This window comes from Coenobita brevimanus, chromosome 91 (genome assembly GCF_032717465.1).
Source record: "Coenobita brevimanus isolate Jiangsu-jjx chromosome 91, ASM3271746v2, whole genome shotgun sequence".
NCBI classification, from domain to species: Eukaryota; Metazoa; Arthropoda; class Malacostraca; order Decapoda; family Coenobitidae; genus Coenobita; species Coenobita brevimanus.
In genome coordinates, this window is record NC_137044.1 from 16,585,208 (window position 1) to 16,729,386 (window position 144,179).

The following is a 144,179-nucleotide window of genomic DNA, read 5'->3' on the forward strand; positions in this document are numbered from 1 at the left end:
CCTGTAAAACAATTAACTCTAAGCCATTGGCCACCCCATTTGGGATACATGGCGTCTGGCAATGGATGGATGGATAGATGATAACCTAGCCTAGCCTAACCTTCTGGGGTAAAATAAAAATAATTTGCAACGACAATGTCATCAAAGCGTCTTAGAACTGTCAGAAGCACTGAAAAACAGATCAAAATCTCATAATTATGTTTTTGGCTGAAACTTTAATATATACCAAGAAATCTAACAATATGATGAATGTTTGCAATTTCCTAGGTTGAGTTGTGGATGATTACTTAACAAATATAACTACAGTTTACATTTACAATGGTATGCTAAGTACTGATAAGGTGACTACTACTAAAAAAGAAATAAAAAATGAGGTATACCTGTAATTGCTAACTTAACGCTCCCACTTATGGTTGACACTTGTATTACGCTCAAATATGAATATTGCACTAGGTTTGTCACTAATGAACTCACCTCTTAACAATGTACTGAAGATTCGCAACATTTTCAATTCATGACACTGTCAACTTATACTATCAATAGTGTAAGTTATGCTATGATAGTTGGCAATGAAGATCGAATTTTCCACGGCATACAGCAGTCCAACTTCCTGTGCTGCCCATTTACGTATTTATGAATCTGGGAGCTTCTGGTGACTAGGACTTTTCTTCTAGAGTTATAAGACCGTCAATGTCCAAGATCAAGAAACATTATTAACTACGCAACCACGGGTATCGTCCAAACCCCCGACGAGCGTAGCGTAGTACTCCACTGGTTCGAATTTGCTTAACTTTACTATTAACATTTATATTCTATTCTCAGATTCTACTATACTATCAATCTTGGCATGAACGTATATAAGTAAAGTCCATATGTTAATTTTTTTTATCTAATTATACTGCTTCTAACATTAAAACACCAGAAAAAAATTAAGATCAACAGAGGCAGCTGAATCGGACAAGCGACTGGCAAGGTAAACATGAGAGAGACAAGCGACTTTGGTCCCTATGGCCAAAGTGGTAAAGTGTATTGTCAGCCGCTCTCATCACAGCTGGTCGGAGTGCTGGGAACATGGCAGCCGTCATCAGGTCCAGGATCTATTTTTCTTCTGTTGTTCGCTTCTCCGACCGTGAATCTATTGCCTGAACTAATCAGCAAGCAGATAAATATGGCAAGTATTGTTTTATTGTGTTGTAAATCTGAACAACATTTGATTAATATGTAAAAAATGAGCATATTGTTGGCGACGCTGCGCTACCATCCCTGCTGAAGTGTTTCGTTATCAATGCCTTATGCCACATTTTGTATGGTCAGCGCAACCAGAAATGTTCAGATAAGTATCTGCATCTGCACATGACTGACATAATGTTGTATTACTTAATGGAAACTTTTTTGTTTATGACCCACGGATAATGCGTAACATTTAGAAAGACACATCAAACTTTTGATAATGGTAAAAAATTTCATTTAGTAGTAGGGTAGATTTTCATTTTGAACCCCACATTTAAATTATGTTGGAAACATTCATTTATTCATTGCCAGACGCCATGTATCTCAAACGGGGTGGCCAAGGGCTCAGAGTTAATTGTTTTACAGGGAGGGGCACTAACCCTCCACCAACCCCACCTGAGACATAGGGAGAACGAGCCAACAGCATCTGCTGTTCCCAGGCGGTCACCCATCCAAGTACTAACCAGACCCAACGTTGCTTAAAAAGCAACGTTGGAAACATAATTTAAGTAAATTCACTCTCTCTGTTAATGAAAAGTTTATTACATGAAGTGTTTCACTGAAAGTTCCATCATTGTGTAATTTATTAATAATGCCCTAACTCTTTGGCAACACAAGTGTTGGAATGCTGACAGAAAGTTATATGCTACTCACTGCATTCAAGGCACAGCCAGGACATAAATATAGTGTAATACTTGTAATTGATCATTCAGTCATGGGATGCCACAGTTCCTCTAAAGAGGACTCCTCTGTTGCCCATGACATGGCTAATGTTTTATACGGACAGGAAGGTAAACCAACTGCCAATACCAGCTAATCTAATCTACTTCTCTGCAGTTGCTAGTAACTGTTGGGAAAAAATTGAGATGTGCAATAAGATTTGTGACACTGCAGAATCTCAGCTTACATTTTGTCACTTTTTACCTGTGGGCAAAAGTTTCCTACTGAAACTGATGATTGTTTGGATGGTTACCAAGCTTGTAGCCACATTTCATTCTTATGATAATACACTACTTCCAGGGTTGATGATAGCCACCCATCTACTTCTAGTTATAAACTTCTCTGAATATATATGGTACTGGTATCTATAAGTTCAGCATAGCTACCGTAAACTGGGGTGAATTTGGACTTGGGGCGAATTTGGATATTATTGCAATAAAAAGTTATTTAGATTAATTAATAATTAATGAATAAACATATTAGAAATCTATTTGCTCCCAACTGTTTGTAATTCTTTACTGTACTTTCATGTATAAAGATATTTAATATATCTACCAGATATATACTAAAAAGCAGACATATGTAAAAAGAATAAAATTTGTAACACTGGCAAACTTTCTTTGGCAGAAATGTTAATGAATAGATGCAGGAAAATCTTCGGTGCCCAGATGTACCGTACTTTCATGCGTAGTGTGAAAGTGCAAAGTAAGTAATTGGCGTTATCTTCTCAATTTATCTCTTAACTGGGCATTTAATGAAATTTTTAAAAATTTTATGCAAATTGGAGTCAGTTCGGACATTGGGGTGAATTCGGACAGGGGGAGTATGAACGAAAAAATAACACTTTTTACAACGTACAATTGCTTATAATATGCCAGATGTGGATATTGTGTGTAATTGGGTTCATACCAGTATGTATCATTTACAGGTATACTCTTGAGCTTTTATGTTACTACCTGTTTAAGCAAGGTCACCCAATGACTCGAACATTTAAGAAGAGAACTGGTGGAGATCAAGGTCCTTATCGTAGTGAAAAAGGCAAGCAAAAAATTGGTAAAGCCAAATAATCATGTTCAATATCGCCTTTAACTAATTTTCCATTAGTCTTCCAAAAATGAAATTATTAGTCAAGAAATGATTGTTAAGTATATACAATACTAAGGTTTGCAGCTAGATTTATATCTATATGTGATCTAATATGTTTTATTTGAACCATGGAAAAAAATAAAATTGCTGTTGTGTTCATATCTCATTATAATCATTAGCTTATTTTGTCAGGGAGTGGCATTATTTTTGTACTGGAAGAACATTTTTTTAAAAGCCCCAGAACGTCCGAAATGGCCTCACATACAGCCGAGATTAAACTGGGAACCCAGAGTAGTCATATGCATTCAGTTTCTATTTATGCACAAATTTATACAGTGTGTCTGAATTCACCAAAATTTGAGTACAAATTCGGACACCCATTACTATATTTGCTATAATTATATATGAAACATTTTAAATTTTTTACTGCTATGATTCAGTACCCTAGTGGACCAGCTCCACATACAATATTTAAGATCTTGGACTGAATTAAAAACTAGATTACATGGCACAAAAAAACGAAAAAATCGTCCGAATTCACCCCAGTTTACGGTACTTCTGTTTTTCACATAACCAAGAAATAATAGAAGAATTACAGTACATTACCAGTAAATTGATGTTTGTTGTGATTCACATTAACTGCTTTGCATGCAGTTTCTTATAAAACTATTACAGTAGGCTATATACAGTACCAGCACCAGTATGGAAGCCTAATATGAGGAGAGAGACTGTATAACCTCTTACCCCAGAAAACAGATTCTACTTAAAGTGGAAGGGACTTGAAATCAGTCAGAAATGAAGTATTAAAAGTCAAAATCAGATATCTCCAGTTATGAAATAAATGAAAATCACAAGTTAGGAAGCCCATGGCAGCTTCTTAACATCTGAGAACTTAAATAAGAATGTTGAAAAGTCACCACTGTTCAGTGTTGTATAATTCTCCTACAAAGGTACACATACCAGCCTTTCCAAAACAGTAGAAACTATGGTTGCTGAGCATTGTAGGACATGACTTGACTCACCCATCTGATTACTGCATAGACTGTACTCCCCTTGATCTCCAGCTAGCTGGATTCCATAGAAAGTACGGTACACCTTCGATATAATGAGCTAATTGGTACCAGACCTTTGACGTTAAAGCCGAATACTGCACCATACTGTTCAGTAATTTCCCAGACGACGTGGCTTTTAGCAAACAAAGATCATTGAATATAGAGCATCATTCAGCCATACCTTTGTGCACAGTAACATACATCTAGGTCTATATGGCTCTCTTCCTCAGTAAATATTCTATTTATGGTTCCTTTCACAATACTGGTCGCCCAGAGACTGATGTGGTATTCTGCAGAATGCAGAGATGTGTGTGTGTGTGTGTGTATTTACCTAGTTGTGATATACAGGAAATGAGCTACGCTTGTGGGGTCCCGTCTCTGTTTCTCAGTGAGTAAAATTTTGCTTTGAACTCATTTAAGCTTTTAGACTGGATGATTTATTTGTCCAGGCCATTCCACAGGTCTGTGCATCCATATGGAAAACTATATTTCTTGATATCCTTCAAGCAGCTTGGTTTTTTCAGTTTCATTCCATGTCCTCTTGTTACTTTCCCATCCCATTCAAACTGATCTTCTTTGTCAATTTTTTCTTCTCCCATCATGGCCCTGAACACTGCAATCATGTCACCCCTCTCTCTTCTTTCTTGTAAGGAAGGTAGATCTAGCTTTTCCAGCCTTTCCCTGTACGACAGATCTGCCAGGCTAGGGGCCATCTTGGTTGCTGCTCTTTGTATTCTCTCTGGAAAATGTGAGTACGTTTAAGTACTTGGGGAGTGTGATGAGTAAGGATGGAAGTATGGAGGGTGAAGTGCTTGAAAGGGTACAACAAGGAAGAAAGGTTGCTGGTTCCTTGAAAGCAGTGATAAGAAACAGGGAAGTGAGCATGGAAGTGAAAAAGTTACCACATGACAGTATTGTGTTATCAACTCTGACGTGTAGAAGTGAAGCTTGGACGTTGTTGGAAGGACATAAGTCAAGAGTGAGAGCAGTGGAAATGAGTTATTTAAGAGGAGCCTGTGGAGTCACATGGAGAGACAGGCTGACAAATGAGGATATAAGGGAGCAGTGTGGTGTGGATGTGGATGTGATAGAAAGCGTTAGGAGGAACACACATACGTGGTTTGGCCATGTGGAGAAGATGGAGGGTGAGAGACTGATGAGGAGAGTGTATGTGAGTGAGGTGGAGGGGGGGAGAGGGAGGGGAAGGCCAAGGATGAGATGGAGGGATGGAGTGGAGAGGTATATGAGAGAGGGGGGTGTGAGTTGGGAGCAGGGCAGTGAAATGGCGGGGGACAGGGCGATGTGGAGGTGATTTGTTTGTGGCCACCCCATATAGGATTAAGGCGTCTGGCAATAAATAGATAGATAGATGGATTTTTGTGTGGGGACCACAGTACTGCCGCATATTCCAACCTGGGGCAGATCATGGCCACTATCAATTTTTTCAACAACTCCTCATCCATGTAATGAAATGCTACTCTTATGTTAGTCAAGAATTTATACATCTCTCTATGTATCTTGTTAATGCATTTTTCATGTGACAAATAGTCCAGGACCAGCACTCCCAAGTCCTTCTCTTCTCTATCTTTTGTGACTGGTTCATTACCCATCAAATAATTCAGTGATGGTCTCCTTGTACTTTTACCCATTTCCAATATTTTACATTTTTTTGTGTTGAATTTCATTTCCCACATCCAGCTCCAATTGTGAATCCTATCCAGGTCCTCCTGCAGCATTTTACAGTCTTCTTCAACTTCTACTTTCCTGAAGATCTTTGCATCATCAGGAAACAGACTTGCATAACTGTTCATTCCATCTACCATATCGTTTAGGTACCAGTACATCAGGAATATTACAAGCATCAACACTGAGCCCTGTGGGACTCCACTTGTTACTTCCCTCCATCCAGACATCCTGTCCCTTAATATTGTCCTTATTTGTCTGTCTCTTAAGAAGTGTTTCATCCACCCCAAGAGGTTCCCCTTCAGTCCTCCTGTGTGCTCCAATTTCCACATTAATCGCTTGTGGGGTACCCTGTCAAAGGTTTTCTCCAGATCTAAATACACACAGTCCACCCAACTATCCCTCCCCTGTAGCACATCAATCACTCTTGAGTTCAACAAGTTGGAAACACATGACCTTCCACTTCTAAATCCATACTGACATTCTGGCAAAATGTCCATCTCCTCCAGATATTTTATCCATCTGTATTTCAAGATTCTCTCACACAATTTTGCAACCATGCCGGTCAGGGACACTGGTCTATAATTCAGGAGTTCTTCCTTGTTTCCTCCCTTACATATTGGTACCACACTGGCCCTCTTCCATTCCTGAGGCACTTTCCCTTCTTCCAGAGAACACACAATTAAATTGAATCTTATCCGCCAGTTGTTCTCTGCATTCCTTTAGTACCGTATCCAGTTAGAGATCCTGTCTGGTCTTGGGACCTTCCTCACATCTGGAGTTTCCAGTAATTTGTACACCTCTTGCACTTCAACTTTTACTTCTTTTAATACTACATTTCTTGTCACTTCCTCCTCCTTCATAAAATCACTTTCTTTTGTGGAGATTGATTGGAAGCATTTGTTCATTATTTCAACTTGCATAACTGCATCTTTATAGACATTTCCTTCTACTTTCAGCGTATTGATTCCTTCCTTTTGTTTTGATTTGCTAGTAACAAACCTATAGAACAATTTAGGTTCATCCTTACAAATTTATCAGTTATACCTTTTTTGAAGTTTCTTTCTTTCTGCATATTCCTGTGTATTCATTTCTAATTCTTTTATATTCTTCTTTTGTTCTATCATTACTTGTCTTTCCCCACATGTTCCATGCCTTATCCCTTTCTTTTTTTGCTATCATACACTTTTGTTGAATCAGTCATTTCTCTGGTTCTCTTTCCCACTAACTTTTGGCACATACTTTTCCACACCCGTATTACAGAAGTCTAGAAAGATATCCCATTTCTGTATCTCTCGTTTCCCTGAATTCTCGCCAATCCACTTCTTTGAAAATTTTCTCAATCCTGTAAAGTTTGCTTTCCCAAAGTTTTATTTTCCATGCCTGTGTAGCTCATCTCTTGTCTCGCCATTTCCTTCCGTCGTTTGGAACTCTTATAACTACGTGATCACTTTTTCCAATAGGACTCAGATATTTCAGAGATTCAGTTGCATCAGGTTGTCTGTCTGTCTGTCTATTGCCAGGCGCCTCAATCCCGTAAGGGGTGGCCACAAACTAATCGCCTCCATATCGCCTTGGCCCCCGCCATTTCACTTCCCTGCTCCCAGCTCACACCCCTCACTCATATACCTCTCCACTCCATCCCTCAATCTCATCCTTCGCCTCCCCCTCCCTCTCCCCTCCCCCACCTCACTCACATACACTCTCCTCATCAGTCTCTCACTCTCCATCCTCTCCACATGGCCAAACCATCTCAAGTGTGTTTCTCCTAACGCTTCCTATCACATCCACATCCACACCACAATGCTCCTTCACTTCCTCATTTGTCAGTCTGTCTCTCCATGTGACTCCACATGTTCCTCTCAAATAACTCATTTCCACTGCTGTCACTCTAGACTTATGTACCTCCAACAATGTCCAAGCCTCACTTCCATACATCAGAGTTGGTATTACAATACTGTCATGCAGTAGGTTAACTTTTTCATTTCCATGCTCACTTCCCTGTTTCTTATCACTGCTTTCAAGGAGCCAGCAACCTTTCTTCCCTGATGTACCCATTCAAGCACTTCACCCTCTAAACTTCCATCCTTGCTCATCACAATACCTAAGTACTTAAACGCACTCACATTTTCCATTTCCTTCTCATCCAACCTCGCTATACATTCACTGACTTCATTTCTCTCGAAAACCATAACTTTGCTCTTCCCTACATTCATCCTGAGATGCCGTTTCTTACACACTCTCCCAGCTTATCCATCAAGCCTTGCAGCTCCCCTTCGTCTTCACTGAACAACAGGTTATCTGGTTAGAATTAAATCTAGTCGTGCTGGTGTGTCATCACCTCTAAATCTTGTTTCTTCTTTGACCCACTGGGTCATTACATTATCCATGGCTTATTTAACAGTATACTGCCCCACTAATCTTCACTACTTCCTGAGTCCCACTCCTCCCAGTGTACCTCTTTACAATTAAAGTCACCCATCAGGATTATGTTGTTGCTTTTCTCAGTCACTTTCTGTAGGCATCTAACTATGTCCAACATTATCTCATGATATTCCTCCTCATTCCATGCCCTAGTCTTGGGGGGGAGGGGGACATATGCTACTGCAGTGTCTTTCTTGCCTTTTCCTCTGGTTTCTACTACCTTACCTTCTCCCAGTTCCTCACTATCAACATTTAGGCTGTTTTTCACTGCTATCATCACTCTTCCTCCAGTTTTTTTCTTTCTCTTCTCCATAGTGTGTATTTCCCATCTCCCATTTGGATTTCAGTATTCTCTCTTAGCTTGGTCTCTACAAAGCACATAAAGTCTGGCTAATTTGCTCTCAGAGAAATTGTTTATTTCTAGCCTTGCTGAGATTAGACAATCTAAGGTACATTAGTTTATGCCACTATCAGTCTTTTTGCATTGTTTTTTACTGTGTCCATCTTTTTCCCCCTCTCTTTCGGTACCAGCTCCTCAACTTCTGATTCATAACTCTCCAATAGAACTCTTGTCTTCTCTTCCTCTGTTCTCTGGTCATTTTTTCTTTAGCTTCCTTAACATGTTCCTTTATTTTAGCTCTCTCTTCCTCATTTGCATCTCTTCTCATCCAGATATTTATGAATCCCTCCTTATCTGTTAATTTCCAAGTCTTGTTGATTATTTCATTTACAGTGACCCGAGATTGAAATTTTACTTTTAGTGGTCTTGCCCCTCCCTCCACATATTTTCCCAGCCCAAACATTTCTTCTATCTCCCCATTGGGTTTCGTCATTTCCTTCCATAACTATTTACACTATTTCCTTCGCCCTTCTTAGTTCTTCCCTTTCTCTTTCTGACCTCACCGACATCAGTTTTTCTTTCAAACCTGAGATAATCACACATTTTTTCTTGTCTGCTGCATCTCTGACCAGTGATTCTTTACTTTTTAGTACCCTGACCACTTCCTTCTCTACCATTTCCTGGTTTTCTTTCCTCTGTTGCTCAATAATCTCTTTTATGTTTATTTTCCCCTCCTGCATTTTTTTCCACCCCGTGTGCCCTTCCTTGATTTCCTTATTGTGCTTATCTTGCATCCTTGTTTTTTATTCACTCCCATCAAGTTTACTTTTCATCTTATCCCTTTCTTCTTGCAGCCTTTTATTTTCCCTCTGAAGCTGATTTATTTTATTTGTGGCCAATTCATTACTTACTTTCAATTTTGTTACTTCTCTCTTGCTCCACACTATGTGAACAAATGCTCTGTAACTCGTTTTTCAGTTCCTAAATCTCTTTCTCTCTTGTTGTAGTGTTCATTCTTGCAACTTTGTAATTACAGGCATGCCCCAGTTTAACAATGTACTGTAATTGGTTAGGTAAAACCCCAGTGTTAGGTGGGGTATCATATGTTGGGGTACTTTTAACACGTAAAGTAATGTGGAGCATTTATTAGCCTTGGGTTTCCCCCCAAACCAAGCCCAAAACCCACCCAAGTGAGCCCCAAAACAAGTTTAAAGCTAATATAGATGGCCTAACATCTGTGAAGGAAGCTAACCTAAGCCTAACACCTGTAAATAACTCACTAAAACCAACGAATAGTATCTGAAAATCATCAAACATAAGTCTGAAAAAACTCATCCTTAGTAAACTGTACCCCAAAATGACAATGTTCACCTTACGTTTGGCTAAAACACACTAATCTGAGTCTAAAAACAGTTTATAAAACAACCTAAACGCAGAGTTCTAGTCTAAAATATCACCAAAATCAGTATTAAAAAAAAAAAAAAAAAAAAAAAAAAATCAAAACCCATCGTTAAACTGGGGTTTGGCCATCATTAGGCAGGATATGGTGGTATTTCTACCCCCATCGTTAAGCCGGGGTATCTTATATTAAGGGTGACCATACTTTTTTAATTCCTTGGCATTCCTCTCAGCCATTTCTCTACACGTGGTACTCTTGTTTGATTCAGTTTAATACTCCCTCCACTCTGGTCTTCATTGGAGAGACCTGCAAATTCACCTCCAGTGGATGTAACCAAAGGACTCTCTCCTTCCGCCATTATACAGCTGTACGAAAATGTTAAACCTCTACAATGTCTTGTGCACTTATCTGACTGAATCCTCCAGCTTTTACACTCATGTCAGCTGGGACCACCATTCACGCATTCAGTTCACATAATCGCAATAGGCTGGCCTCCTTTTCGCCACTGTTTTACCAATATTGCTCCACAGTCAGCAAGGCGCTGCTCTTCTGTCAGCGACCTGTGTATGTGTATTTCTGTGCAGGAATGCCAATCTGGTCAGTGTTTCCTGCGCATCTGTTCATTTACCGAAAATCTGTTAAATTAACATACCGTAATGTTCGGCCAGCTGAAGGTGATCATTAAAACTAAAATTCATTAAGAGGGTTCTGTATATCGAGGGTTTAGTGTACTGTACTCCTGTAGAAGCATACCATAGAGGCCTCATTGGATTATCCTTGGTTGGACTCGTGCATTGCTGTTACTGAAAATCATTAGGCTATACAGAATCAACTGTTGTATCAACTACAATACTAGTATGTTGCCTATGTCTGTCTCTCTGTATATTTTTGTTATAGCAGAACACCTTATTTGCAGATTGGATGGCCACAAACAAATTGCCCATGTCACCCTATCCTATGCCATGAGGCTGCTCTCCCTCAGATTCATTATACCTTCATTAATATACTTCTTCATCCCATCTTTGCAGCTCATCCATAGTTCCTTCTCCCCTGCTTCCACTCCACCTCACTCTCATACACTGTCCTATTCAATCTCATTTTTCAGTCTTCACATAATCAAGCCATCTCATTGTTCTGATACTTCTTTTAACACTGTCCAGCATATCCTCATCAACACCACAATACACCTTAACTTTTTCACTTGTCTGTCTGTCTCCACATGCTCCTTTCAAATACAGGTAGCTCATATTCACCCTCTCTCTCTTATGCGGTTCCAGCCTAGACCAAGCTGCTTTGCCACACATTAGAGTTGGAATCATGGTACTTTGTGCAGCGACTTCCAGTTCAAATATTTTTATATTGTTATCTCCTACAGCCCCATCTGGGATAAATGCGTATGGCTGTAGATAGGTATGTCAGCTGTTATAATTAATGTTAATCTTATAATTGTATTTCCCTGTGTAGAACACTGTTACTGGCAGTATGATTTGAGTGTACATCAGTAGCCTTCTCTCTAGATACAGGCAATAGAGTTCCCTTTATATTCCCTATATAATATCATTTTACATGTTGTTATGAGTATATCATGATCTTTCCTGCTCCAGATCAAGAAGAGTCTACTGTGCATTAATTTTCGTAGCCCCTTATTCCAGTGTACATGTTCTTGCTATCTTCAGATCATTTTATTTAGCTCAGGATAAACATTTCTGAGATGGAAGGGTTATATTTAGCCTTCATTAACTTTTCTTTACTAGAAGCCATTTCTTAATTGATAGCTATGTGAGAAGTGCTTTGATGTATGTTAGTGGAACTCGGCCCATAAGAAATGAGGATACATGCAGCTTGGAATGTACAGAAATGAAATGTTGAGATGACTGAGTAGGGTCTCACTGAGTGACAGACCTGAGAATAATATGCTGCAAGAGAGATTTTGCATAAGAAAAATCAGATTGATGATGCAAACCAGTAAGCTGAGAGGGTCTGGGACATGTTAAGAGGTGGGAGGAGAACTGATAGAGGAGGGTCACAGGAAGAGTGCCCATATGTTTATTGAGGAAGGTTCTTTGTTAGGTGCTATGTGGATACCTGCAAGCTAGGGAATGAGCGGAGAAATTGCTCCTGTTTGTGACACATGGAGAACTTCATGTGTTAGCATGGTTATTGTCTCTAAATATAAACAGTCCCACCAAAGTAGTAGCTAGCCTAAGTGGTTTCCTAAGTTACAGGAAACCCACAAGGAGATCAGGGTTAGGCCTTTGAGCTACCATACATACTGATATACTGTAATGCTTAAACCCTACTGCTTCCTGACAGTTTTTATCCTGGTGGTCTAATGTGTTTGGGCATCCAACCAGATGTGGTCAGTAAGGGTCTCTTTCAATGTAGTGCTTGGAGTGAATTGCTCACATAATGCCACTGAGAGGTGAGCAGTTGGCCCCTCTCACCTTAAATGCCTGAACTGAATAACCTAGCCCTATATAGAACATCTGTGCTGTAATACTTATCACAGTACTGTCAGTGGTCTAATGTTGATCACAGGACTGCAGTACTGTATGTAGTGCATTGTAGAGAACTTGCCTAAATGTTGTCTCACATGTACAGCACTAACACTGTACTTAATATTTTTCAGGCTGACACCACAAAATCTGCTGGAGCTGATGAAGAGATTGCTCTTGGAGATATTACTGAGCAGAATGCATCTTCTGCAGAGGGTGGGGAGAAGGTATGTTGACTTAATGTATGTATCCTCTCTAAGGATGTTACCAATTGACATCAGCATTAAACTTTTGTTCATAAAGTATCCAATACAGTTAAAGCCACAGACAGAGCATTAAGCATACTAGATGCTAAACTAACCACTCCACTTAGGGGAACATTTTGAACCACATCACTTGACCTTTTCCCATTCACAGACAGCATTAGTGCAAAGGCATCGCATAAACCTGATACTATGAAGACACTTAGAGAACTTCCATTCAACAACAGAAGGAATCACTAAAAACAGTGTTTAAAAAATTCATCCAAACAGTAAGTTATGAGAGACCCAACTAGGCTAGTCCCCCACTGTCACATCCACTAACATGGGAAGAAAAGAAAAGAGATCTTCAGCCCAAGTATCTCAACATATATTGTATAATATTCTGAAGAGGACCACAACATGCATCAAAATATGATATTAGGCTAAAAGTTGAAATTCACTTTTTTTTTTTTTTCTTGTATCTAAACTAGCATTTGTTGACTTATAAAATACCCATATTACAGCATGTCCTTTTCCACATAATGCCTAAAAACTTTTTCAATTGAAAACACACACACACACACACACACACACACACACACACACACACACACACACACACACACACACACACATCTTTAGTGACCACTCCAATTACACAGGACCTATTTTCGATTATACCATGTATGCGGAGAGATATACCCTACCCTGATTCATGTCACGTGGGAAAGAATCTTGTTTGTGCCGGAAAAGCCCTAAATCCCCCCCCTCCCCCCCCCAAGAAAAGAGAAAGATGGGGAAAAAAAAAAGCTCTGCCGATCACCGAGCATCAACAGTCCAAAGCCCCGTGTAGTGATGTCAACATGGCCCAGCAACAAGCATCTGTGTGCATGTTTATGTAGACATTATATTATTTTCCTCACAAGGAGCTACAGGCACTAAGAATATTTTACTATGTATCAAAAGTGAAAATGAGGTGCATAGATGGATATGAGTTGAACTGAAAGCAGGCAGCTAGCTACGTAACATAAAGGAGACTGGCTCTTGCCACATATTTGTATGCTAGTTTAAATAAATATTTTATAATTTTCCTCAGAAGGAGTTACAGATACTAAGAATATTTTGCTATTTATTAACCCTTTAACCGCGGGTGTCATTCCAGAATGACATCGCAAAAACTGGACCAAACCGCGGGTGTCATTCTCGAATGTTTGTGAATATTTTGAATACCCCGCGTTTTTTCCGTGCGCCAATTGTTTCAAGGGAGAGTAGCTATTAAGTTCTTTCACTCCAGCCGACCCCCACCTCCCTCCTCCCCCCCCTGGGGCCCCACCTCCAACCCCCTGGGCCCCCCACCCCACCCCGGACCAAACACGCATCAGTATCTGTCCAGCTGTGTGAGCGACAACACTGCTGATGTGGAAGTGAAGTGCAGGCAATTACAGTGCCTTTTACCTGCCTCAGTGAACACAGAGTGGGTGTTTATCATATGTGCAATGTTCATATATGTTTATAGTATTATTATCAGAATGAGGTTGGCATTTGGTAATGGTGTGTGAGCGAAAAATAGTGATTACAACACTGCTGATATGGCAGTGAAGTGCGGGCAATTACAGTGCCTTTTACCTGCCTCAGTGAACACAGAGTGGGTGTTTATCGTATGTGCAGTGTTCATATATGTTTATAGTATTATTATCAGAATGAGGTTGGCATTTGGTAATGGTGTGTGAGCGAAAAATAGTGATTACAACACCGCTGATGTGGCAGTGAAGTGCGGGTAATGACAGTGCCTTTTACCTGCCTCAGTGAACACAGAGTGGGTGTTTATCGTATGTGCAGTGTTCATATATGTTTATAGTATTATTATCAGAATGAGGTTGGCATTTGGTAATGGTGTATGAGCGAAGGTAATGGTGTGTGAGCGAAAAACAGTGATTTTAGATCGTTCACTTCTAATGGCACTGCCCATCCAGTGATAGTCAACGAAATCATGAAACCTACATCATTGCAAAGCCGAAGGTTAGTACTTTCTAATGGTACCTTATTTTTCGCTCTAGATTTATTCTGTGCAGAGTTACTGAAAGTGACAGTGATATACAGTGATGCGACAGTGACGTGCTTTACCAATAATTGTATAATGGATAATGTAGTAATAAGGGATATTTTGCCTAGAAAAAAATGTAAATATTGGCCAGTATAATAAGTGATATTGTAATAAGAGAATCTGCGGCACTTGTGTAATTCTGCGGCACTTGTGTAATTCTGTGATGCGACAGTGACGCAATATAGTAATAAGTGCAGTGTAAATATAATGTATATTGCCCAGATTATATGTAAAATAATATTAGAAGTTAGAAATAATGAAAAGATCGCCTGAAACGTCAGTGAGCGGGTGACGCCGCAGTGAAGTGAGGCGCAGCCGCAGTGAAGAGCGGGCGCAGCTGCAGTGAAGTGCCTTTTACCTACCTCAGTGAACACAGAGTGGGTGTTTATCGTATGTACAGTGTTCATATATGTTTATATTACTATTATGAGAGAGTGGTTGGCATTTGGTACTGGTGTGTGGGGCGTAAAATAGTGATTTTACACCCCTCACTTCTAACGGCTCTGCCCGTCCTGTGAAAGTCAACAAAGTCATGAAACCCACATCAATGGAAAGCTGAAGGTTAGTACTTTCTAATGGTACCTTATTTTTTTCTCTAGCTTTATTCTGTGCAGAGTTATTAAGGTTTAAAGGTTAGTTTACATTTGTCTGAAACCCCCGCGGGAGAGGACAGTCAGACCAAAACAATACCCGCGGTTAAAGGGTTAAAAGTGAGAGTGGAATGCACAGATGGATATCAGTACAGTAAAACTTAGAGCAGGAAAATTGCATCTGCATGCATGTTTACATAGACATATTTTCCACGCAAGGAGTTACAGGCACTAAGAATATTTTATTATTAAAAGTGAGAGTGAGATGTGTAGATGGGTATGAGCTCAGCTGAAAACAGGCAACTAGCCATGCAAAGTTACATAACACAAAGAAGGCAGTCTGTCGGTGTCAGCCTAGCACTGTCTGCATGCATGTGTATGGAAAGATTTTCTTAGTTTCCATAGAAGGAACAACAGGCACCAAGAATGTTTTATCTATTAAAATTGAGAATGATACACCCCTCCCTGACACCCAAGCATTGCTCCATCCTCTGCCATGGTAAGCACTCACCACTTATTTACCACCTTGTACACTCTAATTTACCCTTTTTTTGTGCTCAGTGATGCTCCACAAGATTGTATGTTTACTACAACAAACATTAGGTATGACTGGAGGGGGGGGAGGGCAAAAATTTTCAAGAGGGCCAAAAAGGGGACTTTGAGAAAATTTCTGTATTTCACCTTACTTATTAGCCCTACAACTTGGGTTTCTATGGTACCATTTGTGCGAATTCCATTTCTACAGAACAGTTCAATGATACATTATTCGTGTAATTGGAGGGGTCACTGTATATGTATAAACAGTACAGTATATAGTGGCACCTGGTGGTCTATCTGTCTGTCTATTGCCAGACACCATAATCCCATAAAGGGTGGCCATTTGACTTTGAGTTATTTGTTTTACAGGGAGGGGCACTAACCCTCCACCAAACCACTTGTTGACATGTAGGGAGCACGTATTGTTTGGTTATATGGTTACCACCCGGCATTGTAATTGGTTTCTAGGCTTACAGGAAACCATTTGGCTTGTCACTCAATGTAAAGCCACCTGTAAAGGAAAGAAAAGCAATAAGAAGTGACAGGAAAGATGGGAGAACTAGGAAGAGAGGAGTGCAGGCACAGAAGAAGAATGATAAAAGCTAAGGAAGAAGTAGGGAGCACTACGTCAAGTGAGTGGATGATGGTCGCCACCACCTACCACTAACCTGATGGTTTAGTGGGTAATTATGGCGCTCCAATCGGATTGAGCCGTTGAAGGTTTATATCCAAAGGGTGGTTGAAGTTCATTGCTCATGTAATGCCACTCAGTGATGAGTGAGGCTGGTCACTCTCATCTTAAATGTCAGGACCAACTTGGCTAGCCCCGGGCTCCTACACTCCTCATGGGGCATCATAGGATTGGATGATGAATGAATGAGTACAGTATATATAGCCTACAATACTATATATATATATATATATATATATATATATATATATATATATATGGTGTATATATATGTTTACTGTATATATATACTGTATATTCAGATTGCACAAAAGAATCTGGCCGCTCTGCCTCACTTACAATGCACACCATACTATTACCGGTAGTCCAATTTCAGTCTGCTGACATGTGGCATCCCTCTAGGCTTGCTTTAAGCGAATGCTGTGTTTAAGCCTAACTCAAGTCACCCACTAGCTGAGCTATTGAATAGTATTGCAGGTTTCACTCCTATCCAGAACCCTTGGATATTGCTTCCCACTGAATTTGAAGGTATTGTGTGCACTCTAGTGATTAGATATAGGTGCTACTGGTCCAACTAATGGGGAAGAGGCTTGTATTCATGCCAGGAAGCAGAAAAATACTCCTACCAAAGAAACAGCACAATGAACCAGATGGTCAGAATGGTCAGTAAGGAGAGTGCCCTTGGCCTCTCACCAAATGTTTTTCCACCAAGTTAACCTCACCTGGGATGACAGCACGAGACAACGAAGACAACAGACAATCTCATAAGGTATGAGGTGCTTCAGACTGTTGATATTATGGCCGTACATCTCAGATTTATTCATTCCAAGCTCTTGCAAGGTGTTTCTAACCACGCCATTCAACACTGGCTCCAGAAGGACCTGAACCTCTCGTCATGCTTGCCAGCCAGGAAACCATTTCCGACCAAAGAAATACACCAGAAATGCTTTGATTTTGCAAGAAACTACAAAGATTGGATCTTAGAAGACCGGAGGAAGGCAATGTTCTCTACTGGGTGTACAGTATCTTTATGTGTTTTCATCCTTGTATTAGGCAGGTTAGGAGGCCTTGCAACATCAGTCAAGCACGGTGATAGTGTAATGGTGTGGGGTTGTTGTAGTCGGGAAGTGGGCAGAGGACGATGAAGGCTGACTGGTATATGCAGGTGCAGGACAACTATCTCCTGCAGTTTTATGACATTCATGGTTGCACACATTTTATGCAAGACTCTGATCCATGTCACAAGGCAAAAAGGGTTATGAAATTGCTCTCAGATCATGATACTGATGTGCTGGATTGGCCTGGTAACTCTCCGGATTTGAATTCCATCGAAAACGCATGGAATAATATGAAGGGCAGGTTTACAACATACAAGACCTTGTCAGCTCCTCGTCTTGTGGATGAATTTGCAATACTGTAATCCCAGTACTTTCCAGACACCCCACTTTCTGGACATTCTGGGCCTGGACCTTCGGAACCCAAAAATGGCCAAAAAAAGAAAAAAAAATCCTCCCAAAATCCTAATTTTTTCCCACCCGTAATTTGAAATTGCCGCGCGGCGCTGAACAGCTGTTACACCATGGACCCTTCACCCCTTCCTTCCTCCCCCCTTCTCCCTCCCCTGTCAGAGTTGCCATTTGGTATTTTTCATTACCAAATGTGGGCCAGTTTGGTAATGAAAAATTCGTTTGGTAATGAATCAGAATAATGCAATACCAAACAGATTTTTCACATGTGTGAGGATGCACAGGATGGAGATGGTTGATTGTTTGCTCTCTCTGATTAATCCACTAGCCTATAGCATGAAAATAATCAACATCCTGTTAATTATAAGGAGAGTGATTACATGAATTTCCACTTGTATATATAATTAGTGAAGAATAAATGCTAGCTTTACGAATTTGGTAATGAAAAGTTAAATTTGTTAATGAAAATTGAGGAGTTTGGTAATGTGGCCATTGCGATCTGGCAACTCTGTTACCCCATCATCAACAGTCACAGCCTAACTCCGATCGAGAGCAGATGCTTATCGTAATGGAAGCCACATGTGCTCATTTATTGTGTATAAACAGTGAATAAACTTCAATACCTCTCCACTAGACCACACGGGAATTTACAGTGTTGTGCAGTGTTAAGAAATTAGAATTTAGAGTGCAAAAGATTAACTGTGGAGTGCACACTGGCGGTTGAAACTGTCGGTTGAAACTGGTGTGGTGCAATTAACAATGTGCAGTGTTAAACAATTATAACTCACAGTGCAAAGAATTACTGTAAGTGCATCACAACACTGGATTACTGTACATGCTTCAAGAGCATTTTCACCACTGCCAAAGCCAGAGAAGGCAGCCACAGATGTGCTGTAAGTACCCTGGCTTCCTTTTCATTTATTTCATCCATTATGTCCATTATTGGTGTGAATAGGGTCTTAAATAGGTTTAAATATGTGCTATGCATGTATGGTAGGGAATTATTTAGGTGGCTTCAAAGTTAGGCTGGGTTAGGGTCCATAAGTGCTAGTCCAGGAGCCAGGGACTTGTAAGTATCCAGAATGTTTAATATTGTATAAACTCGCCTCTAAAACCTCATTCTCTGGTTCTTTTGCATTTATTTCAGTCTTTTATGTCCCTTATTGGTGTGATTTGGGTCTTAACCCGCCCCGTCCCGTCGACGTATGGGTACGTTGCAACGATTTGCATTTGCCAGTCCCGGCGACGACGTCGTGCAATTGCAATGTGCATAATTTCGACAATTTTCAAAATTCGCGCTTGATTTGCAGTACGTACCCTCGCATGACCTTCCTCTACCTGCCACCAGGCGGGGACACTCGGCGACCCGCGCTAGCCCACCACTCGTCCACTCACCTGGTAGCCACGGTCCTGCTCAGACATGGCTAAGAAAGGTCTCTTAGACAGCAAAATTCAAGTTGCCCTGGACACCTTTACCGGCGACAGTGATTCCCCGCTGGACGACGAGGATATGGACAAGGATTATGTGCAGCCAGAGGAGGAAGAAACCACCAGCAGTGACGAGGAAGTTCCGTCTCCCAGGAAGCGGCAGTACGTGACTTACCATGCTGCTAGAGAGGGGCAGCAGGCAAAGAAGGCTCGTGCAATATCCTATCCCTATCCCCAGCGTGATTTGGAACCAGAATTCGAGGACGAGGATGAGAACGATGATGGAGCCGTGGGACGTGCTGCCACGTGGTATGGACATGAGGTGATAACACATTGTGGCCCAGAGCGCACACCACGTCGTATGAGCAGGTATGGGCCTAGCATTTTGTTTGGGGAGTTAGGAAGTCAAGTGGAGGGAGTGGGGAGTGAAAGGGAAAGTCCAGGGAGGATTAGGGAAAGTGAGAGTGACATGAGTGAGTCATTGCTCTCCCTACATAGTGTGAGGCGGCGTAGTGGATCACGTGGGCCAGTGCGGGTGCGTTCTTTATCACGTGGGGATGTGAGGGAGGGGGAAGGTGGGGAGGAACCACTCCAAAGCACGTCTTATGCTCCCCAATATCCCCTAACACATGGTCGAGCTAGGGTGCGTGAGAGAGCACGTGGTGTTGTAATGGAGGGGGAAGGTGGGGAGGAACCACTCCCCAGCACGTCTTATGCTCCCCAATATCCCCTAACACGTGGTCGAGCTAGGGTGCGTGAGAAAGCACGTGGTGTTGTCATGGAGGGGGAAGGTGGGGAGGAACCACTCCCCAGCACGTCTTCTGCTCCCCAATATTCCCCTATTTCATCCCCACAGCCCCCTAATGTTCCTCAAGGCCGTAAGGGAAAGGGAAAGGGTAAAGGCAGAGGGAAGAGGAGTGACAGTGGGGAAGCCCTCCGCACTCCTTCTCCCCCACCTCCCCAACCAGGATCTCCTCCCCACCCAGACGAAGGCGGTGATGGGGATGATGGGGACGAGGGATTTGTGTCGTGGGATTGGGAGGATGGGAGTGATTTTTCTCCCCTCATTCACGCCTCCACTGAGCAGGGCCGATCTGGCTGCATTGCTCCAGGAATTTACCGTAATTCCACCGGGCTGGATTTTTTCCACCTGTTTTTCAGTGAGGCATTTGTTGATCAGCTTTTATACCAAACCAACCTGTTTGCAAGCGCCCAGTGCCTAGAGAGTGAAAGATTGGGAACAAGGAGTAGGCATTCTATCATCTATGATTACCCTGTCTCCCTTCCAGAAATGTTCTTATTTTTTGCCCTGGTCCTTTTGATGGGTATTATAAGAAAGAATAGAATTCCTGCTTACTGGACTAGGGACCCTGTTATGTTTACCCCAATATTTGGTCAAGTGATGAGCCATAATCGGTTTCAACAAATTCTAAGTCGTCTCCATTTCTATGATGCTCATGACCCTGCAAATGCAAACAATACTGATAAAATGAGGCGAATTAGGTTGGTCTTTGATCACCTCAGGCAAACCTTTCGTTCCTCATTCTATCCCTATAGAGACCTCGTCATAGACGAGAGTCTCGTGTTGTGGAGAGGCAATATTTCATTCAGACAGTATATACCCAGCAAAAGGCACTGTTTTGGGTTCAAGATCTTTGTTATGTGCGACTGTAGGACTGGATATGTGCAAGACATAGTCTTGTACACCGGTGCACAGACAGACATAATAGAAGATCGAAGTATTGGACTGTCGGGAGCAGTGGTAAAGACGATGATAGAAGATTACCTTCATCGTGGTCACGTTCTCTACCTCAACAATTGGTACACTAGCCCTCTTCTCGCTCGTTATCTTCACATGCATGAAACGGGAGTCTGTGGAACCGTAAAGGTGAACCTGCATCACATGGCCAAGGTAGGGCGGAAACTTGCAAGGAATGAGGTTGTCTTCTTCAAAGCCAACAACATCCTTGCAACATTGTGGAACCACAACAGAGAAGTAAGCCTCTTGTCCACGGTTCACCGCCCCTTGATGCACCGTACTGATTCCATAGATTACCGTAGCGAGAACAGGCGTCGTGTTTGGAAACCTGAGTGTGTCATGGATTTCAATATAAACATGCGCCTCGTGGACCAGACTCCATGATATCGACAGTAGAGTGTGCCAGGACCACGATAAAGTAGTATAAAAAAACTGTTCTTTCACTTGCTAGATATCACTGCTCTGAATTGCCACCACCTTCACGCCATGACAACAGGAGTTCAGGAAACATTTGAAGGGTTTGTGAGGGAGCTCACAAGAGAAATCTTTGCAAAGTATGCTGTTGAAAGGCCTCAACATCGCACCCGCACTGCCCCTATTGCCCAAACTCCCCTGAGAATATCCGGCCGCCATTTCCCCACTCCTATCCCTCCCCAGCCAAACAGATCTAGGCCCCAACGCAGGTGTCACGTGTGCAGTAATTCCCAGGTGAGACTCACGACACAGAGGAAGGACACCCGCTATGAGTGCGTGCAGTGTGACGTGGGTCTCTGTATTCACCCATGTTTTAGTGAATATTACACGTTGATGCAATTTTAGTATGGTGTGAATGCAAAAGGACGCAGAAATTATGAGGTAAATGCGACAGACAGACGCTCAGTGAAATTATCAGTCATGTTGATCTCCAAATATTAGTATAAAGTGCATACGGGTAGAACATAAGTGAAAACATTGTAAGTATATAAATCTGCCCTAAGTTGAAACTTACATAGCGAGGGTTTTATGATGCGATATTCTGTCGCTCAGTGCAATAAATACGGCCCGTAATTATATAATTATTATTATTGGAAATTCTTACGGGTATAATATAAGTTCAAATTATTGTAAGTGCTGATATATATTCTAAGTCAAATATTCATAGCGTGTGTATAGAGATGCGATTTCCTGACGCTCAGTTGAATGAATAAGGCACGTATTAGTGAAAATAAAAGTCAGCAGGTGGTAAAGTGTGTAATATATGTGAAGAATTAGTATATAAGTGTGTGAGTATTATGTTGGTCGAAACATTCCTTGCGAGGGTATTTTCATGCGATATTCTCACGCTCACTTGAATAAATAATGGCAGTAAGTATGTACAGTGCATTATAGGGGTGTAAACGTGTGTAATGTAAGTGGGAAATTATAAGTGGAGTGAATAAATAAAGTAGATGATGAAACACGAGTGTTTGAGATCGTGGTTGCTACGTGAATATGCGCTAGCATATCGCTAAATGCCCTTGTAATGAATGAAAATAATTGAAAACCTTTACAGTGGTGGAGGAAAGGTTCTATGTAAAGGGGAAAATAATTGGAAAGTGATAAAACAATTTGGTATGTTGAAGTACGAGTCATAGCGAGTGCGCTTACTAAGCTGATGTGCGCTATACTTATGCTGCATGTCATCATAATGAATGAAAACATCTGAAAACACATACAAACAGTTGTAATTGGTAAAATGTCATTGAAACAGAAGTATACAAGTAGAAAAAATGATAGGTTGACTCATACCAGACACTTAGCATATAGCATGTTACGACTCGGACCAAACTCGCTATGCTCGCGCGATGGTACAATGCTTATTTTTCATATATATGTGTCTGAAATCCATTATATTGTTACTGTTATTGTTTATTAGTTCAAATTCAATAAATATAGAGGTGTTGTGTGTTGTTTCTCCCATTATTCCTTACCTTAGAAAACATAAACGCATATCCAGCCCATTACAGAACACGATACCTGCCGGGGGGAACCACACCTGTACGGACCACTTATAGACCGCGGGAACCACTTTCTTTGTGATTTTCCTTCGTTTCTCGACCTAAGCGGAAGTTTTAGCAAAAAAAAATACTTTCCAAAAGGGCTCGGGACTGGGGGATGTCATAGGTGCAGAAAACCTCGGGATGTGACGAGTTAAATAGGTGCTATGCATGTCCAGTAGGGAGTTGTATAGGTGTTTTTCTGAGTCAGGGTAGGTTAGGGTCCATAAGTACAAGTCCAGGAGGCTGGGGCCCACTTTCTGGATGGGACCACTTTCTGGACATGCTTTTGGCTCTGTTACATCGGAAAGTGGAGGGATTACTGTATGTGGATCAAAGAGATGAATACTTTGGGGGGGGGGGGGGATTAGTGTCTTAGCTCAACAGGTTAGCTATCTATTTTTTTTAGAGGCTAAGGTCAGATACTTTCTGAGCAGACCATAGAATCCAAAACGCCAACATAAACTAACTCAACATTCATCCTCCTCCTCCACCTGACATTACACTTTGGACATATACACAGAGACATTGCTTCCTCAGCCATCCAAAACCTCCATCTAAATAGTGTCCATCATGAACGACATACCAGACATTAATCCCTCAGAAATTGCCCTTCCCTGAGAGACATGAGTGCACTTGGCCAGAATATAATGCAGCCATCATCCTTCCCTGCTTCAGTATCAACATAAAATACAAACAGTCCACAATGCCCTCACTATAATACAGCCCCACACCACAGTACACTCACCTCATGCTCTTTACTTTCGTAACAGGTAATCCTTCAACATAACTTCAGCAAAAGATCTGTGGGAGAGCCTGGTTGTAGTGGCCAGTTTCCTACAGTCCACTGGGTTAACATCCAGTTGAACCTGGGGCAACAGCAACAACAGAATTAACACCAGTTCCTCAGTTCAAGTGGTTCATGAGTCACAAAGTTGTTTTGTAGTCGGAAATGAATATTTTTACTTGGAACCTTACTAGTACCGGTATGTAATCTGAAGCATATCTTACTTAATGTAGCATTTAGCATGCACACATCATATTAAATGAGGATGGACTGTACCAGTATGACATGCACTAAATTTACCGTTTAATGACAGGATCCAGAAGCCGTGCTTGCCTCATTCCGTGAGGAGTGGCAGCGTGAGCTGGAAGGAGCCCCAGCCCAGAATGGGGTGTCTCACTCATCTCTAAGATCATCACCCTTGAGAGAGACTCCACTGGTAACTCTCACCCCACCTAAAGGCAGCCCCAGGATTAACAGAGTAAATCCTAGTCAGGAACCAGAAGGTCAGGGAAATACCAGCATCAGCAAGGGCAGTAACACTGTTGTTGGGGATGGTTGCTCCTATAGTGGGGGCAGTCTCGGTAATGCACCTAGAATGGAAGAAGATGTAAAACCTGACATAGTGATTAAGGTAATATTACGTTGATGAAAATTAAGTTTTTATATATTTGATAGGCTACCAGTACTAAAGATCTTGGAATTCGAAATGTTAGTAAAGTAACGTGAATCTCCCATATACTGATACTGTACACTTACAGAATAATATACTGTAACACATTATCTTTACATCACTCAAGAGCATAACACATCTATATGCGGTACATAAACATATTTGTAGGCCTTAGCCATGTGTGCATGTGTAAGTCTTTTCTATGTGTGTTGATGGCAACAAGCAGTGATATTAGATGCCATGTAGCCCTAGCACCACCAGCAAGTTGTCTGCACCAGTTTTTTTTATAGCCATATACCTGCACGTTCATCAGCCTATACCAAACCCTGGTTTTGAATTTGGAGCTTTCCTTCTCCTCTTCCAGCTCCCATGCTCAAAAGTCCAGCCTACCTTAGTGTATAGATCTAATTTGTCCAGAAAATATATGTATCCATAGGAATATCAGCCTGTGACACTGTAGATGTGGTTGGGTATCCCGGTCTGGAAGTGTTGTGCAGGCTTTTGGTCCAGTGCCACTCCTGTTGTAGAATCCCTCAGGGATAGTGGTCACTGTCCACCTCTTACCTGTTAAGCATATTGATTAGGGATGTGCCAATAGTATTGGTATCAGCATCGGTATTGGCAATATCGGCCTTTTTTGTAGTATCGGTATCAGCAAGGTAAAAATATGGCCGATACTCCGTACTTTTCTGGTTTATTATGTGATTCAAGACACTCATGTTTCATGACACTGATAAACAGATGGTTATGATATTATATTACATTATAATTACATGTATGATGTAACATTATTATAATATATCGATGTAACATTATTATAATACAGTATATCGATTAGTATATTGCTCCTGCATTAACAACACTCACGTTACCGGCATCAAATAAATCAAAATAAAAAAGTATCGGTATTGGTATCGGCAAATTATCGGCCATTTGTTAGTATTGGAGTATCGGTATCAGCCAACATGTTGGTATCGGCAAAACTCTGATATTGAGACTTTGACTTGCCTTTTTTATTTCAGCATTCTTTTTATCAGAACATGATAGCTCACAAGATTACTACAGTTTGGGTTACAGCTTGTGATGGAGCATACTGTATAGTTCACTCATCTTGAAGATTTAAGATTTTCACAGTGGGTGTCTGTTTTTTATAAAACAGGTAGCTTAAACATCTGAAAATTCTGGGATGGTTTTATTAATTTTCAAGCAATAAAATAAGCAAATGAGCAGTCAAATGTGCATTTCCCCCCCCCCCCCCACTCAGGGATGAGTGAGGCTGGTCACTCTCATCTTAACCCCCCCCCCATCCTGACATTTTCTGGGCAGTGGTACGCCCCAGTCCCGACATTTTTGGACTTTTTTTTTTTTTTTTGGCTCAAACATCCGCTTTTGGTGAGAAACATCGAAAATTCATAGAGAAATCACTCACCTGAGGTTTAAAATACTCAATCCAGGTAGGAGTACCTCCTTACCTTACAGGGTTTTCTATCAGGCTGGCTGCAAAGAAAACGAGTTCTATGGGAGCATAACTATTCCACACCACTCATAAACGGTATTTATTTATTTATTTGGTACGAATTTATATGTAGTACAAGAGTATATTGGTTTTCAAACGGTAATATAGGCATTATAAGCATTGTTTCACTCACTAACTCATCACCATTCCTGACCTTTTTTTGCCACATTACCTGATCATCATTTCTGACTGTTTCTTCCTCTAATGTTTGTCCTCCACATTGTCATCGATTGGGGAATCACTCTGGCCCTGAATTTCGTACCGTGGCACGACCTGGCTTTACTGGCCAGGTCACTGATAACAGGTGAATTGCTGAGAAAAGGGCATGCAGGGGGGGGAGGAGGTCATGCTGGGTAAGGCATTGTCCTTGCCTGGCATCTTGTAGAGGAAGGTGTCCCGTGTATACATGCCAAAAATCACTCGCGAAAATTGAAAATTGTGCAAATTAAATTGAAAATTGTGCAAATTAGGGACCTTGCAATGTTGCCGCGTTAATTTACATCTCCGGGATATGAGTGCACATCATGTGAGGATCTGAATTCACGTCTCCGGGACGGGGTGGGTTAAATGTCAGGACCAACTTGCCTAGCCCCGGGCACCTATGCTCCTCAAGGGGCAATGTAGAATTGGATGATGGATGGATGGGTGGTGATATTTTCAATCCTGTGACTTAACCCTGACATTCCTTATTAAACTCAGGTTGATGATCCTCACGAAATGTCTCTCATATTTTGGGTAGCTTATTAAAGTCTTAGTTTCAGTTACAAATTGTTAGAGAGCCATATGATCTATGGAAGTATTGACAGATTACAGAAGTATTAGTTTATATTGGTTATTTGAGTGGGAAATGTTGAAAACATCAGTTTCATTGCAGGCCACAGAGTTGTTCAACAAGGCTGTGGAACTGGAGCAGAGTCGGCGGCTGTATGAAGCTATTCAGTTCTACCGACGTGCTATGACTCTCGTCCCTGACATTGAGTTTCGGGTCCACCGCCAGAATGTCCTTGACCCCAGTGAAGGTTAGCCACCCCTCTTATCGAGAACATAAAGTGTAATTTTAAAAATCTGAAATGGTTGGGATATGAAGTCTTTTGAAAATTTCAGTTTTTCAGATAACAGGAATCATTTATCATTGACATCAGTTTCATGTTTCACATGAGCATCATCCATTCCATTATCATTCACCTTAATAATTACTCCATGCCATGCTATATTATCCACCAGACATGTTTTTAGGAAGGTATAACATATTAACAATTTCACAAAATATTTCAGCTTAGTAGCTTCACAGACCTATCCCATTGACACTCATCTCTTCCTCAGACCTTGTCCCACTGCAGCACTTCCCAGACTAAACACTGACAAATTATTTTATTTAATTTACTTATGGATATACAAAGTACAGTAAAGTTTAACTGCCTTCCCCTGGGGGAAGTAAATGTAGCATGCAGGCAGAAAGGGAAATGTTGTAGGGACAGTAAAGGTACCTTCAGGCTTTTGGCACCTTTGTTTCAACTGTGTTGGTTCCATTTGTGACTGGAACTGTTGCGTCATTCCCTATCTTAAGTTTTTGTGTCTTGGGAGCCATCCTTGGTCACCCAGAAGAGTTTAGAGAGGGGATTTGTGTGTATCTGTATGTCTGCTGAATTTGCCCAGCTCACTAAGTGCAGCAGTGGTCTGAAGGGAGAGTGAAATAGGAAAATACACTTGAAGAGAGTGATAGAGAAATTTTAGAAAACTGTACAATTGTTTTATAAGTACAGTAACCCCTCCATTTCTGTGTTTGACACATCATTGAATTTTGTCATGCATATCAAACAGTGCATATGGTACCATTGAAACCTGTTATAAGGCTAATTGGTATGGTGAAATCCAGAATTTTTCTCAGAGTTCTCCTTTTGGCCCTCTTGAAAATTTTTGACCATCCCCTGATCAGACCTAACATTCAGTGTAGTAAATGTACGACCTCTGGGAACATTACTGAACATAGAGTGTACAGAAAGCCTAGAGAGGTGATCGCTTACCATTACAGTGGACAGGAGACTCCTTAATGTCGTACCTCTTAGCTACATCAATCATGTGCTCTTTAGCATTGGCTTTTTTTTTTTTTTTTTTTTTTTTTTTTTTTTTTTTTAGGTGACATGAGAATCTACCGGAACCCATCTCAACCTTCGCAAGTAGCTGGTGTAGAACAGGTTAAAGCCATTGCACATAAATTAGCGCTGTCATTGTAACAGGAGATGAGGATCACACGAGATATTCACACAAGCTCACCAGGGGTTAAGTTCAGGTGGCTGAGACAGAGGGGGAGAGAGGGAGAGGGGAGAGGATGCAAAGTACGCGCAGCAGCCATGTTTGGTTACCATGTTGACGTATGTCACCATGTGGGACTTTAAAATGTCAGTGCCTGGCAGCCCATTTTGAGGGGGGAGCTGATTTCTGGAATTTTCCCATGCATATTGATTTTTGTCATTGCACATATCAGTTATGGGTAGGGTTTATTTATCCCCTCATATGGTGTTTAGTGCATATGGAACCTGCACAGATGGCTGGGTTGCTGTATATGTTTATGATTTAACCCTTCTGCAGCAGGTAATGCACTAGTATTATAAGTTGAGCAAAGCAAGAGTAGGAGACATACATAAAACTTATTTCAAGCATTTTGTAGTTCAAATGCTATTATATGAAATACATTACATTTCTGTTTCCTCTTATGACCATACTTAGGATTGAGGAGCAACTAAGAGGTTGACCCATTATTTTTAGGACACTAGGTCATATAGCAAGGTCAACTTAGTTTGCATCAGATTTAGACTGAACTTTGTGGAAAAGTTCAGGATAAGGCATGGATGAATTGATTTCATTTTGAGAATAATCAGTCAAAGATGTGGGTCAAAGATCTAGGTTTCATGGTAAGGTTGGCATTAAAACACCTGTAGTGACGTCAAATGATGAAATTGTCAGAAGCCTTTTAGAAACCACACCCTATTCTATGGTTGGCTGATGAGGTCATGATATATGATGTCAAATGCCCCCTAGAGGCCACACCCCATTAGCAACATTGGATGACAAGATTGTGTTGGTTGGTGTTAATGCAACCTTTGTATCATATCTGAGCCTCCCTAAGTCCTGGTAATATATATGGCATCAGCAGTAGTCCAAAGTGTGAGAGGTAATGCAACTGATAGGTGTCACTGGATAAGTCATGTTTGAAGCCATAATGACAAATAGATGTCATCACATCCAAGGGGTCAATATCACTAGGTCATAGAATTTAGCCATGTTGAATTTATTGAAAATACTTGCTATTTTAGAGAGAGGTACCGGCATCTCGTAGTGTCATTTTTGAGTGCTTAATAGCATGGATATACAGTAGTTAGTTCATATTTAAATTATTTTACTATGAATTGTTTTACTGTACTAAGTTGTTTGAATTCAATATGGCTGTGTAGCCATATTGAACTAAAAAATTAGCCTTTAGTCATGAAAGAGAACCCTCTCTCACCCAAGTTGTATTTTGCTGGCATACAGCTGAGGTGTTACATAATTAATAACTTTATAAGGTGCTGTAATGTGCAAAATGTTGACAGGGTACCGTAGTGGTGGTGGTGGTGGCAGTGGAGGAGTAGAGGGTGAACACCAAGGTAAAGAGGATGATCTCGACCAGGAGGAGCTGCAAGACTTAGTGATGCATTTCCAGATCCTTTTGGCATCATCACCCACTCTGTGTGTGCCTCAGTTTGACCAGGAGGTGAGCAAGCAGCTGACATTACCGTGCTTAACCTCAGCTTTTGTAGAGTACATGTCACCTAGGTACAGTATTTCATTGTGGGTGCCACCAGATGAGTGTGTTCACCCAAGGGAATCCCTGCCTGACAAGTGGCAGGATTAACCACTTCACTGTGGTGATGTATTTTATAGTTTATTCAAGTGGTAGGTGGGGGCACTCACCACCCAACCACTCGATTTACCGGTAGTGCTGCTTTCAAATGACTGCCATTTCCTCTCTTCCTTCCTTCCTTCCTCGTCTGTCTTTCTTTCCTCTTCCATCTGTCAGTGGGTGACTCTACACGCAGTGACAGGATAAATGGTTTCCTGCACACCAGGAAACCATTTCACTGGGTGGTAACCATATAACCAAACTATGATGCCTGGTGGTTTAGTGGGTAATTAAGGTGCTCCAACCAGATTGAGCCTGTATAGGTTTATATCCAAAGGGTGGTTGGGGTTTATTGCTCATGTAATGCCACACAGGGATGTGTGCCGCTGGTCACTCATATCTTAAATGTTGGGACCAACTTGCCTAGCCCCGGTCCTCCTACGCTTCTCATGGGGTGACACAGGATTAGATGATGCATGTATGTATGTGAGGTTGGATGGAGAGGATATGGAGAATGTGAGTGCATTCAAGTACTTGGGTAGTGTGATGAGTAAGGATGGAACTTTGGGGGATGAAGTACGTGAAAGGGTACAGCAGGGAAGAAAGGTTGTTGGTACACTGAAAGCAGTGATGAGAAATAGGGAGGTGAGTATGGAAGTTAAGAAGTCACTGCATGATGGTATTGTGATCCCTACCCTGACGTATGGAAGCGAGGCGTGGGCATTGCAAGAGGGGAACAAGTCAAGAGTGAGAGCAGTGGAAATGAGCTACTTGAGAGGAGCATGTGGAGTGACGTGGAGGGACAGGTTGACGAATGAAGAAGTGAAGGAACGTTGTGGGGTAGATGTGGATGTGGTTGAAAAGATTAGGAGAAATACACTGAGGTGGTTTGGACATGTGGAGAGAATGGAGAATGAAAGACTGACTAAGAGGGTGTATGTAGGTGAGGTGGAGGGAGGGAGAGGGAGGGGTAGACCGAGGATGAGGTGGAGGGACAGAGTTGAGAGGTATATGAGGGAGGGGGGGGTGAGTTGGGGGGAGGGGAGTCAAATGGTGGGTGACAGAGTGACTTGGAGGCGTTTTGTCTGCGGCCACCCTTTGCGGGATTAGGGCGTCGGGCTATAGATAGATAGATAGATGTATGTATGTATGTATGCTTATTCATCAACATCATCATCATCATCCATACCTCCTTTCCCACCTCAGGGTGGGGTGAGGTAGGGTCCAGAGAACCAGAAAAAATTTGGTAGAGTGAGATACTAACCAGTTTACCCAGCTGAACAAGCCACACACCCACTCGCTCACACTTGAAGCCCATAGAAGCTTGTCTCCTCCTGATGGGTCATAAAACAATCTACACGTAGCTTTACACTAGCATTTATGACACTCACCTATCTCATAACTTCAAGATTATTTTTTTCAGTGTAGGGGGTCTTTTTGAATTGGGGGGATTAGATATAACCTTTATAACCTCTTTACATGGGGCTCTCCTAAACTGAATAATGTTGTAGTATCAAGAATAAACTACAAAAGTAAGACATTAGGTGGATTGAGTTCATACACTGGATTGTAGGAGGTCACTGACTTGCTTTACTTTGGCTGCATAAGGTTATTCATGTGATGTTGTGGCACGCACACTTAGTGACAAGTCAGATAGTTTTATCTATATTAGGTATATATTTGTTTTTAGGTCTGGCTGGTTTTCATAAAATTCTATCTCAGTGGTAGAGAAGAAGGAATACCACCCTGCATTGTATGCCAAGTAGGTAAAAAGGAAGAGGGTAGTTTGGACCCGGGATCCGCCATCCCTTGAAATCCACAACAGTGGATCTGTAAAAATTAGTATAAAAACATTACTTTCACACTTAAGATCTTTTGCATGTAGTAGAAGTAAAGCAACCCTGGCCTGTCTGGCTGAACAGACCCACCAACTGCAGGCTAACAGTCACCCATGTAGGGTCATCCTGTGCAGTGAAATGATGTTCCCTTGTGGTAGACGGTGCCCCACTACAGCAAGGCATGGGGGAAGAATGCAGAGGTTTGATTCCTGGATGGGCACGGCATTTGTGTCTCTCCACCTAGTTAACGGAGGGACCAGAGCATACCGGTACTCCACATCACTGTGTTATTTGGTTATATGGTTACCACTCATCATTGTAAATGGCTTCCTGGTTAACAGGAGACCATTAGGCTTGCCATTCTGTGTTGAGTCATCTTAGGAAGAAGTAGGTAGCACTACATCAAGTGAACGGATGATGGTTGCCACCACTTACCACCTCTGCAAGTTTGCATGTATATGCAAGTATGCATGCCACCAAAGTTTGAGCATCACTGAGCTAGGTAATGAACAGGTACTATGGTAGTTGTCTGGACCATTTCTCGTGAGATCATGGAATAGGATGTCAAAAGTAAATTTCTTTCATCAGATTATATTAAATCAGTAATAACACACAGTTTGTGGAGAGACCTGAAAAAGAATGTTTACTGCTTTCAGATTTGATGCTCACAGACACTTGTCTTTGGGCACCAAGGAGTGATTGTTTGAAGAACCCCAATGCAGTATTTGCATCACAGTCAGTATCTGTGTATAATCATGCAGTAAATTATAACTCCCCCCCCCCCCCTTTTTTTTGTGGTGGTGGTGGTGGTGGTGGTGGTACTAACATTCAATTGTAAGATGTAAATGATTTAAAGTGCTCTCAAAAAGTATCCTTCACATGTTCACATTACTGTTAATACAGCACAAAGATGGAACTTTATCTCCTAAAACTAAGGGAGGGAATACTGTTATATTTTCTTCCTTGAGGAATTGAGTAGAAATGACCCCATTAAATACCGCCCTTAGTCTTATGAAATGATACTATACATCACACTAATTATAAATGTGTACCTATACAGGTATTTACTAGGTGATCATGCCATGTCTAGTATTTTTTAGCCAAAGTTAGCAAGGTTGCCAACACGCAGTTGTTCACTGTATTAGCTTTAGCATTAAATAATATGTACAATTGTCACAGACCTACATAAATAATTTGTTTATGTATTTCTCACATATTTGATACAGTATTTCATTTTTCTCAAATTCATCATCATTTTCATCTAATCCTGTGTCGTTCCATGAGGAGCGTAGGAGTTCGGGGCTAGGCAAGTTGGTCCTGACATTTAAGATGAGAGTGACCAGCCTCACTCATCCCTGAGTGGCATTACGTGAGCAATAAACCCCAACTACCCCTTGGATATAAACCTGCACAGGCTCAGTCTGATTGGAGCGCCTTACTTACCCATTAAACCACCAGGTGCCATAATTTTGTTATATGGTCACCACCCACTGTAGTAAATGGTTTTTGTATATAATAATATAATGTATATACCGGTATATATATATATACCGGTATATATGGTTCACGATCACTGTGGATGTGCAACGAGGTTGTGTGATGTCCCTATTGTTGTTCAATATATATGTATATATATGGATGGGGTGATGAGAGAAGTAAAAACACGAGAAATGGAGAGGGGGATGGTGTTGGTAATGAATGGTGATGGATGGAATATCTCAAATTTGTTGTATGCTGATGATGCAGTGCTACTTGCAAATACCGAACAAGAACTTGGTAGACTAGTGCAGAGTTTTGCTGATGTCTGTGAGCATCTTGCCTTGAGAGTAAATGTAGAAAAGAGTAAAGTGATGGTTATTGAAAGAGAAGGTGACTCCCAGTGCTATGTTACAGAGAATGGAGAGTGATTGGAATTGGTGAGAGTTCAGATACCTGGGTACAGTGATAGAAAAGAGGAAAATGTGCAAAAGAGGTGGAAAGTAGAGTGACACAAGGAAGGAAAGTAGCTGGTGCTCTGAAGGCCTTGATAAGAAATAGAGGCTTAAATGTTGCAGCTGTGCGAGGCTTACATGAAGGAGTGTTAGTGCCAACTTTAACATATGGGTGTGGGACAATGGTCTATCTATCTATCTATTGCCAGATGCCTCAATCCCGTTTGGGGTGACCACAAACAAATCGCCTCCAAGTCGCCCTGTCCCCCGCCATCTTACTGCCCTGCTCCCAACTCACACCCCCCTCTCTCATATACCTCTCCACCCCATCCCTCCATCTCATCCTCGGCCTCCCCCTCCCTCTTCCCCCCTCCACCTCACTCACATATACTCTCTTCGTCAGTCTTTTACCCTCTATCCTCTCCATATGGCCAAACCACCTCAGTGTGTTCCTCATAACGCTCCCTATCACATCCACATCCACACCACAACGCTCCTTTATATCCTCATTCGTCAGCCTGTCTCTCCATGTGACTCCACACAATGGTGTGGCATGAAAATGAAAAGTCGAGAGTGAGAGCAGTGGAGATGGGACTGCTGAGGGATGTATGCGGAGTACAGAGAGTGGATAGGATATGAAATGAGACCCTACACGCCAGAAGGGACAAAGCACCATACCATCTGAAACCTGTTTTTTCCACCAGCTGCTCCCTCAAACACTACCCTATGACCGCACAGTTGCTTTGCTCACTTCAGACTTTCACCCTTACTACCCCAATCAGAAATGAGCAAAGCAACTTTGTGCAGTCATAGGGTAGTGTGTAAGGGAGCAGCTGGTGGAAAAAAACAGGTTTCAGCTGGTATGGCGCTTTGCCCCTTGTGGCGTGCAGGGCCTCAAATAACGTGATTCGTGAAAGATGTGGAGTAAGGAAGTGTGTGGACATCAGAATCGAGGAGAGTGTACTGAGATGGTATGGTCATGCGGAGAGAATGGATAACAATACAGTGGTGAAAAAGGTCTATCTGAGTGAATTTCAAGGAGGGAGGAGGTGAGGTAGGCCAAGGAGAAGATGGAAGGATATGGTGGATGAATGCACGAGGAAGAGAGGTATGGAAGTCGGTGAGGCTGGGGAACTGACAAGCAGGGCTCTTGTTTGGCGAGCCACAGCTTGCAAATGCGAGTATTTTTCCATTCGGCGAACAAATTTTACATGCAAGTCGCCTTTTGGCGAGGAGAAAATACATCCACTTCAAAACCCAGTAAACTTCCAAATAAATAAATCTCATTTAAATGAACAAAAAAGCATGTTGTGATCGATTATTAAGTCTTTCCTTGTCGCCACTGTGAATGTTTAAAAACAGACAGTATGTAAATATATAAATAGATATATTTATTGCTCACAAACTATTTCGGCTCGTAGTTAGTTTGGCTGCCAAAAATTTGTTTGGCTCATAAATCTGAAACCTTAGGAGCCAAATGGCTCCCAGCCATCGGCAGTTAGCAAGAGCCCTGACAAGAGATCGAGCTGGCTGGTTGAATGTTGTGAGAAGTGCATGAGGGATTTGGCACCCCTTTTTAACATGACAGCTTTTGGATTGACTATATCGGATACATTTATGTGAAACTACAGAAAGTGGTGAACGTTTTTTTGGCATAATAGAGCCAGGCTTCCGTGGGCTTGAATGATGAGTGAATGGAAGTGTGGCCCATTGGACTGGGGAAACTTGGGCTGTCTGGACGTTGCTTCTTCTCACCCCGCCCTAGGGTGAGAAAGGAGGTCCAGGTGATATATATATATTCATCCATTCATCATCCAGTCCTGTGTCGCCCCATGAGGAGTGTAGGAGCCCAGAGCTAGGCAGGTTGGTCCTGACATTTAAAATGAGAGTGAACAGCTTCACTCATCCCTAAATGGCAGTACGTGAGCAGTAAACCCCAACCACCCCTTGGATATAACCCTACACAGGCTCAACCCAATTGGAGCCCCATTATTACTCACTAAACCACCGGGCACCATAATTTGGTTATGTGGTTACCACCCTGCGTAGGAAATGGTTTCCTGTTGTACAGGAAACTGTTTGGTTCATCACTGAGTGTAGAATCACCCATAGGCAGAAGGAAGAGGAAAGAATGAAGGAAAAAAAGACAAAAGAGGGAGTGTAAAGTCACCCAAAGGCAGAAGGAAGAGGAAAGAATGAAGGAAAAAAAGGACAGAAGAGGAAGGAAGGAAGAGAGGAAATGGCAGACACCGAAAGCAGCACTGCACCGAGTGAGTGGATGGTGAGTGCCCCCACCTACCACAAATATACATATACACAGACACACTTATCAGTGACACATTATAGCAGTGTAGCTCTTTTAACAGAAATATACAAGTTACCCCCATGAACGATGGAAAATAACTGAATGACAGGTGGGAGTAGGGACAGCTAAGTTAGAGTCTCAGGGAGGTTTAAAGTACCCAGACTAGTTTTAATTTGGGGGACCAGACTTCATGCAGTACATGAACATCACCTGAGGCATTGGCCTTAGTTTATGCTACAGCACAGGAAGAACAGCCAGAGCACAAGGGTTACATAATGAATGAATACAATGTAGTATACATTGAGATGTATGTGTCGTACTTGGGGGGGGGGGAAGTGAACAGAAGTGGCATTCATTGTGAAACTACCTAGGGAAGAATACTTTTTGTATGCATTGTACATGAAGCATGATAATGAGTGAGCATGTGTTTGTATTTTGCAGGCCCCTCACATCTCCTGCCTACCGCCTGAGATGTTAGAACGTATCATGCAGTGGGTGGTTGGCAGTGACCTTGACATGCGATCATTGGAGCAGGTCTCAAAAGTTTGCCACGGGTTTTACCTCCTTGCCAGGAACCCAGAGATTTGGCACAAGGCGTGTCTCAGGTACTACAGTATATAATACAGTAGAGTTCCCCCCTCTCCCCCAAGGAAGGCCTTCATAAGAAATAGAGGCTTGAGTGTTGCAGCTCATATTACATCTCTTGTAAAATCTGCTTCCAAGAGATTAGGTGTGCTAAGCCGACTCCTTTCCTCCTTTACCCCTGCACAATTGGTGACTCTATACACGGGTTTTATCCGCCCATATGTGGAGTACAACTCTCATGTGTGGGGAGGTTCCCCACATACAGCTCTTCTCGATTGGGTAGAGTCAAAGGCTTTTCGTCTCATTAACTCTCCTACTCTTACTGACTCCCTTCAACCTCTGTCTCTTCACTGCACTGTTGCATCTTTATCTCTTTTCTATCACTGCTTCAATGGTCACTGCTCCTCTGAACTATCTGCATGCATTCCTCCACCTCTGCATCGGGCACGTAGCACCCGTCTAGCAGCAAACGCTCATCCCTTTTCTGTCCAGCTCTCTAATGCAAGAGTTAACCGTTACTCCTAGTCCTTTATTTATGCAACAGGTCAACTCTGGAACTGTCTCCCTCTGTCTGTATTTCCTGCTTCCTATGATCTCCAGTCTTCAAATGCAGTGTGTCCAGGCATCTCGAAGTGATCGGATCTTGAATTTGGCTCTCTCTTGTATTTTGTTTCTCTGTAGGAGGGAACAGTAATTGCAGGCTCGTGGCCTTTGGTTCCTTCTTCCTCACATTTAAAAAAATAATAATAATTATAAAAAAAAAAAAAAACTGCACGAGGCTTACATGAAGGAGTGTTAGTGCCAACTTTAACATATGGATGTGAGACTATGGTGTGGCATGCAAATGAAAAGTCAAGAGTGAGAGCAGTGGAGATGGGACTGCTGAGGAATGTAAGATTAAAATGTGATTCGTGAAAGATGCGGAGTGAGGAAGTCTGTGGACGTCAGAATCGAAGAGAGTTTACTGAGATGGTATGGTCATGTGGAGAGAATGGATAATAATGGAGTGGTGAAAAAAGTATATCTGAGCGAATTTCAAGGAGGGAGGAGGTGAGGTAGGCCAAGGAGAAGGTGGAGGGATAAAGTGGAGGAGTGTGTGAGGAAGAGATGTATGGAAGTTGGTGAGGCAAGGGGACTGATAAGAGATCGAGCTGGCTGGATGAATATTGTGAGAAGAAGTGCATGGTCAGGGATTTGGCACCCTGTTTTAATTTGACAGCATTCGGATTGACTATCTGTTGCGTTTATGTGAAGCTGCAGAATCTGGTGAAAGTTTTTGGCGTATCAGATAGAGCCAGGATTCTGTGGGGCTTGAATGATGAGTGAATGGAAGCATGGCCCATTGGATTGGGCAAACATGGGCTGTCTGGACATTGCTACTCCTCAGCCTGCCCTAGGGTGGGAAAGGAGGTCTGGATGATGATTCATTCATCCATTCACTCATCGATTGCCAGACGCCATGTATCCCAAACGGGGTGGCCAAGGGCTTAGAGTTAATTGTTTTACAGGGAGGGGCACTAATCCTCCACCAACCCCACTTGACACGTAGGGAGAACGTTATGCCAACAGCATCTGGTGTTCCCAGGCGGTCACCCATCCAAGTACTAACCAGACCCAACGTTGCTTAACTTCGGTGATTGGACGGGAATCGGTGTAGTCAACATGGTATGGCCGTTGGCCTGGATGATGATGATGATGATAATTCAAGGAAGAAGGAACCAAAGGCCAGAAGCCCTTAAGATTGTTCCTTCCAAGAAAAAACAATATAACAGAAAGCCAAATTCAAGATCTGATCGGGGCTTATATATAGGCCATGTGCTACTCATTTTTCATGTGGATCCTCATTGGAAGTACTGTACTTTTTTTGTTTCTTGATAAAAATTATATTTATGATCATATTTGTCAGTAAACTCTTAACCCGGGGATTACTCAGAGTCCTTATTACACATGAGCCATGAAGTCTAACACTTTCACCCTCAGATAGGATGAGTCTTTTGATACTTGAGGGTGGGTGATTTTGACCTACTAACCTCAGATCATCGGCACTCAAGCCAGTGGCTCACACACATTCTTATGTGTATTTACATCTACTCTTGGTATTGATGAGTCACAGTTTCATCCAGTGAATTCTCTTCCTAACATGGGTGTATAATTTAACCCAGAACTGCATTACAAGGAACACATTACTTACGTTGTCAGAAACTGGATCTTTACATCAGAAACCAGTACTCTGAGATAGTTTCTGAATAGATGGGAGGGGGTATCTGAGGCTGAAAGACTAGAACAGAGGGACTGAGTAGTGCCTCTAGCCCCTCAAGGGTTGATATTAGGCCTCAGAACTCTCAAATCATTCTCTCCACATTCATCAGAGGCTTGCCTTGGTATTTTGAATGTTGGTATGCAAGAATGAAATGTCGGTCAGCAGCTTTTTTATGTAAATGGAATTAGAATTGTGTAAATGGGTAGAGGTTTGTATTGTTGTGTAAATTGTTGTCAATGCAATCAGAGGGCATATAAATGGAAGGTACAGTTTATACAGCAGACTCATTTTATGATGAACTGGAATGTGATGAATCACTTATATGATGAAAACGGTAGGATCTTTTTTTCAATATGCGATAGAACATTTACTTAAACAGTAATCCCTCATTTATCCGGACATAATAGAGCCAAAAGCATGTCCAGGTAGGCTAGTGGCAATATCCAGGTAATGAACACTATTCTGCTACCATACCCAGACACTACCTATACCCAACTTCCAACCTATACCTAACCTATTTGTACAATAGCTGTGCTTAATTTGGCAGCGTTTTCCAGTCATTCAGGCATATTGAGACATCAAAACACACATAGGAATATCCAAAGTAAAGCTAAACACCAAGAAAACCATGCAGGAAAAACACTGATAACCAAAGAACACCCTAGCTATACACTACTGTATGTACAGTACCCCTCCTTATTTTGGCAGTGTTTTCCTGGTCATTCTGCCATATTTTGACATCAAAACATATGTAGGATTATCTAAAATAATTTTCAACAGCAACAAAACCATGCAGAAAACCACTGAAAACCAAAAGAAAACTTAACTATACACTACTGTGTGTACAGTACCCCTCCTAATTCTGGCACTGTTTTCAGGTCAATCAGCTATATGTAAACATCAAAACACACACAGGAATATCTAAAGTAATGCTTAACACAAAGAAAACCATGAAAAAAAAAAAAATGAAAAAAAAAAACCAGCCTACCTATACACTAGTGTACTGTATGAACAGTACCCCTCCTAATTTTGGCACTGGTTTCAGGTCAATCTGCCATATTTAGACATCAAAACACTCATAGGAATATCCAAAGTATTGCTAAACACCAAGAATACCATGAAAAAACAAAAAAAAAGCAGTGAAAACCAACAAACACCCTACCTGTATGCTACTGAATGTTCATTACCCCTCGCAATTTTAGCACTGTTTTCCTGTCATTCTGCCATACTGAGACATCCAAACACACATAGGATTATCCATGTTAATGCTAAACATCAAGAAAACAATGCAAAAACAACAAAAATCCACACAAAAAAAATGAACATGGTTTGAAAATCAGTTATCTGTGATGAATGATTGCTCCTGGGGCTCCAAAAAAAAAAAAACACGGCCAAATATGCCACCGGGAATTGGTTATACTGGCATAAATGTATACCATCTTCTTCACTGGTGTTCATACAATAAGTTAATAAAAACACATAACACTGATAGTAAAAGCACAGAAATGCAGTGAGAATAAAGTGTTCAGGAGTAAAACTTAACTTACCTTCATATAACTTCCCACCATCCTAGTGCAAAATTTTGCTAGCACCTTCCAAGAGTTAAGCATATGTCCAGATGCAGAATTTCATGAGCTTTCTCATGGATTTTGCAGAATTTTGATACAACCAACAGTAGTAGAATAAATTGCAAAAAACTGTAAAAACACACGAGTCAGTGTTATCACCGGAGGAGGCTAGGGAGTGAGGGGGGGAGCCAGGAGGGTATGGAGGTGGGATGGGAGGGGGGGGAGAAGTGAGGCTGTGGGCAGGATTCTCCTCCTCCTGTTACAAGGCAGACGAGCGCTTTTACCGTATATTTACTCATGGTTTGCTGTCTGTTAGATGCTGAGTGGCCATGCGGAAACACAACTCACGGTGACCAGGGGACTTTCGACGTTCAGCAGAGAGACAAAAGCCTGCTGTCACCGAACATGTACTTGTGGATTGCAGTCCGTGCTACACTCTCAGGGGCAGTTAGGAAAGACTTAGCCCGGTGGCCATGCTACTTTGGACATTGGGTGGGGATGCGTATGGACATTTTGACATTGCTTGTGGGTTACAGTCATATTACTCAGGTGCTGGAGGTTCGTTGGGAGTGATCAGACAAGCACGCAATGTTGACCATGCAGTACAGAGGCAGACGGATATTTTAGCTCCGGCTGTGGGTTACGGCCTACTTCCTGCTCACGGCTCGAGCCCAGCGGCTACGATATGGAATGTCTGAACATGTCGACTGGCCGACCAAAGTTCTTGGGGACTTTTACATCCTGATAGTAGCAAGTAAATTTGGATAATGGTTTAATAGAGCCAAGGTCCAGCGTCCGGATAATGAACACATCTGGATACTACACGTCCGGATAAATGAGGGGCTACTGTACTGTGATTATGATCCCACACAAAACCTCGCTGGTTGATATACGATTGCCATTTTTGCCTATATGATTGCCCTCATGCAAGTCTACAGTCATTTGTTTGTTCCAAGATGACAGTTGCACTTGTCACTCTTGGGTGTGTTAGTGTCAGCGATGGAACAGTAGTGTGTAGTATGGTGTTGGAGTTCAAGCAGCACGTGAAGTGAAATAATAACCACTTTAGGTAAGTTGGAAACTTGTTTTTAAGACTTACTTTTAGTGGTAAATAGAAAGTGAAGTGAAATAAAAACCACTTTAGGTGAGCTGGATACTTGTTTTTAGACTTTGTTGGAAGGGTGACCCATGGCCAATAACATACCCTCATTGAACTTGTGTTATAATTGATGATATATGATAATTCGTTATACAGGTAATCTCTTAATTCACGTGAGGGTTACGTTCCCAGACCCTTCGTGTATGTGGTAGATTCGTGTATACGTTCTGCCCGTGTGTGCACGTAATTACACATGTGTATTAAGTATATTACATCTGAATAATACTGTTTATGCACTACATACACCTTATAAACTAGCATAAAGTATGAAAAACAACGAAAATGTAAGAAATTTAACACTGAAAGCTGACAAGCACAGGTGTAAGTGGAGACACTTTAGCAGTCTTGTGCACTAGCCCTCACTGCCTTCTGCATGCTACATCCTGCCTTCTGTATTGTACGAACAGTTGACTCATTCACCCCAAACATACGATTCCGAGACAGTTCCCAGGCGTAGGTGGAGACACTTTAGCACAGTCTGGTGCACTAGCCCTCACTGCCTCCCATATGCTATGTTCTGCCTTCCGTATTGTACAAATAGTTGACTCATTCACCCCAAACATACGGTTCCGAGACAATTCACAGTCAAGTCAATTCACTGTCAAAACATGGATGATTCCTGGTCAGGACAATTCGCACCCTGGATGATTCCCCGTCATTCTATAAATATACTGTACTTATTATTGATTAATTAATACATTAATAACTAGTTTTCAGGGGGATTTTATAACTCATATAAGTAAAAAACCAGTGTACTGTACTTGCTAAATAAACTGGTATGTAAATAAATGACAAGGAATCATCCTGACGGCGAATTGTCACTGACATTCCTTCTCTAAGTTTGTCCATCACTTTAACTTCCTCTGTCAGCGACATCAGTTTACGAGTCCGTTTTGGTTTGCCCAGCACTTTAACTTTCTCTGTCAGCGACATCACTTTACGAGTCCGTTTTGGTGTGTTACCACGTGCATCACTAGCACTATGCTTAGGCCCCATGTTGGCAAACAAGGCAAGCAATCACTGGAAGGCAGAAAAATAAGCCACAAATAATGATTCGCGAGTCACACACCGTTCGACCGTCAGATTCAAACTGACTGTGTGGTGCGTGGTAGACCGACCTCCCCCACACACACATACACATATATGTATGCACAGGGCAGCAGTTAGACATTTTTATATTTTATTTATTTCTCTCATATATTAAATTTATTTATTTGAATACTATAATTTTGTTTTAATTATTGTACGAAAAATTTGTGGACAACCGAAATTGCATGAAAAAAGTTCGCGTGAATTCAGGGATTACCTGTACAATGGATTTTTTTTTTTTTTACACATCCTCATCGTAATATGGGGGCATGCTGTATGTACATCTGCATGTATTGTATATACAGTAGCCTACTGCAGTATATACATAAAGTAGGTTCGCACAGTGCGCGTCATCGCAGTGCGCGATTCGCATTGTGCGCGAGTGACCAAAAATCATAACCAAAAACCCTTCAATGCGCGAGTTTACCGCACAGAACGCAAGGCAGAGGCAAGGAGTTCTAGTGCGCGACCACCCCTCACACAGCACGTCACGTGTTGTCATGTTGATGTACAGAAATTCCCGGGCATTCTACTGCGCAGCTTGGGGTACAAGGGAGCGGGCGCGCCATAACAGTCCTGGCTCGTGCACTGTGCGGATCCGCTCTCTACAGCTAACCTGTCATGTACAACGTGTGGTGTTTTTTGTGCTGCCTGTACTTCGCCGCACCATGGCTCCAACCCCAAGAGTTTAAAAACTTCTGATGCACGCCACCAAGTTAAAGATAATTAAGATGAAGGAGGAGGGTCAAGGAATTACTGCTATCGGGAGAACCCTGGGACTGGCTGAATCTACTGTGAGAACTGTGTGGAAGAATCGTGAAGCCATAAAGGCTGTCGTTAAGACGTACGGTGCCTCTGACCTAGACGGCCGTTCGCGGGTGGGAAATCGTGCTATGATACTAATGGAGCGTTATCTTGCCACCTTCATAATGAGGAAAGAAAAGGAAGATGTTCCACTGAATGGAAGATTTATTCGGAACCAAGCCCAGCTCTTTTACAAGGCTGCATCTCGCAGGTTAAAAGTGGAAAAACCTTTCAGGGCATCGGTTGGATGGCTGGACCGTTTTCTCAAGCGCAAGGAACTCCGTTACGTGAAAGTGTCTGGTGAACGTGCCTCTGCCGATGAGCTGGCCGCGAGAGACTATCCTGCGATATTTCAAGCGATTATTGAAGAGGGACAGTACACCAAGGACCAGATCTACAACATCAATGAAACGTCGTTATATTACAGGGCCATGCCCAAATCAACTTACATCACTAAAAGACAGAAACAAGCCCCTGGTCGCAAGCTCCAGAAGTGCAAGATGACGGTAATGTTTACTGTAAACCTGTCTGGGAGCCATAAGATGAGGCCAGTTGTTGTACACACAGCTTCACACCCAAGGTGCTACAAAAACCTCACGAACATGGATGCAAGTGGCGTGTATTGGTACAAGTCCGCAAATGGTTGGATGACCGGGAACATTATGGCAGACTGGTTAACGAGGCGGTGTGTCCCTGATGCCAGGGCCAAGTGTCGGGAACTGGGCATTCCATTTAAGATGCTCCTTGTGCTTGATAACGCACCAAGTCACCCTCCATACCTTGAAGATCTTCATAAGGTTTGTCGTGTTGTGTTTCTGCCGCCCCGCACGATGTCACTAGTGCAGCCACTGGATCAAGAACTAATCGCCACAGTGAAGCATTTCTACCATAAGCAAGTATGCAACTACCTACGCAGGAAGACCGACACACAAGAGGAGCTTCATGCCCTACAAGAAGATCACGACGAAGATCTTGATGAGGCATCTGCTCCCGTTCCATCTCCACCAGCACCTGTATCCCGACCTGCTACGGATGCCATGACTGTTGAGGCATTTTAGCGTAACTTTACGGTGAAGGACGCAGTTGAATTTCTCCTACAAGCCTGGCACCAGATTACACCTGCAACGGTGAACCATGCGTGGCGAATGCTCGTGCCTCACTTATGCATCACCCAGGAGACGGCCATTCAACCACTGGCCGAGGCTGAGGCAGCAACATTGACAGCAGCACAAGCTGTACCAGGTTTCGAGGATGTTACATTGGCAGACATACAAGAAGTGCACACTGCTACTGAGGAACAGCCTCCCGAGGAAGTGTTGCAGCGGATAGACGAGGCTGACGCAGAGCCCGACACCAGACAGAGTCAAGTTGAGCGGCCTAGCATGATGGAAGGCAGGACTGAGCTGTGTATGTCAAACATTAGCAAGATCCTTGCTGCCGTGGATAAGCTCAAGGAAGAGGTGAAGGAACAGGAAGTGAGCACCCTAAGAACGGAGGAACTTCTGGTTGGTATCGACAAACTCTTCCGTTTCTACACAGACAGGCACAGGGAAGAAATAAACAGGAGAAGACAGACGCTCATAACAAGCTACTCACAGCAGGCTCAAGTTGGTGAAATTGCGGAACCAGCGACATCGTCTGCTCCTGTTCCTGTTGAGGATGAAGAGGATGCAATGTCAGAAGTGTAAGCATTGGACTTTGAAGGGTTTATGGCCGAAGTGAGTGACTTGGATGCTCCTGGGGAAGGTGATCAAGAGGAGTCGGCGGAGGGAAGTGTTGGTCGGTGGGGAGTGCGGCGCTGTAAGTGTTGCTGCACCTCGGAACCCCTGTTATTTAAGGTCATCAGGCCTGTTGTCTACTGTTGTTAAGGTGACTACCCACATTTTTGTTATTGTAGCTACAGCTTTAGTACAATGTCTGAAACATATGACCTTTAATATGTCTCTAAGGGCCAAAAAATGTCCAGGTATGAGGGGGTACCGCCCATATGTAATTATTCCGATAAGATTATGTATTCCTAGTACGCGAATTCCCAGTGCGCGAGCTTGTGCACCGCCCAATCTCTCGCACACTGTGCGAGCCTACTGTACATATATATATATATATATATATGTGTGTGTGTGTTATATATACAGTAATCCCTCCAATATCCGACGTAATAGGGCCATAGGCAGGTCCGGATAGTGGTCCTGTCAAGATATTTGGCCCCAGCTTATGGACTTCTACTTTGGACACTAACTCAGAGAAACACCTATACAACTCCCTCTGGACATGCATAGCACCTATTTAAGACCCAAATCACACCAATAAGGCACATAAATGATTGAAATAAATGCAAAAGAAGCATAATATGAGGGTTTTGAGGTAGGTTCATACAATATTAAACATTCTGGTTACTAGCTCCTGGACTGGTACTTATGGTCCCTAACCTAGCCTAACTCAGAAAAACACCTTCCTACTGTACATGCATAGCTCCTAACAGCCTATTCACACCAATAAAGGACATTAAAGAGTGAAATGAGGTGTTTGAGGTAAGTATAGTATGGAAAAAAGTACAGTATGAAACATTCTGCCTACTTACAGCAAGTCCATAGCCATCTCGATGAATAACCGCCTCCTCTCAGACTCTGACAGTAAGAAAGATTTCCTGAAGCACTTCCAGTACACTGTTCATGAAGTCTTGCACTGAACTTAGTCAATCGCACTCAGAAGTCCGTTCTCTTCACAGTGCGCACTCTTGTCTAACTTATGCTCCATTGTAACTTACTAAGTGTTGCACTCTGCACTTTAACTTTTCCCAGTCTTCTAACCATTTTCCAAAGCAAAAACAAACAAGTCTATTTATGTTAAATTTTGTTCCAAATTTGTCTTTTCACTCACAACTGTAAATCCTTAATACAACACACTTTTTTTCACTGCACAACACCGTAAATTCCCATGTGGTCTAGTGGAGAAGTTCTTGCCGTTTAATCACCGTCAGAGTCCAAGAGTATCACTGGCAGGTGACCTAGGGGTGCGTCGCTGGGTCGTGGTGATGGCATACCCACTGCAGACGACTCTGAAGATAGACGCAAACTCACGTCGAGTGGTAACTCCACCGTGGCTGATGTGCTGGGCTGTGGCTCGGAGCATGAGGGCCTGTCTTGGGGAGGCAACGGAGTGGAGCCAGGCTGGGCATAGCGGGGGTCACGGGCCTGAAAAAACTGTCAATCGTTGATTGACGCAAGGAATGACGATTCTGACGATTGATGATGCGCTGCCTGAAAGCACGCACTTCCTCCACAAGTCCCAAGGGCCCCATCTCCCTGTCGCAGTCCAGGTGTTCCAGGTAGTCGAGAACGAACTCTAGGTGTTCCCGGAGTGCGCTCAGCTTGGGGATGGCTGGAGTAGTGTCATGCTGAGAGGAGTCCGCATCATTGTCGCCGTCCTCATCAGAATCTTCAAGCTGGGTACTGACACGTGCAACTGAAGATGCGATCTCGATATCAGACAATGTCTGATACCCAGGATTGCCCTCGTCGTCATCCAACCACTCACGCACATCGTCCACATCAACATTGTCGCCATGCGTACGTAGCCGTGCATGGAAGTCATCCACGTCAAACCCTAGAAAATCGTACTCCACATCCGTTCCGAGAAGCAGACGAGACCAACCATTTTCTAAAGTCTTGACAGGGACTTCCTTCCATGCACTGGCCCAGTTGTAGATTGCAGACTTGATGTTGTAGCGGCGAAGATTTTCCAAAGTCCGCTGGCCTCACGTGTCCCGTCCCTCCCTGCGCTCGTCCTCGTCCTCGAGAACAACCATCACCTCGTCCAGGAACTTCCGGCAGTATAGGCACTTTGTTGCCACGATCACTCCTTGGTCCATTGGTTGGATGAGAGCAGTCGTATTAGGTGGCAGAAACATGCACCTAATCCGGCCATTCTCAGCCACCAAGTCCTTGTCGCACAGGTGGGCAGGTGCATTGTCGAGGAGAAGGAGGGCCTTTACCTGGTCGCGCGGGATTCCCAGTGTCTTTGTCTGGTAATTGATGACCTCCTTGACGACATGGCGGTGGAACCAGTCTCTGAAGATCTGGGCTGTAAACCATGCCTTCAAGAATGGTACCAGACGACAGGAAGGACATCCATCACCCCACTAAGACACCGAGGCTGCTTTGCACGGCCAACAATAACGGGCTTAAGCCGGTGCATGCCGTTAGCATTGGCACAACACAAAGCAGATATCCGTTGCTTGGAGAGCTTGTGGCCAGGTACACTCTTCTCCGTCTCCTTGGCTAGAGTGTTCGTTGGCAAAGAGCGATGGAATAAACCAGTTTCGTCAGCATTGTAGACTTGACCGAGAGTGAGCCCCTCCCTGTCGATCAAGCCCTTCACCTTGTGCTGAAACTCGTCAACTCCATCCTCGTTTGCGTCCAAAGCTTCGCCATGAGCTTTTCGGTTGGTAAGGCCATGCCGTATCTTGAACGCGAAGAGCCAACCCTCAGATGCCTTGAAGTCTAGGGCATCGTGAAGCCTGGCGAACTTCTCAGCAGCAGCCTTCAGCTCCGTACCACGTACCATCACACCAGCAGCATGTTGCTATCGATACCAAATCAACGTGGAGCAGTCGATTTCAGCAAACTTGGGAGTAAACATCACCTTCCTCTCCACGTTGCATTTGCTTCTCGACAAGAAGTCAGCTGTGTACTGCATGAGTTTGTCTCGGGATCTCTTGATATCGAACAAAGTAGATCGGGCCAGGCTGAACTCGCAGAAGATGCGGGAAGAAGACCACCCTGCATGTACTTTCTCCAATATCTCCCGTTTCTTCTCCAGAGTCAACACCATTCTCTTCCTCTTCTCAGGTGGCGGGGCCATCATCACACACACTAATAAGAGGCCCGAGAGCAGCAGGAGTTCCTGCAGCAGGTAAGGAACCACCACAAAAGCGAGCACGTGGGCAGCCATGACGACGAGCGTGCTCTCGCGGCAAGAGACAGGCAGAAAGTGGGGAGGATGCAGGGGCGCTCTATCGGACGTCGGAGGAATGACACGCGACAACAAAGCTGTCCCGCGCCACGCACGGCAAGTTCAAATTACAGCCCCCCCTCCCCCTTTTTTTTTTTTTTTTTGCGGTTTTCGGACCATTTTGGGAATATTGGATCCCGGGACGATTATGTCCGGTTAGTGGGGATGTTCGGATATTTGGCGTTCAGATATTAGGGGGATTACTGTATACATATATATATATATATATATATATATATACAGCAAGCTCGCCCCCAACGCGTGGGTTTCGTTCCTAACGTGGCGCGTTCGGCATGAAACCGCGTAAGTTTCAGCTACTCCTTATTTTGCTCCATAGATCTCCTAAACGTGGTATTTTGCTGTTATCTGCCATTGGTAATCAATATGAAGCACTTTAAGTGGTTAGAAGGTTTATTTAATGTTTTAACTTAAAAATACAGTACTGCACAGCAAAACTTCAACATATAATTACGTAAACACAAGGCAACATTCCGATGCCAAAACCAATCAGCATCGGAATGTTGCCTTGTGTTTACGTATTTGTATGTCGAAGTTTTGCTGTGCAGTACACTCAACCCTTGGCTATCACTCCCAATTGGTCCCGCTATGGCTGCGCTATAGCCGAAACCGTGATAGCTGAATTGAAGAACTTATGGTAATAATTCTAATTGGTGCCATGACAATAATTCTAATTGGTGCCATGACCTCAATATTTACCCCTAAGATACCTTTTTTGTACCACATATTAATATATAATAGTCTAAAAATGAGCATGTTTTATGATGTGATCACGATTCTTATAAATACCCCTCACAGTTGATTCATTGATGTTATGTTTCTTCCCCACACTTCGCTTGGTCTCACCATTCTCTATAAGTTTCACATTTCCAGTTTATCTGCATAGCTTAGGTTCTTCCTCTTCTTTATTTCTCTGCCAGGTGCCACAGCATTATGTTGGGTGATGGTAGGGGGATGGGGAGGGGGTACGTTGGCCATGGTCCTATCATAAAAAAAGTTATTGTTCTCGGTATCACTGTTCACGGTCTGAGGGCACGCACTTGAATGGTTTGGCGAGCAGGAGACTCGGTCGGGCGGCCAATCAGCATTCGGCTGGCGCTGACATCACACGACCAATCACAGAGTGAAGCTTTTGTTGGCTGGGTGGAGCACTGGAGCCTGGCCTTTTTGAAATTTTAGAACATTTGCGATGCGTGATAGCAGGCATTTAGTGCATGATAAAGGTATTTGGGTAGTTTTTTATATAGGTGTGATAGCGAGATACGCTATAGCGGAACCCGTGATAGCCGAGGGTTGATTGTACCGTATTTGTAAGTTATAACATTAAATAAACCTTCTAACCACTTAAAGTGCTTCATATTGATTACCAATGGCAGATAACAGCAAAATACCACGTTTAGGGAGTCTAGGGAACAAAATGGTTTCGGGACTATTCGCTGTCAAGCCAGTTCGCCGTCACAACAATAACAAGACAACTTAGACTTTGACTGATCCCCCTGAAATATAGTTATTAAAGTATTGATTAATTAATAATAAGTATATTTATAAAAGTACTGATTAATTAATATAAGTATATTTATAGAATGATGGGGAATCATCCAGGGTGCAAATTGTCCTGACGAGGAATCGTCTATATCTTGATGGGGAATTGACATGATGGCGAATTGTTTTAGAACCCACCGATCGTGTATAATCTATAAATCAGGTTAACTGGTTACAAGGCTTTATTTAATTATATAACTTTCTTTAAGTGCTTTAACTTACAAGTACATACCAGAATAGTAAATATTTAACTTACAAATACGGTACTGTGGAAAAGCAGTACAGCAAATATTTAACAAACAAATAAAAAAGGTAATATTCTGACGCCTATCAGAAAACTGGTTATAAGACTTTATTTCTTGCTTGAACGTTATTTAATAATACTTTAACTTGCACATAAACTTACCAGAACAGTACTGTACATATTTAACTTACAAATACAGCACTGAGGAAAAGCAGTACAGCGAATCACATCACGTGATCAAAACAAACCGTGTGTGCTGAGCTGATGTTCGAGGATTTGGCCTTTCAAAGGCCTCTCGCGTAAATTTATAGTTTTCGTAATGGTTCTTTAATCTTACGTTGTCTTATACGTATCCCAGCATTAACCGTGTACAATTGCAAGCGCGTTTGGCGAGAACGTGTTCGGAGCGAGTTTACTGTGTATATATATATATCTATATATACACACACACTCACACACACATTTACCGCAAATTGACTTAGGACCTCCCCCCACAAGGTATCAAAAAACACAGAAATCATAGTATATCATAATATTTGTTCATGAAATGTCATTCATTAATATGAAATCATGTTTCCCTTGTTTTTCAGGACCAGTTGGATGCATTTTGGCATGGAATCACTTAGATCTCTAAAGTAATCTAAAGACATTTCTTTGCACCAAACATTTGTCAGTTCAGTCTTGAGGATGTCCAGATTGGATGTCTTCTTCTCTGCCATGATTTTCTTCATCTTTGCTCAGCAGTTTTCTATCTGATTTAGATCCTGACTGTTGCCAGGCCAGTTGAGGACCTCAATCCGATTATTGTGAAGCCATTTTGTCACCTTTCTTGACATGTGACATAGAGCTGAATCATGCAGGAAAAAGTCACACCCATGAATAGCAGAAAAGTTTAACAAATGATCTTTCAGAACTTGAATGTACCAGCCACCATTCATCACCAGGTTCTTAGGAAGAAAGTAGTGGCCTCCCCTTCCCATTCCACCTGAGAAATACCCCCATACCATTACTGATTATGGGTGCTTAACAGTCAGCACTGTGTAAGCAGGGTCATATTGACTACGAGAGTCAGGGCGATGAACCTTGGCAGAACGCATGTGGAACACTTGAAATGTGCTTTCATCGCAAAACATAACTTTTCTCCACACATCTGATGTCCAGTGTGCATACTTCTTGGCAAACTGAATGCGCTGCTTCTTCATGCGGTCAGTGAGAAGCGGTTTCTTGGCTGCGGTGCAGCTTGGCAAATCCAGCTCCTTCTGCAAGTGGTGTTGGATAGTTCATTTATGAAACGTCTTATAACAGCTGGGGATGCATTCTCTTCAAATCTGCTGCTGTCAGTCGAGGATTCTTGATTACTTCCCTCTTCAGAAGCGTATCTGTACCTTTGGAAGTCGTCCTCTTCTTTCCACTGCCATGCTTGTGCTCTGGTACGACATCAGGTGGCAGGCCGCGCAATGCAGCAAGAATCTTCATGATGGTCGACTTTGCGCGTCCAGTACGTTCACAAATCATGTTGATAGGGACATTATCCTGCTTCCATGCAATGATACGGACTCTCTCATCCCTTGAGCAGTACTTTCCAGGCATGACAACTTGACTCTAGGAAAATAACAGGGCAAACAATAATTCATGCGAAAAAAGGAGGTGCAAGCTCGGAGCGACAGGAACATATACTCCCACTCTCGCTTCTGGGCAAGCACTGACGTGCTGAGTGTTTCACCACCTCCTGCCAACACCAGAGGAGCTGCCAGTTCCTTCTTGCCCAAAAAATTCACTTGGTAGAGGTGGGAACACAAACCAAAGACAGACAACTCTCCCAAAGCAATTCTGTGTGTAGGTCCTAAGTCAGTCTGCGGTGGGTGTACGTATACACGTATATATACATACACTATAAAGAGAGCAAGAGAGAGAGTGATTGATTGATTTGATGATGACACATGTAGACATTAATTTCACATTGATAAAGGAGCCAGATTTTAGTTTTTACAAAACAGTTAAGTTGTGATACGTTTGTGTGAAGCTGCAGAATGTGGTGAATGTTTTTGGCGTATCCGGTACACCCAGGATTCTGGGGGCGTGATTGATGAGTGAATGGAAGTGTGGCCTATTTGGATTGGGCAAGTTTGTGCTGTCTGGACATTGCTCCTCCTCACCCTGCCCTTGGGTGGGAAAGGAGGTCCAGATGATTAAGTTGGAATAATTATAAATTATAACAGGAGTAGATTTTAGTTTTTACGAAACAGTTAAGTTGGAATAATTATAAATTATAACAGGAGTATTGTTGTCAGGATATGGGGCATGAACTGTGGTGTGCCTGGAGTGTACGGGTCATGGCGTGAGATGTTCCTGCGTCGGCCACACCCTCGCTATAACGGCTGCTACATCTCTCGCACAACATACTTCAGACCTGGCGAGAGTGGCTTCCAAGACCAGAACTACCATCCTTGGCATGTTGTCCAGTATTATCGCTATATCAGGTCAGAAATGAGTAGTATTCTAATTGTGTTTACAGTCCGGCCTCAATCAAAGTCTTAGATGTGCGCAGGATATATGCTACATCGAGTGAAACAGTCTTTTGAAAAACATGCTTGTGTTTCATGGTTGAGGGGATTTAAAAAAAATAAAATAAAATAAAATAAAGTAACTGACATCACAGTATGTGGTTACCACCCAGCATATAACCAAATTATGGCTCCTGGTGGTTTAGTGGGTAATTAAAGTGTTCCAATTGGATTGAGCCTGTGCAGGTTTACATTCAAGGGGTGGTTGGGGTTTATTGCTCATGTAATGCCACTCAGGGATGAGTGAGGCTGGTCACTCTCATCTTAAATGTCTTGACCAACGTAACTTGCCCTGGGCACCTGTGCTCCTCATGGGGCAACACAGGATTAGATGATGATAAATAAATTCATTACTAATTTAACATTATTGAAATTAGTCAGTTGCAAATGAACTAACATCCATTCTTCATTTGAAGCTGCTGATGATTCTCTACAGAAATACTCCGGTCATTTTTTTTTTTTCCATCTAAATATAAGTGATTGATGATGGTTATTACATGCAAAGTGACTTCATTGAAAGGAGTTATGAGATCCAGCACATGGTTCTTTATCTCATGTAGGACATGAATCACGGAAAAGAAAACCTCAAGCATAGTCCTCCTCCCCAGTCTCCCTTACTGTAGGAAGTACTGATTGGAGACTGTTTACAGTACAGGTGTCGTGTGGTGGTGTCATCACATCTGTACACCAATACCAAGAGAAGTTTCTAATCCCATACCCCCAAACATTTTATCCTCCTTTAACCCCTTTGCCACGAGGGTGACTAATCTCGCGCATTACCTTGTACGAGGCTCCCCCCCACCTGTTTCCCTGACACTACTTTTCCAGGGAAAAGCTGCTGTCTTGTAAAAATAACTGTGGTGTTTTGTATGTTTGTGTATATAGTGTATGTGAGAGTATGCCTATGTGTGTGAAAGTGAGTCTGTCATTGGTTGTGCTTGTAATATAAATAATATAAATAAAAAAAAATTTTGAGTTGGTTTATCATAAAAATCAGTGCTGTGAAAGATTATATATATATAAATTAATTCAATGTACTTACGTATTAGAAATGTTTCCTCTGAACTCAAATCTAGGCCTACATTTTCTTGGCATTCTCGCCCCTGCTTGGCCCAGGTGGTGGCGTATCCTGGTTGTGCCACTGACAATAGTGTTCCTTTGGCAGAGACCAGGTTCACCTGTGCAACCAGGACAGTGGTACCTGGTGTCTTTACACTTTGGGTAGCACACTTGACATCTCTTTTTCTTGTTTCCACTCAACTTCACAAACTGATGGGTGTCACTGGGCACAACAGTCTTTCTTTTATGGCATCTATTTTCCTGTGAATTACTGAGAAGTACTGCAGCACCCATGTTGTATTCAAGCAGCATCTCTCTGATAATATCTAGTATGTAGTCCATGAAGCTACCAGTGTACCCACTCACTGTTCTGGATACTATGAACGAGTTCAGTGCCATGTGGAACATGAATTGAATACCCAGTTTCTTGAACTAGGCTGTGCTTTACGATCATTTACATATGGTTCAAGAAACTGTCAGCCATGTCAACACTGCCCCTCAGTTCATTATACTTCTCTATGTGCAGGGGCTTATTGTAGGAAACAGTTTTGTGCCCAGAATAGGTCTTACACTTTTCTACATGTTTGCCTCATATTTAGTAGTTAGCAATGTGATATCTTCCTTGTCCTGCCACTTCACCAACAGCATATTATCCTTACGAGCAAATACAGATTGATGTCTTTCAAGCTTTTCCTGCTCAAATTCTTTGGGTGGTCCCCTACCTTTCCTCACTGCACCTGTCATTGTGGTGTTTCTCGATTCTAGGTAATTAGTCAGTTTACACTTGAGTACCAGTTGTCTGTGATTACATGCCTACCACAGTCCAGCAAGTCATTCATCAGAAACACCACCACTTTCTTAGACATGGATAAATCACCAGTACCCTCAACATTCATGCTGTCACCCATTTTACCGTAATACAGGTGAAAGGTCCAAGAGTATCTGCACCACTCTGGGTTAGATGGGCACAGAACAAAGGCTTTCACTCCAAACCTAGCCTTCTTTCAGCTGTTTTCACATTCACCTCGGACTGCACACCCGAGGTCGTCTGCTAGCTCCCGAGAACGATTTGGTTTTCTCAGTGGCGTTTCCGAGGCCTGTGACCCAACCATTATTGGAACAATCGGGTGGAAGCACCTGACTGTTAATCGGGCAGGGTACACCTTCTGAGTTGGACAGGCCACTGTAAAATTTATGTGTACTGGGTAACGTCAGTACATCTTATTTCGATGTTTTGGTGCAGAGTATTGTTAAAAATTTGTACACTCCCAAATGTTTTACAAGAGTATGATGCAGCCATAATAATACTAGTTATCGTCAACAAACCAGCTCCATCGTCTGCCTTGGCTGCAAGTCACCACTCCAGGTGGTTGGAAAAAGTGATATGTACCTACTGTACATTCAGATTTATGTTTAAAACAATACCAAATCTTGTTTCCTGCCTTAATTAAGATGCCTTAAACCATTGGTAATGTGGGTAAATGTTCCGTAAGTGAATGACCTTGGCTCCTCTTGCTGACCAGTCATTCAAAACACACTTTTAAAACGATTTTGGCCACTCAAAAAACTACCCAAAATATAATGTACCTGTATTTATGCAAAATTAAATATGATTGGGTCTGGTTAGTACATGGACGGGTGACCGCCTGGGAACACCAGATGCTGTTGGCATCCCTACGTGTCAAGTGGGGTTGGTGGAGGATTAGTGCCCCTCCCCGTAAAACAATTAACTCTAAGCCCTTGGCCACCCCGTCTGGGATACATGGCGTCTGGCAATGAATGAATGAATAAAAATATGATTGGTCACCATTTGGTAGTAAAGTACTGCTAACTACCACAGGTGGGCCTGGTCAGCATTGCCAGCTCAGTGCAGGTCACTCAGGCACTAGGTTCCTAGGCTTGGGCACTCGCACCCGAGAAATTCATTGACTGAGAAAACCAATCTCAGTTTTTGGGTGCTGGCGTCCGAGGCTCAGGAGCGGGTGCCTGATTCGGGTGCTTAGGTGACTGAGAAAATGGCTGTTTGTCTTTATAAACTGGCGAAATCTAATTCGTCCTTTACACAGAATAAGGGCTTCATCAGTAGCAACATCTTCACCTGGTTTCATTATCATTTGGCTCCTCTTTCTCAGCATGTCCAGGTAAGGCCCACTATGTGTTTCAGGTTTCCTTTCTTTACAGTTTCAACCGTGGAAAAAATGTAGGAATTTCATTATGCTCACAAACTGGTTTCTACTCATCACTTCAGGACAGAACATTGCTGGGCCACCATACAACATACTTCTGCTGCAGTGCATGTAAATGCGGGGCAATTTCGTTATTCCCATGGCAAACAAGAGGCTGATAAAAGTGTACATATCACTTTCTGAAACTGGATGCCAAAGAATGCTGTTTACTTTACCTTTTTTCTGTGGGTGTTCACTGGAAAATTTATTTTCCTTCTGATCAGTCCATTCACATATTTGCTTCACTACATCTGCATCAAGAAATAGCTTGAAAGAGTCCAAAGGTGACACAAATTCAGATTCACTGATCGCTGGGTTCAGCCCGATAAAATCAGTCGTAAATTCAGGCACGTGGTTGGGATGTTATTCATCAAATATGTCGCTTATCAACCGCCAGCCACCTTTGATTTCTTTTTCATGACTATCATCAAATTCATCACTCTCAAGTTCTTCATTGGATGAGTTATCAATATCCGAGTCTTGAGCCGACAGCTGATAATCCACATCACTCAAGGAATCGCAAGATTCCTCAAGAATACTCAGCGATTCAGCCATAATTCACTGTATAGGGAACAACAGTACACTCTCCTATGACACACAGCCAAGACTGATCCTGGCAGGATGCATAGCTACTGTCCATCATGCCATCAGTCACGTGCCCTCCCATGTATATTGGCATTGGCTGAAAAAAAAGGGGGCTGGGCAAAGTGGGTGGAGTTTATCCCCTAAAGTACACAGTTCGCTCAGTAGGTCTGTCCTTCCAGCCGGAAAACAGGGTTGATTTTTCAACTTTCACCGCGGTAAAAATTTTTCTTCCATGTTTCAAGAGACTGAATTTACACACCTGAAAATGTATGTTTCAGCCAGATTGACCAAATAGTTATTGCACAATCGCCCGTCAAAGATGCAAAAAAGTTACCAATCCCCCATGGGCAAAACATACTGTAACTAATGTTGATGTGAAGTGTTCCCTAGGCATGAAATGTCAGTGTGGCATACGCCCATAGCAACAAAACAAGCCAGGCAAAAAGTGGAGATGGGGTGTGTCTGGCTGGAGGGGGGAGGAGGAGGGAGGGATAGGGGAAGAGGTTGGGGAAGGAGGGAGGGATAGGGGAAGAGGTTGGGGGAGGAGGGAGAGGGGAGAAAGGTTGCTATGCACACACACTGCTGTAGGGGGTAAGTTGGGGTATGGTTGGTTGGGAGGGGATAATGTGGAGATGATGCAATGGGGCTGAGGGAGGTAAAGTGACAGTGGTGGGGTGGGGGTTCCTTCTTCCCCACCTTAGGGGGCCAATCACACCATACCACCCCAGACACTCTAGCTCTCAGTGGTCTGATCCCATATACATCACCAAAGGGGAGGAGTTACCCTTCCCCAGTTTTTTGTGTGTCTATCGATCGTGCGGGATAGACTGGCATGCCAAATTACACAAAAGCACGATCGGGCGACATCAGTCTTAAGGGGTTATTTTATCCTCAGTACCATATACAAGCCAGTATGAAAGGCCCTAGCACAATAAACTAAACCCTCTGCTGTCCCCTTTGGTGGCATTGGTATACGATGACACAGAGGGGTCATGGTGTGCACACACTGGAGGGTTATGATGACATAAGCGTCATCGTGGCGAAGGGCATGCAGAGAATATGAGGACAGTATGCTAAGTTCTTGTTACCCTTGATATAAGTTGCATAACCCTACTTTCTTTTTCTGCTGTGTGGAGAATCAGAAACTGACAAGAAGAGTGTACAGTATGTGTGTTAGGTGGGGGGGGGGGAGGGGGAGATTGAGGTTGAGGTGGAGGAATAGATGGAGGAATGAAGTTGAGAGATATATGAGAGGGGGAGATGTGAGTTGGAGAGAGGGCAGTAAGACGGCAAAGGACACGATGACATGGAGTCAGTTTATTTGTTCCACCCCTTATGATATTAAGGCAACTGGTGATAGAAAGATTCTGCTACTAAGTTTACAGTAAATCACAAAAATACAGCGCAATAACCAAAATCCTAATAACAAATTTCTGAAAACACAATTTTTCCTAAAGAATTTTAAAATACATTCATTAGAGAGAGAAAAAAGATTGTGCCACCACAAAAAAAAAAATAATAATAAATAAAATATATATAGTAAAATAATGTTTTTGTTTTCTGCAATTACCTATCTATCTATCTATAGCCCGACGCCCTAATCCCGCAAAGAGTGGCTGCAGACAAAACGCCTCCAAGTCGCTCTGTCACCCACCATTTGCCTACCCTCCCTCCAACTCACCCCCCCCCCCTCCCTCATATACCTCTCAACTCCATCCCTCCACCTCATCCTCGGTCTACCTCTCCCTCTCCCTCCCTCCACCTCACCTACATACACCCTCTTAGTCAGTCTTTCATTCTCCATTCTCTTCACATGTCCAAACCACCTCAGTGTATTTCTCCTAATCTTCTCAACCACATCCACATCCACCCCACAGCATTCCTTCACTTCTTCATTCGTCAACCTGTCCCTCCACGTCACTCCACATGCTCCTTTCAGGTAACTCATTTCCACTGCTCTCACTCTTGACTTGCTCCCCTCTTGCAAGGTCCATGCCTCGCTTCCATACGTCAAGGTAGGGATCACAATACTATCATGCAGTGACTTCTTAACTTCCATACGCACCTCCCTATTTCTTATGACTGATTTCAGTGTACCAACAACCTTCCTTCCCTGCTGTACCCTTTCACGCACTTCATCCCCCAGAGTTCCATCCTTACCCATCACACTACCCAAGTACTTGAATGCACTCACATTCTCCATATCCTCACCATCCAACCTCACGGCACACTCTGTGACTTCATTCCTCTCAAACACCATAACTTTACTTTTGTTTACATTAACTTTCAGATTCCTCCTCCTACAGACTGTCCCAAATTCATTCACCAAACCTTGCAACTCCCATTCATCTTCACTCAACAGTACTGTATCATCAGCAAACAACAACACCACAAGCTTCCAAATCTCACCCTCATTCATTAGAGTCACCCCCACAACCACTGCCCTACCCTGCACCTCCTTTACAACCCCATCCATGTATATATTAAACAGCCATGGAGACATCACACAACCCTGTTTCAGTCCCACATTGAGATCAAAGAACTCACTCAGCCCACCATCCACTCGCACCGTAGCCCTAGCTCCCTCGTACATACTCTTCACAGCACTCAACAATTTCCCCTCCACTCCATACATTCTTAATACCTTCCACATACCTTGCCTATCTTTTCTGTCATAAGCTTTCTCCAAGTCCATGAAGGCAGCATACACTTTCCTTCCTTTCTCTAGATACTTCTCCACTAAACATCTTAGAACAAATATCTGATCTACACACCTTTTTCTCTTCCTAAATCCTCCTTGTTCTTCTCCAACTAGCTCCTCTGTCATACGCCTAACCCTATCAATGAGTATTCTACCATAAATTTTACCAGTCACACTAAGTAGGCAAATACCCCTATGGTTACCTCATACTTCTCTCTCACCTTTTCCTTTGTATAAAGGAACAATTATACCTGATTTCCAGTCCTCTGGAACCCTTCCCTCTTCCCAAGCCAATCTACACAACTTCCATATCCACTCCACAACAGTCTCACCCCCATACCTAAGCATTTCACCACACACTCCATCAATTCCTGGGGCCTTTCCCAACTTAATCTTCTTCATCGCTTCCACTACTTCCGCCCTACTGATCTCTTCCTCCCTCCTCTCATCTCTTCTTCTCCCAGCCATTTCCCAACCACTTATACTCACACTGCTCTCACTCTCTACATTCAACAAATCCTCCAAGTTCTCCTTCCATCTCCTCAGTTTCTCTCTTTTCTCCACCAACAATCTATTATTCCTATCTTTCACTCCCCTACTATTTCCCCTTTCACACTGCCTTACTTTCTTTACCTCCTTCCAAAACAATTTCTTACTCTCCCTCCATTTCACACTCAGATTCCTCCCAAACTCTTCATCCACTTTCTTTTTACTCTCCTTCACCAGTCTCTTAACCTCCCTTCTCCTGCTCACTTATACCTCTCTCTTCTCTCTCTCATCTTCTCCCCTACCTCTACTCGCTAACCATTCACTATATGCCTTCTTCTTTTGTTCCACAGCTCGTTTCACCTCATCATTCCACCATGCTGTCCCTTGCACACCCTTGCATCTCCTCCTCACTCCACAAACCGCCTCACACGCTGCGCCTATCTCTTCTGTGAATATCTTACATACGTCTTCCACCCCTTCCATCTGCTCTAGCTCATACCTTCCCAATCTTTCTTCCACTATGCTCTTATACTCTGTCATTTTCTCACTATCTTGCAATTTCTCCACTCTTCTCACAGGAGTTGCTTCCTCCTGTCTTCCCCTTCGTCTCCTCAACCACTTTCTTTGCAGCTCTACCTTGGCCATCACTAAGTGATGGTCCGAGACTCCATTCCCCCACCCTCTCCACACTCCTGCATCCAACACTTGTCTTCTCATTCACTCATCCACACACACCTAGTCTATCATTGACTTTCGTTCAACAAGTTCACCATCCATCCTCCTCATTACTCTCCATGTATACCGCCATGTTTATAAAGCACAGTGATAGTCAGAAAGGATGCGAAGATGTGTAATGGATGCAAGAGCTTATGGAGGTTGGGGAAGTGGACTTTCTGACCACTACTTGGTGGTGGCCAGAATTAGGATCCAAGTAAGATGAAGAAATAGAAGAAGGGAAAGGCGAGAGGAAGGAGTAGTTGCAAGGAGAGTGGAAAGGTTACAAGAGGATGAGAAAAAGGCAGAGTATAAGAGAGAAGTGGAGGAACGATTGGGCAAATATGAATTGGAGCAGATGGGGGATGTGGAAGGTGTGTGCAGGATATTTACAGAAGAAATATGTGCAGAATGTGATGTGGTGTGTGGGAGGAAGAGAAGACGGAGGGGGGTGCAAGGAACAGTGTGGTGGACTGGAGAGGTGAGACAGGCTGTGGCACAAAAGAAGAAAGCATACAATGAATGGATGAGAAATAGGGGTGTGGAAGAAGTTGAGAGGCGGAAGAGAGAGTTATATGTAGAAAGAAAGAGAGAGGTGAAAAGATTAGTAAGAGAGAGTAAGAAGAGAATGGATGAGGAATTTGGAAGGAATTTTAATGTAAAGTGGAGGGACTGTAAGAAAATGTTCTGGAAAGAGGTGAAGATAGTAAGACAGGGTGGAAGTGAGGTTAGCAGGGGAGTGAAAGGTAGAAATGGTAGATTACTAGTGGAGAAGGGAGAAAAAGTGAGCAGATGGAGAGAACACTTTAAGGAATTGTTGAACATACAGGATGGAAGTAATGCGAGTATAAGTGGCTGGGGAATGGGTGGGAGAAGGAGGGAGATGAGAAGACAGGAAGAAATCAGTAGGATAGAAGTTATGGAAGCAATGAAGAAAGTTAAATTCAGGAAAGCCCTAGGAATTGATGGAGTGTGTGGTGAAATGCTGAAGCATGGGGAAGAGATTGTAGTAGAATGGATGTGGAAGATGTGTAGATTGGCTTGGGAGGAAGGTAGAGTCCCGGAGGATTGGAAGTCGGGTATAATTATTCCCTTGTACAAAGGAAAAGGGGAAAAAGAAGTGTGTGGTAATCATAGGGGGATTTGTCTTCTTAGTATAATAGGAAAAGTGTATGGTAGGATACCTGTTGACAGAGTTAGAGTAAGAACAGAGGAATTAGTTGGAGAAGAACAGGGAGGCTTTAGGAAGGGAAGAGGTTGTGTAGATCAGATATTCATTCTTAGATCTTTAGTGGAAAAGTTTCTAGAGAAGGGAAAGAAGTTGTATGCGGCTTTCATGGATTTGGAGAAAGCATATGACAGGGTGGATAGACAAGGATTGTGGAAAGTATTAAGAATATATGGAGTAGATGGGAAGTTGTTGAATGCTGTGAAGAGTATGTATGATGGTGCTAAGGCTGCAGTGCGTGTGGATGGTGAACTAAGTGAATTTTTCTCTTTGAAGGTTGGGTTGAAACAGGGATGTGTCATGTCTCCATGGTTGTTCAATCTGTACATGGATGGGGTAATAAAAGAGGTACAAGGTAGGGTAGTGGATGTTGGAGTGGCCCTGGTGAGAGAGGATAGTGTTTGGAAACTCCCTGTACTGTGTGACTCTTCAGCCGTCCCTGTACTGTTGTTTGCAGATGATACTGTGTTGTTGAGTGAAGACGAAGGGGAGCTGCAAGGCTTGGTGGATGAGTTTGGGAGAGTGTGTAAGAAATGGAATCTAAAGGTGAATGTAGGGAAGAGTAAAGTGATTGTCTTTGAGAGAGGTGAAGTCAGTGAATGTACAGCGAGGTTGGATGGTGAGGAATTGGAAAATGTGAGTACGTTTAAGTACTTTGGTAGTGTGATGAGTAAGGATGGAGGTTTGGAGGGTGAAGTGCTTGAAAGTGTGCAGCAGGGAAGAAAGGTTGCTGGTTCTTTGAAAGCAGTGATAAGAAACAGGGAAGTGAGCATGGAAGTGAAAAAGTTACTACATGACAGTATTGTGATACTAACTCTAACGTATGGAAGTGAAGCTTGGACGTTGTTGGAAAGACACAAGTCAAGAGTGAGAGCAGTGGAAATGAGTTATTTAAGAGGAGCCTGTGGAGTCACATGGAGAGACAGGCTGACGAATGAGGATATAAAGGAGCGTTGTGGTGTGGATGTGGATGTGATAGGAAGCGTTATGAGGAACACACTGAGGTGGTTTGGCCATGTGGAGAGGATGGAGGGTGAAAGACTGACGAAGAGAATGTATTTGAGTGAGGTGGAGGGGGGAAGAGGGAGGGGGAAGCCGAGGATGAGATGGAGGGATGGGGTGGAGAGGTATATGAGAGAGGGGGGTGTGAGTTGGGAGCAGGGCAGTGAAATGGCGGGGGACAGGGTGACGTGGAGGCATTTTGTTTGTGGCCACCCCAAACGGGATTGAGGCGTCTGGCAATAGATAGATAGATAGATAGTCAGAGTGACTCATTGTTTAACCAAGCTCATGATCTAGCGTGGGGCAAGCATGACTCATTCTTTAAAAAAGCTCATGAGCTATCGTGGAATACTCACTTGCCTAAGCTAGCTCAAGAGCATGGCCAAAGAGAGTCACACATCCCTAGCTTGCTCACAAGCTTGGCTAGGCTGGCCTTACTCAACCCATGTCATCCACGTGGATGATTTCTTCATTCTTTGTTCTGCCGGTGCGGACAGAGCTGCCGTTTTTTTTTTAATCCTATACTTGGAAAAAATTTCTTCAAAGAAACATAGTAGTGATGATAGTGACAGCCGTAATAAGGAAACAAAGTTCTAAATGTCAAAAAAAAAGTGGAAATTAATTCTTAAGAAGTTAGATAGAGGTGTTGCAACAAAGAAGCTATGAGACACATATGGAATTGCAACAACGACTGTGGTTTGCCTGTAGAAACAACGTGAAAAATATTAGAATTTTATGCTGCATGTGAAAATGCTGACTCTATGACAAAACAGAAAAATTTAAGTGAACCTAAATGTGCCACCACTGATCAGTGCTATATGAATGGTTCAAACAGTGTAGACATGAAGGAACTCCTTTTCTGGACCTATACTGATTGAGAAAGCCAAGGAATACCACAAACAACTTACATCACTGTATCTTGTGAATATTCCACTGGTTGACCAAACACATTGAAGCAATGTCATGTAATAAAGTGTGTGAAGGTATGTGGGGAAAATGTATCTACTAACAATGTTGCTGCTGAAAAATTTATGGACCAATTTGCAAAATTAGTGGCCATTAAAAATCTCAGCCCTGAAATACTGAACAAAAAAACATCTCTTCAGCCTGTAACATACAAGCATATCAGAGTGAAAAATATCTTGAGATCTGGTAACTTAGAATCATCAAGCACAAATCTTTGCACATGCGATAGTCATCAAATTGGATCTGCTGATCTCGGCTACAGCAGGTCACTGTACCAACACAAGGCGGCCAGTACATTACTGATGTGCAGTTACATAAGTTGACAATGTTGTATGGCATATTAGAGTTTCAATTTATACTGGTCTACTTGGGCAGTGGGATGCTGGTCATGAAAGTGTTAATATAAGTTAGACCCACATTATTTCACATCATTATCATCATCTAATCCTGTGTTGGCCCATGAGAAGTGTAGGAGCCCGGGGCTAGGCAAGTTGGTCCTGACATTTAAAATGAGAGTGACCAGCTTCACTCATCCCCGAGTGACATTACATGAGCAATGAACCCCAACCACAACTTGGATATAAACCTTCACAGGCTCAATCTGACTGGAGTGTCTTAATTGCCCACTAAACCACCAGGTGCCATAATTTGGTTATATGGTTACTACCCAGCATAGTAAATGGTTTCCTGGTGTACAAGAAACCATTTGGCTTGTCACACAGTGTAGAGCCACCCATAGGCAGAAGAAGAGGAAAGAATCAAGGAAAGAAACACAGAAGAGAGAGTGTAAAGTCACCTGTAGGCAGAAGGAAGAGGAAAGAATCAAGCAAGCAAAGACAGAAGAGGAAGGAAGAGAGGAAAGGGCAGTCACCCAAGGGCAGTACTACATAGACTGAGTGGATGGTGAGTGCCCCCACCTACCACAACATTCTTTTTTTTTTTTCAAGTAAACAAAAAAAAAAAATAATGTAACCATTAATATGAAGTAATAAATTGTAGTACGAGTATAGTAATTAGTGAGAGGTATGGCAAGGGGCATCTGGCTATCCATACTGTACATATGACTAATACTAGGTGTAATGTCTATCTATCTATTGCCAGACGCCTCAATCCCGTTTGGGGTGACCACAAACAAATCACCTCCAAGTCGCCCTGTCCCCCGCCATTTCACTGCCCTGCTCCCAACTCACACCCCCCTCTCTCATATACCTCTCCACCCCATCCCTCCATCTCATCCTCAGCCTCCCCGTCCCTCTTCCCCCCTCCACCTCACTTACATACACTCTCTTCGTCAGTCTTTCACCCTCCATCCAAAAGCCTCCTGATCCCAACCATTTCAGAATATGGGAATCTCATTTTTTGTGCCTTTTAAGGTTCCACTGTTACATGTACCTCAACCCATTTTTGGGTGAGAAAAAGAATTAAGGATGATATGTACAGTCATAAGAAAAAGTATCGTTACCCCCAGGACTGCTTGATGCTAAACGAACATTAGCTGGGCTATGTGGGCAGATCCTTGCTGTTTGCCCCTCCCCTATCTAGTGTTGCCATATCACAATCCCATTACAAGAGTTGGAATAATGAGCAAGAATGAGCCACCTGGCGGGGAAATATATAGGACGTGTTAGCGTTACCCTGAGCGCCCCACCGGGGATTAATACTGTAATGAAATTCGGCAGGTTTATTATTTTCCTACTTTTCAACACTTACTATCTATAGAATACAACAAATAAATTAATTTGAATGGTATTAAATCTATAGGCATCGACTGTGTGTGTGTGTGTGTGTGTGTGTGTGTGTTTAATGATAGTCTAGCAGGGGTGCACGAGTTCATTTGTTTGCTTTAGATGGGTGGTTAAATGCTTCAGATGGATGCTTCAGACGTCCAGAAGCTGTTTTTGAAGCAGGGGGTGGGTATACAAAATATTAAAGCAGTGAGATTGAACATGTATTATTATTCTCCTACTCAACATTTATTATATGTAGAAAGCAATGCATATCATTATTATACTGAAATTTACTAAGTTGGCTTGTATTGGCTGAAGTATTATCATACGTCTGGCATAGGTGCACATACTCATTGCCCGTCTGCATGTGTGTTGCTGACTTCAGACCATTCAGTTATTTTTTTATTTAATGAATTCGGTGCCGAATAATAAAACGTATCGTCTCTATGCAAAGAGGCCAAACGATCTAATTAGCTTTTATTACCTCTAGCACAAATTCTAATATCTGTGTCTCAAATAACAGACATGGACGGGTTTGAGGTACAAGATTTCCTGTCCCGTCATTCCACAACACTTTATCGTTGTGTCATAGTGCATAGCTCGGAAGGGTAACAATAGTTTTTCTTATGACTGCACATAACCCTTCTCCAGTTTGAACTCCATGGGTTTAAACTGTGATCAGACTTTAGGAGTATTTCAGCCTTAGAAGAGTGGAGTCTAGTATGTCCGTCTGTCTGTCTATAGCCAGATGCCTTAATCACATAAGGGGTGGCCACAAACAAATCACCGTCACGTCACCCCGTCCTCTGCCATTTTGCTGCCCTCCCCCCAACTTACACCCCCCCTCTCTCATATACCTCTCCACTCCATTTCTCTATCTCATCCTCAGTCTTCCCCACCCTCTCCCCCCTCTCCATCTCACTCACATACTGTACACTCTCCTCGATTATGTCTCACATTCCATCCTCTCCAAATGGTCAAACCACCTCAGTGTATATTTCCCTAACGCTTTCTATCACACATCCACACCACAACACTCTTTCACTTCCTCATTTGTCAGTCTCTCTCTCTATATAATTCCACATGCTCCTTTCAGACAGCTCATTTCCGCTGCTCTCACTCTTGACTTGTGTCCTTCCAACGAGGTCCAAGCTTCGCTTCCATATGTTAGAGTGGGTATCATAGTACTATCGTGCAGCAATTTTTTTTTTTTTTTACTTCTGTGCTCACTTTCTGATTTTTTAATACTGTACTGCTTTCAATGAACCAACAACTTTTTTTCCCTGATGTACCCTTTCAAACACTTCATCCTCTAAACTTCTATCCTTACTCATCATACTACCCAAGTATTTAAATGCACACACATTTTCCATTTCTTTACCATTCGGCCTCACTGCATTCAGTGACATTTTTCTCTCTTAAGACCCCAACTTCACTCTTCCTTGCATTCGCTTTTAAATTCCACATCATACATACTCTCTGAAACTCATTCACCAAGCCTTGCAGTTCCCCTTCATCTCCACTTAATAATACAGTATCATCTGCAAACAACAGAACAGGAAGTTTTCAAACACTGCCCTCTCTCATTAGGGCCACTCCAACACCCACTGCCCTACCTTATAGCCCTTTATAACTTCATCCATATACAAACTGAACAACCATGATATATCCTTGTTTCAGTTCAGATTGAAAAATTCACTCAGTTCACCATCCACATGCACTGCAGCCCTAGTACCCTTATACATAATTTTCATGGAATTCAACAGCTTCCCATTTACTCCATACAGGAAACTCTCAGTTAGTTGTCATCGCAATATCCAGCGTTTTTTTCTCGGCTCTGTTAAAACAACATCCGGTGCTGAAACGGGAGGCAATCGGCGGTCCTATGCATTTTCTGGTAGCAAGGCATATCGTCTGGTTCTGTAGCGGGACCCAATCAGCACGTGGGACAATGCACAATGTGGCAGTCGTTCACAGTGCAATGCGAGAGCAGCCCACCCAGCTTGCTGAGCCTATCATTACTCCCTCATTCTCTCCTGTGGACGCTGTGTTGTGAGGACATAAATTTGTGCTCTGCTCTTGTGACCCATGCAGTGGCTAAACCTTATTGCTGTGATTTAGTGTGTGGCCTCCCATGTCTCATTCACTGTAGTGCTGTGACCAGCCATGTGACCTTTCAGTGCTTTGTACCCTAGTGCTCTGACTACTGTACAGTGCTCGACAAAAGTATTGGGCGCCTATGTCAAGACGCCCAATACTTTTGGCAAAAATAAGAATCACCCTTTTATTGGGGAGAAAAAATTTAGCCAGAAGTTTTGGGCGCTAACATGACATCATGGCAGCCTGAGGCCTTACTACGCGCTGGTTGACTGGCACCTCAGTTGCCTGCGGGCTGCGAGAGATAGGGGAACCCGGCCGCTCCTCCCTCTCGTTGCCCTATTTTTTACCTAGTGAACCACAGTATTTTGGCTTTCGCTACTTTAATATGGTCCCTACCCGTGAATTGTCTAGTGAAATAATATCACAGATCATTGCTCTAAAGGAGGCAGGCCACCCCACAAAGGAAATTAGTGATTTGGTTGGTGTGGCTGGGTCAACAGTGGAGAGGTGGTGCACCTGTTACAGAGTGGAAAACAGTGTTAACATTTCTACAAAGAAACCATGATCTGGTAGGCCCAAGAAAACTTCCCTGAGGTCTGTTAATGTGCTCAAACATGCAGTGGAGTCTAATCCTCAGGTGACTGCAAGGAGAAATAAGGAAAGCAACCCGGAAGTGTTTGGCGAGGTTTCAGTGCGCACTGTTTCTCGAAGAGTCCATGAACTTGGTTACACAAGCCACGGGCCTGTGAGAAAGCCTCCTCTTACACATAACCAGTAACTTTGTAAGCTTGCCTTTGCTAACAGGTACCTTACTTGGGGTGAGGAGCAATGGTTGTCAGCATTGTGGTCTGATGAGGCAACATTTACCATTACTGTACCTGTAATCGAGGAGAGCGAGTGTACCGGCGCAGAGGTAGTGACCCGCTTGACCCCTGTTACATGGAAAGCACAGTTAAACACCCTGATTCACTAATGGTATGGGGTTGTTTCTCTGGTAAGGGGTTGGGGAAGCTTGTTGTGCTTCCCAGGAACTGCAAAGTGAATCAGGACGTTTACCTGGAGCTGCTTTATGATCATTTACCTGAGTCCTTCGAGCTTACAGGTGCATGAGTGTTTCAGCAGGACGGTGCACCTGCTCATAAAGCCAAATCTGTCACCAACTGGCTTCGTGACTGTGAGGTCTCCTTCATGAAAGACTGGCCAGGCAATAGCCCAGATCTCAACCCGATAGAAAACCTCTGGTACCTCGTAAAGAAGAATCTCCAAGGGAAGGACGTGAGCTCTCTGCCTAAGCTGGAATCAGCCATTCATGAGTCCTGGGCTAGTATATCACCCTGGCACCTGAGGAACCTGGCCCTTTCACTTCCACGACGTCTCAGGTCTGTGAAGAGGCGCAAAGGAAACCCTACCAAGCATTAAAGGTACAGTAATTATAATGCATTTTTTCCATGTTGTTTTCATAATTTAAAGGTTTGTTTTGTTGGGGGGGGCGCCGGGCACCACATACTTCTGTTGAGCACTGTATAGTGAGGACATACATGTGGTTTGTGATTTTGTGACTTACATGATGCCTCTCCCCCAGTGCTGTGACTGCCTATGGCCCCATATGCCTCACTTGTTGCCATAGTGCAGAGACTAGCTTGTGGCCCCTTTAGTGCTCCATGCCCTAGACTGCTGTATAGTGAGGATGTACAAATGTGCGTTGTGAATTGTGACCCACATAGTGCCTACCCTCAAGTGCTGTGACTTTACCAGTTGCCCCATGTACCTCGATCATTACTGTAGCGCAGTGACTAACTGTGGGGCCCTTAAGTGCTCCATGCCCTAGTGCTCTGATTACTGTGACCTAAATCTGCATGATGGCTGAGTTTGTGGCTTTTGTGGCAGTTCCCTGGCTACAGCAGGTCCTGTCTGCCTTGTGCATGATCCTAGTTATAGTCTCCATGGCTCCTGCACTACCTACTAAGAGGCGTCATGTCGTTTTCTTCGTGAAGAAGTAGATGGAGGTAATCGGCAAGACGGAGCAAGGCTGGGCCATCACAAGGCTGAGCCGGCACTACAACATTGCCCTGAACAACATTGCAGGATCTGTGGAAGAACAAGGACTCCATCAGTATGTTCCTCCAGTGTGAACATGGGATGACTGTTCAGTGGAATGAGTGCAAGATGATGGCCAAGCCACGCTTTGATGAACTCGACCAGGCCTGCCTGAAGTGGTTCAGATAACGTGGCAGTGGCATGATTGTGCTTCCTGCTGAACTGAAGTCTGCAGCCACCAAGTTCGCTGAGCAGCTGGGGATCACGGATTTCAGAGCCTTTGAATGTTGGCTGACTCTGTTCAAACTTCAACATGGTCTCTCTGACAGGAATATTTAGCGTGAAGCTTTGGATGCAGACACTGAAGAAGTAGAAGAGTTTCGCACAAAGCTTAAAAACCTGTTTGATGAAGAAGGTATATGTCTCAATCAGGTTTATAATGCTAATGAAACTGGTCTCTTCTTCAGGTCTGTCTACCTTGGCTGACGAGAAGAAGAAGCTACCTGGTCGTAAGGTAAGCAAACAGTGTGTCTGCTTTGTGTTGTGCCAGTGCAACAGGCTCGCATTGTCTGAAACCTTGTTATATTGGAGCATGCAGAACAGCCACATTGTCTCTGAGGGTTGATGGATAGTCTCTCAGTGAATTATTTCCACTCGCTGGAGGCTTGATTCACAGCCAACGTCTTCAAAGAGTGGTTCTGCAATCATGCTGTTAAGATTATCCCATATCTGACGGAGGGTCTTGGCCTTGCCTGCAACCAAGTGAAGGCTTTGCTTCCTCTTGACAATGCTTCTGCTCAACTTTCTGAGAAGGAGTTGGTTGGAGATGGAGATTGTATTAGGGTCATGTTCTTGTCCCGTAATTCAACTTTGTATTAGGGTCATGTTCTTGTCCCGTAATTCAACTTTGTATTAGGGTCATGTTCTTGTCCCATAATTCAACTTCCATCTTGCAACCAATGGACCAGGGTAGTCAACCCCCTCTATTCGTGGTATCGCTATTTGTGGGTTTGCATATTCGCGGATTTTCTTACAGTACAGTATTTTGAAAATGCACAGGAAGATATTTCCTGTTTTTTCCACAGCATCAGTCATTCCTAGTGATTCATAAGTGGGTTTTTTGCATGTTGCAGAAATGCTGTCCTATACAGTTAAGCTGTGCATTTACCTGTATATAAGCATGTGCTGGTCAGTACAGGGCATCAGCAGCACAAATCTCCCACCCTTCTCTCACAGTAGCAGCTGTTCCTAGAGGTTCATAAGTGATTTTTTGCATGCTTTCATTGAGAAATATTTTCCTATACACTTGTAACGTATGTATTGTACAGTTACTGTAGGCATGTGCTGTTCAGCACAGGGCAGCAGAAGCATTCAGTATTTCACCTCGGAAATTTCCCTCCATTCTCTCTCTGTATTGCATCATGCTGTACAGTTCTCCTGTTCTACTCTCGTAGTGAGAGCTTGCTTATGATTGGTTCCTAGGGAGAGCATCTACCTGTGCATGATCTTTCTCCCTATCCCATTGGTCGGACATGGAGTGAACCCAGGCATACGCAGCTGTGCACATTCCCTCAGTTCCTCTCACAGGTTGAGCATTTGTGTGTTTGGTGTGTGTGTTTGGTGGCTGTGTTTACTGTAATAGTGATGCTTTATCCACTAACCCTCCGTATATATGGATACTAAGCATGCTGTTCAAGGTGCACTGGCTCATGAGCCCAAGTCTGTGATGTTGCTCGAGAATAAAGTGAAGTTGCTTGACATGCTGCTTGAGGGGCCGTCGTTCGCAGCTGTGGGGCAGCACTTTCAAGTGAACAAGAGCACGGTACGGTATGTTAAGAAAAACGAGAAGGCCTTTCATGATGCTGTTGCTGCTTGTGTAAGTGGCAGTACAAATGTAGCAACAACTGTGCATAACAAGTCCGTAGGCCACATGGAATTGGCCTTATGTTATTACCCTTTACAATACAGTACTTTATACTGTACTGTACACAGAATTGCTCATGTATAATCATGTAATGTCTTTTCAAGATATATTAATGTGCCATAAAATGCATTTACAGGTATTATAGTGATCTTGTAGGTAATAGGAATAGCTAAAACATTGAAATCAGTGACTTCTGCAGTGAGTTTGGGATATTCTCGGAAGTCAGTATCTGAGGGGTGTTCAGGTACGTAACCCCCATGGATATTGGGACCTGACTGTATTATCACGGCAGCCATGCATCTGTATGGGAAAAGGTTTATGGAAGATGTGACAGTTATGCACGCGCAGGAGGAGGAGTCAGCCCAAGGCAAGGACGGTAGGGGAGAGAGGACATTGTCCAACCTCAAGCAGTATTCCTTCAAGTCTGTGACTTATAACTGGGCCTAGCCTTGGAGGGAACTCTCTGCACTCACGCATGAGCACAGTTTGAACAACCTCCGCAAGGGTGAGGAGGCCATTGCTGACTCTACCGGATTCAGGGCTCAGGACTTTGTCCGGCTGATGGAAGCAGCAGGAGAACAGGTAACTGAGGACACCATCCATGATTGGCTGCAAGTGGATGAAGGTACCAGACAATGTCCAAACAGGAAATCATGGTGTCTGTGACTGCAGGGGGTACCGAGAATGCAGGTAAGGAAGAAGTGGACGATGATGACAAAGTGGCTGATAGCCCAAGGCTCCAGCAAGCCCGTGATGCAATGGACTTCCTTCTCGACTACTGCAAGCATCCCAATTGCCTGGCCATCTTAACAGATGCCACGTCCACCTACCTGCAAAAGGACAATGAAAATGTTATAAAGCTGCAGTCAAGAACGATTGCCAGGCAGTCTTCCATCACATCCTCGTTCCATCTGGTGGCACATGGCACTCCATCATCCCAGCCTTTGACCTTCTCACCTTGGCCTGTGTCACCCCAGCTCTCTACCTCCTCACGTCAGCCTGATTCATCCCACCCAGGCACCACCTTGGCCGCTACTCCTTCACCTCAGTCAGGCACCTTTGGCACAGTGCCATGAGTGTCACAGTGAGACACCTCTCCCATGGCACTGCCATCTTACCTTTTAGCCTCTTCAAAGGTGGTATCACCGCCTGAATTCTCGCCATAGTCAGAGGCCTCGCCAGATCTCAACCTCACACTCTCTGCCACTCCTCTGGTGCCCACTCCAGCACCCTTGGATGAGATAGAGCCTGGGGTGGTGGAGCCGGAATAATCTGTTTGTGAGCCATTTGCCACCAGACCATGCAGAATTAAGTGCATGGTACTGTATGATGTACTACTCTACCCTCCACTGATGCCAACACTAGGTGAGTATAGTATTATGAGTATATTATATACTGTAATACTGTATTATATATACTGTATCAATACTGTATTGTATTTTATGCTTAATTTTAATCTTCTACTTATGGGTAATATTGTAGGAAAGTTTTTAGGATAGAGGGTTGAGACGGATAGTAACACATTATCCGGCTTGGTGCCAATTGGGGGGTACCTACGCAATATCCAGAATGGGGTTGGCTGAATTACATTGGATAATTGAGAGTTTACTGTTTATTATTAGTATTTTCCACATTCCTTGTCTATTGTTTATCCACAGTCATATGCATTCTCTAAATCTACGAAGGCAGCGTATAACTTCTTTCCCTTGTCTAGAAACTTTTCCGCTAAACACCTTAGGATGAATATCTGAGCTACACAGCCTCCTCCCTTCTTGAAATCTCCCTGTTCTTATCCAACTAATTCCTCTGTTATTTCCCTAACTCTGTCATTAAGTATCATACCATATAGCTACTTTTCTTATTACACTACGAAGACAAATTCCTCCATGATTATCACACACTTCATTTTCCACTTTTCCTTTGTATAGGGGATTAATTATATCCGACATCCAATCCTCCAAGACTCTACCTACCTCCCAGGCCAATCTGCACATCGTCCATATCCATTCTACTACTATCTCTCCCCTGTGCTTCAGCATGTGGTGCATGGGGGCATCCTTCATCCACTCACTCAGTGTAGGTGCTACTCCAGGGTGACTACAATGAGTGACAAGCCTAATGATTTCCTGTAAGCCTGGAAATCATTTAACATGCTGGGTGGTAACCATATAACCAACCCAAACATGTTCCAAATATGTCAACAAGTGGATTAATGGAGGCAGTTTGGTGGATGGTTAGTGCCCCACCCCAGAAAACTAAAAAGACAAACAAAATGCCTCAGAGTCTAGTATGAGTTCAGATAATACATTCATTTTATATTTGAGCCACAAATGCAACCAGCCTTTCCATTCATATTAGTACTTTTCTCCTTTTCCTGAATGTGGATAGTAAATTAGTGTGGCTGATATTTTCAAGGAAACCTATAGTAATCGTATAACCGTAATAAGAGTTTTCTTTCCATACAGTACTTAAAATATGGGGACATATTCAGTTGACTTAACATCATGCAGACAGTTTATTAACCCTTTAACCGCAGGTGTCATTCCTGAATGACATCGACAAAACTGGACCAAACCGCGGGTGTCATTCTGGAATGTTCGTGAATATTTTGAACACCGTGCGTTTTTCCTGTGCGCAAATTGTCTCACGCAAGAGTAGCTGTCGAGTTCTTTCACACCAGCCATCCACACCTCCCTCCTCCCACCCCGAGGGGGCCCCCCCCCACCCCTGCCCTGACACGCATCAGTCAGTATCTGTCCAGCTCTGTGCGTGATAATGGCGCTCCGTCCCGACTCATCATCGCTCGCTTCCTCCTCGCAAATGATTAGTGCTAGTGTGCCTTCGACCTCTACACTGGTGAAGGAACTGCCGACAGTGAGGCAGAAGAGGTTGAGCACTCCAGAAATTAGAACAGAGCTGGACAAAACTGTAAGTACAACTCTGGATTGTGGCAGTGAGAGTGATACACTTACAGCAAGTAGTGACGATTTTGCAGTGATTGGTGGTGAACCTTTTAGCATTGACGGTGACAGTGATGAAAGTGAGCGTGTAGTTTCCCGCCCACCACCCCCAACTTACTCTGGGAAAGGGAAGGCGCCTATGGGGAAAATTGGTGTTGCACGTGGGAAGGGAGTGAAGCGCAGACTTACATCTCCTACACCAGGCCCTAGCAAGCATTTCTCACCACTTTCCCGTTCCCCTAGCCCGATTGCCCTCACATCATCTTCATCTTCTGCCGTGCCCTCTCCTCAGTCTACATCATCTGAGGAATATGAATTCCCAGAGCCTGCACAGCGAGGGAAGGCAGGCCGTGCAGGCAGGGTAAGCAGGGCAGGCCGGCCTAGAACAAAGGGGATGCGTGGCAGTTGGAGGGCAAAGCTGGGCGGTAAGCGAGGTGATAAGCTGGGAAGAAAGGGTCAAATTTCACCTCGCACCAGGTCAGTAACCCCCCCGCCTGCCCCCCACTCAGCTCCCTCACCCTCGCCACCCCCCCACTCACCATCCCCGCACTCACCCCCCTCCCGCTCGCCTCCTGCCTCACCCATTGCCTCCACCTCAGCTCCTTCTCATGGGGAAACGAGTGCAATGCGACCTGCCACTTCCACTGAACCACGCACAGGGAAAGTTGATGCATTTGTTTGGTCTGACGGTGCAGATTTTCAGCCACACAATCCGCCATTTGATATGACAAATGCTGGAATACAGCCTGCCTTTCAATGCAACGCAGGAGATGATTTTGTAGACTACTTCCTGGCCTTCATGGATGACGAAATCGTGCAGCATGTCAGCAATGAGACCAATAGGTATGCAGCTCAGTGTGCAGCAGAAGGGCTGGGACCTATTGGCTCACCAAAGCAAGTGTCGTGGTTGCCTGTCGGGATCAGAGAGCTGTATGTGTTCTTTTGCACTGATGTTCTTGATGCCCCATATCAAGAGACATGAGTTGGAGGAATACTGGCTCGTGGATGACATTACTTCTATCCCAACATTCGGGAAGTATATGTCACGGGATCGGTTCCTACAGCTGCTAGGATACCTGCACTTCGCTGACAATGGAAACCCGTCCCAAACTGACCCTTTGTGGAAAATGAGGGATTTTCTCAACAGGATTAGGGATCGATTTATGCGATTTTTCCGTCCTATGCAGAAAGGCGTCATAGACGAATCCCTGGTATTGTTCAGAGGATGTCTCAAATTCATGCAGTACATCCCCAGCAAACGCCACCGCTTTGGGATAAAGTTCTTTGTGCTGTGTGACTGTGAGACGGGGTATATCCTTGATTTCGTCATCTACTCTGCAAGCACAATGGACGTGAACAGGAAAGACCCCCTTGGCTTCTCTGGCTCCGTTGTAAAAGTGCTGATGGAGAGGTATTTTGGTGGGAATCATGTGCTGTACACAGACAATTATTACACAGCACCGAAACTCTCCAAATACCTGGCTGAACACGGCATTGGCACTGTTGGCACTGTATGGAGCTATAGGAAAGAGTGGCCAAGTTTCCCAGAAGCATCATCCTCATCCAAGGGAGATGTGCACCTGAAGAAGTCAGACAAGCTTCTTGCGATCAGGTGGCATGACAAGAAGGTCGTGAATATGATCAGCACCATCCACAAGGGGGAATTGCAGAGAACTGGGAAGGTCAGCTACAGGACGGGAGAGCCAATCATGAAGCCTGATGCCGTCACTGATTACAATGTGAACATGAGACTTGTTGATAAGTCTGATATGATGACTTGCGAAATAGACTGTCTCAGGAGAAACACCTGATGGTACAGGAAGGCTTGCCTGCACATGCTCGATATGTGCATGCTCAACGCCTTCATCCTCTACAAGACACAAGTCGGGGGCATAAGGCAACCATCCCTGAGACAGTTCTCCAAGACTGTCGTGCAGCAGCTGCTTGCACGATTTGGTCAGGTGACGGCATTGATCCCGAGGCGACACTCTGACACACAACCTGACCGTCTTGAGTGCCACAATTACATGAGCCGGCACCAGCTTGTGAAATTGCCTCTTACCGCAGGTGGCAGGTTGTCACTGGGCCGCTGCAGAGTACAGTATGTCATAACACCACACGGAGGCCTTGGATGAGAAAAATGAGTACACACCAGTGCCAGGAATGCCAAGTCGCTGTCTGTGTGACTCCGTGCTTTGCCGAGTACCACTCTCTGAGTAAATACTGAAAGTGACAGTGATATACAGTGATGTGACAGTGACGTGCTTTACCAATAATTGTATAATGGATAATGTAGTAATAAGGGATATTTTGCCTAGAAAAAAATGTAAATATTGGCCAGTATAATAAGTGATATTGTAATAAGAGAATCTGCGGCACTTGTGTAATTCTGCGGCACTTGTGTAATTCTGTGATGCGACAGTGACGCAATATAGTAATAAGTGCAGTGTAAATATAATGTATATTGCCCAGATTATATGTAAAATAATATTAGAAGTTAGAAATAATGAAAACATCGCCGCTAACCAAACGTCAGTAAGCGGGTGAAGCCGCAGTGAAGTGCGGGCAATTACAGTGCCTTTTACCTACCTCAGTGAACACAGAGTGGGTGTTTATCGTATGTGCAGTGTTCATGTGTGTTTATATTACTATTATCAGAGAGTGGTTGGCATTTGGTACTGGTGTGTGGGGCGTAAAATAGTGATTTTACACCCCTCACTTCTAACGGCACTGCCCGTCCTGTGAAAGTTAACAAAGTCATGAAACCTACATCAATGGAAAGCTGAAGGTTAGTACTTTCTAATGGTACCTTATTTTTTTCTCTAGCTTTATTCTGTGCAGAGTTATTAAGGTTTAAAGGTTTGTTTACATTTGGCTGAAACCCCCGCGGGAGAGGACAGTCAGGCCAAAACAATGCCCGTGGTTAAAGGGTGAAGCAGTTCCCTTGTGTCACCATAAACAAAAGGGTTTCCATGATTTTGTCATGAACAGTAACATTTCAAACACCATATTGATGTCTTGGGAACATGTACCCATGAACTGTAACATTTCAAACACCATATTGATGTCTTGGGAACAAGTAGCACAGGCTTGTCTACCTTCTGTAATCCTGTACTATCTTTCTACATTGTGCACTTTTTTTTTTTTTTTTTTTTTTTTTTTTTTTTTAAAGCATTGCATTTAACATTATGTTGCCTGCCTTTTGGTGGCCATTATTAAAGATTATAATTCAAAATTAGTGAAGTATAAAAGGAGAAACACATTAGTGCACAGCCAGTGTGAAACTAACTCAGGGACCCACATGTTACCACGTATCAGTTGTTATAGGGTCATTCCAAGCCAATGTCAACTTTTCAACCAAAGATAAAATTTTCTTTATTGTCAGTACGTAATGCACCAAACAAAAGGCGGAAGCTTCTACCATTCATACCTGAAAACATTTTAAATAATGGCCAGTGGAAACAGTAACAATTCACAATAAAAAAAACACCATATTGTAACATATTGTATGTCAGCATAAGTTAGCTTTTTTTTTTTTTTTTTTTTTTTTTTTTTTTTTTTTTTAAATGCAAGAGAGAAAGAACCAAAGCCCTGGAGTCCACAAGATTGTTTCTTCCAAGAAACAACAAAAACAAGATAACAGAGAGCCAAATTCAAGATCCGGTGATTTTGAGATGCCTGGACACACTGCTTTTGAAAGACTAGAGGTCATAGGTAGTAGGAACTGCAGACAGAGGAAGACATTTTGAGAATATACATGAAGAACTGGTAGCAACAGTTAACTCTTGCATTAGAGAGTTAGACAGAAAACAGATGAGAGTTTGTTGCAAGATGGGTGCCACGTGCCTGCCATAGGCAGGAGCAGTGACCATTGAAGTAGTAATGGAACAGAAATAAAGATGCAACAGTGTGGCAAAGAGATAGAGGTTGAAGGGAGCCAGTAAGAGGAGAGTTAAAGTGATGTAAAGCCTTTGATTCTATCTTACTGAGAAGAGCTGTATGTGGTGAGCCACCGCACGCATGAGAGTTGCCCTATACACAGGGGTCAATAAAACCCATGTATAAAGTCAATAGCTGTGCAAGAATAAAGAAGGCACAGAGTAGGCTTAGCACACCCGTTCCCTTGGAACCAGATTTTACAAGAGAGGTAATATGATCTTTCCAAGATAAATCCTAAGAGAGTGAAACCTCAAGTATACTTAATGATGATGCAGGATTGAGTTGGATAGTGTTAAAAATTAGAGGATGTTCCTGTGGAAGATTTTGATGGGTTGAAAGATGTAAGAACTGTTTTTGATGCATTAAAAACAGCAAGGTTACTTTACCCCAGTCAGAGATATGAGCCAAGTCAGACATTAGGTGTGCCAATGCCTCGTTCCTTGTTTGTTGAAGTAATTGCTGATATGGACGCTGCAAGAAGCAAATGGAAGGTGAAGGGTGTGGTCATTAACATGTGAGCGTATAGGGTTAGATGTATAGCATAGAAGGTCATTGATGAATAGAGGGATGAGAGTTGGTGATAGGACAGAGCCCTGAGGAGCACTAAAGTCCCAAAAGGATTGCCAAAAGTCTGAAAGGAAGGTGAGTAGGTTGCCAGTAGAGCATCCCTGATGGAACCAATACTGGCAGTCAGAGAGAAGGTTATTATAGGATAGGTGCTTCAAAATATTTTTTTTACGAAAAGATTCAGAATCTTCAGAAATACAGGATGTTAAAGCCATTAGGCAATAGTTAGAGGGCTATTAATGGTCACCCTTCTTCGGGACAGGCTGAATGAGAGCAAACTTCCAACAAGAGGGAAAGGTACAAGTTGAAAAAGTGAATGACTTTACTTAGGCAGGGTGTAAGCACAGAAGCACAGTTTTAGAGAACAACAGGAAGGACCCATTCAGGCCCATATGTCTTGCTAGTATTAAGGCCAGTGAGCCCAGAGTATGTCAGTGAAGAACTTTTAATCTCAGTCATGAAGAAGTTAGAAGGGGGAGGAGATAGAAGAACAGTACCAGAATCATCTAAGGTGGGACTGGAGGAGGAAGTCTGAGCTAAGAGTTCTGCCTTTTCAGTAGAAGAAACTGCTACGGAGCCATCAGAATGGAAAAAAAAAAAGAGAAGGAGGATGAAGTAAAGTTGTTAAAAAGGTTTCTGGCAAGGTTCCAGGAGCAGGAAGGATTTGAGCCATAGAGTTCATGTAGTACGAATGAAATTATTCTCAGCAGAGAAAGAGAAAAAAAATTACAGCATGATTCTGGGCAGAAACATAAGAGATTAGATTCAGAAGGGGGGGGAAGGGGAGGGTGATTGGCACCAGTTCCTTTTTTAGGCTTTTCTTTGTTGTGGAAGGAATTAGAACAAGTGTAAACCAAGGTTTTCATGCATTAGTCAGAGAATATGAGAAAGGGATGTATGCACGAGGCACACTCATATGGCTCTCAGCCATGGAAATGGTAATCATTCCAGGGTAAATCAATGAAGCACTGCGTAAAGAATCTGAGCAGCTATAAATGTGGTTGTGAATAACCATGATTTTGTTAATATTGTCCCCAGATTCTTCACCGATGGAATAGTGAGCATGCTGACCACTGCTGATGAACCACAAACCATAGTATCACAGCTTAGATCTAAGGAGATGAAGAATTCACAGGTATGTTACTTGAATTTTTCATTTTCTTCTCTTTTCCATTTTTTAAAGCATACTGTACTTCCCCCCCCAGAATTATACTGAGCATTAGCCACGCATTGTATGTGTAACTTTCACAGTCCACCTTGTCAGCAACAACTACAAAATATCTGAAGTTCTCATATGCACAGAATTAATTACCGACACACAGAAAACCACGATGAGCTGATCAGCTAATCTTTGTTGGGGTTGTGACATCAACCCAAGTTCCTGTAAACATGTACACATAGCAGTGCCTCATCCTTGACCACCTCACTTTCATCACATACTGTCTGACTTTCATAGGTCTGTGTTATGGAATCAATGAGAACACCTTCTGGGGTATCTGCCACAGGAAGAAAAACATTTGAGCCTGTCTTCGGCATAACATCAATTTCCTTGGAGTTATTTGTAGGAAGCAAGCAACCAATCACACCCATGTGACCTATCCACCCAGAAGGACCTAGTAAGAGGGCAGGGGGATGACGGCATTAGACAGGAAAATAGAATGCATATTAATGATCACATGTTTATATTGTTTGAGTTTACCTACAGAATAAACCTTGTGTTTCTTTTCCTCCATGTCTTTCAGTATATTTCTGTAATAGATAAATTATACCATTGCATGAAGATGTATGACTAACAGTAATACATTATTGTATTATATTTACCTGTAGACAATTAATGTGGAAAGTATTAAGAATGTATGGAGTAAACGGGAAGTTGCTGAGTGTCGCAAAGAGTATGTACAAGGGTGCAAAGGCTGCAGTGTGTGTGGACAACGAACTGTGAATTTTTCTGTTTGATGGTTGGATTGAAACAGGGATGTGTCATGTCTCCATGGTTGTTCAGTCTGCATATGGATGGTGTTATAATAAAAGAGATACAAGGAAGGGCAGTGGATGTTGGAGCAGCCGTAATGAGAGGGGGCAGTGTCTGGAAATTCCCTGTACTGTTGTTTGCAGATGATATTGTGTTGTTAAGTGAAGATGAAAGGGAGCTGCAAGGCTTGGTGAATGAGTTTGGGAGAGTGTGTAAGAAACGGAATCTAAAGGTAAATGCAGGGAGGAGTAAAGTTATGGTGTTCTAGAGAAATGAAGTCACTGAGTGTACAAGGAGGTTGGATGAGGAATAAATGGAAAATGTGAGTGCATTTAAGGACTTGGGTAGTGTGATGAGTAAGGATGGAAGTTTAGAGGGTAAAGTGCTTGAAAGGGTACAACAAGGAAGAAAGGTTGCTGGCTCTTTGAAAGCAGTGATAAGGAACAGGGAAGTGAGCAAGGAAGTAAAAAAGTCACTGCATGACATTATTGTGATACCAAATCTAATGTATGGAAGTGAGTCTCAGACCTTGCTGGAGGGACACAAGTCAAGTGAGAGCAGTGGAAATAAGTTATTTGAGAGGAGCCTGTGGAGTCATATGGAGAGACAGACTGACAAATGAGGAGGTGAAGGAGCATTGTGGTGTGGATATGGATGTGGTAGAAAGTGTTGGGAAAAGTCCATTGAGGTGGTTTGGCCACATGGAGAGGATGGAGAACGAGAGACTGACGAGGAGAGTGTATGTGAGTAAGGTGGAGGGGGGGAGAGGGAGGGGGAGGCCAAGGATGAGGTGGAGGGATGGAGTGAAGAGGTATATGAGAGAGGGGGGTGTGAGCTGGGGGCAGGGCAGTGAAATGGCGGGGGACAGGGCGACATGGAGGCAATTTGTTGATGGGATTAAGGGATCTGGCAATAGACAGATAGATAGATAGGCAGTTAATAAATGTGAGAAAAGCAAGGCTTGTGAGTAGGAATTATTTATTTAGGAAACAATGCTATTGTAATGTTTAGTCACCATGGGAAGCACCGAACGTGTACTGCCCAAGGCACTGAGATGGTGTGGTTAGTTGACAGGGATTTTCACTGTATATTTCCTTCCCTCTCTCCCATGTACACAGAGGTTGGGGGAATAAAGTAACACTGTAGGGTGATGAATTTTGAGGTAATGATAGTAGAAAATTTAATTTAAAAATAAATTACTAAAACAAAAAAATTAGTAAGTGGAAATGATATAGACATACTGTAGACTTTAAGTACAAGTAAATGGTATATGGTAGGGAAATTTGATATTTTATAGTATTTAATGATGACTGCACTTGATAAGAGGTGCGAATAAAACAGGTTTGATTGAGCTGAAATACAATTCAAATGTCCTTAACGAATAGTTATTACAGTCTTCTAGGGCAGTTAACTTGAAAGTGATATGAGGTGTATTTGATCAGTGCTGTGACCACTGGCCTCCTCTATGTAAAGCAAATAATCAAATCAGTTTTACTGATTATTTAATTATTGAATTGCTTACACAGCACTTGACCGTAACATTGTCATATATGTACCGTACAATAATGTATACGGTATTGTTTCAAATACAGTACTGGTAATACCTCGATATACGATACCCCTGGATGCGATAACCCGGCTTAACAAAGGGGGTAGAAATACCACCATACCCCGCCTAACAATGGCCAAACCCCAGTTTAACAATGGGTTTTGATTTTTTTAACCAATTTTGATGATATTTCGGACTAAAATTGTATGTTTAGGTTGATGTATAAACTGTTTTTAGACTTAGATTAATGTGTTTTAGCCATAGGTGGGGTGAACGTTGTCATTTTGGGGTACTATTTACTAAGCTTGATTTTTTCCTGACATATTTGATGATTTTCATATTTTATTTTTTGGTTTTAGTGAGTTATTTACAGGTGTTAGGCTTAGGTTAGCTTCCTTGACAGCTGTTAGGCCATTTAGATTGGCTTTAAACTTGTTTTTGGGCTCATTGGGTGAGTTTTGGGCTTGGTTTGGGGGGCTACCCAAGGCTGGTAAACACTCCACATTGCTTTACATGTTAAAAGTACCCCGATGTATGATACCCTGCCTAACAATCGGGTTTTACCTATCCAGTTACATCGTTAAACCAGGGTATGCCTGTATATCGTAGTCTATCTATCTATCTATTGCCAGATGCCATAATCCCATAAGGGGTGGCCATTTGACTCTGAGTTATTTGTTTTACAGGGAGGGGCACTAACCCTCCACCAACCCACTTGCTGACATGTAGGGAGCACGTATGGTTTGGTTATATGGTTACCATCCAGCATTGTAAATGGTTCTTGGCTTACAGGAAACCATTTGGCTTGTCACTCAATGTAAAGCCACCTGTAAAGGAAAGAAAAGCAATAAGAAGTGACAGGAAAGATGGGAGAAATAGGAAGAGAGGAGGGCAGGCACGAAAAAGAATAATAAAAGCTAAGGAAGACGTAGGCAGCACTACATCAAGTGAATGGATTCGACCCTAGGCTGAGTACCGTATCTGTAAAGGAAATATCCAGTTGAGAGGTATAAGATGGTTCTATGCTTTTCTACAAATTACTGTAATATAACATATACACTTAAATTACATTGCAGAGGTATAATCCTTAGGTTATTAATCAGTGTGTGGTGGGAAAGAATATTTTGAATGGAAAATCACTGCTGACTATTGAACTCCTTCCATCCTGCTCTAGAAAAGCAAATAATTTGAGAGGTTCGAGTAACAGACTCGGAAGAAGAAAATGTGGCCTCCAAATATGAAAACCAGTGTTATCATTGCATAGTATACAGAGAGATATGATCTGATACACATAGGTTTATGATAAATCTCTAACAAAGTATGTTCTGGACTGCATTAACTCCTGATCATTTGACTGATTTGTACTTCCTTTGGATACATCCCAGTTTGTGTGTGTATGTGGGTATGCACCATGCAATGTTAGCATAACCACATAGCATCAAGTACTTCAGCCTAGGGTGATTTTATATATATATATATATATACAGTGAGTCCTTGATATGCGACAGGGATAGGGACCAAAAAAAACTTTCGTAATTCAAAATTTTGTATATCGGAACTACTTTCCCCATTGAAATATACATATAAATGGGGGGATGCATCCCAGGACTGCCTTGGACCCCCACCTAAACTTCACCCCCCCCCCTCCCATTAAGAAGTAAGCAATACCTGTATACAATTGTAGAGAGGGAGGTGGCCATATTCTTGTACATCTCCTTTTTCTTCGTCACAGTCCCAATGGTGGAAACAGCAAGGCCTAAAGCACACCTAATCTCCGAGACTCCCTGCCCCTCCTCATGGGGTCTTATAATTTCCAATTTCCCCTCCAGAATTAGAGTACGGTGCTGCTGCTTCTTTGCAGCGGGCTCCCCCAGTGCTGGAGATGGTGCAGGGTGCTTGGGAGGCATGGCGAAACAATACGAAAAGGTGAAGGGCTGCGAAAATATCCTCACGTACAGCGAGGCCCTGAGGAGAGGAGGGACGTGGACTCAACTAAGAAGCGCGCGAAAATTTGTTTACCAGAGAGGGGTTAGTTCGTTTTCTCTTGGCAAGCGAGTGTGGCGCTATGCACCGGGCCCATTTTGAATTTTTCATACAATATTCCATTAACCCCGTCATAGCTGCCGGCCTTGAACAACACTTCACTGTTTCGGTGTCAATGACGTTGAGTTAGGGCGTTATAAAAAACTGCGAACAATTACGGGAAGGGAACGAAGGTCACTGGTGTGTGTACATGACCCTGCTGTACCATCCCATCAGTCAGGCGTTCTCTTCACTCCAGATGTATTCACCGATGTTCAACATGCTTACGTTAAATGCGCCCTAATTTTGAGTAAGTTTCTTTCAGCAAGAGAACATAATTTACCACCCTCAAAATAGTCAGAAAGTATAGAAGACAAACTAGAGGAATATGAACTGAATTGGTAAGGTCTTTAGGCTGTATGCTTACACGAAAGATTATGAGTTTTACAATTTTAAGAGACGATATGGAACAAAAATGTTTGCTAATCAGAAGAAAATTACTCTTTCATCCCACATGTTCTCATAGGTTAGCATTCAGTTCCACATTCTTCATTCGGTATCACCCTTCCCAATATATTTCGGAACGACTGAGCACAGTTATTTCTGCTCCTTAGAGTTAGTGTACATTTACTGCTCATTCTTTTGTTTGTTCTTATGTGTATGTGTGAAAGAGAGAGGACTGATACAGACAATAATGTATTCCACTATCACTTTCATAGCTGCTGGCCCTGAACGCCTTACTGTACTGGTGTCAGTGACGTTGAGTTAGGGTGAGTTATAAAAAATTGCGAGCAATTATGGGAAGGGAATGAGAGTCACTGGTGTGTTTACACGACCCTACTCTACCACCTCAAGCAATCTGGCGTTCACAGTTCACTTCGTCCCAGATGTTTTCGGCCAATGTATACATGCTGTTGTAACACGCATCCTAATTTTATTAATTCTTACACGAATCATAGCAAATCACAGGATGGGTTGGGGGGGGGGGGGAAGACCAGGTGTGCCAGACGAGTCTTTTCACATATGTAAGAAAAAGAAATTGATTTTAGAACTTTGAAAAAATGGTCCCAAGTCCGACCACGGGAGCATGCAATTATCTGAACCCGCAGCCATTGAGGGGGCTAAACATACGTTTTACTTTAAGCAGTAAAAGCACCTTACCAAGTCAGTTCTTCCTGATAGTCTATTATGTTTTTCAGATTATTTCTGATTTGGTAAATACAGTAAATGTTTCATATTAAATCTGTTTCCCCATCATTTTTAGCTGTTCTGGTGTGACAACTCTTGTTTATTTCGTTAACATAAATGGCGGAAAGGACTGTTCTTCCCTAAGTGTTTAACTAAACCTGGCCTAACCAAGCTTATCTGTACCTAATAATTATAACCTAACCTAACCTCCAGTTGGGAAATTGGGAAACGATATCCACCTTTGAGCACGTTGAGTTTCTTCCACTGCGCTGGAAACGATTGTAGGGGAAAGTGACGATAATAATGGGGAGGAAATTTTTCAGCAAGAAAAAGTAATTTGCCAAACCAAAAGTTGTCAGAAAATTACAGAAACAAGCTGGAAGATTATGAATTGAATTGGTAAGGTCTTTCTGCGGCTTCAAGTGTACAGTGAAAGACACAAGTATCTTCCCAAAGTCTGATGAATATAGTATGGAAAAATCGAATAATCTGAAACACGTACTAGTAGAAACAGGGTTTTCATTGTATTTTGCTTGGTGTAAATTTTCTTCAGACTGAACTGGGAAGATAATTGTGTCTTTCATTGTACATTTACCGGTAAATAAATCAGTCTGACTACTGTATTTCCAATTTCCTCTCAAGAGTGAGAGTACGATGCTGTTTCTTCTTTGCACCTGGTTCCTCGGATGCTGGAGATGATGCAGGGCGCTGGGAAGGCATGGTGAAAACACAAAAAGACAAAGAACAGCAAAAAACAGCGTAACCTACAGCAAAGCTGAGAGGAGAGGATGGACGTGACTCGACTTGGAAGCACGCGAAAATGTGTTTACCAGAGAGGGGTTTGTTCGTTTTCTCGCCGCATGCGAGCGCAGCGCTGTGCAGCGAGCCCATTTTGAATTTTTTATATTTCCTCTCCTATCGTTTTTCGTACCGAGACAGATACTTTCGTATCGTGGAATTTGTCCTCCATTTATCGCTTTCGTACCATCTAAAATTCATACTTCGAGTTTTCGTATTTCAAGGACTCACCGTATATATAAGAGAGAAGTGGAGGAACGATTGGGCAAATATGAATTGGAGCAGATGGGAGACGTGGAAGGTGTGTGTAAGATATTTACAGAAGAAATACGTGCAGAATGTGATGTGGTGTGTGGAAGGAAGAGAAGACGGAGGGGGGTGCAAGGAACAGCGTGGTGGACTGAAGAGGTGAAACAGGCTGTGGCACAAAAGAAGAAAGCATACAATGAATGGATGAGAAATAGGGGCGTGAAAGAAGTTGAGAGGCGGAAGAGAGAGTTATATGTGGAAAGAAAGAGAGAGGTGAAAAGATTAGTAAGAGAGAGTAAGAAGAGAGTGGATGAGGAATTTGGAAGGAATTTGAGTGTAAAGTGGAGGGACTGTAAGAAAATGTTCTGGAGAGAAGTGAAAAAAGTAAGACAGAGTGGAAGTGAAGTTAGCAGGGGAGTGAAAGATAAAAATGGTAGATTACTAGTGGAGAAGGGAGAAAAAGTGAGCAGATGGAGAGAACACTTTAAGGAATTGTTGAACGTAGAGGATGGAAGTAATGCGAGTATAAGTGGCTGGGGAATGGCTGGGAGGAGGAGGGAGGTGAGAAGACAGGAAGAAATCAGTAGGATAGAAGTTGTGGAAGCAATGAAGAAAGTTAAATCAGGGAAAGCCCCAGGAATTGATGGAGTGTGTGGTGAAATGCTGAAGCATGGGGGAGAGATAGTAGTAGAATGGATGTGGAAGATGTGCAGATTGGCCTGGGAGGAAGGTAGAGTCCCGGAGGATTGGAAGTCAGGTATAATTATTCCCTTGTACAAAGGAAAAGGGGAAAAAGAAGTGTGTGGTAATCATAGGGGCATTTGTCTTCTTAGTATAATAGGAAAAGTGTATGGTAGGATATTTATAGACAGAGTTAGAGAAAGAACAGAGAAATTAGTTGGAGAAGAACAGGGAGGCTTTAGGAAGGGAAGAGGTTGTGTAGATCAGATATTCATTCTTAGATCTTTAGTGGAAAAGTTTCTAGAGAAGGGAAAGAAGTTGTATGCGGCTTTCATGGATTTGGAGAAAGCATATGACAGGGTGGATAGACAAGGATTGTGGAAAGTGTTAAGAATATATGGAGTAGATGGGAAGTTGTTGAATGCTGTGAAGAGTATGTACGATGGTGCAAAGGCTCCAGTGCGTGTGGATGGTGAACTAAGTGAATTTTTCTCTTTGCAAGTTGGTTTGAAACAGGGATGTGTCATGTCTCCATGGTTGTTCAATCTGTACATGGATGGGGTAATAAAAGAGGTACAAGGTAGGGTAGTGGATGTTGGAGTGGCCCTGGTGAGAGAGGATAGTGTTTGGAAACTCCCTGTACTGTTGTTTGCAGATGATACTGTGTTGTTGAGTGAAGACGAAGGGGAGCTGCAAGGCTTGGTGGATGAGTTTGAGAGAGTGTGTAAGAAACGGAACCTAAAGGTGAATGTAGGGAAGAGTAAAGTGATGGTCTTTGAGAGAGGTGAAGTTAGTGAATGTACAGGGAGGTTGGATGGTGAGGAATTGGAAAATGTGAGTAAGTTTAAGTATTTGGGTAGTGTGATGAGTAAGGATGGAGGTTTGGAGGGTGAAGTGCTTGAAAGGGTACAGCAGGGAAGAAGGGTTGCTGGTTCCATGAAAGCAGTGATAAGAAACAGGGAAGTGAGCATGGAAGTGAAAAAGTTACTACATGACAGTATTGTGATACCGACTCTAACGTACGGAAGTGAAGCTTGGACATTGTTGGAAGGACACAAGCCAAGAGTGAGAGCAGTGGAAATGAGTTATTTAAGAGGAGCCTGTGGAGTCACGTGGAGAGACAGGCTGACGAATGAGGATGTAAAGGAGCGTTGTGGTGTGGATGTGGATGTGATAGGAAGCGTTATGAGGAACACACTGAGGTGGTTTGGCCATGTGGAGAGGATGGAGGGTGAAAGACTAACGAAGAGAGTGTATGTGAGTGAGGTGGAGGGGGGAAGAGGGAGGGGGAGGCCGAGGATGAGATGGAGGGATGGGGTGGAGAGGTATATGAGAGAGGGGGGTGTGAGTTGGGAGCAGGGCAGTGAAATGGCGGGGGACAGGGCGACTTGGAGGCGATTTGTTTGTGGCCACCCCAAACGGGATTGAGGCATCTGGCAATAGATAGATAGATAGATATATATATATATATATATATATATAGTCAAAACAGCTGCTTAAGTACTGTACAAGTTGTGCAGCATTGTGTTTACAGCTTCCCGGACATTTTGTAATTCCTAGCCACGAACAGAGGAAGTCTGTCTATCTATCTATTGCCAGACACCATAATCCCGTAAGGAGTGGCCATTTGACTTTGAGTTATTTGTTTTATGGGGAGGGGCACTAACCCTCCACCAACCCACTTGTTGACATGTAGGGATCACATATGGTTTGGTTATATGGTTACCACCCAGTGTTGTAAATGGTTTCTTGGCTTAGAAGTGCTAGTGCTAAGTTATTTGTTTTACGGGGAGGGGCACTAACCCTCCACCAACCCACTTGTTGACACGTAGGGAGCACGTATGGTTTGGTTATATTGTTACCACCCAGTGTTGTAAATGGTTTCTTGGCTTAGAAGTGCTAGTGCTAAATTGGTCACTAAGAGACTTCTTTGAAGCACCTCTTTTATTTCCTTAATAATTCAACTGTTCTTTGTTATGCTTATGAATGAATATTTCCTGTTGGCAGTTTCACAACCAATAAGGGTTGCACTTTCCCTTGAAGACAGTGTAAAGAAGCTAATAAGAGCATTTAGTGGTGAAGTTGTCAAAGCATGTACCTTTGGCGATGATGATCTCCCGAATACTATAACACTATGTAGTGACAGGTATGTGAACTACAAACTGAGCCAGGACTCACATGAAAACACAGGCAACTTCGGTATAACAGTAAGACTTTCCCCTTCTTCCCCCCCCCCCTTTTTTTTTTTTTTATCTACCTGAATTTTTTACTCAAACAAATGAAAGAATATGCCCAGGTAGACCATAAAAGTAGCCAGATGTGGGTAAAGTTGGTTCCTGGTTAGCCAGATAATAGGTCGAGTTCCGGTTCCTGTAATCCTAACTCTTTGTCTTCTTCCCTTAATAGGTACTGCAGGGCCACTACCGCATTCACGGCTCCATGGTGTCCATAGTGCTAAAACGACGGACGAGGGAGAGGATGTATAACAGGAGAAAGGGACGGAGATACATCGGGGGAACAACAGATGTGGCGGAAACCATCTTTCAGATAGTAAGTTATTAGTGACCCAATATGGTTATTTTTCCACTAATTTGGGTTTCCATTACCCACCAATGTAACGTTTTTAGAGGGAAGATACAGTAATAGATATTTAAATGATGAGAATGAAAGGATAGGCAATTTAATTTTTTTTTCTTTAATCCACTGGGGAATTAGCTATGTTGTTTGGTGGGACCTGGAGTGATAATATTGCCCCAGTTTATTCAGTTAATGTGCTGACTCTTGGATCTTGGAGCATATATTCTCAGTTTTTGAGCTGAAAAAGCTAGAGTTTCATACAAAAAGAAAATTGAAAGTGAGCACCAGTGTAATGGTGCAGTAAATTCTTAGTATTCAGTACAGCATCAATATAAGGGTAAGAAAGCAGGATGAAGTGAAAGGAGAGATGCTGGAGGAAAGTTGATTGTATGATGATTTCTTTTTTTGTCAGTGCTGCTGGAGGTACCCTTACATCTGTCTTATGATATCACCCACATGTTTTTAAATGTTAATGAGAATATCCTCATCCTTTACTGCCTAGGTCTCACTACTTGGGCAGTAAAGGAAGAGGATATTAGTAGGCCCAAACATACAGAAATAACAGTGATTAGATGACTGTGTAATGTGACCTTGAATGTGTGGCCTGGGGGGGGCTTGGTTTACAATTGAAGAGTTGAGAGGCAGGATGGGACTGGAGTGTATTCGTGTTATCACGAAAAAAGGCTGGTGGACTGCAGAGAAGGTAGCTTGCTGGAATCCACCAAGCTCACATCTAGATGAATCTGAGGCCACAACAACAACAGAAAGCAAGAGGGATAGTACAATAGTAAAAGAGAAAGGAGAGCAACTGAATTACAAAACATTTTTGGAAAAAGTAGCTTGGATACAGTTCATTCATCAACATCTCATTGTGAGTTTCTGCTGAGAGCAAAGGTGTTATAGGCCATGATAGTGATTATGCATTATTCTGTTTTATATTACTGTATTACAGCATCTTTTAGTTTGGCTGGTTACTTTGAGAATTACTCCTTGTCTGTGTACCAGTTATCAGTACTGTGTATAGCTGAATCTCAATTCAGGAGAAAGGTTATTTGTATCAACAGTTGTTTTCCTTAAATTGTTTAGATATTAAGAGAATATCTGAATCCCACAGGAGTTAGAGATCCGGCCTATGAAGAAGCGACCTCACTGGCAGTTGGTATGGCGCAGTTATACTATTGTGTCAATTTACTATGACAGCAAGCAGAATACATCACAGATTGATGTAAATGACACCAGCAAGTTTCCTCCTCTGACCTTCTCGCGTGTCAAGAGCTACACCTGCAGTAGTGAGTTCCCCCTAATATGAGAGTTGACATACTCTCAGTTGTCTCTGAAAAAGTTTTAGGTTATGTTGCCTTAGGTTTGTCTGTAGTAATGTTTAGTCCAAGGCTTCAGTTATCCTACTGCGGTACTAACTTCAAACGTTACCTGGTAATATACAGTACATTATTCGTTTTAAGTCGGATAAGCTTATATGCAAGTGTTTTAGTGCCTACAAGTGCAGTACAACAAACTGAGAAGTGATGTTCTGATTTTTGATGTTACATTATTTTTAATAATTTATATGGAGATGAGGTTTGAGTTTAGGTAGAATTGACTGTTTGCAGCCTTTTTCTTCTTGACAGCATAGAGTATGAAATGTTCATTGACCTCAAATATTATGTCCAAAATAGGACCTGTATACAGAACAACTGTGGTTTTATGAGTACAGCACTTAATACCAGCATAGAAATTTTATCACATATTCAGGTTTGCATTAGTTGTTTCCAACCCTTCATATCACTGAAAGACTTTTAAGATGCTGAATCTGCACAGACTCCCCTCTTCCCAGTAACTTTTGCACATGTATTAAGACTGACTGCAGTCACCATCTGCACACGGTGAAAATATATATAGCCAGCAGTCAGCATCTGCATGCTATGAAAGTATGTAGCTGTGGTTTGAAACATTATTTGTGGTTGTTGCACAAGTTTTAATGTATTATAACAGAAATTTTGATATTTCTGAGCTTTTGTTAACACTAAACTCCTCTACCAAACATATTTTCAGAAATTTTATTCTGGCCAGTGCCAGATGATTTTATTCATCTTAGAAGAGAGACCCATCAGGCCGAAGGTGGTAAAAACAATCTCCATTTACCCCTTCACCCAGTGGATTGTTTTTTTAAATGCCAGGCAGCCATATTAATTCAACTTGGACGTTGTAGGCCATTTGGGTTGAACTTAGTACTGTTACTCACTTTACAGTTTGATTATCCCTGAAACCTGGTGAGGTTCCCTAGTGGCAAGTACTGTAAAAGCATATAATTTTTGCCAGGTAAAATCAGCAAGTCATCAGCCTTGGTTTAAGGGTTAATCAAGACAGTGTATTAACTCTTAGACAGTAGGATCTTCCCAGTGGTGAGTAAATTTGTCTGGTTTTAGTCAGTAGAGTAGATATATGTTACAATTATGCTAATGTTTAAGGGTTAATGGTTGATGTTAATAATTTAACATTGTCAAGGGAAAGAGATTTTGCAGCATTGTAGCAGTGAGCAAGACTTTATTAATGATCTTTCCAATGCACACAGATGCATTTGAGTAGCAGCAGTAAGCTGCCAAGTTGGTGCAGAAGCATGAGATTCCTAAACTTAAACTTGAGTCTTTATTAATGAGCTGATGTTGATTAACCCTGCAGTATGATGGCCCATACATATATTTGTTTTTAGATATAGTATGCTTTTTGGAAGATGCATGTCTGGCAGTTGTATATTTTTGTTTGCAATGAATGTTGTTGCTCATAATTCATTTTTCCTTAAAGATTGGCCCTGTCCTCTTCATAATAGATACATCTTACGTACTTGTTAAAAAAATGGTGATGGTGGTGGTGGTGGTGGTGGTGGTGGTGGGGGGGATCAATAGATACTTTATGGCAAGAATACAAAATAAACTTTCTGACTAATATTTGTGTCATACTTCTTGCCCAGGAAGAAAACAGTTTTCTGGAAAGGGGGGCAGGGGTAAAGATTTAATGAATTTTCATCCAATCCTATGCTGCCCCATTAAAAGCATAGAAGCCCGGGGCTAGGCAAGTTGGTCCCAACATTTAAGATGAGAGTGACCAGCCTCACTCATCCCTGAATGGCATTACATGAGCAATAAACCTCAACAACCCCTTGGATATAAACCTACACAGGTTCAATCCAACTGGAGCATGTTAATTACCCACTAAACCACTAAGCACCATAATTTGTTTACATGATTACCACCCAGTGTAGTAAATGGTTTCCTGGTGTACAGGAAACCATTTGGCTTGTCAATCTGTGTAGTCACCCATAGGCAGAAGGAAGAGGAAAGAGTGAAGGAAAGAAAGACAGAAAAGGGAGTGTAGACTGAAGGAAGAGAAAGAATGAAGGAAAGACAGAAGAGGAAAGAAGGAAGAGAGGAAAGGGCAGACACCCAAAGCAGCACTACATCGAATGAGTGGATGGTATTTTCCAGAGGTTATTTCAGAATGTAGTTACACCTGATAGTTTCTTAACTGATGAAAAACTGGGGAGCACTGTCACATTTAAGTGTAACATGGAAAGAAAAAAAAAAAAGTTTATGTGAGATTGCCTATAACCCATGAGGAGACCCATTTGCCTCCAGGTATCAAGTAACTGAGTCTGATGCAATGGCATAGAAAAAATAAACAGCATAATTTGCTACTCTCAGCCCCATGTTGTGCATTTTTGTATTGTTATTATTATTATTATTATTATTATTATTATTATTATTGTTGTTGTCATTTTCTTTCAGTATTATTATTATTTAGTTAATTTAACATTTTTAAAAGAAAATTCCCAGACACATGTCACTTTTGGTTGTCCCACAGGGTTGATTGAGTATGTATAGTATTTTGTGTAAATTAATTTTCCTGAATGTAATACACTGGGTACTTGGTTGCAGTGAAGCTGACAAGTATGGATTTTGAAGTTGTATAAAAACTGCAAGTTTATGGTGCAACATGGTATATTACATGTCACCAAAGGCGCACCCGGGGGGGGGGGGGGCACTGGGCCCAGGCCTCCCCTTTAGTTCTCTGGATCCTTTAAAAATTTTTATATATTTCAATAACAGCAATATCTGAAAAATTAGCAAGTACAAACAAAGAGTAACACATGAGCCAGCAGCTCCCTGACACTAAAGCTGCATGTGACCTCCCTGTAATTATCGGATTACCTGACCTCACCTCACTATGCCCTCCCCCCTTTGAAAATTCCTAGGTGCGCCCCTGTATGTTACTTATCATCAGAAGTTTTATGCTTATTAGGATAGATCATTTTGACAGCACTTATGTAGACTGTAGATGATAATACCCACAGCTTGTATGGTACGGTAATCTACTGTACTAACCACGGAAATGTCAGAGATCCCAGACATCATCAACTTCTTACTGTCATTTACTTGAACAAGAGACTTACAGCACCCAAACTTTGGAGCTGTTGTACATATATATTTTGTGTATTTGAGGGAGACTAAAGTTATGTGATGTTAACATTGTGGCCTGGTGGGTTAGAGCTCATACGATCAACCAAGGGGTCAAGTGTTCATTCCCACCCAAAGGTCACTAGTTGACAACAGGAAGGGCATCCAGTCTCAAAGTGCTATGTGTTTAAACAGAATTCCTCTAAATGGGGGCAGTTGCCCCCATTTAGAGGACCCCCCAAAAAGGGGAGTGCATGGCATACCCCTACATTATGAGAGTTCAGAAATGATGAAAAAAATTAATAAACCAGTCAGAATTTTTTGATAAATAAAACCTACCCTGTGTAGCAAGTTCTTATCCAGAGCCAGTCATATGACATCTTTTAAATTATTGGCATCATACCAGATTCTTTATTCGTAAGACGAACAATTTAGACAGCTTGTATTTAGAAAGAAGGGAGGTTACAATCACAGCGTGTACATGCAATTGTGGAGTGCATCCTTGACTGATAGGCCTGGGGGGCTAAAACTGCAAATGAAGAGTTGAGGGGAAGGAAGAGACTTTAATGTATTAGTAGTGTGATGAGAAGAGGTAGACTGAGATAGTTTGGGCATATGGAGAGGATGGAGGATGACACCTAAGTGTGGAGAGTGGAAGGTGTGAATGTTGATGATTGAGTTGCCAGAGACAACCAAAAAAGGCTTGGGATGAGGTCATAGATTGTGACCTCAGGGTTCAGGAGCTTAATAGAGAGGCTACCAGAGATCGAGTAGTGTGCACAGCTACCTTCAGATGACCACAGCTGACAACTGCGAACATGGTGAAGCCTCTTTAAATGGAGCACACAACAAAGCATATGACTATATAGCCAGCCCTGTCAGCAAGCCAGCAGATTCATTTTTAGCTGCATATTTTTCTTATTGATGGAATGTAAAGATTCATCACCATCAGCAGCATTTTTTTTTTTTTTTTTTTTTTTTTTCTTTTGTGGGATGAGGTAGGGCAGAAGTGGCCAGGAAAAGGAAGGAATACAGTAACTAATCAAAAGCTTGCCCAATGAAACAGGCCACACGTTCATCCCCCCGAAATCCTGGCTCCACTTGGTAGGTACACTTGGCCACATGACACTTCATATTTACCTATCTGACAAAGTCAGTTAAAAATGGGTGTCATACATTCCTCTGTACAAAAATTCATCCAGTCAGCTCAGTTTTTTGTCATTTCCCTAGCTCCATCAGCTTTCGTACCTCTCTTTCTCACACACTTGTTCACTGTATCTGTCCACTTTCTTGGCCTACCATACCTCCTCCACCTTCAGATTCACTAGGATATACCCTCTTCACCTTTATTTACACCCTTCTGCCTACATGACCATGTCATCTAAGCACTCTCTCTTCAACTCTGGTATTCACATACAGTAATCCCTCTACTATCCGATGTAATAGAGCTAAAGGCATGTCCGGAAAGTGGGCCTGTCCGGAAAGTGGGCCCCTGGCTCCTGGACTGGTACTTAAGGACCCTAACCCAGCCTAACTTTGAAAGCCACCTAAATAACTCCCTACCTGACATGCACAGCACCTATTTAAACCTATTTAAGACCCTATTCACACCAATAATGGACATAAAGCATGAAATAAATGAAAAGGAACCAAAGAATGAGGAATTAGAAGTGACTGTACCACAGCCAGGGTACTTACAGCACGTCTGTGGCCGCCATCTCTGAGGCTTTGGCAGTGGTGAAAATGCTCTTTAAGCACGTACAGTACTCCAGTGTTGTGCTGCACTTAATTCTTTGCACTGTGAGGTATAATTGTTTAACAGTGCACATTGTTCCTAACTGCATCACGCATTTCAACCGCCAATTTGCACTCCACAGTTGATCCTTTGCACTCTAAGTTCTAATTTCTTAACACTGCACAACACTGTAAATTCCCGTGTGATCTTGTGGCGAGGTATTGCAGTTTATTCACTGTTTATTCACAAAAAACGAGGACATGTGGCTTCCATTGCAATAAGCATCTACTTATCATCGAAGTTAGGCAGTAACTGTTGATGACGGGGAAACAGAGTTGCCAGATCGCAACGGCCACATTACCAAACTCCTCAATTTTCATTACTAAATTTAACTTTTCATTACCAAACTCATAAAGCAAGCATTTATTCTTCACTAATTATATATACAAGTGGAAATATATGTAATCACTCTCCTTATAATTAACAGCATGTTGATTATTTTCACGCTATGTAGGCTAGATTAATCAGAGAGAGCAAACAATCCACCATCTCCATCCTGTGTATCCTCATACATGTGAAAAATCCGTTTGGTAATGCATTATTCTGATTCATTACCAAACGAATTTTTCATTACCAAATTGGCCCATATTTGGTAATGAAAAATACCAAATGGCAACCCTGCGAGGGGAGGGGGCAGGGGAGCGGAAGGAAGGGGTGAAGGGGCCATGGTGTAAACCAGCTGTTTGGTGCCGCGCAGCAATTTCAAATTCATTCATTCATTCATTGCCAGACGCCATGTATCCCAAACGGGGTGGCCAAGGGCTTAGAGTTAATTGTTTTTACAGGGAGGGGCACTAATCCTCTACCAACCCCACTTGACACGTAGGGATGCCAACAGCATCTGGTGTTCCCAGGCGGTCACCCATCCAAGTACTAACCAGACCCAACGTTGCTTAACTTCGCTGATAGGATGGGAAGCGGTGTACTCAACGTGGTATGGGAAAAAATTCGGATTTTTTTTTTTTTTTTTTTCTTGGTGGGGTGGGGGGGTCCCAAGGTCCAGGCCCAGGCCCAGGCCCACAATATCCAGTAAGTGGGGTGTCCAGAAAGTGGGCGTCCGGAAAGTACGGGGATTACTGTACTTCCTTACTCTGCATCTTTCATGAACCACATTATTCCTCATCCACTCTCTGCACTCCACCCACACATTCCACAACAGCCCCATCTCCACTACTCTTAATTTTGACTTTTCATCTTCATGCCACACCATAGTTTCACACCTGTATGTTGGAGTGGGCATTAACACTCCTTCATTCAAGCCTCTTGCAGCTACCACACTGAGATCTCTGGCTCTTACTAAGACCTTCATAGCACCAGCCACGTTCCTTCTTCCTTGTGCCATTCTACTTTCCACTTCTTTTGCACATTTACCTCTTTTTTACCTCTCCACCCAGGTACTCTCTCACTAATTACTCAGTATTTACAAATACAGGTATCTAGTAAATCTGAAAAGTAAAATGATAAAGAGATACATTGAAGCTAAGTTGGTCATGTGAGGAGGAGGAGGAGGAGAGGGACTGATGATGGTGATTCTGATCAAGGATGATGATGACAGGGAAGTGGAGGAAATGGGCCCTAAGCCAAAGGATATTTTGCTCAGTATCTAGAGTTTCTTCTTTGATGAATGGCAGAAGCAGCAGTTTAAGTTATACTGTACATTAATAGTGACACTTGGTGGCCAAGTTATAGGATACTGATTGAATGTCATGTCTCAGCAGAATGGTTTGAATCCTCTGGAAAAGGTTGGAGCTTATATCATGTACAGTGCTGCCAGGGATGTAGCATCTTGCATCAACCTTTTTCATGGGCTCTTACATCCCAGCTGGGGTGACATGAACTGGATGTTTACATCTTAACCCTTCATAAACTGATAGTGTCTGTACATGATACAAGTTATCTGGTTGTAAATCCTTGGCCAAAACCAATACAGCACATGATGTCAAAATATTATCTAATTGTAAATCGTTAACAAAAACCAGTACTACACGTCATAATAAAAGCACAATTATTTACTGACCTTTTCCAATTTGAATCCTGTTTAAAAATCTTTGGATGAGCTCTGATTACAGTAGTCACTGAAAGAGAGAGGAAAAATTTCTGTTGATAAATATGTATCAGAAGTTATTAAGTGATGATACATGAGCTTTAACTTTACACATATATTATATACATATATATATATATATATATATATATATATATATATACCGTAACCTCTCAAATAACGCGAGGGTTAGGTTCCTGGAGAGGTCGCGTTAGTTAAAAACGCATTTTTTAAACATAATTTTCCCATAAGAAACAATGGTATTATTGAGGGTTACGTTCCTGGACTCTGGGAAAGTCTACCCATTTGGGGAGATATGCTACTCTAAACTTAAGAGCAACAATATTATTTTGAAGGAAAATCCACGAAAAAAACAAAAACAGTATATCTGGGGAGAAATAAACAGCATTTAAGCCCTAGTTGGGACAAAGCATTGTTTACTTCTCCCCAAATACATACTGTTTTCGTTTTTTACATGGATCTTCTTTCAATTCTGCTTCATTCACGGCATTGTGAAAGTTCCTTAACGTTATTTATGCATTAGTAGGTCATAAAAACACTACATTAAAAGCAACATTTTCATTACAGTAAGTAGTTCACAAACAATAACAACACACAGTCTCACTTCATCTATGCATCACTCGTCATCTGCTGCTGTCCCTCCTCACCTTGCTAACCCACCTCCCGCCGCTCCCCACCCTAAATTTGTTATCCCTCCTCGCTCTGCTGTCCTTCCTCTTCCTCTGACTCCCGTGCTACTGGTGATGAAGATGCCTCCCTTAGGTTTTCTGTCTTCTGCATAAAGAACTGCTCTATCTTGGTCTGAGTGGTTTTCTTCTTTCTGTTCTGCAGCATCAAGTTGTAACAATTTAGATCTGCCATCACTTTCCTGGCCAAATTTTGTCCGAAAATGAGCCAAATTGCTCAGAATGGGGCCAAACTTCATTTTCGAATATTATAGTATGAATAAAACCAGTTTAAGCAACAGACAAATAAAAAATTGTATTTATGCATAAACTGCCACACACGGTCTATCAGCTCGGGCCTGTCCAAGGCGCATGCGGCTAATTTGAAACCATCACGTATGTGTGAAGTCGCGTTAAATCGAGAAAACCTTGTTAGTTAAACATATCTCCTTAAATATTTGCTCGAGTTAAAAATGCGCTTTTTAAACTTGTGTTAGCTGAGAGGTTACTGTACATACATATATATATATATATATATATATATATATATATATATATATATATATATATATATATATATATATATATATATATATATATATATATATTTTATATATATATATATATATATATATATATCTATATATTTTTATATATATATATATATATATATATATATATATATTCACACACACACACACACACACACACACACACACACACACACACACAGGCATATATAAAGGTGTTCCAACCAGACTGAGCCTATGTCACTTCATATTCAAGGAGTGGTTGGGGTTTACTTCTCACATAATGCCACTCAGGGATGAGTGAGGCTGGTCACTCTCATCTTAAATGTCAAGACCAACATGCCTAGCCCTGGGCTCCTATGTTTCTCATGGGGCAACACAGGAGTAGATGATGTATGTATAAGTAAGAGAGTATACCCATCAGCATGAGATGCGACAATCCTATTGTCTAACACTTGTGTTGCAAGCAGCTTTTTATTTTCTGTGGCACAGAAGGGGAGGGAGAAGATTGTACTTGGAACATTCTATTGTAAATAATTTCCAGACACCAAAAGCTTTGCTTTAGATCTGTCCACCCCATGCAAACAGGAAACACTGGATTTGGATGATGATTATGACGATAATGATAGAATAGCCACCATAAAATCCAGGAATCTCTTTGTGGTGAGTCTGAGTTGTGTTCTCATAGTTTATCACACTGAGTTTGTGTTTCAAGCATTGTTTCGCTATAATACTGTAGTTTAGAGATACATTCATGAAAAACACAGCAGGGTGCATGTACACTCATGAAGTGGAGTATAGTTTCTGCTCACATGCTTATCCTGCCTCAGGCTAAAAGGTAGATGCACTCAGGCTGTAACACTGTATGATGTGGTGGTTTAAAACTTGTTTCAGACTCACAGGTAACAGCAACATCAAATTTTGCTTCTTATGCAGTGTGATAAAAGTTGGGACTACCACCTTAACACGGTCTTTGTTCATTGTGAATCCTTGGCTGTGACTTCTCTCTGGCCAGGGGTAGGATTAGGGGGTGAGCAGAAACTATAGCTCACAAGTGTAATTTCAAACTGAGGGATGGTAAAGTACATCACAGAAAATACAGACAGATGTATCTTAACCATACTGATTAGGTTTGCTGAACTTGTTACTGTGACAGTAACCATGATTTGACTTTTACTTAATACTGTATAATACTAACAAGGCTTATTTTTGCTGTACAGGGAAAGTTTACCTACCATTTCTAGTATTTGTTGAAGTACATTGAGGTGTTAATACTAGAACAGTTAACTTTCAGTGGAAAAGTTGTTTATATTCAGTTCAATCAGAAAATAGATTATTACATATTCTTCAGCAAACCCCTGTGTTCAATCACTCAGGCAAATCAGAACTGTCTCATTTTCCAAGGATACTGCCAGATGAGGTAATGTTGAAGATAAACACTACAGAAATGTGGAATCCAAAGATTTATTTTCATCTTTGGTCCCTCTCATCTAACAAGGTATTCATCAGGAGACTGAATGACATCAAGAATTCTCTAGTGTTTTTGCTACACACTTGTTCTCACTGACTTCATCTGCCATTCTCTTAGAAGCTGCCTGACCCATTTTCTACAATTACTATCTCACTATTTTTGTTACTTTACACAGTAGAGTCCTATTTTCATGCGTTTTATGCATGTCTCAGTACTATCATTAAAGTACTGTACTGGTGTACACAATACTGTGTTGGTCTTATGAATTACTGTAAACCAGTAACTTTATAATAATTCAGTATCATGAAAAGTTTTATTACAATATGGTATGCTGAAAGCACATAGGTTTACCATATGTTTTAGAATTTGCACAGAATACAAAATATACTATAATGATTGTTGTGAAGAAAGTTTTGATATAATCAACCTGATGCTTGGAATCAGAAAATGTCACTGACAGAAGAAGTGCAATTCTGTAAGGGACATTAAAAAAAAATATATATATATATATATATATATTTGGCTGCGCAGTACTTGGCAGGCTTGTTATACAGCTTCCTTGAAAAGGGTCAGTCCCATTATTATGGAAACCATTTAGATACCATTTTGTAGATGTAAGTTAATCATCATCATCATCATCATCTAAATTTAGTATTAAGTTTGGGTGCCAGCATCCTGAATGTATAATAGTGTGATTTATAAGGTTCTGTCCAACAGAAAAAAAAATATGTGATTTGTTATGCAATGCACTATATTTTTAATGGTTAGCAGTATATAAATTTTTATGATATCAAATGGAGGTATATACTGTTTATATTATATAATATTTTCAAAGAATATAGAAGTTACTGAACAGTATGTAAGAAAATATGAAATAGTGTTTTATCAAGTCCATGTGTTCTCTGTACAAGCACTGTAACCTCAAATCACATTTCATGTTGCAAAAGTACTGTATGAATGATCTTGATGTAGTGTACTATAATCTATTTTGCTGTATCATAGCCTAGAGTCTGACCCCGACATGCAGAAGAGGGTATAATGGGACTGGCTATTTTTTTTTATTGCTACATAATTTCTTTGGTGTGTTTTTGAATGGTGTGTTGGGATGGTAAACATATAAACTAATTGCACAACTGACCCTATGTTTTATATAGAATGCTATGTGTCTTTACCTGCTCTAAGTACAGTACAATGTTTATGATTAATAATAATAAAATAGTTTCCTCCTATGTGGCTGTGTTACATGACAGGGATGGCAACACCAAGCACAGTGCCTAAAAAAACGCACCCTTTATTCATATTTACCTTCTGAAACATAAAGGTTGGAAAATATTCTCCAGCAACTTTTTATGTATATGTGAGTGTGTGTATATGTGTGTTGTTTGCTGTTAATAAAGCATACACATGGAACTTATAGAATAAATGAAGTACATTGGACATTCAAAAGGATCTGCTTTAGAAAAAATATGAAAGCAAACAGCAACAGTACTCACTGAGAAACCACTGATTAACTAGGTAAATATATATATATATATTTTTTAAGGCATTGTGCACCATCCCACTCCTCAAAAGCAGTACAAGAAGCTAACATCAGAGAAAACTACACAGAATATTGTACAAATCTAACCAAGCAATAGGTGCAATAATTTACAAAGGCACTCACCCTACCCTCAGGTGAGAGAGGTCAGGACGATGATGATGAAGATTTACAAGGCTAATATAATCATTACTTTTGCAGAATACACAATCTGTTGTACAAGAATGTCATCTATACAGTGGTGGAAGTTGGAAATTTTGCTGCCACATATGTCAGTAGATAATTAGAAATGTCACTTTGATAACTGAGCATGATCAGTATTTCTGTAGTTACATCTTGTACTGTATTTGTTTGGTAACACTGTTAAATGCCAAACAGAGGACTTGTATAAATAATGTTAGTGTTTCTTGTGATGTTCTGATAAAAGTATATAAGTATTTAGACAAATGAATAGTTTGTATAGTACTGCACTGTACTCTGTAAGTAAAACTGTTTTATGTTGAACACATATGTGGCCACAATCATAAACCAAATCTCCACCTGTCCAAACAGTGCAGCAATAGAACTAGTCCCATAAGAAACATCCCTGAGGAACTTCCCAAAGTTCATTTTGATAGCATGTGATACAGCCATCATCACTCATGGGAGCAGTACCAGCACAAAATTCATCTACTAACAACCCATTCTGCCTTCACTGTAATGCTGCCTGTTATAATACAGCACTTATACTGTACTTGCCTTGTTTACCTCATTCGCACCGCACAGACACTCCAGTGCATCCTCTAAAAAGGTTCCTGGGAACATCCAGCTGAAATGAACATATTTCTGTAGCTACTTGTGTTCATGTGTACAGAAGCCAGAGAACAGTGTTTCATGTTCCCTCCTGACATAAACCCAAGCATCTGAGGAATACCACTGACTACTGTACTGACACAGAGGTAGAGGTAGAGCACAGCACCTTTTGCAGTGTGCTAATGATTCATATCTTACATCATTTAGTGTGAGATGCTGGACTACAGTAGCATTCTGAGGGTCAGATCTCACTGAAAGTTAGTACTTTGTAGATGCCATGTTCAGCCACCTTTGTTTGTAGCTAGAATGATTTGCTGCACACAGGTGTATTCCCAATTTATTATTTCTTAAGCATCAAGGGCACATAACCCATCACCTCAAGCACTCTCCCCCTTTACAAAAATATATATAAAATAAATTATTTGCACTATTTTAAAATAACCTACACCACTCAGAAACATGGAGCTACATCCTCCCTCCATCTCCCAACCACACTCAAATGCTACTTCACTCCAAAATATCTTCATCTGAATATTTTTCATCAGTTTCCATCTAAAGCATTCACCCCTAACACATACCATACTGCATGTAAAGAATGAATGCATTGCCTTTGTCAGTAACAGTAAAACACTAGAGTCTAAAAGCCTGCTCCTCATACAGCACAACACTAGAGTCAAAAACCTACTCCTCATGCAACACAACACCAGAGTAAAAAAGCTTACTTCTCATGCAACACAATACCAGGGTCAAAAAGCCCAGTCCTCATCCAACACAACACTAGAGTCAAAAAGCCCACTCCTCATGCAGCACAACACTAAGAGTCAAAAAGCCTACTCCTCATGCAGCATAACACTAGAGTGAAAAAAATCTATTCCTCATGCAGCATAAAGCAGATAGTGACCATATACAGTATACCTTTCACACCAGACAAAGAATCCTTTAATTTGTTTGGTTAGGGACTGTGAAATAGTGACAGAAGTTCTAGTGTTATGTATGTGGTCTGACAAATCAAGGACCACACAAACCAAAATCTACGTAGGGTGGACCATACGAGGTGATGTAACAAAAAAATCTGCGGAAATCACTATATGTGCAGTGATGCAAACGAAAACAGTAGCCTTGACAGCAATGTGTGTGCGCTAATCAGCACACCAGGCAGCATGTGTCTACCTCCCGCAAATGTCAGTAGGGGGTTAAGGTTTTTGTTCTCCTCCCCTTATGTAAATTTTTGTAAGTACAGTGCTCGTCAGAAGTATCGAGCGCCTATGACGGCACGCAATACTTTTGGCGAAAAAAGAATCACCTGTTTTTGGTACTAAAAATTGAGCCAGATGTTGGGGCGCTAGCATGACATCACGGGAGCTTGAGGCCTTACTGCGTGCTGGTTGGCTCCCGCCTCAGTTGCCTACGGGCTGCGTGAGAGAGAGGAACTCCGCCGCTCCTCCCTCTCCTTGTGCCATTTTTTACTTAGTGTCCCGCAGTGGTTCAGCTTTCGCCACTTTGTTATGGCCCCTACCCGTGAACTTTTGAGTGAAATCATATCCCAGATCATTGCTCTAAAGGAGGCAGGCCACCCCACGAAGGAAATTAGTGAATTGGTTGGTGTGGCTTGATCGACAGTGCGTAGGTGGTGCGCCCATTTTCGAGTGGAAAATAGTGGTGACGTTCCCACAAAGAAACCGCGGTCTGGTAGGCCCAGGAAAACTTCCCCGAGGTCTGTTAATGTTTTAAAACGTGCAGTGGAGTCTAATCCTCGTGTGAGTGCAAGGAAAATTAAGGAGAGCAACCCGGAAGTGTTTGGTGAGGTTTTGTCTCGAAGTGTCCATGAACTTGGTTACAAAAGTCACAGGCCTGTGAGAAAGCCTCTTCTTACATGTTACCAGCGACTTCGTAGGCTTGCCTTTGCTAACAAGTACCTTAACTGGGGTGAGGAGCAATGGTCGTCAGTGTCTTGGTCTGATGAGGCAATGTTTAGTGTTACCTGTAATCGTGGAGCACGGGTGTACCGGCGCAAAGGTAGTGACCCACTTGACCCCCGTTACGTGGAGAGCACAGTTAAACACCCTGATTCACTCATGGTATGGGCTTGTTTCTCTGGTAAAGGTTTGGGGAAGCTTGTTGTGCTTCCCAAGAACTGCAGAGTGAATCGGGACATTTATCTGGAGCTTCTTTGTGATCATTTACCCGAGTCCTTCGAGCTTACAGGTGCACGAGTGTTTCAGCAGGACGGTGCACCTGCTCATAAAGCCAAATCGGTCACCAATTGGCTTCGTGACTGCAAGGTATCATTCATGAAAGACTGGCCAGTATAGCCCAGACCTCAACCCGATAGAAAACCTCTGGTACCTCATAAAGAAGAATCTCCAAGGGAAGGACATGAGCTCTCTGCCTAAGCTGGAAGCAGCCATTCGTGACTCCTGGGACAAAATACCCCTCCAGCACCTCAGGAACCTCGCCCTTTCACTTCCACGACGTCTCAGGTCCGTGAAGAAGCGTAAAGGATACCCTACCAAGCATTAAAGGTAAATAAAATGCATTATTTATATGTTTTTTCAATGTTGAAAGGTTTGTTTCATAGGAGGGACGCAGGGCGCTCAATACTTGTGATGAACACTGTATATTTATATTCCTCATGCCTTTAAACTGCATTATAACATGGTGATATGGTTAAGTATAGTATTGATGACAAGACACAACAAGAAGCAGTGCCAAGGCACAGCAAACCCATCCCTGGCAGTCATTTTTGTGCTGACGTATAAACACAACAAGAGATATAGTCAAAGGTGTCACATATCAAAGCTGGAGTAAATCAGGTGAAAATTGATGATTTTATGCCCACTTGCAATTTTAGGCCTGACCCACCTGACAATGACCCCCCTACTGCTAACTGGGGGGAGACCTCCCTGATGTAATGAGGCAAGTTATAGGATGCAGATTTAGGATGCATCTTTATGTTTTGGTCTCATGTCGATATGACGAATTTTAAAGGAGTTAAGGCGAAAAAACGTGTGTGTGTGTGTGTGTGTGTGTGTGTGTGTGTGTTACATTTTGGGGGCCTATAGCCTAAGCCTTGGCCCATTTTCGCCCAAAATTTAATCAGGTGATCAGAAGGTCATAGCCCATCGTCCCTGTAATTTTAGTCAAAATCACACAAGTAGTTTTTGAGTAAAGTTGTTAACAGACAGACAGACAGATATACAAACAGACAAACTGAGTGAAAAAAATACCCATCCCCGAGCCCCTCTGGGTTGGGGATGGGTAATAAAGATGAGTATAAAAGTTGTGGCATTGGTTATGATGTAGTGACTTAATTTACTTCCTACCCTACATTTGAATCATAATCCATACATAACAGTTTAGGAGTGTATGGAGCATTCCACCCACATCTGGTACATCACACCTATACTAACTTGTGTTTAGGATTTTGTTTAGTTTTAGGAAAATCCATGGTTACTTAAAAAATGATACTTATATACTTAAATGTAGATGATGTAGTGCACTAAAACATCCAAATAAAATTTACAGGGAAAGAGAGTTAAATCATGTGCTTTGACAGATAATGAATCTGAAAAAGAAAATATGAAAATGAAAGAAGATTGACAGTGACATGAGCAAAAGAGAAGTCTATCATGAATGAAGAGATATGGTATCTCTAGTTCAGCAGTAGGTCAGGGGAGAGGGAGGCCACCACTGTATTCGCATATGTTGCAGAGTTGGGACTAATTACAGCCAGTAAGTTGAAAGTTTTCCCAACACTTACCTGACGTGTACCTAAAACTTGCTAGCTTAATAAAAATTTCTCTTCACTCTTTCTCATTTCTGTTTGATTAATGTCCAGCAACATGATCTAGAAACATGATTATCCAATCTGATATTTTCTTCACGAATTCCAAGAAACTACCATACCTAATGCAGGAAACATTTTCATTCATTTACGTGTTTATGCGACTACTAATGATGCCTTTAGATCTGAATGGGCTATCGCCTCCAAGTGATGGCCTGTGCAAATTGCTACCCTTTTTGTTTTTATTTTTTTAGTCTGCTGCAATTATTGCTTTAACCTTTAGTTCTGAAGTAAGGCGACTACCACAAGTTTCATCAACAGGTGTTGTGCTGTATTTATTTTCAGTGTTTTTCAGATAGTAGCATGATCCAAGGTAACTCCATCCTACCAGACAACTTTTGATGTACCTAGTGGTGAAGAAATGTGCAAGCTACAGAAGTACTGGATAGATGTAGGGCCAACTGGGCTTTGCAAGTGGACCACCACATGGAGCTTTGCTAATGAAGCATCATATGGGGCTTCACTAGTGATGCACCTTGCATGTGGAAATGCTTAGGTAGCTACAGTAAAGCTTTGCTGGAGGGAAGAACTATGTATGTAAAAACCTTCTAGGTGTGACTAAATGATCAGGCCACTCTTAAGAGCTGCTGGCACACGTAAAATGTTAATTTAAATTTAGCAATAATAATTTTATTTGGCTATATTTTCTAGGAATTTCATGACTTTTACTCCACCTCTCTTTGCAAATGTTTATCAGACTGGTCCTCCAGACAGGCTTCTGTTGCACTCTAGTCTTTGTTACTGTCAAAACAATGTTTTTAGTGGCAAGATTTCAGTGTTTGAAGTTGCAGTAACTGGTGTGAGTTAACACTAGGATGGGTGGGGTCATGTGTTTGATACCTGACTCACAAACAGCTGCTTGAGCGACATGGGCATATGACCTGATGTGACATCATGGAGAATATGAATTCTTCTATGATATTCATAACAGCAACATGTAACTTCCTGGTACAAGCAACATACTGTGCCACAATGGTATATATTTTGGGTTTGTAAGGCACTCCAATTGGACTGAGCCTGTGCAGATTTACATCCAGGGGGTGGTTGGGGTTTATTGCTCACGTAATGCCACTCAGGGATGAGTGAGGCTGGTCACTCTCATCTTCAATGTCAGGACCAACTTGCCTAGCCCCCAGGCTCCTATGCTCCTAATGGGGCAACACAGGATTAGATGATGAATGAATGAATGGATAGATAGTTATAACTTAGCTCCCAAGAATGTGCTAATAGGTCATTCCAGTTCCACACTGGAAAGAGGCTTAGCAGGAGTGGCTTCATATAGATGCAGAAGGTTCTCGACTTGTGGGTACTCTCTGATGTTGATCCCATCTTGCAGATGGCTTTGATATATACCAATTCTTAACTGTGTTATGATAAGTGTAATGTAGCGTGCTCTGTGTGCTACCCTTACATGATGATCAATCACCTGATTTACTTGAGCTGCATTTCATCCACAGGTATTCATCACCAAGGTTTACTTTCAAGGATTTCCCATTTATGCCTGAAACTCTCTCTCATCATACACTTTGTTAAAAAAAACATGGGGGGGAGGGGATATCTGTGACATACAAATAAGCTACAAGATAATAATTTTGCTTGAGTGCAGATAGTTGAGAGCCTTGTGTTCTGCTTCAAGAAATCAGTTGTTACCAGAAGTAATAGTGTACCGTACATAGGTATACGATGTCACTGGAAATATAAATGCTTTCTCAAAACTTGCAATTTGCAGCTTCATTACAGACACTGAACATCTTACCATTAAGAAGTCAGGAGTATCCACGTAATTCCCACAAACTGTAAAGCTGCCTGACTGCAGCTCATATCATTTGATAGTAGTGTGACACATTCTACATACAGTCATTATCTTCCACATCTGACCAAAATAATCCATAATTGTGTGTCTGCACTGCAGATAGAAGTACTGTTTGGGCAATTTTCATGAGTTACCAATATGGTATTCTCTCAAGTTTAGACTTTGTAACAGTAATTTCAGCTGTGAGGGGTAGGTGAGCTGCATAAATTTAGCTCGGATACTGTTAGTGTATGTTCAACCATGTTATGTGTAGGCTGCAGTTGGTTTGCTTCCATCTGACAGAATTGGGCTGCTCGCACAACTTAAATGATATGTGGTGGTTGCATGAGATGTGATGAAGCTTAGTTATGAAGAAGAAATAAGTCACACTGGCTGATAATGAATATCAACACTCCAGTCTGACTACACTTGGACATAAATCAAGTTGAAAGGAGTTGGGAGTATGTCAGATATAAATAAACTGACTATATTGATATTGTTAGCATAATAAAGGTACATACAGTACTTTCATCCACTAATAAGTCACAAAGATATATACAGTAACTGCTGGACAAAATTTTGCTTTAGCAGAAAAACTGATCGGTTACATGCAGGAAAGTAATATTTTAATATATAATGAAATGTGAAACTTGGCTTAGAGTAACCATATCAATGTTATCAGTACTGTAGCTAAATAATAAAAGTACAATACAGTACAGAATGTGCCTTTGCAAAGTACATCTTACGAAGGGTCCCATTAGCTTTTTACCCTTTTATCTTGCTAGACATGTTAATGTCAGGCAGTTGTGTTCAACCAATAGAAATTGTAATTAGTCAGAGGTTTATAACTTCTCATTGATTATTTATTTATTTATTTATTTTTTAGTGAACTATTTAATTTTGGCTAACAACACATGATTTTGTTCAGCTGAGGACATTTCTAGATATGAAAGAGTTAAGCTTATGGTAATCCTGAGTTGGATATGGTATCCTGCACTAAAGGATGAACATTTTTCACTCCATCCATCTAAGGCCAAAAGAGCAGTGGAAACTCTTTAGCAAGAGCAGTAATGTGCTCTGTTGGTTCAGTGAACTTATGAATGTCTCCATTAAGATTCAAATCACCATTTCCTCACAAAATTTACAGTAACAACTGTTTTTTTACACTATTTCCATGCTGACTGAAATGTTCGCTCTTTCACCAACATCACTGCCATAGGACTGTGTGGCATGTGCTGTCAGAAGAACTGCAGAAGGAATCCTGTTTCTGTAGTGGTACAGTAATCTGAAAAATATACTTCATGTTATTCAGCTGAGGCAGAAAGACTATCAAAGAAATTCAAAATTTTCAGTGGGATGATATTGGACTTATCAAAGAATGCTGTGAAGAATATCAACTGGTCACACATAAGAAGTTAATGGAAGTGTATTGAGTATGCCTTGAGACTGTTCCCTGTACTTCAGTTTCAGGGACAGAAGTGTAAAATATTGTACTGTATTATGTTGTGATCAGAATCTTTGCCCCAGAGTTTAGCAAATGTCTTTATGACTGGAATGGTTTGAAAAGTAAATTTAAGTAAGACTAAACTGAGAGTTATTGAGAGAAAGTTACTTTCCATGTGATGCTCATGTGAATGGAAAGAATCAGTTTAGCTGAAAGATTTTATGTACAGTACCTGTATATGGTTACATTAACAAAAAAGAAAGGTCAGAATGTAAAGAAAGTGAAGCACAGAGTGACTCAAAACAGAAAGGTGGCTATGATTTGATGGCACTGATACAAAATGAAGGACTGAGTATAGAGACTGCAAGAGGATAGCATGATGGTGTGCCAGCACCCACATTAATGTATGGACATGAGACACTGGTATAGCATGTGTGTGAAAAGTCAGCAATGAGACTTAAAGAAAGTGTTAGCTGTTTAGTGTGGGTAGGATGAGAAAGATCCATGTCATATATACGGAAGATACAGGTGTAAGAGAGTATGCTTACTGTTGAAGGTATAGTTATACAAAGAGAATAAATGTGCCTCAGAAAGTTCGTGAAAATAGCACAGTATGGAGCATGTGCGTTGATCTGAATGTGGGAAGAGGCATGGTAGGCCAACAAGGTTTATAAACATGGTAATTGAGTGTGTGAGAAAGCTATGTATGGAGGCTAAGGACCTGACAAGGGAATGAAATGGATAATGATGCATGTATGGAAATGAACATGACACTCGTCTGACAACTCTGTTTTAACTTGGTAGCATTTCCTACCAACAAATTTAAGTGAATTGCATCTTTAGTAGGCTAACTGGTCAGCAACAGGATCGGCAATATGGACATGTGCATTATGGAAGACATGGAGTCTATGGAAAAAAATGTCTTATGGTTGACACTCTCCTCAGAGTCACACCTATACCCTCCCCCTCCACGCCAGCCCTAACCACCTCAAACTGCCCTTTTAATACCAGGCAATTATAAACACAATTAAAAACCAACAGTAAGTAAACCATCACCCACCCCACACCATCTCTCAAACCACATCATCACCCAAACCACATCATCACCCAGACCACATCATCACCCAAACCACATCATCACCCAGACCACACCATTACCCACACCATCATCCCAAACAATCACCCCACACTATCATTCAGGCCACATTATCACCCAGACCACATCATAACCCAGATCACATCATAACCCAGATCACATCATCAACCAGACCACATCATCACCCAGACCACATCATCACCCAGACCACACTATCACCTACAGCATCACCCCATACCATCAATCACACCACACCATTGAGCCTCTGCATAATGTGGCCCACTCTGTGGGATATATGTCCATGCAGTGGCAGGAAGTATCATTCAACCGCATTTGGATCCATGTTCAACACTGTGGTGCATCTATATGAATTGTGGGAACTTTAGGAACAAACCAACTGCTCACCATGTTACATGCAATCAGCATTATGATGAGTACCTGTTTAAAGAAAGTGCACATATGATCTGTTTGTTTGAAGTGAAGCAAGGAATCTGAAGGTTTCAATGATATGTGAATGACTGAGCCCATTTCACTGGAAGAATATGATAATTCTTGAACTTTCTTAAATTTTGTTTCTGGACCCATCTTCTAAATTTTACAGGCATTAGGGCTGGGATGATTATGGTGATGATTTAGATTACTCAACCAGCAACACATTAATGCAGATATCTGCCCAACTTTTGAGCCAGAATTACTTGCACTTTAGACTAATTGTACTTGTAATGGAATACCTGATATGACATCTTACACAGCAATGGTTTGGCTGCAGTACAAAAATTATACAGATGTAATACTTTGCATCAGCATAATCATTTCTGTAGTTATTCTGCAGTAATATCCAATAAATCTGATAAGACAACATAGCAAACTGATGATTTTCAAATTGTTCTTGCAGTAAAATACAAAAAACTGATTTCTTGTACGGTAAAGTATTTATTAATTTGAGAGGGGGACCTAATAAATCATGGTACTCTTACAACTGTTTCTCAAAAATAAACACTGTAATAACTTGCATTAAGATTTTAGTTCCATTTATCACTAAATTTGCATCCAGTGTAACATTCTCTGGGGTGTATTTACTCTCAAATACTACATCTACTGTATAATGTATATGTACTGTATAATATCTTGTGAAAATGCAGAACATATGTAATGGCTGAAAACAAGCTTGACTATTTAAAACAAAGCTGTACAGAATTCTGTGATTACAGTTGTTATGGCCCCAGACTCACTGAACATGAATCTGGTACACTATTGGCTGATGTTGCCCTTGTTTTGCAATCCACCAACCTCCCTTTGGGTGAGTGGGAGGAATTAAGGGATATAGGTGTAACTACTGCCAGGTTTGCACCCATGCCACCATGTGATGTAGGGTGGTGCTATTTTTTTGACTCTTTAAAAATATTATCTTCTTACCCCTTAATTTTGTTTGAAAATAAAAAAAAAAAAAAAAATCATGCAAAATGTGAGTGAATTTGGTGAACATTTACTGGTAGCTCAACAACACTGATGCATCTAATAGTAGTTCTGCATAGGGTATTCTTGTATACAGACCCATATCACTGTACCTATGTGAACTACAGTTCGCCAGGTCATATTATTGAATCATGAATCACCTTGTACTGTACAGTATGTTGACTGATGACGTAAGCCTGGCACAATATAGTTGTACATGATACTGCAATGTTCAGTGTAAATTCTGAATCATAATTTCCGGTGTCATTAAATTTCCATCCGCTGAGTTGCTTGGACATGCTGACATCATCTTTGTCCCATGTACTTGTAATTCAGCACTGTGATTCCCAGGCTGCCACATCCGCCCAATAAAGAGGGGCGCAAACCTGGGAGTAGCTCCCCAGGAGGCTGCCCTATCAATGGGTGTATAATGGCAGGGCAGTTACAGTGCGAAGGCACGCTTGGAGGGAGTCCCTGTAGCTGTCCTGGCAGGGTGCCCCAAGGCCACTACCACAGCCACTGGTCAAGCTTGGTGGGCTAGGGGTCTCGGATTCACTGCCTGGGTCTGGGACTGTGCAGTGGGTGGGGCCTGTGGCATGTTTCTCCCCTTTATTATTTACTGGTTATGACCAAGTTAAAGAATAAAATCCAGCGCAAGCCTGAGGACACTAAATCACCCAGGGGGATCAGAGTGGTGTCATGAAATATAGGACGTTTGAGGGGTAAAGCGAAGGAAAAGGTTGAGGCATTGAGTAGGAGCTGAGTGGACGTGGGATGTGTGCAGGAAGTCCAGTATAGGGGAGGATCAATCAGATTGACTGCTGAGAGGGATTGTTATTATAAATTGTTTTGGCAGGGTAGGACAGATTGGTGTGGGTGTGTTGGCTGGGGAGAAATGGGTGGACTATGTCATGAATGTTATGCAAGTAGGTGAAAGGATTAATAGCAGTGAAAACTTTGTTCAGTAGGATTAAGTTTGCTTTTATATTGGCGTATACTCCACTGGCAGGCTTGGATGAGGTAGAGAAGGATAGATTTTGGGATGACTTAATACGTGTAGTAAGTGGTATGGGGGATGATGAGATTGTAGTTTTGGGTGGGGATTAAGGTCATGTAGATACAGCAGCTCGAGGATATATGAAGGAATACATGAGGGACGCGCATATGGCACAAAAAATGAGGAAGGAGAACGGATACTCGGGTTTGGAAAGGCAATGAACATGACTGTGTGCAACCCACATTTTTTGAAAGAGCAGGTTGAGTAAGGTTGAGTAAGGATGGAACTTTGGGGGATGAAGTACGTGAAAGGGTACAGCAGGGAAGGAAGGTTGTTGGCACACTGAAAGCAGTGATGAGAAATAGGGAGGTGAGTATGGAAGTTAAGAAGTCACTGCATGATGGTATTGTGATCCCTACCCTGACGTATGGAAGCGAGGCGTGGACCTTGCAAGAGGGGAACAAATCAAGAGTGAGAGCAGTGGAAATGAGTTACTTGAGAGGAGCATGTGGAGTGACATGGAGGGACAGGTTGACGAATGAAGAAGTGAAGGAACGTTGTGGGGTAGATGTGGATGTGGTTGAAAAGATTAGGAGAAATACACTGAGGTGGTTTGGACATGTGGAGAGGATGGAGAATGAAAGACTGACTAAGAGGGTGTATGTAGGTGAGGTGGAGGGAGGGAGAGGGAGAGGTAGACCGAGGATGAGGTGGAGGGATGGAGTTGAGAGGTATATGAGGGAGGGGGGAGTGAGTTGGGGGGAGGGGAGTCAAATGGTGGGTGACAGAGTGACTTGGAGGCGTTTTGTCTGCGGCCACCCTTTGCGGGATTAGGGCGTCGGGCTATAGATAGATAGATAGATAGGTTGAGTACATACAAGTTTGGGGAAATAGCAGCCAGATAGACTATATCTTGGTCAGGATGGCTGATAGGAGGTTAATGAGGGATGTTAAAGTTATTGGGAGCAAGGAGTGTGTGCAACAACAAAAGTTATTGATATGTGACATGGTGACATGTAGAGGTGTATCGTATGTAGGACTGCTGGGCCTTGGGAGCAGGCTGTGAAGCCTATGCCCAGAGTCGGGGTGGGGGGGTGCGGGGGTGGGGGGAGATAAAACTTAAGGAGTGGGTGATGACAAAGAGGGCCTATGTACCTAGGAGGAAAATACAAAAGCTGAAAAACCAAGCAGTAAGGAATGCCTTCTATAGGGAGACGAGACTGGTGGCTGAACAGGGAGGCATTGATAGAGGTGTAAATGAATAGTAGAGAGCCCTCAAGAGCAACCTCCTGAGAGTTACTGATTCAGTGCGTGGATGGACAAGGGACCCCCCCCCCCAAGACATAAAGTAACATGGTGGTGGGATGAGGGTGTAGAAGTTGCAGATAAGGAAAAATGAAGGCTCCTCCAAGAATGGAAGAAGGGTGTAACAAAGAGGAATACTTGGCTGCCAAGCTTAGGGCTAGAAAACAGGTTCACAGGGCAAAGTCTAAGTCACAGAGATTTGATAACCTAAATCGTGTGGAAAGGAAGAATATGATATTTATGGTGGCAAATCAGATGAAGAGGGAGAATAGGGACATCATAGCAGTGTGTGAAGAATGATGAAGGAAGGGTAGTGGTGAACAGTGGGGATATTAAAGATGCACGGAGAGAGCATTACAGCTGGTTGTTGAATGAGGAGAGTGACTGGAGCAGAAAAGTTTTGGAGCCAGCAGATCCAGTGTTTGGCCCTTGGACTTTGATTGACGCTGCAACTGTAAGCAGGGCAATAAGCAGGATGCAGATGGGGAAGGAAGCAGGTGTGTCTAGGTTGACTGCTGAAATGTTGAAAGCCTCAGGAGATACAGGAGAGTGACTTGTCTCTGGCTTGATAAATACAGTTATATGAGTGTGTTGTCTCAGATGCTTGGCTGAAAAGTGTAATTGTAAATGCGTACAAGGGGAAGACTAACGCCCTGGAAACAAGAAATTATAGAAGCATAAAGCTTTTAGACCAGATAATGATAACGGAGAGAGTTCTAGAAAGTATGATTATAGGAAGAGTGAATACCGAGATGCAGTTTGGGTTTATGCCAGACAAAGGGATCACTGATGCCATATTCACTGTCCGACACCTGCAGGAAAAATATATAGGAAAGAAAAGGGAACTGTACTTTGTTTTTGGTGTGGAGAAGGCCTTTGACAATGTCCCCAGAGAGGTGGTGAAGTGGGCCATGAGAAAGCTTGGAATCGAGGAGTGGTTGGTTAGGGTCGTTATGGCCATGTACGTGGGTGCTCGCACCCAGGTAAGGGTGAAAGGAGATTTGAGTGATAAGTGTTCTGTGAATGTTGGTGTGTGCTAAAAGTCAGTTTTCAGCCCCTTGTTTATCATGGTATTTGAACTCCTCTCACGTGACTTCAGGAACGGACTCCTGTAGGAGATGTTGTATGATGATGATTTGGTGTTGACTGCAGAAAATGAAAGAGAGGCGGAGAAAAAAATTAGGAAGAGGAAGATGGTACGGGACACAAGGGCTTACGAGTAAATGCTGATAAAACAAAAATGATGGTATCTAGAGCTGGTGGCGGTACTGTCAAAGAAGGGGGAGAGTGGCCATGTGCGATTTGCCACAAGGGTGTGGGAAGTAGTTCCATCTTGTGCAGTGTTTGTGATAAGTGGGTGCATCAGAGATGTAGTGGTATTAGAGGCAGACTGCGAGATAACGCTGATTTCATGCGTGCGGTGTGTCGGGGAGAGCAGGTGGAGATTGCCTGGCGTGAAATGATTGAACTTGCTGGTGAGTCTCTTGAGCGTGTGGAAGAGTTTTGTTATTTGGGAGACATGTTATGTGCTGGAGGTGTGGCTTGAGCTAGCTCTGTGACTAGAGTGAGGAGTGGTTGGAAGTTCGGGGAGCTGTTGCCTCTCCTGACATTGGGAGGGCTCTCCCTCCGAGCTAAGGGATCTTAATTTGTATGTAGTATGTGTTAGGAATGTAATGTTGTATGGTAGTGAGACCTGGGCAGTAATGGAAGAGGATATTCACTGGCTCAAACATACAGAAACTGCAATGATTAGGTGGATGTGCAGTGTCCCTGAGTGCGAGGCCTTGGGGGCTAGGAAGAGTTCAGAAGCAGGACGGGACTGGAGTATATTGGTGTTGTGATGAGGAGAGGTTGATTGAGGTAGTTTGGGCATATGGAGAGGATGGGAGATGATAATTGGGTGTAGAATGTGAGAAGTGCTAATCTTATGGGTAGGGTTCCAAGAGTTAAACCGAAAGACCTGGTATGAGTGTAATGCTAGGTGAAAAAGGCCCGACTCCTCGGTCCTAGAACGCCTAACGTGTAGCGGGGTCCTCTTTCGAGACCGGGGCTTAGTGCAATAAAGAGAGGAAGGACACAAAAACTCCAGGCAATATCCTTTACACGTATATTACCACAATCAGACACAGGACAAAAACAGCAGACATTAAAACACAGTATGTGGCAAAAAAATAAAACCCTAACTAGGATATTAGTATCTCGCAGGATACTGGCTTAACTGATACTGACGTCAACACAGTAATTTTAGTGCACAGGTGTACAGGGAATACAGGATTGCGGTGCGCGTGGGAGCGCGGGAAGTGAGTCTCACACGGGAGGGGGGGGGGGGGAACGAGGGGTGATGCGCGGCGGGTCAGAACAGAGTTATAGTAATATTGGGAGGGAGTAAGTATTACTGATTCCAACTTAGTATTTTCTGATAGCAAAGGGGTTTTGACAATTGATTCTATTTCTCGTCTAGGTTCTCACATACACACTGACTGCTGGGAGGGAATTCCTTAACCCTTAAACCGCGGGCTTGTTTTGCTTTGACTTGCGGCTCCCGCGGGCATATTCGCGCTCAGACAGACTCTCTAAAAATATTTGCCAAAAATCAGTTATTAGTCCTAGAATATTAAAATCACAAATATTTATGGCACATACCTTCAGCTTTCTCCTTGGGTGTTTGTTGAGCCTTGGTCGAGTACCGTAGGACTTGTGGAGACCTCTGAAGTTGGGTAACGAAGTCTCTACTTTACACTTCCCGACAACTCGTAATATGATTACCACAGCCTGATATTATCACTAGAAACACTATTTTATGATTCTCAAATAGTTTGGAATCCATACTCCAAAAAAAAAAAAAAAAAAAAAAAAACACTGTGAAAGCAATGAAAATTACGAGGGCGTATGACCATCCCACTTCCGATCGTTCGCCGCTGTTGTCTATTATTCATAAAAACACTCAGTTTATATTTCTGTTACTATATAACACATACATATCTACAGTCTTTATCCATAAGTTTCCTTCATTATTAGTAGTTTATTGTCACTGTAGGGATTCAATTTCTTTCAGTAAAATATGTAGCATTCACTTTCTCGTCCTGTATACTAGCATTGAGAGTGAATGTTACTTTCACCTTCACTCTCATAACTCATAGTATTCATACATGCTAGAGTGAAACTTTCATTACTCCTAGTGTATATACTCGTATTCTTATAATACTACTAATTTACATTTCTATTTACGTTCTCTATTTTATTTACTTTATTTACATTTCTATTTTATTTACACTGTGTTATGCACTGTCACTTGAAGTAACTTATAAAACTATTTTCCACTGATCACATATATTTGCATTCATTGCTTTCACTTGCTGTTTACACATTTTTTACACATTATTTACAATTCCACTTGCATTCTTTTACTCAATAAAGAGATCGTAGTTACTCTCTATCAATTGTCAGCCCTTTACCTCTTTCCACATGAGGTTTAGTAGGGGGTAAAGGTCACAGGGCCCTTTGCATGGGGCTAAAAAGCAGCGGAAGTTAGCAGGAGCGAATCAGACCTATTTCCACCTTCAAAGACGACAGTGAACTGATAGTAGTGGCCTCCTGCCGCCTGGCTAGGGTGAGTGCAATACTACTAACTTCAGCCCTGTGAGACCTGCTAATATATAGCAATGAAATGATTGGCAGGAAACCAAGACAATACATAATAAATTAGGTAGTTCCAGGTGAATGTAAATATCACTTAGGCTTCTCCCTTCCTTTCTTATATGTATATTTATTACGAAAATAGATTATACGGCATATTTCAAGGGGAAATAAACAGCGAAAATTAGCGAACGAGTGCACGTGAGGTGTTGTCAGGTGATAATTAGCCAATTCCAGGTGTATGGCACTATCACTTACCTTATTTCTTTCTTGTATATATTATTTGGTATAAGAATAGGGGATAGGGCTTATTTCAATGGATGAAATCTGTGGAAAATTCCAGGGAAGATTTACATAGCGTAGAATACAATGTGGTGGCCTGCAATAATTATGTAGTTCCAGGTGAATGTAAATATCACTTAGTCTTCTCCCTTCCTTTCTTATATATATTTTTATTATAAAAATAGATTATACGGCATATTTCAAGGGGAAATAAACAGCGAAAATTAGCGAACAAGTGCACGTGAGGTGTTGTCAGGTGATAATTAGCCAATTCTAGGTCTATGGCACTCTCACTTACTGTACATTATTTCTTTCTTGTATATATTATTTGGTATAAGAATAGGGCATAGGGCTTATTTCAATGGATGAAATCAATGAAAAATTCCAGGGAAGATTTCCTTAGTGTAGCACGGTCAGGCAGGCGAGAGGATAGGGTAATGGAGGGGAGGTAGGGAGGGGAGTCAAGAACGGGGAGAAATGGCTAAATTATCAACAATGGATGGGAGTACAGATGAGACTAGGAGTGCTGCCTAGTGTTGGACACTGGCAGTACTGATAGATGATACAAGCCATCACTTGAAAGCCTGGGCGAATTCAAAATAACCCAGAATCACAAACGTGTCACCCTGCGTTATGATCCCTTGCTCCCAAGCGTCACGAAAGTGACGCCCCACGGTTAAGGGGTTAACAATTTATTTTCCAAACCACATATTAATATCCCCAGGTTTGCTTCTTATATCTCTTTAAGGGAGGGTGGAGGACACTGGGAATTCACCGTGTTTATGGTAATACAAGCGGGAGAATATTATTAACACTTTTTCTCTACTGTTTCCTGGTAGCAAAGGACATGTGTATATTTTACTATAGAGAATTTCTCGGGATAGAAGTCTTACTGATTTTCTGCAAGGGTGTCACTCGCGAGTCTGATTCACCAGAACTTTTCCGCACTCGTCCTTATTCATCCGCCCATGATTTCAATCGCCCCGATATTCAACATACATTAAGTCACTGTATCATTGTTACCCTAATTCTGAGGCAATGTCACACTTAGCATAAGTCACTTAACTAATTCTGGGGCAACACCACACTTAACATAATTCACTCATGTAGTGGGGTCGGCGGGGAGACACGCCGGTGACAACTCTGCCGGGATGGGGGCACCGCCAAGGGAGGGCGTGCCGAGAGGGCACGGGACGACTCGCAGGAGAGTCCTCTCTCGTCCAGGGCTGCAGGTGGCGAAGGGGCCCGTAGTCTCCGGGCTAGGTACAGGAGTGTGGCCCTCAGGACTGGGGCCAAACACGTCCAGGAATCTCTGGCTCAGATCTCGGCCGGAGGTGAAGGTCTTACGCAGTCTTGGGGGCGTGGAGAGATCACGCCCGGGCGTCCTGGGGAGGGCCTGGAGTGACTGAGGACTGCGGTCCCCAGAGTCAAGGGGCGCCGTCAGGGAGGGGCTGCGGCACCGACCTGAACTAGGGTCCGTCAGGTGGGTCTTCTCTAGGGCCAGGCGTAGGGAGCAGAGGCCAGGGGAAGCTGTAGGGCCTCGCTGGGGTCCTCCGATGCTGGAAGTCCGGGCTCTCGTCTCACGCTGGGGCGATGACACTTCTAACACCTCTCTCTGGCCGTGGGGCCCGGCTATCGGCCGTGGCTGCCCAAGGGAGTAGCTATAAGGCACCAAGGCCTGGCTATTGGCCGTGGCCTGAATGGGGGACTTAGTGCGCCTCTGTACACCTTCGGAGCAGCTATTGGCCGTCTGACGAAGGCGGGAGCGGCTTCCGGCCGTCTCCTGCAGGAAGGAGGGTGAGCGGCTATCGGCCGTCTAGGGGGCAGCACCTTCGGAGCAGCTATCGGCCGTCTGATGAAGGCGGGAACAGCTATCGGCTATCTCAGGGACAACACCTTTGGAGCGGCTACCGGCTGTCTGCCGAAGGAGGGAGCGGCTATCGGCCGTCTCCTGCAGGAGGGGTTGTTGGGCGGCTATCGGCCGTCCCAGGAAGGACGCCTTCTGACGAAGGTGAGAGCGGCTATTGGCAGTCTCCTCGTTACCCTCAGGCCGGTGAGACACCGGTTCACTTACGAGGGGCGGGCGCCTACAGGCCATCCCTAAAGAGAGGGCACCTTCCTGTAGAAGGCAGGAGCAGCTATCGGCCATCTCCTGAGGGGCGCTAGTTGGAGCTGGACAGACAGCTCCACCCTGACCTGATCTGGCGGTCCCACTCCCTGCAGGTAGTGTCATCTTCCTGCTAGGGCAGCGGTGCGGAGGCTGGGTGCTATAGGGGCGCACAGCCCAGGCTGACTTATGCTGTTGTCGCACGGCATCCCATGGTTCGGCTGCAGCTACTCTGTGGGGTCCAGGTGGGGGTGTCGGTGAGTTCCTGGGGGAACTATGCTGTACATCACACATTTCAATGAGGTCAGTGAGTGTGACCTCAGGGATAAGGGACTGAATAGGGAGCTGCCACAGACTGAGCAGCAGAAATCACAAAATTCTGGCAGAAGGTAAGAATCCCAGTAAGGGATCTGCAAAACCGCCAAACAAAAACTAGAACAGACATTTGAAGTGTTATGCAGCGTGTTCCGAGTCCTGACTTCTCGGGTACAGACACGGTGCAGTCTGGGGTTCTTTGTTCCCTACTGGGTCAGCATTAGCAAGGAAGGAAAACACAAACACCACTGGTCAAAAGGCACACTTATATATTATCAAAGGACAGATACACACACCGTTCTATGAGCAAAACTGAGGAACTTACAATGACTGAAAATAATGTTCACAACAATCACTTTCCACCTAGTTCAGCAAGTCTGACCTGTACACGGAATTACACCTTCCTGAGATAGGGTTATGTCCACACAGTGTCATAGACAGTATTACAATTATGTCAGGTACATCATATTCAACACACGCACAGACAACATAGTACAGTATACCCAGTATGGCACGTGCACAGGGACGATGACATAGATTCATGCCCTTAAGTCTAGGTATTCGTGTGACATAGACGAGGTCCTAGCTAGTACAATATATCCGTGTGACATGGATGAAGCCCTAGCTAATCTTAGGCTATGTACGCGTCACACAGGATGAGAGTACGTAATCTCCCGTACTTGATTGAAGGGGGGAGGGGGGTAATAGTGAGTCTAGGGTGGGTTTATTCATGTGAGGGCAGGGACTGGGGGCCTGGGAAGGGGAGGGGGAGCACACTGGGGGAGGGGCACACTGGCGTATGTTGTCCTGTGGGGGCGACACTGGGGGAGGGTTGTCACTGTTGGGGAACCGACCCGTGCATGGGTGTCGCAACTCAGCGTGCAAGATTACAGGTAGTACAGTTCACTATGTCACACTGGGGGGGGGTAACACAGCATCTGCCGGGGTGGAGAGAGGGGAATAGAGCACTGGGGAGAGTTGGGCAACACTGGGGAGAGGCACCGTGGGTACGGGGGAGGAGTCACAGGGGTTGGTTCACTGGGAGAGGGGTCCAACAGCAATGGGGGAATGTGCAATCACAGGATCTGGTACTCACGATTCTGGCGGAGGGGAGGACATGGCCCACGAGGCGGGAAGGCCTATGCTGGGAGCTTCAGATGGTGGCTGGGCATGGGAGGTGGGCCGTCCGGCAAGAAGTACCGGGGAGGGTGGTCCATGAGGTCGCCACTAGTCCTGGAGGAGTGGGCGGGTGGTGTGCTGGGCAGCTCCCTAGCCACTACGGCCTGGCAGGAGACAGGGGTCTCTGGGCTAGGGCCGAAGAGGGCCAGGAGATGCACTGCTTGGCGTTTGCCCTTAGTCGTCGCCGGGGTCCTGGGGGAGGACCTGGGGAGGCCTGGGCCTGGGTTGGCTGGAAGGAGGGCAGTGCCCTGACTGGGCTGCCATCACATCTGGCAGGGGCGGCCGTCAGGGAGGGACTGCAGCCACCTGTGCCGGGGGAAGTCTGGCCACCGCAGCGAGTGTCCGGGGAGGCCCGCTGACTCCGGGAACTGTGGTCTCATCTACAAGAGGAGGCCGTCAGGGCTGGACTGTGGCCTCTTGTCCTGGCGGAGCCCGTCAGCATCTGGGGAGGGCGGGGCTGCAAGGACCGAACACCTGGTCTCAGGGACGTCTCACCAAGTCTGGTCTCGGGTGAGGTGCCTGTAGGGAAGCAAATCCCACCCTCTCGAGGAAAGAAACGGGGAGAGGGGCGCCTCACTCCACTGCAGGAGAGGTGGGTGGAGCCAGAGGCGTTTCTCTCTATAGGAGCTTGGGGACTAGTGGGGGGAGGGTGGCCGAGGGTCGGTCCTCCTACTTGACGGGCCCATGAGGCCCCGCCAAAACTCCGATCCGGGGTTTGCGGGGGAGGTTCGGGGGACGTTCCCTCTGTCAGGCAACCCTGCTGGACACTGCCTGTGCTCCTACGGACGACAGGAGGGCAGTAGGAGTCAGGGGAGACTCTCCCAGACACTGCCAACCCTGGCAGCTGGGAGTTGGTGCCTGTCGGGTGCTCCCGGCCACAGCCACGGATCCGGCGGAGTCTGCACTCTGGCCGTAGGGCCTGGGACTTCTGTCCCAGCGACGTCAGGAGGAAGAGGTCAGACATACCCTCTCAGCTTGCGCCACAGCTCCAATGGAGCATGCCCTCCTTCTGCTGGGGTAGGGATTACTCTCCTTGTGATGTCGAGAGGAACAGGTCAGACATACTCTCTCGGTTTGTGCCACAGCTCCGAAGGAGCATGCCCTCCTTCCGTTGGGGTATGGGGATAGCAACCCTTGAGGCTCCTCCTGAGTCCTCTGTTAAATAGGAGGCCGATCAAGGGGGCTCAGCATTTGAGGGTTTTCTTGGAACTTTGCCACTGCAAGTCCCACCCCGATTCTGACGAGCATTCCCTCCGCTGAAGAGTAGTGTACTTTTTCTGTACACTGCCGGGTGGTCTGGCTGCAGGGAAGAGAGGTGCCGGGTCACAGGAGAGATATGTCGCCTTTGCCTGGATGGTGAGCCAGGTAAGCCAGCCTCTCCGTCATCCCCTTTTGTGAGGTGGGTATCGTCCCCTCATTCTCTCCTCCTGGGATGATGGTGTCGGGTTCACCCCACCTCACGGGTATTCCATGAATCATGGCGTTTGCTTAAGAAAAATAAGGGGCAGCAATCTGTAACACAGCAAGCCAAAGAAGCTGAGTTTGTCTCCAAGCTTGATGATCATTTTGACAATGCTCATGCTGATGCTCTCAATATCATGACCATTGTTGAGATCAAGGATTTTTTGCTAGCTCAGTGTGAAAATGGAATAAGAGGATCAATGGCTGGTATTGATGAAACTTAGCTGCAAAAGAATAACGTTCAGAAGCCAGGAAGAAGCAAAATCTTGAAAGGCGTCGTCGAATGGAAGATATGCAAAGAAGGGAAACTGAAACAGTAGCATTGATATCAACATCAGGTACTAGCTCTAGAGAAGAGGATGCAGGTAGTAGTCAGTACGAAACAGCTTGTGACCTAGGTGATGATAGCTGCACATTTCAGGCTTCTACAAAGAGAAAGTGTAGTAGAAAGAGTGTTATCACTCAAGAACTTGAAGCAACTTTAGAAGAAAGAAGATGTCAGATCGGAGAGCAACAATTGTTATTATTGAAGCAACCAAGAGCTTAGGCCACAGCATTGATGATCTTGTTGTCATTCATGACTCAACTTGCAGGCAGAGAATGAGACACAGGGATAAACAAGCAACAGAGTTAAAAGTAGAGTTCCAAAGCAACACCTCTGGTCGTTCACTGGGATGGCAAACTTATTTCTGACCTGGCTCACAGAGAACAGGTTATCAACTCCCAGTAACTGTTTCTGGCAGAGGACTTTCTCAGTCGCAAAGCCGCTAAGTGGAATTGGCGAGGCCAAGGCAGCAGCCATTCACAGGGCACTGGAAGACTGGGGTATCGCTAATAATGTTCGTACTGCGTGCATTGATACAACCAGTTCAAACATTGGTCGGTGTTATGCTAGGTGTTTAAGGGGCGGCTTCCCGTCCCTAGAACGCCTGAAGTAGAGCTGGGTTCTCTTTCTAGATCGGAGCTTAGACAAACAAGAGAGGACCAGGACATAAAAACACAGAGCAACAACCTTACATGTATGTTGACAAATTCAACTTTTTTTTTTTTTTATGCGAGGAAGAAGGAACCAAAGGCCATGAGCCTGCAGTAACAGTTCCCTCCAAGAGAAAAACAAAATACAATAGAGAGCCAAATTCAAGATCCGATCATTTTGAGATGCCTGGACACACTGTGTTTGAAAGACTGGAGATCATAGGCAGGAGGAAATACAGACAGAGGGAGACAGTTCCAGAGCTGACCTGTTGCATGAATGAAAGACTGGGAGTAACGGTTAACTCTTGCATTAGAGAGTTGGACAGAAAAGGGATGAGAGTTTGCTGCCATACGGGTGCTACGCGCCCGTCGTAGAGGTGGAGGAATGCAAGCAGACAGTTCAGAGGAGCAGTGACCATTAAAGTAGCGATAGAAAAGAGATAAAGATGCAACAGTGCGGCGAAGAGACAGAGGTTGAAGGGAGTCAGTAAGAGGAGGAGAGTTAATGAGACGAAAAGCCTTTGACTCCACCCTATTGAGAAGAGCTGTATGTGGGGAGCCTCCCCACACATGAGAGTTGTACTCCACACAGGGGCGGATAAAACCCCTGTATAGAGTCAACAATTGTGCAGGGGTAAAGAAAGAGCGGAGTCGGCTTAGCACACCCAATCTCTTGGAAGCAGATTTTACAAGAGATGTAATATGATCTTTCCAAGATAAGTCCCGAGTAAATGAAACCCCAAGCATGTTCAAGGATGATGCAGGATTAATCTGAATATTATTAAACATTAGTGGGTATACCTGTGGAAGATTTTGTCGGGTTGATAGGTGTAAGAACTGAGTCTTAGAAGCATTAAAGACAACCATATTATTTTTACCCCAGTCAGAGATATGAGCCAAGTCAGACATTAGGTGTGCCATAGCCTCATCCCTTGTTTCTTGAAGTAACTGTTGAGATGGGCGTTGCGGGAACCGAATGGAAAGGTGAAGGGTGGAGTCATCAGCGTATGAGTGGATAGGGTTAGATGTACAGCTTAGAAGATCATTGATGAATAAAAGGAAGAGAGTTGGTGATAGGACAGAGCCCTGAGGAACACCACTGTTGATAGATCTAGGAGAAGAACGATGGCCGTCTACGACAGCAGCTATAGAACGACCAGAAAGGAAGCTAGCGATGAAGGTACAGATAGAAGGATAGAAACCGTAGGAGGGCAGTTTGGAAATTAAAGATTTATGCCAGACTCGATCGAAAGCCTTTGAGATGTCAAGTGCAATGGCAAAGCTTTCGCCAAAGTCCCGAAAGGAGGATGACCAGGAGTCTGAAAGGTAGGTGAGAAGATCGCCAGTGGAGCGTCCCTGACGGAACCCATACTGACGATCGGAAAGAAGGTTGTGATAGGAAAGATGCCTTAAAATTTTTTTATTAAGAATTGACTCGAAAACTTTTGAAATACAGGACGTTAAAGCAATTGGACGATAGTTGGAGGGTTGGGAGTGGTCACCCTTCTTTGGGACTGGCTGAATGAGAGCAAACTTCCAGCAAGAAGGAAAGGTACAAGTTGACAGACAAAGGCGAAATAGTTTGCCTAGGCAGGGTGTAAGCACAGAAGCACAGTTTTTGAGAACAACAGGAGGGACCCCATCAGGCCCATATGCCTTGTTAGTACTGAGGCCAGTAATGGCAGAAAATACATCAACTGAAGAAATTTTAATGTCAGCCATGAGGAAGTCAGAGGGGGGAAGTGATGGAGGAACAGCACCGGAATCGTCTAAGGTGGAATTGGAGGAGAAAGTCTGTGCGAAGAGATCTGCTTTATCAGTAGAAGAAATAGCTACAGAACCATCAGAGTAGAAAAGAGGAGGGAAGGATGATGAGGTAAAGTTGTTAGAAAGATTTTTAGCAAGGTGCCAGAAGGAGCGGGAAGAATTCGAATTGGAGAGTTGAGAGCATTTAGTATGGATGAAATTATTTTTAGTAGAGCGAAGAACAGACTTAGCACGATTCCGGGCAGAAACGTAAAGATGATGTGATTCAGGGGTGGGTTGGCTCCGGTACCTTTTGTAGGCCTTCTCCTTGTTGCGGACAGCATTAGAACAAGCGTGATTAAACCAAGGCTTTCTTGCGTTAGTCAAAGGATATGAGAAAGGAATGTATGCTTCCATGCCCGAGAGAATAACCTCCGTAATGCGCAAGGCACACTCAGATGGCTCACGGCCATGGAAGCAATAATCATTCCAGAGAAAATCAAAGAAGTACTGCCTGAGGGCCTCCCAGTCCGCAGCTCCAAAATGCCAGAGACGACGTTTCCCTGGAGGGTCCGCAGGCCGTACTGGAGCGATAGGACAGGTTAAGGTAATAAGGTTGTGATCGGAGGAGCCCAACGGAGAGAAAAGATTAACAGAGTAAGCAGAAGGATTAGTTGTGAGGAAGAGGTCAAGTATGTTGGAGCTCTCTCCAAGGCGGTCAGGGATACGGGTAGGGTGCTGTACAAGCTGCTCTAGGTCATTAAGGATAGAAAAGATGTAGGCTTGTTCACCAGGTGGATCCGTGAAAGGAGAGGAGAGCCAAAGGTGGTGGTGAACATTGAAATCTCCAAGAATGGAGATTTCAGAGAAAGGAGAAATGGACAGAATGTGTTCCATCGTAGAAGTAAGATAGTCGAAGAATTTTTGATAGTCAGTAGAATTAGGGGATAAGTAAACAGCACAAATATATTTAGTCAGAGAATGACAGGAAAGCCGAAGCCAGAGAGTGGAGAATTCAGAAGAATCAAGTTCAGGAACACGAGAGCAAGATAAGTCATTGCGTATGTATACACAACAGCCACCTTTGGCTTTGAAATGAGTATAGAGAAAGTAGGAGGATACAGAAAAGGGTTTGCTGTCAGTTGCCTCAGACAGCTGAGTCTCCGTTAGAAAAAGAAGGTGAGGTTTAGAGGAGGAGAGGTGGTGCTCAACAGAGCGAAAGTTAGATGAAAGGCCGCGAATGTTGCAGAAATGAAGAAGAAGAGAGTCAGACAGTGGTTCCAGGCACCTCGAGTCGTCACCGGGAGAGGGGCAGATGGCGGGGGCATTTATGGTCCCCCCCCCTGGGGACTCCGAGGCTGGGTGAATTGACGCCATTTTGGTAAATTTTGAATAGGAAGTGTAGTGTGTACTGTGCATGTAGTTTGGTGAAGATAGATAGAGAAATTTGTACTGGAGAGCATGCTGGCCTACTCTCTGTGTAACTGAGACACTGAAAAAGTTCAGCAAAGGGGGATGGTCAGGAACTAGTCCTGAGGGCTGATGAAACGGAAGCTCCAGCACTCCCTGTCATCAGCTTTCCATCCACCTCGGGAGTACTGCCCTGCTCGACTGGTGCTACAGTCTACTCCTACTGATGTAGAACAAGTAGACAATCTTATACAATTTCATAGACAACAATCAATACATAGGCTGGCATTAATGGGTCTTGTCTCGCACAGGATACTGTATACACAGGAGTCTAAGTCTGGTTCAAGAGGACAAAGGCACAATTACACTGTTCATGGTAGTGAGGCACTGTCGTGAGGCATTCACTGCCCTGACACTGAGTTTATAAGCTAAATACTGGGGAGGGTGTTACTGACTTGCACAAAGGAGGGGAATAGTTATAAGTGTCGTTATAAGGGGGCAAGGGTAATATCACTGCTGGTAATATTGACTATGTTTCTGTATTCTAGAGTCTTACTTGGCCCCACTGCACACTGGAATTTACTAGGAAGCCTGTTCTTCTTTATTCACTTTTCTCGGTCTTTTCTGGCCTCACTATTTACTGTAAACTCACTTTTATACTCTTAGTGCCGATGTCACTGTTCATTAGAAGTTCACTGTCTTTTCGTGCACACTTGGTTTCACTGGGGGAAGGGAAGGTCCAGGGTTCACAACTCTCGGCCCGAGGCGGACGGAGGCCCTGTTGGAGTCACTTCATCCCGCGGCCACGGGACCACTCTCAGGGATGTCGTCTCTCTGCTGGGGCTCGGGCTGTGAGTGGTGAAAGGCCCCTAACTGTCGGGGCTTGTTACTGGGGTCTGACCCTTGGGGCTGGGGCCGAACAGGCATTGGAGGCGCTCACTCAAGCGCCTGGTGGAGGACGGGCATCGCCTTCGTTGGGGTGGGGAGTGGGCCCGCCCGGGGGTCTGGGGGACGTCCTCGGAGGGGTGCCGGCTGCGGTCTTCTGCTGGGGGTGCCGCTGTCAGGGCTGGGCTGTGGCGTCGCTCTCGGCCGGAGTCCGTCACGTAGGCATCCTCTTCCTCCGGATGGAGGGAGAACAACCCTGGGGACAATACAGGGCTGCTCCGGCAATCCAAGTGGTGGTCCTCCTCCTGGAGGTTGCCTCAGTCTGGGTGGGCAGGCGGGTAACCTGTGCTCCTGTCGGAGGGCAGGGCTAAGCACAGCTCAGCGTTTCATTGCGGAGTCACAGGGGGCAAGAGACTTTGGCGACTCTCTCCGGCGCGGCTACAGGCTGTCACTGGGTTCCCTCGGGCAACAGACGGAGAGCGGCTACAGGCCGTCCCTTCACTGTCGGCACAGCTACAGGCCGTTACCGGGGCCCGACTCCCTAACAGGCACTCAGGCGAGGTGTGGCTATAGGCCTTCCCCTGCCTGTCGGTGCGGCTACCAGCCGTCACCTAGGTCCAGCAAGAAGGACGCCGTGCAGGAGAGAAGTGGCTGCAGGCCGTCTCCTCCCTATGGGCGTGGCTACAGGCCATCGCCAGTGGCGTGCCCTCTGAGGCTACTACAGAAGGAGAGGGGACGTACCCTTCTCTCCCCAGCGCGGCTACAGGCCGTCACTGGTTTCTGTAGGGGGCGTAAGCACCACTAGGTGGAGCAGCTACAGGCTGCCTCCTAATTACTGGTTCAGCTGCAGGCCGTCTCTGGTGCTTGGCTACAGGCCGTGGCCCTTTCGTTTGGTGAGTGGCTACAGGCCGTGGCCCTTTTTTGTGAGCGGCTACAGGCCGTCTCTTTAAAAACTGAGTGGCTAAAGGCCATCTCAGGTGCCCGGCTACAGGCCATGGCTGGGGTGCTGCTTGGAACTGTTAGGCAATTTCCACCCCAATCCTGTTGATGGTCAGCTTGCCCGGAAGTATCGCACTTTCACTAAGGTGGTGGCGGCAGACGAGTTCCGGGAAATTGGGGTGTGCAGCCCAGGTGATCTTATGGCCCTGTTGCCCAGGTGCAATCCGTGCGCCGTCCAGCCCTCCGTTTCCTCCTCCTGGGGGTGTGGTGGCTGCTTGTGTTGTCACCGCCGGCATTTTAGTCAGATTGCTGGCACTTTTGTCCTCTTAGAATAATAGCTTGGTAGGGAGTTACTATCATTAGCATGAAGACATCACAACATGGAATTGGTCATTGACACAGTGCTTCAAGTTTGTCTGGGTGTCACATCATGTCTTAAGGTTCCACTCTTCAAGCGTTTAGAAGAATACTGTGCATTTGTTGATCAAGAAAACTATGAAACAGGAAAGGCAAAGGATACTATATTTGGGCTCGTTGAAGACATTAGTGAAAGCACCATGAAGCTCGCAATTAGACATCAGGAAGAGAACCAGCCAAGAGATGAAAACAGGGAATTCTTAGAACTGGTCATTGTCTTTCTAGATGTTCCAGCGAGATGACAATGGCACCTGGGGCCATACACCATGCTCGATGGACACCCTGACATTGAAAGAGGAGAAGGGACTCCAAGAAGTGTGTGTTTTGCTGTCTGTATTTATCTGAAGGCGTTGATAATAGCTCCCCTAGCAGCCAATGCTCCACACAATGACTTCCTACTGTTGAAATCACTTCTTAATTACACCACAAGATTTTGTCTCAGTCAAGAGTATGACTGTCTGAAATGATGGAGCTTCCAGGCACACTTCTTGAAGTCGATCCAGAAATATGGGAGACACGGGACGACTTCCAGGATGCTGCAAAGACTGTCGGCGCCTTCAAAGCGGAGAGTGATCATGCTGAACGTGGCGTTGTTTTGATTAAAAAATACAGTGGCCTTTTGACAAAAAATGAGTCACAACTTCAGTTCTTGTTACAAATCGTTGTGCAGCACCGGCAGCTTTACCCAAACAGCAAGAAACAGACACTGTTTGGACCCTGTGGACTACGCTGATTTTGTTGCATTTCAACAGCCTTTTAGACGTGTACTGTACGCGATAAACTGTTGATGAACACAAATATCAATATAAGAAATTAAGTACGTTACATAACGATAAATAAATTGTACACAATTTGTTTCTGAGTTTTTGTTAACAAATTTGTGATTTTTGTTTTCTTTGTGATGATTGAGCTACCTGTAAGTATTATACCTGTTGCAAATATTTTTAGCTGAAGTGGAACATTTTTAAGGGTAAGACTTATGACAAAAGAAAAAAAAAATCCATCTTGCTTCACTCTAAAGTGAAGGCATCCCTCTCCAGCACAAAGATTACAGTATGGCGGAAAAATGATAAATGTGCTTACAATGCGATTTATATGATCTTGTCCTCTTATGTCCAAGGGCATTTTTTTCTCCTACCTCGAGACAATTTCATTCAGCCCTTGGATGGATCTCTGAAGTGGGAGGGTTAACAAAGTCTATATTAAAACCTTGTTCGAAAAGTCTTTCCTGAACTACACAAAATTGTCTGAAGGTGGCAAAATAATAATAATGATTTTTAAAAAGCCATCTGAGTAGTACACTAGTAGTAGTAGCAGCAGCAGCAGTCGTAGCTGTAGTAATTGATTAAGTCTGGTCTTATTTGGTTAAGCAGACCCATGAAACACAGGCAAACCATCGCTCCTGCAAGGCTGGCTTGTGCAGTGAACTTATATTTCCTTGTAGCGGACAGCACCTCGCTGTGGCGAGGTGCAAACAAGTGTGTGAAAGTTTGGTTCTCTGATGGATGCCACATGTACTTCTCTCCATCCAGTTAAACTGCACCAAAGTAGGCTCCACATCACCTCGTTATTTGGTTACTGTATATGGGTACAACATAACGCTGTAAATGGTTTCCGGGGTTACTCGAAATCATTAGGCTTGTCACTCACTGTAGAGTCACCTAAGGAAGATGTAGGCAGCACTGCATTGAGTGAATGATGGTCGCCACCACCTACCAAGTCATCTGAGCAAAGTACTGTAGTTAAGAAATTTGCATTTGTGATAAATACTGTATAAAATGCGTGACTTACAAAGCAGTGCCCCCGAAATGGAAACAAAAAAATACCATAGTGCCCCCGACAACGGGGCAAGCAAGATACAGCCCAGTATGCCCGGGAACGTGCCGACACCCCCACACGGACCCCACGGGGTAGCCGCCACCAGCTGGAACAACCCCCGGCAACAACGGCATATGTCAGCCCGGGCCGTGCGCCCCTATGTCACGCAGCCACCACGCCGTCGCCTTCGTAGAAGGACACTACCTTCACGGAGTGGGATTGTTGAACCAGCTAGGGGTGGAGTTGTTCTAGACACTCCAGACGGTGCCCCTCCTCGTGAGACGGCCTATTGTCGCTCCGAAAGTGTCCTGGTAGAGACGGCTTATTGTCGCTCCCGCCCTCATGAGACAGCCTATTGTCGCTCCGAAAGTGTTCCGGTAGAGACGGCCTGTTGTCGTTCCCGCCCTCGTGCGACAGCCTATTGTCGCTCCGAAAGTGTCCCGGTAGAGACTGCCTATTGTCGCTCCCCTCCTCGTGAGACGGCCTATTGTCGCTCCGAAAGTGTCCCGGTAGAGACGGCCTATTTTCGCTCCCCTCCTCGTGAGACGGCATATTGTCGCTCCGAAAGTGTCCTGGCAGAGATGGCCTATTGTCGCTCCCCTCCTCGTGAGACGGCCTATTGTCGCTCCGAAGGTGTCCTGGTAGAGACGGCCTATTGTCGCTCCCACCCTCGTGAGACGGCCTATTGTCGCTCCCCTCCTCGTGAGACAGCCTATTGTCGCTCCCCTCCTCGTGGGACGGCCTATTGTCGCTCAGAAGGTGCCCTGGTAGACACGGCCTATTGTCGCTCCTGCCCTCGTGAGACAGCCCACTGTCGCTTCAAAGGTGCACGGAAGGAGGCAAGGAGCGAGACGTCACCCCGGCAGGAGACAAGAGCCCAGGCCTCCCGTACCAGAGTGGCCCAGACAGGCCTCACAGCCTCCCCTGGCCTCCGCTCCCTACGCCTGGCTCTGGAACAGACGCACCTGACGGGCCCCAGCGTAAGCCGATGCCGCAGCCCTCCCCTGTCGGCGCCCCTAGGTGTTGGAGACCGCAGTCCGCAGTCTCTCCCGATCCTCCCCAGGACACCCGGGCGCGATCTCCATACGCCCCCACGTCGACGTAAGGCTCCCACCTCCGGCAGAGACTTACACCAGAAGTTCCTGGAGCTATTCGGCCCCAGTCCCGAGGGCCATACCCCTGAGCCCAGCCCGGAAGCCACGGGTAGCCCAGGAGGCGAGAGGACGCCCCTACGAGTTGTCCCGTGCCCTCTTGGCACGCCTCCCCTTGGCGGTGCCCCTAGCCCGGCAGGATTGCCGACGGCGTGTTCCCGCCCCTGCCCCCCACGATGAATACGTGTGATGCTGCCCAGAAACAGTGGAAGTGATTTAGGTTAAGTGTGACTTTGCCTAGTGTAGTATCGTGCAGTGACTTAATATAGTGAATATCAGGGCAAGTAAGATCACAGTGAGAGAATAAAGGACGAGTGTGCGAACCAAGATCTGATGAACTATATTTATGAGTGACGTCCCTTATATACAATTAGTAAGACTGTGCCGACTGGAAATTCCTCCGTAGTAATACACCCCTACTGCTGTGAGGTCTAAAGAAGTAATAAGAGTAGGTGTTAGTGATATTCCCCCACTCACGCTACCCGTAAATCCTGTACGACACTCCCTCGTCCCAGTATCTAGTTTAAGTGTAAACCAAGAATAGAATCAATTACCAAAGTCCCTTTGCTATTGGAAAACGTGTAGTCCTCATTGTTAATACTTGCCTCTCTCCAGTATTACCGTAACTCCCTCCTAGCCGTCACAAGCCACTCCCCCCCTTTCTCCCCCCCCCCTTGTGAGACTCACTCCCCGCGCCTCACACGCGCGCCTATATTCACTGTACCCTGAATACACTAGGATTGATTGTGTTGGCATTAATCTCAGATAAGCAAGTATTCTGCGAGATACACATGTCTTAGATAAGGGTTTTATTTTGCTATATATTATGTTGTGATATCTGCTGATTTGTCCTGTGTCTGATTGTGGTAATATACGTGTAAAGGTTATTGCCTAGAGTTTGTGTGTCCTGCCTCTCTTTATTGCACTAAGCTCCGGTCTCGAAAGAGGACCCCGCTCCACGTTAGGTGTTTTAGGAACGAGAAGTCCGGCCTATTGACACCTAGCATTACACTGTAAATACTGTATGTAGTAGTACAGTAAGGTAGGTATGAATTCCCACAATAGGTGCTACAACAAAATGTACATATCTCACATCACAACACTAGTGTACTGCAGCAATACAGTACTGATACCAGTGTGGTATATGAAGTTCTTGTTTATATTAGTCAGAGTACTGTAGTCGGCAAATTCTTGTTGGTATTCATTGTACTAACAGTCCCTGTGATGCGTTCATATCATCACAAAAACCTAAACAACAAACATTTGTGTGCACCAGTTCTTCCAAACGTTCATACTCCAGCGGACAATTCGTACCATTAACACTGTAATTAAATGAAATGAATCTCAAGTAATTCACATCTGTCTGTTTTATACTGTCATAAAGAATGTGCTTTTACGTGTTCATGGTGTTTCGTTTCTTTTGTACAGGATATTGAAATGGTAAGCCTCTGAAATTATGAAATTAATTTTCATTTCTTCAAAACGGTAAAACTGAAATATTGTTCAACCCTGCTGCATAAACTAAGAATTTTTTCCCACTTCAGTATCATGCATTAATGAAATATATACTGGCTCTGAATGTACAGGGAATATTTCCTTTGCTGTCATAAGAGGAGATTAAATGGAGAGAAAAGAAATCTACCTCTGTCTATCTATACCTAGACGCCTTAATCCTATGAGAAGAGTGAAATGCGTGGCGTACAGCATAGTGCCCCCGGAAACGCACCGACACCCCCACCCGGACCACACGGAGTAGCCGCAGCCGAACCACGGGATGCCGTGCGACAACGGCATAAGTCAGCTCGGGCCGTGCGTCCCTATAACACCCAGCCGTCGCACCGTCACCCTAGCAGGAAGAGGACAATACCTTCGGGGAGTGGGACTGCCGGATCAGCTAGGGGTGGAGCTGCTCATTCAGCTTCAGACAGCACCCCTCAGGAGACGGCCTACTGCCGCTCTCGCCTTTGCCAGACGGCCAATTGCCGCTCCGAAGGTGTTTATCCCGAGTCGGCCTATTGCCGCTCCTCCCTCTGGCAGAAGGAGACGGCCTACTGCCACTCCCGCCTTCGCCAGACGGCCAATTGCCGCTCCGAAGGTGCTGCCCCAGAGTCGGCCTATTGCCACTCCTCCCTCCGGCAGAAGGAAACGGCCTACTGCCGCTCCCGCCTTCGTCAGATGGCCTATTGCCGCTCCGAAGGTGTTGCTCCTGAGACGGCCTACTGCCGCTCCTCCCTCCTGCAGAAGGAGACGACCTACTGCCGCTCCTGCCTTCATCAGATGGCCGATTGCCACTCCGAAGGTGTCCAGAGGCGCGCTGACTCCCCCACTCAGGCCACGGCCAATTCCCGGGCCTCGGCGCCTCATAGTTGCGCCCTTGGGCAACCATGGCCAATTGCCGGGCCCCACGGCCAAAGCGAGGTGTCGACAGTGTCATCGCCCCAGCATGAGACAAGAGCCAGGGCCTCCAGTATCGGAGAACCCCAGCAAGGCCTTACGGCTTCCCCTGGCCTCCGCTCCCTACGCCTGGCTCTGGATAAGACCCACCTGACGGACCCTAATTCAGGTCGGTGCCACAGCCCCTCCCTGATAGCGCCCCTCGACTCTGGGGACCGCAGCCCTCAGTCACTCCAGGCCCTCCCCAGGACGCCTGGGCATGATCTCTCCACGCCCACTAGCTAGCATAAGACCTCCACCTCCGGCCGAGACCTGAGCCAGAGATTTCTGGACCTGTTCGGCCCCAGTCCTGAGGGCCACACTCCTGAACCTAGCCCGGAGACTGTGGGCTCCTTCACCACTTGCAGCCCTGGACGCGAAAGGACGCCCCTGCGAGTCGTCCCGTGCCCTCTCGGCACGCCCTCCCTTGGCGGTGCCCCCATCCCGGCAGAGTTGTCGCCGGAGTGTCTCCCCGCCGCCCCCACTATATGAATGAATCATGTTAAGTGTGACGTTGCCCCAGAATTAGTGTAACAGTGATACAGTGACTTAATGTGTGTTGAATATCGGGGTGAGTGAAATCACGGGTAGATGAGTAAGGACGAGTGCGGAAGCTAAGTCCTGGTTAATCAGACTAACGAGTGACGCCCTTGCGAAAAACCAGTAAGACTACTATCCTCTGTAGTAAAATACTCCAATGCCCTTTGTTACAAGAAAACAGTAGAGAAGGTGTTAATAATATTCTCCCGCTTGTATTACCGTGAACACAGTGGATTCCCAGTGTCATCCTCTCTTTACAAATCTCCTCCCCGCAGTTACCGTGAACGTAAGAACCTGGACAAGAAGTAGAATCAATTGTCAAAATCCCTTTGCTATTAGAAAATACTAAGTTTGAATTAATAATACTTACTCCCTCCCAATATTACTATAACTGTTCTGACCCGCCGCGAGTCACTCCCCCCCCCCCCCCGTGAGACTCACTTCCACGCGCGCCTGTATTCCCTGTACACCTGTGCACTAGACTTACTGTGTTGGCCTCAGTATCAGTTAAGCCAGTATCCTGCGAGATACTAATATCCTAGTTAAGGTTTTATTTCTTTGCCATATACTGTGTTGTACTATCTGCTGTTTTTGTCCTGTGTCTGACTGTGGTAATATACGTGTAAAGGTTATTGCCTGGAGTTTTTGTGTCCTACCTCTCTTTATTGCACTAAGCCCCGGTCTCGAAAGAGGACCCCGCTACATGTTAGGCGTTCTAGGACCTAGACGTCGGGCCTTTTTAACCTAGCATTACAGGCAGACCACAAACAAATCGTCTCCATGTCGCCCTGTCCCCCGCCATTTCGCTGCCCTCGCCCCAGCTCACACACCCCTCTCTCATATACCTCTCCACTCCATCCCTCCATCTCATCCTCGGTCTCCCCTTCCCTCTCCCTCCTCCACCTAATTCACATACACTCTCCTCGTTAGTCTCTCACTCTCCATCCTCTCCACATGGCCAAACCACCTCAATATATTTCTACTAATGCTTTCTATTAAATCCACATCCACACCACAATGCTCCTTCACTTCCTCATTTGTCAGTCTCTCCATGACTCTACATGCTCCTCTCAAACAACTTATTGCCACTACTCTCACTCTTGACTTGTGTCCTTTCAACAAGGTCCACGCTTCGTTTCCATACGGTGGGTTCTTTTTTTTTATGCAAGGAAGCAGGAACCAAAGGCCAGGAACCTGCAAACTGCTCCTTTCACGAAAGAACAAAAACAAGATAACAGTGCGCCAAATTCAAGATCCGTTCTCACAATACTATCTGTCTCAAAATACTACCATGCAACGACTTTTTTACTTCCACGCTCACTTCATTATTTCATTTCACTGCTTTCAATGAACCAGCAACCTTTCTTCCCTGTTGTACCCTTTCAAGTACTTAATCCTTGAAACCTACTCTTATTCATCATACTACTCAAGTACTTACATACTCTCACATTTTCCATTTCCTCACCATCCAATCTCACTGTGCATCCAGACTTCATTTCCCTCGGAAATCACAACTTTTCCCTACATTCACCTTTAGATTCCGTTTCTTACTCGTTCACATTCTCCCAAACTTATTCACCAAGCCTTCCAGTTCCCCTTCATCCTTACTTAACAATACAATATCATCTGCAAACAACAGAACAGGAAGTTACCAAACGCTTCCCTCTCTCATTAGGGCCGCTCCAACATCCACTGCCCTGCCTTGTATCATTTTTATAACTCCATCCATGTACAGACTGAACAATTATGAAGACATGGCACATCCCAGTTTCAATCCAGCAATCAGATAGGTAACTTCACTCAGTTCACCATCCACACACACTGCAGCCTTAGCGCCCTCATACATCCTCTTCACGGCATTAAGCAGATTCCCATTTACTCCATAATTATATTCTTAATATTTTCCACATTCCATGTCTATCCAATCTCAAATGCTTTCTCCAGATCCATGAAGGCCGTACATAACATCTTCCCCTTCTCTAGAAACTTTTTCACTAAAGACCTAAAAATGAATATCTGATCTACACAACCTCTTTCTTTCCTAAAACCTCCCTGTCCTTCTCCAACTAATTCCTCTTGTTATTTCCCTACCTCTGTCAATAAGTATCCTACCATATACTTTTCCTATTACACTACGACAAATGCCCGTACGATTACCACACTTCTTTTTTCCCCTTTTCTTTTGTGTTGTGGAATAATTATACCTGACTTCCAATCCTCCGCGACTCTACCTTCCTCCCAAGCCTATCTGCACATCTTCCATATCCATTCTACTACTATCTAAACCTTGTGCTTCAGCATTTCACCACACTCCATCAGTTCCTGGGGCTTTCCTCATTTTGACTTTTTTCATTGTTGCCACTACTTTCATCCTACTGATATCTTCCACCCTTCTCATCTCCCTCCTTCTCCCAGCCATTCCCCAGTCACTTATACTCGCATTACTTTCATTCTCTGTGTTTAACAATTCCTTAAAATGTTCTCTCCATCGACTCACTTTTTCTTCTTCTCCACCAGCAATCTGCCATTTTTATCTTTCACTCCCCTGCTACCTTCTTTATCACCCAGTCTAACTCTCTTTACCTCATACCAGAACATTTTCTTACATTCCCTCCATTTTACAAATTCCTTCCAAACTCCTCATCCACTCTTTTCTTACTCTCTCTTACTAATCTTTTCACCTCCCTCTTATTCTCTGTATATATACTGTAACTCTCTATTCCGTCTCCCAACTTCCTTCATGCCTCTGCATCCCATCCACTCACTATATGCTTTCTTCTTTTGCGCCACAGCTTGTCTCACCTCTTCATTCCACCATGCTGTTCCTTGCACCCCCTTTCGTCTTCTCATCGCCCCACACACCACCTCACATGCTCCACAGATTTCTTCTGTGAATACCTTGCACACACCTTCCACTTCCCCCATCTGCTCCAGATCATATTTACCCAATCGCTCCTCCACTGATGTCTTATATTCTGCCTTTTTCTTAAATCCTCTTCCAACCCTTCTACTCTCTTTGTATTGACTGCTTCCTCCTGCCCTTCTCTCCTTCTGTTTATCCATCGCATTTGCACCTTGACTTTCACCACCACCAAATGGTGATCCTCCTTGTACTGGTGTGCATGTCTGGTAACTCCACCATCCAGCTCTTGTATGCAGCCAACACTGTACCTTCTACAGTACAGTAAGGTAGTTTGTTGTAAACAAAAGTTCATTATTCCTCTACCAAACAGACTAAGGAGCTTTGCTATGGATTTCCCTACCCCATATACTGTATGCTGAACAAGGGAAAATGGTGTAAGGTAAGATGATGCTGGTCTAAAATTTAATGTGTTTATTATAGGGTTGGTTTGACAAACGCAAACCAGATGTCTGTATACCTCAAAACTCACTGTTGTACCCTTGGAGCTGAAACAACAGCTTCAGCTGAACCTGAGCAGAACAAACGAACACAGTGGTGTTGAGGGAACCGTCTTAAGACACCACCACATTAAAGTGATATCCTGTGACTCCACAGTATCACACACACACACACACACACACACACACACACACACACACACACACACACACACACACACCTCTTATTTCACAGTCTCTCCTTACTAAACAAGCATCCACTCTCATTCCCCACCTTCCCAGCACCCCTCCATGCCTCTCACCCTATCATCTTACTAACCACCCATTCCCCTCTCCTCTCTCCCTCACACTCACGCAAACCCTTCTCATATTCCACACATTCTTCCCCCTACTATACTCATTTCTTTGCTCTAATATGACCCAGATTTTCGACCTTTTGCTACATATTTCACGTAGCTCTGTGGCAGAAAAAAGATAATACTACGGCACTATATCCTTTTCATAGCATTCTTCGTGACGTTAACATCTCATTCCAGTGTTAAACCATAAGAGTGGCTTTTAACTATATATATGAGATGTTGAGGGAACTAGTGCTGTCCATATGACCGAGATTATAATATGCAACAGTAATATGGTTCCACATTAAAAAAAAGAAAAAATAGTAGTAACAATAGGAATGCACAGAGGATGGCCATAAGGATTATACCAAGCTTGAAAGAGCTATCTTTTAGCGAGAGGTTGGACGAATCTGAGTTACCAATTGAGAGAGAGAGAGAGAGAGAGAGAATCATGAAGTGCCGAGGATATGAAAAAATCGGTAGAGTGGGTCATTTTGTTAAAGATGATGGAAGTAGAAAATATGAATTAAACTGAGAAAGAATACATGTCTTAATAATGTAAAAAATAAATTAGTTTCCGAAAGAGAAGTACAAATTACTGGAACAGCATGGGCAGGGAGATGGTGCTGGTAAAGGACATTCCTGTGTTCAAAATTAGACTGAAGGAAAGTAGGTGTAGGGACAGGGAACACGAGCTTTGACTGAATCCTGTATACTACAACTAAGTAATTCACACACACACACACACACACACACACACACACACACACACACACACACACACACACACACACACACACACACACACACATACACTACAAAGGGCAGCTACGAGATGGGTACCAAGCTTAAGGGATCTAAGCCACGAAGAAAGATTAGAAAAATTGAATCTACCAACACTACAGGAGAGAAGAAAAAGAGGAGGCATGATTATGCTATATAAATGCATTTATGGGAAAGAGAAAATAGACATAAATGAATATATAACCTATGGGGAAGCATCAGTAAAAAAAAAAAAGAAAAAAAAAAGAGAGAGAGAGAGAGAGAGAGAGAGGCGATAAAGACGTAAGGAAATTCAGTTTCCCAAATTGGGCAATTGATCAGTGAAATGCACTACCGAATGAAACGGTGTGTGCCAAAACTATTCGTAAATTTAAGGGTATGTATGATAAAATGGTTTAATACACGGGACAGTACGAGCTTGACTCATTCCTGTAAAGACAAAGTTAGGTAAGAATAATTAGGTGAGAACACACAAAACCGGCAGGTAAGAACAATTAGGTATGGTAAGGTAAGAACACACACACACACACACACACACACACTGTAGCATCAGTCGAACAGGGCAGTGAGTGAGTGAGTGAGCGATAAAGGTTTGGCACAAAGGCCAGGCACTAGGACCGATGTGGTCATTCAGCGCCTACCGAACAAGGCAGTACTCCCGAGGTGGATGGCAAGCTGGTGATAGGGAGAGCTGGAGCTCCCGTTTCACCAGCCCTTAGGACTTGATCCTGAACATCTCCCTTTGCTGAACATTTTCAGTGCATCCATTTACACAGAGAGTAGGCCAGCATGCTCTCTTATTACCTCTACCTTCAACTGTCTACACCACACTACATGCGCATAACATATCACATCTACTCACTCTCTTTAGCAATGGCCGCTGCAATGTTGCCATTAAATGAGGTGGTACCTTGGATTGCTACCACCGGCAGGGTAGGGCTGGCGGAACAGGGTCCTCCCGGTCGCCATCAAGCGACTGTTGCAATTTCCGGTAATCCTCGTCAGCGAAGTGAAAGTGCGGCCTTATTCTTCACCAACATCCGTGGCCTTAGCAAAGATTTAAACTCAGTTCATTTTTTCCTTCAATCCATATACCCTTTGGCCCTTTTCCTCACAGAACCACAAATCTCACCCTCTACTGATATATCCCCATTTTGTTTTCCCGGTTACCATCTCCTTACAAACTTCTGTAACAAGGGCGGCACCTGTTGTTATATCAAATCCCAATATGCAGTTGACACTGTTTTAAACTTCACTTCATCAAGTTTTGATTACTCATTGTATAAACGAAATTGTCAAAATATTACCAAATATATTTGTCTAGTTTATCGCTCCCCCAATACTTCTTCGGAACCCAGTGTATTTGGTTCCATATCCACACAGTTGAGTAACCTTAACCTTGCCCTTAGCACCGAAATTACCATTTTGGGTGATTTTAACATACATAATGTTGAATGGTTATTGAATTCTGCCAGGACTGACGACGCTGGTCTAGAGTGCGACCTGTTTGCAGAATCGTTTAATCTCACCCAGCTGGTAAAGCAACCAACCAGAATACCTGATAATCCTGACCATAATGCCCATCTCTTGGATTTATTCTTGACAAATAATCCAGATCAATACAGGATAGAGGTACTGTCACCACTTGGATCCTCTGACCACAATCTCATCAAAGCCTCATTAGTTAACCCTCCCACACCTCCCCATTCTGAACCTGTCAGGGTGACCCGATGGCACTTTGATAGGGCAAACTGGGATGGATTTAGAAATTATCTTGCTGACATTCCATGGCAGTCTTTCTTCTCTAGTGATCCCAATTCTACCCAGTCCCACATTTGCGACTTAATACTAGCTGGTATGGATTTAGTCATACCATGTCAACAGTTCACTAAAAGATCGAACTCTCCAAAATGGTTTGATGGCAACTGTGCCAGAGCAACAGCCCAAAAGTCATTAGCATATAACTCTTACTTAAAATAAAAAACATCTGAATCACTTTCTCAATTTAAAATTGCTAGAAATCATGCAAAAGCTGTAATAAATCTAGCTAAATCAAACTTTCTTCAAAAGCAAGCATCAAAACCACTTAACAACCCTCATGACAATAGAACAATCTGTCAACTCTAAATTCTTTCATTAATAACTTTAACAAGTCATCTTCCATTCCCCCACTAAAATCTTCAGATGGCACCATGACAAATGACTCGCATGGGAAAGTGGATATTTTTGCCAGTACATTTGCCAAAAATTCTACCATAGACGATGCCAGCCACAATGACCCAGTACTAGAACTTGACTCTTCCGAAATTGCCCCACTTAAAATACAGACAAGATACGTAAAATCCATCCTAGACAATTTACCTACCAACAAAGCTCCAGGCCCAGATGGAATTCAGCCAATTGTTTTGAATAAGTGTTCCCCTGAACTTGCCTCTGTTCTAGCTAATTATTCAGACTATGCATACGTACTTCTTCATTCCCAAATTCATGGAACGAAGCCAATATCCACCCAATTCCGAAGAAAAGAAGTTCCTCTGACCCCTCTGATTCCAGACGAAGAGCTGTCCCATCTTCTCTTGGCAAGGTATTTGAAAATTTAATTAATAAGCACATTGTTAAACATCTTGAATCAAACAACTTAATTAGTGATAGACAATATGGTTTTCGCCACGAAAGATCCACCATTGACATACTCAATCTCCTAACTCATACCATGCATCATTCAATTGACCTACATGGAGAAATTCATGCAGTAGCCCTTGATATTTCTAAAGCTTTTGACAGAGTATGGCACCGTTCCCTGCTGTCCAAACTCCCTTGCTATGGATTAACGTCTTTTGTTCCTTTAATTTCCTCATATCTTAGTGACAAG

The 144,179-nt window shown here is 43.3% G+C and overlaps 1 protein-coding gene, 1 non-coding gene and 1 pseudogene across 2 annotated transcripts; 1 reads left to right on the forward strand and 2 right to left on the reverse strand.

Annotated features, from left to right (window-relative positions):
- The first annotated feature begins 1,066 nt into the window (after positions 1-1,066).
- LOC145411800 (F-box only protein 9) lies at positions 1,067-92,284 on the forward strand. The gene is made up of 10 exons (XM_080281743.1): positions 1,067-1,171; positions 12,564-12,656; positions 24,362-24,679; positions 27,109-27,253; positions 29,825-29,985; positions 36,630-36,793; positions 52,762-52,950; positions 80,296-80,392; positions 90,123-90,266; positions 91,408-92,284. The coding sequence occupies exons 1-10, from the start codon at positions 1,169-1,171 to the stop codon at positions 91,600-91,602; spliced, it is 1,509 nt and encodes a 502-aa protein (XP_080137869.1). The 5' UTR covers positions 1,067-1,168; the 3' UTR covers positions 91,603-92,284.
- LOC145412005 (5S ribosomal RNA) lies at positions 38,334-38,452 on the reverse strand. Its single transcript, XR_013899516.1, has one exon. It is a non-coding gene; the product is annotated as a 5S ribosomal RNA (ribosomal RNA).
- A 5,084-nt stretch (positions 92,285-97,368) lies between the features above and the next one.
- LOC145412029 (5S ribosomal RNA) lies at positions 97,369-97,487 on the reverse strand (annotated as a pseudogene).
- Between the last annotated feature and the right edge of the window lie 46,692 nt (positions 97,488-144,179).

Excerpts from the sequence above, each read along its gene's own strand:
- LOC145411800 (XM_080281743.1), top strand. Across the intron at positions 27,254-29,824 it reads TGTCCTTGACCCCAGTGAAG|GGTACCGTAGTGGTGGTGGT; the intron begins GTTAGCCACCCC and ends AAATGTTGACAG. Across the intron at positions 90,267-91,407 it reads CGGAAACCATCTTTCAGATA|GAGTTAGAGATCCGGCCTAT; the intron begins GTAAGTTATTAG and ends TGAATCCCACAG.